We start from the raw sequence: 138451 nt of genomic DNA, 5'->3' as shown, positions 1-138451 counted from the left end.
ATTATTCTAAAGAATTAATATTAAGTTTCTTTTCTTTTTTCTTTTCTTGTTATAATAATCTTTACTTTCATGACAAAAAAGACGATACACTTAATGACCAGAATGTCTAACAATTTGTGCAACATATCTTAAAAGTCATGTATGAATTTATTGGGTAATATTTTATGTACAACTCTTATATAATTTTTGCACAACTCTGATTACTTTTTTTTTTTTTTTTTTGAGCAACCATTAAATTTGTTTTCCTATATGTGAGTCATAAATATTCAATGGTTAATCTTAAAAAAAGGTTGTTAGAGTTGTGTAAAAGTTGCAAATAAGTTTGAGCAATGTTTCTTGCACAACTCTTACACAACTTTTGCACAACTCTAACTTATTATTTTTTATAATCAATCATTGGATTTTTTTTTTTTCTATATGTATGCCCTAAATATTCAATGATTAATTTTAATAAAAAGTTGTTAGAGTTGTGTAAGAGCTGTACAAGAAACATTACTCATAAAAATACGCCATATCTAGCGTTAATAAAAATTGGAAAATGTTAAATTTACAACACCAACACAACAACCACACAACAATTTTTCACATGAAGGTGGCCCAACATACTGGGACCCACTCTCATATGAGAAGTTGTTGTGTAGTTGTTGTGATGATGTTGTGTACGAATCAAATCCCATAAAAATTCAAAGTACATTTACTTAAAAAAAAATAAAAATAAAAATTCAATCCAATACAGATCGCCTTCAATATCTAAGGTATTTAATTTGGATTGTTAATTTCAAATAAATAATTCAAATTGCAACAACATATAAAAGATAGAACAGATGAGTGCAAAAATCATGAATAATCGTTGGAGGTATCGAAATCCTAACGCCCCCCCCCCCCCCGCGGGGGGGCTCTTTATATACTCCAAAACTACACTCACAAGCAATGGTGGAGCCAAGATTTTGGTTCCGATTGGTCAATTTTTTTTAAAAAAATAATAATTAAAAATATATAACTAGTGAAATGAATAAACAATTCAACAAAATTATTTTTGCTCTCTATAATTTCAAGTAATTAACTACAATTAAATATTTCATACAATTATAACATGCAACAAAAACTATATATATTCATCAATTATTAATTTAAAAGATCAATCTAAATATAAAAGTTGAATTAGTGTAAAAGTTTGATTACATACCTCTTAGGCCGTAAAAAAGAAAAAGCTAACCAATTGATTTGAATTGTTGAAGGCTTGGATTAAGAATAAATACCTCAAAGAAATTCTACACTTCCTTTTTTTTTTTCTTTTTTTTTTCAAAAGTTGGTTCTCAGTAATGTGTCACATTATTTGAAAACCAATTTTTAGAGAAAAAAAAATTTGAAAAGTGTAGCATTTCTGATTTGACAAATCACAAATAACCAAATAGCACTCAGACGAAGGTTTTAAATATATACCTCATGAAATCAAGTCGGTGTTGTTGCTACTAGCAAAGTGAGTTAGAAAAAACAAAAGAAAAAGTGCACACTCTCGAGAACCAAAGATCTGCAAAGGATAAAAAGAAAGCAAACAAACGCCAAGCTCCAAACGTTGTCGATCGCGTGCGGTAAGTTTAAATGAAAATAAGGAAATAAGTTAAACGATGGGTTTCGCAACCTTAGTTAAACGTTAAAAGTAAATAAAAATAAAAAATAAAATATTTGTCATTTGATAAATATATAAGGGTGACCAAGTAGGACATCCGAAAGAATTATATAAAAGTGTAAGGATAATTTTCTGGAGGTGAGCGGGCATTTCACCCCTCTCAACCCCCTCTCTCCGCCCTTTCTTACAAGTTCAAAAAATAATACACTTATATTTTTTATATATTTATTAAATAAATACATATAATTAAATTTTAAATTTATCAATAAATTTGTGGCCCAATATAGGAAGCAATTCGTCCATTACTGAATAGTCTGAATTTATTGTACGTCACAATAAAAATGAACAATTAAATTTTATATATAAACACCGACAGTATACTCGAATGGGCTTTGAATATTTTTCCAACTAAGAAAATGCAGAGAAAAAGCTGGTAAACGTAGGAGAGAGTACGTAGAGTCTGCTTTGACCAGAGCAGTAATGGACGAATTGCGCCCTACATCCCATGTGGAGAGAGCTGACAAACGGCTCAGTATAATACAATATTCGTCTTCAGGGGGAGGACCAATGCATGCATGTGTCCCTAGAAATGTTTCGAATAAACTTTTTCTTTTTCTTTTTCTTTGTTAACGAGAAAAGCAAAATAGAAAATACAATCATGCATGTATGCATGCATGTCAGTCAGCATGTGCTCCCTTGCTCTTCCATTATTTTATACTTCCCAAATATGTTGCCGACAGTTGATGGAAGTAAAAAAAAAAATTGCAATGATCGATTGTAAATTTAAGTGGAGTAATAAATCGCTTGAGTTAAATCATATCATTACAAATACTGATTTCACCATAAATGGTGAATGTCAAAAATATATATCATGAAATCATGAATTTAGCCTACATTTTTTTTTTTTTAAAAAAAAAAAAAAAAAAATTGTAATTTCAAGCTTACCTTTTTCATGATCAATGTGCATGAGATTGTGACTTCAAATTCTAATTTCATATATCTAGCTTAATTTAATTGTTTTAGGATTAATGCCACCAAATTGTAAAGATAATTAAGTTTATGAAATATGATTTGTGTTTTTGCTAATTTCTTCTACCCAAATCACTATCAATTAGATGAAATTTAGACTTCAATCAACACTTTCATGAAATCACAACTTGATGAAAATCATGACTTACCTCGCTAATTAATATTGTACACTCGGTCTCTCATATATAATTATATGGTCGTTGTTCCTTACCCATCAACATGAAAATCATGTATTGACGTTATGATTTTGCTGAAGTGGCTTCACGATTTCATTATTCCTCAAATAGAAAATAACAAATATATATATATATATATAAACGACTAAAATCTTGGGGAACATCAGGGAAGCAATCGTATTCAAAGCATGTGGACCAAAGTTCCCTACAATTTGCGGAATTCAAGCCGATCATACTTCATTTGAAATGAACGGTGCAAATTGAGCCACATCATCATTTTAAGTAGATACAAAAATAATAATAATATTAAGTAAATGAGTGCAGCCACGAAACCACTCTCAGCACCTCCTAAGGGCTCAGAGGTGGTGATACTACATCCTTGGGTGGCAACCACCCTCAAAGGATGAGGAAGTGCTGCTTAGAGTACCATTCCAACTACACTCTGACCATTCCTTTAAGACATGCCATTAATTTTTATTTTTTTTAAAACGCAGCTCAATCCTTGTTGTATATTTTGAATAAACAGTTCACATTTTTAAAATTGCAAGGATTTGAAGTACGAAAGAATTGCAAGAAATCTTGATCCAAATCATATATATATATATATATATATATATATACATCAGTATCTTCGAGAGCCCTTCAAAATTGATCCACGGGACATTTCCATTTCCATAGCCATATGATCGATACCCTTATTAATGGGAGATATATATTGTCGCTAACTCACTGGTTCTTTCGTTATTGTTCACCCAACAACTTTACCTGTATCTCAATTAAAATGGCCCTTGCAAAATCCATAAAATCTATAAAAAGCCACTTTATTGGTGGGAAAGTAGAAAGCTTTTTCGATCCCCACCAGGCACCAGCTATGTTACCCACTTGCTGAAGCTTGAAGGTGTACTGGGACACAAACCATCTGACTTGTTCAAGTAAACTCCAAAAGACTTTAAAACAAAGGTGATGAAAATCAGTGGCACCTCCGTTGCCAAATGGGCAGGGTGCCCTATATGACCACATGGGGGTTGAGATTCAATGTAATATCTGTGTTGTATTGAATGCAATATTTCTTATTTGGGGATGGTTGATTTATCTTTGTGGTCACTAGAATAGTTTGGTCACCTTCAAAGCAGTTAAAAAAGTGGTCGACCACCCCAAATAAAAGTAGGGGTCTAGTAGTGAAGTCTAGGCCGTTTATTTAAAATGAACGGCTTGAATATATAAGAGATATCACACATGGTCTCACTCCAATTGCACAATACATAACACTTCGTAGGATCAGACATGAACCATGAACCTTGTGTTGCACAATACAAGTCAAGGTTGGGCGAACTTGCAGGATCCGCTTCTTTCTTTATTTTATAAAGAGAAGCTCTCCCCTAATCTCTAGAATTTTCTCCTCCTTATGAGGTTCTCAACCGCCTCCGGCAAGTGCTCTAGGGGAGGAGGAATGTATCATTTTCTCTCCCTCCTCCCTTCCCCAATAAGTTGCACTCAGGACACTTGAAGTGTACATCTTTGGTTTTTTTAAGCCAGATATGTCTTCCTCGATCCGTTAGTCCCCCCATCAACGTGCCATACCTCCGTCATCCCTAGTCTCGATCTCTGCTCCTCAACATTTCCCTCCATGCCTCTGCGTAACCCTCAAGCGTCGACGTGTGGATCTCACACTCTACCCCATTGCTGCTCACCTCTGCCAATGCTGCGGGTTTTTATTTTTATATTTTTTTTGGGGGGGGGTTATAACCTCCTTATATATATGTGGTTTAATCTTGTTGTTGAGATTTTCGCAGCTGTAGTTCGTTCCTCCTCCTCGACAGCTCCTGATCGGAAATCGACAGTGCTTTTCCTTAAATAGGCTTCCTTCATGTGGTTGTTGTAGATTTCAAGTGGGTCAACTTCTTGGCCTACTTTAGAAAACACATTATGTGGGTCATTTCTTCGACCAAGATACATAGAACTCTTGAATATTTTTTTGCTCATGATTTCCTAATTATTGTTTGAATTTTCTACTTGTATTTTTATTTGAATTTGTTGTTGGGGAGCTAACTCCTTAATTTTTTGTTTTCTTATAATCCTTTCTCCATTAAATTAAAAAAAAAAAAAATGAATTAAAAAAGTCCAGGTTAGGCATCAATTTAAAAGAAAACTATATCCTATAAACATAAATTAACAAGTGCCCCCATCAAACAAACCCCCATCAAGTAAAAGATAATCATTACATAAAAAATGTCACAAACCAATGAAACAAGTATACTTTATTGAGCCCCTCTCAAGGCTATTATTGACTTAACAATCAGAGCCTCCATGTCGACTTTCCCGGAGCCAACGTCACCTACGACGGTCATCTCTTATTTTGCAGGTACTTATCATCTAGCCCGCCAGTGCGAAAATCAAGCTATCTGAATCAGCAGCAGTAGACTAAATACGTAACTGATCATGATCACATCATTTCCCACGGCAATTTAATTTGTATATCATGATCACTCAAGGGAAGATGAAAGACAGCTTGCAGTGTGCATTCACTGAATATGTTTTAATTTGAACCCATCTGGTTGCCAGTTACTGCAAGAAGAATATTTTCTTTAAATATATAATAATAACCAATGTAAAACTAATATATGGTAGTTATTTAATAATGCAGTAATTTGGTTAGTTTGTGTATTAGGCAGGGGAGGGACAGGACAACCTCAATCAAATTTTTCTGAGCTGGTGGGAAACAGACACACAGATCCGTACGTTTAAGTAGGTGGTTCTTTATATATAGAAGCTATTTTCAGCCAATTTACTAGCAGCCAGCCAACTAATAGTGGAACAGGTAGATGCATATTTAACAATTTATTGTCTTGATTGGTAGGAATTTGAGCAGAAAATGCGAGACAGTTCTTATGAAATCTAGATGTTCGAGTTGAGATGGGTTATTTGAAATTTGCTACCTGCTCGTTCGAGTTGAGGCGGACTACTAGAAATCTGCTCTGACAAATAGACCCCATAAATATTGTCTTACATTTGCTAGGATCTCTATTCTTGAAAGGCATACAAGGATTATTTTCAATGGTGTCCAAATTTTTAGAGAATATATTATATTGATATTATACGTTATTTCTCTTTTATATGGTTGATTGTAATTAGGTTCGATGATAAACCATTCTTATCTCTCTCAATACTTCTATAACTATAAATAGGAGTATTATGTATTATAAAACGATCAAGGAAGAAAAACAAAATGTAACATTTTTTACTTTATCTTGTAGGCGTAGATCATATACCGAACCACCTTAATTTCTATGTTTAATTTGATTACCTTCAAACATACATAATTGTGATCAACCTTATAAAAGGAAAATAAGGTACATTATCAATATAATATATTTCCTTTTACTTTTAATATAGAAAGTATATTCTCTAACACTACTACAGTGAGGAAAATGTGAAAGATCAAAGACTTTTATGGGTGGGATGGGTTCTTGGAAACTAGCTGGTTTTGGACTGTTTATAGCTTGGTGTAATTTGATTTTATAAATTCAACTCTACCTGTGTACACATACTGCTGTTTGGCAACCCAGAAATTCATGGGCAAGAGCATTAATAGATGAATTTTTAGGGGTTCTGAAGATGATGTAGTGGCAACCAATGTCTTGCCATTTCATGACTGAAAGTTATCATGGTCAGGGATGGAATTAGGATGTTTATTTAGGAAGGTTTGATATAATTTTAAAATTAAATTTCTCATGGCCTTCCGTAAAATAGTTACATGTTTTTGATTACCCAAAAATTTAAAAATACATATTTTTAATTCTTTTTTCCTTGTGACAAAATAGGGAACTGGTAAAATTTTCGAATTGGTACGAAGCAATTTATGTCATGTTCATAACATATGAATTATTTTCTCTTTCATGTTCTAAAATAATTGTTTTTCTTTGCTACAAAATTTGTTTACACGTTTTTTTCTGACAGAATAAGAATATAAAAATTAGATTGAAGAGGTTCACATTACTTTTTCTTTCTTATTTTTTTCCTATATAAGTATGTGCACTTGGTCTAGAGAGCCAAGAGTATTATGAAGACCCTTTTATTTTTTTATTTTTTATTTTTATCCTCCAACAATAAATTAAGGAGAAAAAAAAATATTTTCGTGGAAAAACAATTTATATATAGAAGAGGTTTAAAGAGACCCACCCCCAGAAAAAAAAAAAAAAAAAAAAAAAAAAAAAAAAAAAAAAAAAAAAACCTTAAAAGATTACTGCTTTTTCATCCTGGCCCGTGTAGGTGTGTATGGGCTTGGGCCTCTACATTGACTACGACTCCTTTGATTGACCCACCTTCGGTTTGGTTCATTTGACTCTTGGCCAGCAAGGCAGCAACAGAAATAAAAGATAAGTTTAGGTCGAGGAGAGTAAATAATATTTTTATGTTGTGTGAGAAAATGTTCAATAAAAAATAAATTTTTGAATTTTGAGAAACAATTGGACTGGAAGAATTTTTTTTAATACAATTTATTCAATTGATATATATATATATATATATATATATATATATATATATATATATATATATATATATATATATATATATATATCCTTAGAGCTTGTAATTCTTTTATTTATTTTTAATAGAGTATGTGATTTTTTTAAAAAATAAAAAATATTAATGAAAATAATATTATAATATTTATAATTAATGAGGAAGCAGTTGATATTCTTCACTTGTTAAGAATAGTTATTTTCATGTATCTAATACTTATTCCAAAATACAATCAAAAGACTCTATTACACTATTGGTTCTTTTCTTTCTTTCTTTTTTAATTAAATATGGGAGAAGAATTTCGAGAGTGGATCTTTCCCACTTCTTATATATCTTAATGGAAGAGAAGATAGGAGATCTTATGGGAATGCTTCTAAAAACATGATTGGAAGTGGCCCATTTAGCTAAATAATGTATACGAAAGTTAGCAGCACTACGAGACAATTTTAAAACATTCTAGCTATAAAGTGAAAATAAAACTAAACTAATATTTGAAATACAATTAGCTAAAAACCAAGAAAATATGAGGATTGTTGATAGCAATAATAACAAGTAGAGCATCCCCCTCCAAAAATAAATTTTCACAATCAGAAGATGCAACCTACTGAGAAGTCAAAACAGCAGCCAAAGCTTTTCCAATAAGTGCATCAATAGAAATCAGCTTTTGAGTAACAGCTAGAATAATATTACTTTTTTCATCACTAATTATTGTACTACCGGTTCTATTATGCTATCAACATATCCTAAGTTGTATTATATATATATGGGAAAAAATCATATTTAATCCTTAAGTTTTTACCTTATTTGAATTTAGTCATTGAGTTTTCAATTTTAAGAATAAGGTTCTTAAGTTTTACTCAAGTTTTAAAATCCATTTTCAAAATCTTAAAAGGACGAATATTAGTCCCTTTATCACTTTACCGTCAAAGTTAATGATTTTTTATTTGTCACGTGTGCCTCATTTAACACGCCTAGGTCTATCTCAGCGTCAAAGTTAATGGATTTTCCTCAAACACTACAAATCTAGAAGATTAAAATAACAAAAAAGATGATTTTTGTTTTTGGAGTAAGGGTCTTTTGTTTTGTTTTTTATGGATGATTTGGCTCTTAATGATATGGCATTGATATTAGATGTTGATATGAACGCTAGTGTGTCAATTGAGACACACGTGACACATATGACAAACCATTCATTTTGATAGAAAAGTGATAGAGGAACCTATTTAAAATTTGAGCAAAACCTAAGGACCATATTCTTGAAATTAGAAATCTAAGGACTAAATTCAAATCATATAAAAATCTAGGCACTAAATATGATTTTTCCTATATATTTTAAGCAGCTCTCACATATAACTGGTAATTATTCCTTTTTTTTTTCTTTTTTTTTTGGATGGATGCAATTGATAAAAAAAAAATCAAAAGAAAAAAAAAATCAAAACTCTTACATATTTAGCATAGCTCATAGACCTCAAGACTTTTTTGTAACTTTCAATGGGGCAAATTTAAAGAAATAACTTCTTCTTCTTTTTTTTCAAAAAAAAAAAATGATAAAACAGCTAGAGAGTCAGATAAAGAAAGAATCGAAAGATAGAAAGAATATATATATATATATTCCTTTTTCAATGACATGTATCTTCCTTTTTCAAGATCTTAAACCAACTGAAAGTAGAAACTCAAAAACCAAGTGACTATTTACAATCATATATACGAAATAGATGTGGTATATTGTCACTATAAGATACAACTCTTAATTATTTTTGTTCACGTGGTAATTTTTATTTTGACTTTTTTCTAGAAAAAAAAAAAAAAAAAACCCTAAAGCAGGACCACTTTGTCATATAGATAAGATAGTTAAGAGTTGTATTTTGGAATGACAAAAGATCATATCTCTATATGAAATGAAGTGCATGTAATGATGGATATGTTGAATTTAATTGTAAAGGTTGAACTGATCATACGGAAGTTTATATGTGCGTGAATTTTGGTGAAACATATGAATACTAAATTTCAACGTTCAAACTAAACCAGATAATGTTGAAAAACAAATACTCCACAAATCACGCCTCTTATTATTTTCTATTTTATTTATTACTCTTTTTTTTTTTTTTTTTTTGTTGATAGCGTTATATTTTGGATTCTTTGGGTTGAAATTAGAGTACTAGTTGAGATCGGAATACATGTCATTTGTGTCTTGTTATAAGATACATGTCTCAATTTCAACAGATCTAATTTTAGTTTGAACGAAATTTGTTGAGATTAAGACCCGTGTTTAATTTCTTGTGTGGACTATTACGATCGATACATATGTCCCAATTTAAATAGGTTCAATTAATAAAACTGAAACAGAATCCAAACAAATCCTGATCGAAGTCAATTATGCACCATATATACTTGAGTTGTTATGTGGCCAATATATGTTAAAAATGTAGGTGAGAATTACATCTTTTAATAATACATGTCAATTTAATAATGGACAGGTAATTTTGTTTCAATTTAAATTAAATTGACATATATTTTCTTAGAGTATATAATTCTCACATAATATCTATATGTATGTGTGGGCGCACGTGCGCGAGTGTGTGTGAGAGAGAGAGTAATACATATAGTTGAGAATAATCCTACTCCAGTCGAATTGGGATAGTAGTCTCAATTTGGATTTAATAAAGACTCTTTGAAGAATCTGGTATACCGTCCAACTTCAAGTTGAATGAGAATAGGACTCCCAAACCAAATCAAATTCCAAGCACTCTTAGGTTATGCATGCGAGAATAGAAATCTAATTCACGTTAATTTGACTCCACATCTTTGCCTATAAATATGCATATACCCCACGTATTCTTGAAGAGCACGAAGAACGTGCAATTCACACGTATCGAAAACTGTACCAACACATTTATATTATAGATTTTTAATAGGGCATGTGATTCTTCATTCTCGTATGCCATTTAAAATATATGTGAGAATCACGTACTATATATAAAGACAGGTTTCAGTTTAGAGATATGATACATTGTCATCTCAAGACACAACTTCTGACCATTTTTATCCACGTGGCAATTTTTACTTTTATTTTTTATTTTTTTTCAGAAAAAAAAAATTATAAAGCTAATTAGAGGACCACCTTGCTACATGGGCAAAGTGGTCAAGAATTGTGTTTTGGAGTGACAAAAGATCATATCTCTTCAGTTTAATATTGATAGAAAATCAATTTGAAAAAAGAAAAGAAAAAAAAAAAAAGAAAATAACTGGTGGCCTAAAATAAGTAGATTTTTACATGTTATAAAACCACACGAAAGGGAATGCGTTTTAAAAAAAATGCACAATTTTAAGATTAAACTATAATTGTACAAACCGTTTAAATACACTTTTAAAAATTATAATTTAATTAGCTTCGTTTAGAAATCGTTTATTTTTCAAACCGCAAATTTTAAAACCGTAAAATCAAGTGAACACTAGGTTCATTAGTCCATATGCACGCTCTCGTTCAAGCCGACTAATTTGATGTGACAATTTCTTTCGCCTCACTGTCAGGTTATCTTTGTCTATCACTATTTGCAATTTTTTTTTTTTAAAACAAAAAAAAAAAAAGATGAAATAAAATTGGTGTCTAGCCAATTGTACTTGTCATAAATAATGCTCTTTTCATGGTTTCCTACATATTTTTTCTTTTAAATATTCCACACTATATTTTGTTGACAAACTCATTCCAATGGCAATGCTCGAGAGAGAGTTGAAGGATTCGTATTATTTCTTTTCTTTTTTGGTGAACACATACAATGATACAAGTACTATTCTATCGCCAGATCGATCGTTCTGTTCCATGGAAAAATGACCAATTTCCATGATCAGCTTCTTATTGCAGCATTATTATCAATACTATTACTCTCTTTGTTAGGGAAATATTTGTTCCCGCTTTGGAGTGGGCCAGGTTGGCCTACTTTATGGGATTTCAAACCCTGGAATAATTAGTCCCAAGAAATAGAACTTGAGGTCGCAGGAAGCCTTCAATGTTTATGAGGCCAGTCAAATCAAGTCAGAGAAGACATCAGACGTCTCCATTGGACCTTGTGCTTGACAAGGGCAAAATGGACATATAACATGTATGAGTATAAAAGGGAGTATCAGGTTCTGTTATTCTCCCCAGAGCCATTTTTTCTCTCTCTCTCTCTCTCCTTCTTACAAACACTGGACTGACTTGATCGTCGGAGGAGGCTCCGCCGGTCAACCCCCGACGGGTCTTTCCTATTTTACAGGCCAGCATAAAAAAAAAGGACGTCTCTGATCATGCCACGTAACCTGCCCAAAAATATCATCAACACTCTTCATGGAGAAACGTAATAGTATTGATAATAATGCTGTACTTATCATCTCTTATTTTGCAGGGACTTATCATCTAGCCCGCCAGTGCGAAAATCCAGCTATCTGAATCAGCAGCAGTAGACTAAATACGTAACTGATCATGATCACATCATTTCCCACGGCAATTTAATTTGTATATCATGATCACTCAAAGGGAAGATGAAAGAGACAGCTTGCAGTGTGCATTCACTGAATATGTTTTAATTTGAACCCATCTGGTTGCCAGTTAATTACCGCAAGAAGAATATTTTCTTTAAATATATAATAATAACCAATGTAAAACTAATATATGGTAGTTATTTAATAATGCAGTAATTTGGTTAGTTTGTGTATTAGGTAGGGGAGGGACAACCTCAATCAAATTTTTCTGAGCTGGGGGGGAACAGACACACAGATCCGTACGTTTAATTAAGTAGGTAGTTCTTTATATATAGAAGCTATTTTCAGCCAATTTACTAGCAGCCAGCCAACTAATAGTGGAACAGGTAGATGTATATTTAACAATTTATTGTCTTGATCGATAGGAATTCAAGCAAAAAATTCGAGACAATTCTAATGAAATCTACATGTTCGAGTTGAGATGGGTTACTTGAAATTTGCTACCTGCTTGCTTGAGCTGAGGTGGGCTTCTTGAAATTTGCTCAGACAAATAGACCCCATAAATATTACTGTCTTACATTTGCTGGGATTTCCATTCTTAAAAGGCATATAGAGACTATTGTCAATGGCATCCTACTTGTTAGAGAATATATTATATTGATATTGTGCGTTATTTCTCTTTTGTAAGATTGATTGTAATTGGTTTGATGATAAATCATTCTTATCTATCTCAATACTCCTATAACTATAAATATAAGTATTATGTATTGTAAAACGATAAAGGAATAAAAACAAAATGTAATCCTTTGAATTTTTTCTTGTGGACGTAGGTCAACCACCTTAATCTCTATATTTGATTTGATTACCAATCAATCTTATAAAAGGAAAATAAGGTACATTGTCAATGTCTTGCCAATTCTTGTGATCTTCCGTAAAATAGATACATGTTTTTGATTACCGAAAAATTTAAAAATACATGTTTTTAATTCTTTTTGCCTTGTGACAAAATGGGGAACTGGTAAAATTTTCAAATTGGTACGAAGCAAATTATGTCATGTTCATCCCATATGATTTATTTCTTTTTCATGTCTAAAATAATTGTTTTTCTTTATCTACAAAATTTGTTGACACGTTCTTTTATGAAAGAATAAGAATGAGTTAGATTGAAGAGGTTCAAATTACTTCTTCTTTTTTCCAATAAAAGTATATATGCACTCGGTCTAGAGAGCTGAGGGTATTATAAAGACTTTTTTTTTTTTCTTTTTTCTTTTTTTAATAATTTGATCCTCCAACAATAAATTAAGTAGAAAAAAAAATTATTTTCGTGGAAAAACAAATTATAGAAGAGGTTTACAGAAGAAGAAGAAGAAAAAAAGGCCCGTGTAGGTGTGTATGGGCTTGGGCCTCTACATTGACAACTACTCCTTTGATTGACCCACCTTCGGTTTGGTTCATTGGACTCTTGGCAAGCAACAGAAATAAAAGATAAGTTTAGGTCGAGGAGAGTAAATAATATTTCTGTTGTGAGAGAAAATGTTATATAAAAAAGAAATTTTTGAATTTTGAGAAAGGCAAAGTTTTCTTTTGAATTGGAGTGGAAGAATTTTTTCTAATCCAATTTATTCAATGGATATATATGTGTGTGTGTCTATATATTTATTCAATTGTAATTCTTTTATGTATTTTTAATAGAGTGTGATTTTTTTTTTTTTTTTTTTTGAAAAATGAAGAATATTAATGAAAATAGCATTATAATAGTTATAATTAATGAGGAAGCAGTTGATATTCTCCACTTGTTAAGAATAGTTATTTTCATGTATGTAATACTTACTTTCTAAAACACAATCAAAAGACTCTGATATACTAATTACTGCAGTTTTTTTTTTTTTAATTAAATATGGGGGAAGGATTATCAGGGTGGATTTTTCCAACTTTTTATCCTAATGGAAGAGAAGATAAGAGATCTTATGGTAATGCTTCAAAAAACATGATTGAAAGCGATCTATTTATCTGAACAAAGTGCACGAAAGTTGAAACTACGATATACTTTCAAAGCATTCCAGCTATGAAATGAAGATGAAACTAAACTAATATTTGAAATACAATTAGAAAAAGGCCAAGAAGAGATGAGGATTGTTGATAGCAAGAATAACAAGTAGAATATCCCCTCCAAAAATAAATTTCTACAACCAGAAGATGCAGTCAACTGAGAAGTTAAAAGAACAACAAAAACTTTTCTAAGAAGTGCATCAGTAGAAGTCAGATTTTGAGTAACATCTAGAATAATATTACATTTTTCATCACTAATTATTATACTAGTACTAGTTCTATTATCAGTTATCAGCTCTCACATATAACTGATAATTATTCCTTTTTCTTTTTGGTTGGATGGATGCAATTGATAAAAAAAATTAAAAACTCTTACATATTTAGCTAGATCATAGACCTCAAGACTTTTGTAACTTTCAATGGGGCAATTTAAAGAAATATATATATATATATATATATATATATATATATATATATATATATATATATTTAAAAAAAAAATAGAGAATCAGATAAAGAAAGAGAGAGAGAATATGGACATGCATCTTCCTTTTTCAAGATCTTAAACCAACTGAAAAGTAGAAACTCAAAAACCAAGTGACTATTTACAATCATATGAATTAAATGAAGTGCATATAATGATGGATATGTTGAATTTAATTGAAAAGGTTGAACTGATTCGGAAGTTTACATGTGTGAATTTTGGTGAAACATATATATATATGAATACTAAATTTTAACGTTCAAACTAAACCAGATAATGTTGAAAAACAAATACTCCGATCCGCAAATCACGTCTCTTTCATTTGTTACTCTTTTTTGTTGATAGGATGATATTTTGAATTCCGTTTGGGTTAAAATTAGACCCGTTGAGATTGGAATACTTGTCTTTTGTGTCTTGTTACGAGACACGTGTTTCAATTTCGACGAATCGATCGATCTAATTCTAGTTAGAACGTAACCTGTTGGGATTGGGACACGTGTTTCTTGTGTGGACTATTACGATACACATATTCCAATTTGAATATGTTCAATTAATATAACTGAAACTGAATCCAAACCAAATCCTAAGTCAATTATGCACCATATATACTTGAGTTGTTATGTGGCCAATACATTCATATTAATCGATCCCACTGGAACTTGGTTGCACAATCTCAAGTTTATGGCCAATACATGTTAAAAATGTAGGTGATAATTACATATTTTAAGAATATTTGTCAATTCAATAATGGACAGGTAATTTTGTTTTAATTATCCTTGAGGGTCGCAGACGTGCCAAACTGTCCCTTAATTATCGCAATGAGATGAAGATGCGTGATGGACTTTGTAAATTCAAGCTATATATTTCTAGTCAAAGAAAATATGTGACTATGAACTTTACACATCCGTGAAGACGAAGACCTTTCTTTGTGCATTGGACAAAAGAATTTTTTTTTTTTTAAAAAAAAAAAAATTAATTCGGTTTATTAAATTAAATTGATATATATATATATATATATATATATATATCTTTTCTTAGGGTACCTGATTCTCTCTCTCTCTCTCTCTATCTCTCTCTCACACACACACACATGTGTGTGTGTGAGAGAGAGAGATAGAAAAATACATATAGTTGAGAATAATCTTATTTCAAATCGAATTGGGATAGCAGTCCCAATCCGGGTCTAATGAGAACTCCTTAAAGAATCTGGTCAATCATCCAACTCTCAGTTGAATGAGGATAGGACTCCCAGACCAATCAAATTCTAAGCACTTCTAGATTATGCGTGTGGGAATAGAAATCTAATTTAGGTTGAGAAAAAACTCATGCACAACAGTTGTGCAACTGTTGTATAGGTTTGTAGACACATGGAGTGGGACCCATCACATGGGTCCCATCCCATGTGTCTACAAAAGTGCACAATTGTTGTGCACCAATCAGCCATCAATTCAAGTTAATTTGACTCTACGTCTTTATGTGGGACCCACCCTCATATGAGGGATTGTTGTACAGTTGTTGTATTGGTGTTGTAAAAGAATCAAATCCCGTCTATAAATAGACCTATACCCCAAGTATTTTTGGAGAACACGAAGAACATGCAGTTTACACGTACCAAATACTGTACCAACACATATATATTATAGATTTTGAATAGAGCATGTGATTCTTCATTCTCACATGTATTATATATGTGAGAATCACGTACTATATATATATATATACAGACAGATTTCAGTTTAATGTTAATAGATTTTTTTTCAACCTAGCTAATTTGGAGGGGAGAACTTAGTTATCCTTGTGCATTTGACTTTTACAAGAATATCTCCGTTAACGCTTCAATTCACGTGAAAGCTAATAAGTGATTTTAATATGTGACTATATATGGTAATAATTCTAGCAAAAAATTTACCGAAATACAATTTGTTGTTAATCTCCTAAATAGATTGACGAAAAAAGCATTCGACTCTTGTTACTAACAATGTGTTTGGCATGTTATTTTCACAAGTCAAAAGTATGTTTTTAAACAAAATTGCGAAAAGTGTCATATTTGAAAGTCCATTTGAAAAAAAAAGAAAAATAAATAAAAATTGGTGGCGTGAAAAAATTAGATTTTTCACATTATAAAACCGCACGCAAGGGAATACGTTTTAAAAAAATGCACAATTTTAAGGTAAAACTGTAATTTTACAAATTGCTTAAGTGCATTTTTAAAAATTACAATTTCATTAGCTTCATTTAAAAATCTTTCATTTTTCAAACCACAAATTTTAAAACCGCTAAATCAAATGGAGACTAGGTTCATTAGTCCATTTGCACGCTCTCGGTCAAGCTGACTAATTTGATGTCACAATTTCTTTCTTCTCACTGCCAAGTTATCTTCGTCAATCACTATTTACAATTACTTTTTTTTTTGGACACTCATTTTTTTCAAAAAAAAAAAAGAAATAAAAAGATGAAATAAAATTGGTGTCTAGCCAATTGTACTTGACATAAATCATGCTCTTTTCTTGGTTTCCTACATATTTTTTCTTTTAAATATTCCACACTATATTTTGTTGACAAACTCTGAAAATCAGAATTATTCCAATGGCAATGCTCGTGAGAGAGTTGAAGGATTCGTATTATTTCTTTTCTTTTTTGGTGAACACATACAATGATACAAGTACTATTCTATCGCCAGATCGATCGTTCTGTTCCATGGAAAAATGACCAATTTCCATGATCAGCTTCTTATTGCAGCATCATTATCAATACTATTACTCTCTTCATGGAGAAACGGCTTATAATTCTCTTCGTGGAGAATCAAACCCTGTAAATCACAACATAGAAAATAAATAAATAAATAAATCACACAAAATTATGGCCAACATAAACTAGCAGGAATTAATAGTACTGAAATTAAGGAACGTTAATATTCAAACAAAAATAAACAATAAATATGTGCTAGGCAGCTTACTGGTTGTATTCTATGTTGATTTTTCCAGCTGCAGGGTCAGCGATGGCGGAGAAGGCCTCTTGAGAGAGGTCAATGGTTGATTGGCATCCTGGGGATGGGCAACGATCTACGATCTTCACTGTTACTTCACCCCTGCAAGGCTGTGGTACTCCTTGGTTTGTAGGGCCTGTGCACCTAACCCTGTACATTCTGCCACACGCAGCCCCATTTTCATACAGGGCATCGCTAGCCGCCGCTATCATAACTCCTTGGTCTTGATACCCGTAGCATGCAGACGCTATATATATACCACATACAAACATTTACCGCGTTAATTAGCATTTTCTTATATAAACCTCATTTTTGCAGATTTGACAAAGATTTTTGACTTATCTAAAAGCAATGTTATTTTATAGATTGTTATATAACTGCCATATAATTGAGATCACGTGTTAGTAAAAATCAACCTTTAAATTAATTAACAAAAGCTTGTCTTGTCATTTTATTTATGTTGTATGACGATTGTATAACAATATAATAAATAGCATTTTTCTAATCACGCCAATATACATCCTAATCTATCAATCTAGCCATACTTCCCTACTTTAAGAGAATGATCGAAGAAAAGGAGAGCTAGGGTGTTGTATAGATACTCACGAACATATACAGTATAGTAAGTGGCAGTTCCTGAAATGGCAGAAGCCATAGACATAAAGCTTAAGACAAGGCCCAAGCAAAGCAAAGCATGGATTTTGATTGCCATCTTTTTTTCTTTGTAGAATAACGAAGAAAGTTGCTTTCTAGAATTCTAGTACTTCTGCACCCAAGGATAATGTGCTTGCATGAGACAGATGATAATTGCACACTTTTTATAGGAGAAGCTTAGGAATTAATTCCAAGCTTTTTCCATCCACAACCAGTCTTCTCACGACTCCTCGGTTCAAGAGAATAACTATTATTAGTCTATTATCTAGAAGCTGCTTAGCATTCGGTAAGTTGTTACTGGTCTTTTTCTGACCTTTCTTTCTTTCTTTTTTTTCCTAGCTATTGCTCAATTTTCTAAATCTTGCATCGACTTCCATCCGTTGAAAAAATGCCATTCACATGCATGAACAAGCCAAATGAAGAGAATGACTAATCGATCATTTCATTATCTTAATTTTATCCTTTTTTGATTTGGGCCGTAAGGAAGATATAGGTGACTGAGTTTGCACGCAATAAGATTCTTTCTCTCTCTCTCTCTCTCTCTCCTGTCGTTCTTAGCCTTCTCAACTCCTCCAGAAGCCGGCAAGAAACCAAGACTAAAACTAGTGCCTTCAGCTGCACTCACAACTACACCCATAGAGCTGCTACAACTAGTTTCACTCACCGGCCTTCTCCGAGGCGAGGATCCCTCTGGCCCCTGGGCTGCACGTGGATAAGACCTATTATGCAAAGTTGCTACTTGCTAAGGAGTACTGTACTCTTTTGTTTGGTCTGATTCAGTTTTCTTTTGTTTCTTTCTTGTATTTCTTCTGTTCTGGTTTATCTGTAATATTTCCAGCTAGTTAATTTGTACGCATGTTGTGATCATCTCCTATTTTCATCTCATCTATTGAAAAAAAAAAAAAAAAAAATTCTATATCAAGATATATATGTTGGACATATTTATTCTTAAAGTATTAATTAAATAATTAAATTTAATATATTTTTCTATCAACTTAAACTTTTGAAATAAGTACTAATAATCTGACATGATATCAAAGTAAAAGTCTTGAGTTAAATTAAAAAGAAAAAAGTAAAGGGTCAGCTTGAGTTCAATCTTTGTTTAAATTGTTCAATACTTTATATATATTTTAATTAAATATTTAACATATTAGAATTCACACATAAAAAAATATTAAAATATTAATTAAATAATTAAATTCACAATTTCTTATTACTGACTTTTCTCAACTTTTCCTTTTATCTCGTATGACCAAACTTCGCCCGAGGAATTTTGGTATGTTTTTATCAAAAGATCGGTATTTCTCGGTCGCATGATCAATCAATCTAAACGTGCCACATGCACAAAATGACAAAACGTTCCGCAAAGAAAACGACCTCTTAATTATCACAATGAAACGAAGATGCGTGGTCGAGTAATTTGGACATTATTCAAGCTATAAATTTCCAGTCCAGCAAATTATGTGTCCATAAACTTCATAGGAATCCGTGAGGACTTTTATTTGTGCATATGACGGGTATATATAGTTGTTTAGCTATAGGTATATATGTATATATAGTTTTATCTTAGAAATATTTTTTATGGAAGGCATTAATAAATATTTAAAAAAGAAAGTCTCATTCATAATTATTTTTTTTTAAAAAAAAGTTTCACAGAGAAGATAAACGTGAAAAGAAAATGAAGGAATTTATTAACACCAATTCACATCAAACTATTTAGTAATTTGCATGTACCTGCGTGTGTGGCTGTGGGCGCTATGAATATTGACTTTAAAAAAATTAAATTTTTTTCAGTTAATTAACTACCAAAAGAAAACTAATTAGGTGAACTGCCCTTAGTTTTTTTTTTTTTTTTTTTTTCCTAAACCAATGGAAAAAGGGTTAGAGAGGAGGGTCATTTCCATGTTTAATTCGAATGGAAGAGAAAATGAGAGATTAATTGTAATGCTTCTAAACACGAGGTTGAAAGTGACGAATCTAACTAAAAAATGTGCACGATCGATAAGCACTCTAAACACTTTACAAGCTTGCCTTCTAGCCAGCTATATAAGAAAAGAGGACAATTGCAATTTTTCTTCCATCTCTCTCAAAAGCCTTTCGTTTTACACAGATTTCGTGTCAATTAGGTTCTGTTTTTGTACAGAAACGAAATTTTAAAATTTTTTCAGAATAAAAAAAAATTAAAGGTATTTTGGTTTGATTTCGTTTTGATTTTGGTTTATATAAAAAGCAGTCAATATTTTCTGAAATCCATTATATCTTGGTGGCGGATTTGCAATAACCTGGTCCACACGAATTGGATACAATTGATGGGGGGCTAATAACGCCTTTAGAACTTTTCAAAAAAAAAAAATAACGTCTTTAATTAGACATGTGACATAATAGCGTGCCTTAAAAGGATTTTAGTGTCATTTCGAAGTTTGAAGATTTTGCTCCAAAATTTTTCCACCAAAATACAATATGCTTATCATTGTTAATCTCCTAAATAAATTGACAAAAAATGTCTTAAGCACTAATTAATCGATCAGTTAGTTGGCGCTTAATTTGTATATAGTATTCTATTCTTGTTACTAACTTACTACGGCTTGTTGGTTCTTGAGTACCTTTGTGTCCGGATTTGTGTTGGTATCTTTTTATTGTCTAGTCCATGTTTTGAACTATGACATTGCATCTTCGACTTCAGCTTCCTTTTGGTTGTTCCTATTTTCAAGTGGGATTTCAGGTAAGTTCGTTCTAATATGTACTCATTTTGCTTCTGTAACTGTCTTCTGTGGCCTCTTGAGAGGTTCGAGTTATTTATTTGACCAATTTCCTAATTACTTTTGTTATATTTCTGCACTGTTGTATTTATTTATGAGATTATTGTTGGGAAGCCTATCTATTTTTCAGCTTTAGGATCGCTCATTCTCTCATGCATCTTTCAGATAAAGAGTGAGAGGATCTTCCCTTGTAACCATTCCCTTAATTAATTAATTTTTTTCTTTTTAAAAAAAAAACAACAACAACAACAACGACCACCTTACTACGGCTTGTTAGTCCATTTACCGGTCAAGTTGACAAATTGATTTCACAATTTCTTTCTTCCCCATTCCCAAGTTACCTTCACCACTATTTACAACTGCATCTTTTCTTTGAAGATCCATATTTTTTTTAAAAAAAAAAAATTAAATTAAATATCGGTGTCTAGCTAGCTAATTGTCCTTGACATAAATCATGCTCTCTTCATGGTTTTCTACTCTCTTTTTTCTTAAGATATTCCAATCAACATTTTGTTGACAAACTCCAAAAATTAGAAGTATTCCAAAGATCTAGAGAGAGAGAGAGAGAGAGTTGTAGGGTTTGTATTGTTATTATTATTTTTTGTGAACACGTACATACAAGTATTATATATATTGCCAGATCATTCTGATCCATGGAAACATGTCCAATTTCCATGATCAGCTTCTTATTGCAGCTAGCACAATTGTAATTAAATACTATTATATTTTCCCTTCATGGAGATCGAAACAGCTTATTCTCTTCATGGAGAGACCTGTAAATCACAACAGAGAAAACGAAAATCACACAAAAGAAGTTGTCGGCATAATATAAAGCCAACATCCACTAGCAGGTATGTTATTCAAACCGATCATCAAGAAGAAAGAAGAAAAAAAAAAACCTCAATAAATATGTGCTAGCTAGGCTAAATTAAGGTGTAGTCGATGTTGATTTTTCCGGCAGCAGGGTCAGCGATGACAGAAAAAGCCTCTTGAGAGAGGTCAAGGGTTGCTTGGCATCCGGGAGATGGGCAATAATCAACAATCTTTACCGTGACTCCACCCGGCTTGCAAGGCTGTGATACTCCTTGGTTTGTAGCGCCTGTGCACGTAACCGTGTACATTCTGCCGCATGCAGCCCCATTTTCCCACAGGGCATCGCTAGCCGCCGCTATCATAACGCCTTCGTCTTGATACCCGTAGCATGCAGACGCTATATATATATATACACCACATAGAAAAACTTAACGTTAGCTTGAAATCAAAATCCAACGCATATTATATAAACCTCATTAATTTTCAGATTTGAAAAAGGTTGTCCACTTCTTTGTTTACGACAATATATATATATCCTAACGTATCAATCTAGCCAAAACCTCACTACTTCAAGAGAATGAAGAAAAGGAGATCGAGTTAGGGCGCTATATATATATATACTCACGAACATAAACAGTATAGTAAGTGGCAGTTCCTGGAATGGCAGAAGCCACAGACATAAAGCTTAAGACAAGGCCCAAGCAAAGGAAAGCATGGATTTTGATTGCCATCTCGTTTTGTTTGTAGAATAGTGAAGAAAGGTTTACTTCTGCACTCAGCCACTCAGGGATAATGTGCTTGCATGAAATATGATAATTTGCTCCCTTTTTATAGGAGAAGCTTAGGAATTAACTCCGAACTTTTTTCAACCACAATCACTTTCTTACAATTCCTCGGTTAAAGAGAATGACATAAATACTCACCATAAAAATAATTGGAAAAAATAAAAAATAAAAAAGGTAAAAGAAATTTAGAAAGAAAAAAAAAACAAATTAGAAAACAAAAAAAAGTTCGTGTTTTTTTTTAAAAAAAATTATGAATGATATTTTTATAATTTTTTGTATAGAATGGGCACATTGCAACTCAACGATAATTTGAGAAAAAACATTGCAACAATTAAAAGTTCGGTAGAGATGTTAGGTATATATACTTTCTCCTAATTATTATCATCCATAAAGAATTGCAAATAACTAATTAAATGCATATATAGTAGTAAACTAAATGAATAACTTTTGTTTTTTTAATGTAAATTACTAAATCAATAACTTTTTTTTTTAATTAACTAAATATAAAAAAAGGGTTACTAGGTTAGAACTTTTCCTCTTCTTATCCTAAATGAGTAACTTGATGACAAAGTAATTAATCTGACTTTTCTTGTACAGGTTCCCCTATAGCTGCACGTACGTGGGGACTACCCAATATCTTAATGTCTTCCATAATAAATGCAAGACACATATATGCTAGTGTACCAAGTTTTCAATAAGGAGTTTATAATTGAGCTCTAAGATTAATGACGTGAATTAGCCGACTGCCCGGCCAGATTATTATACGAAACATGACACAAAAGGCAGGTTAGAATCTTTTATAATTATTTGTTCGAATTGGAAAAAATCCGAACAGATGATTATGATAGATCACTGATGGAACTCATCTGATTTTTTAGTCAAATGAATCCTATAAGTAGTCTATCATATTAATCACCCTGCTCGAGTTCTTTCAAATTCGAGCAAATAATTATAGAATATCCTAATCCCAGAAGATAACTATCTTGCAAAGCCATCCCAATTGTTCCGTTATTTTTGGAAAGGAAATCGAGCAATGTCTTTAACATGCCAATGGACACATGACACTATAAAACACTAGTAAATGGTTGTAACTAGGAGGCAAAGAATTTGGCACCATACTCAACCTAGATCATACCTTGCTAACAAGTGAAACCTGGCTATCAAAGGACGACATTGTTGTGTAAGGGAAAACACACTTCGCTTAAGAAAATGAAAATTACCAGTACTCTAGGTATACACATCGAATACCCTAATGCTCGGGTAGTTTCCCTTTCTTCTTACCAAGCTTTCTTTTCACAAAAACTCTGACTAACTTAAACATAAGAAGTATCTCTACCTACATATTTGAAAAGTCTGGGCTCAGTACTCTTCACTCCTTTTACAGGCATTTGTGGCCTAAAATAATTAATTGTGCGATCAACTGCATCAATATCGACCACTTGATACCCTTGTGAAATATTGGACATGGGATGGTTTTGGCACGTACGTACTGTAAGGGTGTCATGTCTTAAAATCTGAACATTATTAAATAATTTAATTTCTACACATCTTCATCACCATTATTTGTGCTAATGAATTGTCTTAGAAATCTATATATGACCCAAATAATAATTAAAGCATTATTTGGTTGAATTCAGGCGCGCACGCGCGTCAAGCAATATATATATGGATCTGGCTTACCAGCCTGAACCTTAATTATTATCATTTATCATAAGTAGAATATTGTGCTTTTGAATCAACACCTTATTAATTATCTGGCTTAACCTAACCCGATTGGTTAGTTCATTAAGCCATTAATTATGAGTTTTTTTTTTTTTCATTGAAGAAGTTATAAACTACAGGCCAATTGCATGAGTTAGACTTTAGGTTACTTAAGAAGGCTTTAATTAGCAATTAAGTTGCATAGGGCCAGTTTGAAAGAATATGTATAGTGTACGTTTTAAAGTTTAGTTATAATTGTTAAATCGTTACTTATTTTAAAAGGTTAAGCTAAATAGAAAGGAATAGATTTAATTTTTTAATCTATATTCATTATAACAGTACTTTCCCTCACAAGTGTGCTCAAACTTTGGTCCCTTTAATCGGTGATGTTCAACACATAAAATATTTATTAAAATGGGAGGTGAATGACGGATATAAGGTTTGAACTCAGGAAACCTTTACTCTAATACCAATTGTTAGGAAGAGAAAACATAGGGAGTTAACCAAGAGTATATAACTACTCTTTTTCTTTATATTTTCTCAATGTGGAATACAACATTCAAAAGTACACTTACAACAAATGTTCTCCTCGCTTGTGAGTCTCTTCCACATTGATCCAACTCCTCCTTGTGTGTGTGAGTCCTTTATAAATCTAAAAGTGTCACGCATATATACAAGAGTTACCCCAATTGTGGCAGGCCAAGACACTCGTATCAGCATAAGTTAACCATAGCTTTAATACTATGTTAAATCACAATTCATTTCATAATTCATCCCAAAAGTTTAAGCTGATATAAATGAATAAATTTAATCATTTAATTATATTCTAACAATAATATGAGATCTTATGGGTAGGTTGCTGACTGATTTTAACCACAGAGCGAGGGTGAGAAGTAAAATCTCAACATGACATTATCATTATCCCAAAACTAAAATGAATAGAAATGACATTAAGCTGATGGAAATGAATAAATTTAATCATTTAATTTATATTTTAACAATATTAATATGAAATCTTATGAGTGGGTTGCTAACCTAATTTTAATCGTAGAGCGAGGGTGAGCAGTATAATCTCAATATGACATTATCATCATCTCAAAAATTAAAAAAAAATATGTTTGAACTTTGGATAGCATGCTTTCTTACTTCACCAAAAGAAAAATAAAAAAATTATATTGTCCTATTAAATGACTATTTATCTCAAAAACTTAAGTTTATGAAAAATTGTGTATTTTATAAAAAAAAATTGGGGGCTACTATCCTCGATCCAAAGCCTATGTGACTATATGCATGTGGTAGTGTGGTACTGCCCCTACAAATGAGGATAGACTATCTTGGCATAGGCTAATTGAGAGAGGTAAAGGGCGGGAGGGAACCTAATGTAATGCCTTAGGGGCTATGACCCCTAAAAAAATAATTAAAACTTCTATATTTCTAGCCCCCAAAAATAATTTCTTATGAATTGTGCCTTCGTGTTATCTTTGTTATTAATTTTAGGGGGTAGTCAACATTTTTAATATTATACATGGTAGTCAACATTTGTTTTTTGTTTTTTTGTTTTTATTATTATTTTTCCTTTTAGGAGTATAATTGTATCTTCATGTTATATTTGTTATTAAAAAATAAAATTGAAGTCTTAAAAGTCAAATTGAAACAAAACACAAAAAGAGTTTTATATAATTTTCCAAAAAGATAAAAACCAAGGATACATATAAACAGGGACAGAGCCAGAGCTAGATATTTTAATGGGAGGGGGCTGGGCCAAATAAATTTTTTTCTTAAGTAGGGGTTAAAGTATATATATAAAGGCAAATTTTAAGTAAATTAACCCAGTTTTGATATCTTTATTATTCCCTTCAAATTAAAAATTAGTAAGCAAAAGTGAAAAGAGTTTTTGGGAAAAAAAAAAAAAAAGTAAAGAAAATCGTTGTCCAAAGATTTAGAAAAAATAAATAAATAAATAAAAAAGGTCTCAGTTTCTGTATTGAAATTGAAAATTTTCAATTGATTAAATTGTGTGCTTCTCGGCCTTCTCTCAAGACTTTACTTGAATGATATGACTCTTGAAGCTAATATTCTCTTGCTCCTTTTATTAGAATAACACACTCTAACTAACACAATAGCCCACTAATTATTATACAAAATACACTATATTCTACACAAAATACATTCTGCTAAACGCAACTCAAAACAAATGAAACGCATATCTTTTAGACTTTTCTAATGCCATATTGCTGTTTTTGCCCATTTTATGTTATTTTTACCACACATCCTTAAGAAATCGAACTTTGTCAGGCGTGTGACTCCTCAAATCCACATCTGTCTTTTTCCAATGCACTGCCTTACTAAACCCTTTTCATTTATTTTGAACAAAACCTTTACAACTTTGTAAAGCTTATTCTATTGTTACCTTATCAGATATGTCTGTTGCTACCGTGAAATATTTAAGGAAAAAGTTTTGACAATAAAGCTATCGTTCTAAATGAGATGAAACCAGTTAAAGAGATGATAAAAAGAAAGGGGGTAAGGGACCAAAAAAATTTCTTGTTAGGGGCCAATAGGCTAAAAAAAACCTTAACTAATTTTTTTTTCTTGAGAGTTGAAGGGGGGCCATGGCCCCCACCGGCCCCCCTTCTCTCCGTCATTGCATATAAAAAAGCCCCATCAACTACCATCCATTTTCAATAAAGCCCCACGAAATGACATGCTTGACAGTTTGATACATGAAACTACTATTTTATATAAATAATATATAAAAAAAAAAAAATAAAAAAAAAAACATCACTTTTCTATCATTTTTTCTAAAATATCCGTATTTTCTTAAAAAATAAATTAAAAAAACTAAAATAAAAAAGGAAACATTTTCAATTTCGTTTGTTTAGTTTTTTATTTATTTTGATTTTAGATTTTTTAAATTAATTTTTTATTTTAGCTTTTAAAATCCGATTCCCCATGTGGTCCAAACTGACCTGGCTCGATAGAAAACAATCAACAAGCCCAAGCTATAGCCTAGCTTGGAGTAATGGACTGCCAAGCAGTTGGGCTCGTTGTCCAAACTTGGCCCACAGGTCATGCATTTGATTTTGGCAGCATTAGCTTCAGCAATATGGGCTAAGAGAGCCTAAGAGGCATTCGGCCAGCTCATATATTAGCGGGCTTCAAGTTCTACATGCACTCGGCAGCTGCACCTCCGTTTCATAATTCGTTTTAAGTAAAATAGATAATTTATTTTATGCTTCATATTATATTTTACATATTTAATAATGTATATATTGCTAAACGGTGAATATGTTGTTGCCATTTAAAACTTTTAAATGATGAGACACCATTTAGATCAATGATTGTAACAAAACAAAATCTGGATCGTGATCTTATGGATTACAGTTTAGTCCCAACATATTTTTGAAGGAAATATTATTAGCATTAGAATGTGAAGCATAAATATAATAGTATTAGGAAAAATATTAATATTCCAAGGTAAAATGAAAAATATTTTGACATCAAATATTCTTGATCTTATGGATTCAAGCCCTTGATACAATATTGTATTATTGTAGACTCTTAATATAAAGAAACAATTAATGAACAAATTCCGTCCTATACCAATCTTCTATGCACTATAATTAAGTATTGGGATTTATGGAGTATTAATTAGGGGTTTCTAGTTGGGGTGGCAAATCATGTTCGCATGTCGGATTATATATGTCAACTCTAATCCGACCAATTTAATTAAATGGGCAAGACCTCTTATTTTTACTTCACTAATTTCATGTCGGATTCGTGAGGCATATAAAAATTAATTGTCGGCCTTAATTTCCAGTGGTCTAAGTCCTTGCGGTCATCTGTCCTACGAACCTACTCATTTGTGTTTGAGTTCATTCCAAGGGCTCTTGGCTAGAAACTGTTGTAGCTTGTAAGGCTACCCAGATAAGTAGAAAATCCACGATAATGAGGTACAAGAACTAAGACATATAAGGGTTATACATTACAAACATGTACAACAAAAGTATGTTTCATTTGATCGAACAGCAAAAGCAGAAGATTTTTCTCAGTAGATATCGAAGAGGCTAGGCTAGCAGTCTCTACCAGCTGGTATATATATATATATATATATGAGAATGTGAAAAACATTTGATTTTTATCACCGGCCAAAGGGGGCTAAAAGACAGAGATCACGTGTTTGAATCAAACAAATAAAGTGATAATTTTGAGCAACGAAGTGGCTTCTTTGTAGCTTCTTTGCTTGGAAAGCTGACCTTCATAACTGGATTTATGAAGCAATTAAACACATCAGCCATTTTTAGATCGAGTTGGATATCACTGTCTCCGTGATCGTGCCATGCAAGTTGAGAGGAAACATCAAAGAAACTTCAAAACCTTGTACTTTCTGCCTTCAGAAGCTTCCGATCGAGGGCTAAAGGCATACTCAAGGTGAAACGTGGTTGAGTCACCTTTAGGATCACCACTTGCGGGAGCAATGCAAATAAGCTACATAATTACGTACTAATTGAAAAAATAGCCGTTTATCTTGCTCAGCTCACTTATCCGGAATAAGCCGAATACCAAGCTAATTAGGGATATCGATCATGCTTAATGGCTATAAACCAATACGTACCACCGAGGTCGTTTGGGGCTTAAGCAAGCCAAAGCTCAAAGCATGAATACACTTGTGAAACCTCATAAAGTAATTAGTTAGATGGATTTTCCCGGAGTGCTAAAAGTCTGTTTGACTTTGCCATATCGCAAGTTAAAAGTGTGATTTTATTTAAAATCACAAAACTGTATCATTTAAGAGTACATATTTTATTTTATTTTTTTAAAAAAAAATTCAATTTGAAAACGTAAACAAATCTGCATTTGCAAATCCCAACAAGCGAGTGCATTTTTACAAACGCATAATTTTAAAAGCTAAAATGCGATTTTAAATACCAAATCATAAGTTTACCAGATGCTTAATGACGTTTTTAAAAATTGTTATTTTTACAATTGAACGTTTTAAAATCGTAAATTCAAACGGATCCTAAGTCTTACATTAGTTCCTTACTAAATAAGACTAAGCTTTATAATTTAATTAGTTCTTTTGAAATAATTGTACAAATGTGGCTACATTTTCCCGGATCGTCGCAATAAAAATCCTAAATTAGGCAGGTCTTGTATATATACAAAGGTTTTCCATATATTTTTATCCATAGATTTGGGGGGAGGAAAAACAAAGCCATTGTCATTTAGGGAAGTGGATGTATATGCTGTTGTTCTTGTTCAGCACAAAATGGAACCCACAGCATGGAGGGGTCAATCTCAGTTCTGCTTCTCGGAAGCCATTGGAGATATTCTGTGATCTAAAACAAAATGAAAAGTGTATGAGGACTCTCGTGTTTGCTTTAGGCTAGTAATTACAGCTCTCTGGCCTAGTTATTGGCATGATCCTACGTTCATAGCAAACTCAGCCTAGCTTTATCGAGAAAAAAGATGACAACTAGGTAATACTTATCACAAAACAGAAAATAAAGATACATTTTATGTTAAACAGATTAGTCTCATTGTTCAACAATGGTGTTTGGCAGAATCTCACCATTAAAAGAAAAATGAGTCGCACCTTAAAAATAGAAGTGTTATCTCTAACAAGAGTAGCTCACTCAGAAAAATATAATTTGATCTTTCATTTATTTCTAAATTGTTACACAAGAACACTTAAATAGACTGTCAAAAATCATAACCCTAACTTCGATTAACTTTGGGTTAAGCTCATTATTGAATTACAAAATGACTTAAAATATAAAATTAAATACTAATAACCTAAAAAAAACTAAAAGACCCTATTATTTATTTTTCTTTCCATCAGTGCCTTTGTAATTCATCAACTCTACGTAGGTTATTCATCTTCTCAATGTAAATGCAGTGCTCCAGTACCACATTGTTAGCCCAAACAAAGAGCTAGTCATGTCTGCGTTTTCATTCCAAAATGCTAGTCAAATAATTAGAACTCCTTAAAATCACTTATAAAGCACAATTTCACCTAGTAAATTAATAACCAATGTGACTAAGCACTCATGAGTGCCTTTATAATCAATCCACTCACTCTATGTGGGTTATTGATAGATGTGTCAATTTGTGTTAGCCTGTCGGGTTCAAGTTGTGTTGAGGCGTGGATATAAGACTATATAGGTCAACTCTAACTCAATTTCATTTAATTTCCTAACATGTTAATTTCGTGTTGGATTCATAGGTTGTCAAAAATTGTCAGTCTTTATGTCTTGTGTCAGGTTCGGGTCATATTGAGATATAAGTATAAGACTATATAATTCAACCCTAACCCAACTCATTTAATTCATCGTAAGACGCTAATTATTTATCTTCTCAATGCAAGACCCGGGTGTTGCACATTGTTATTCCCAAAAGAGAATATGGGTATTCTGTTGGGCCCCGGGTGAGAGTAAGTTGAGTCTTAGCTGATTGCTTGGCAGGCTAGCTGCAAGCTGCCAAGCCTATCAGAAACGGACACTTCTATACCAGGAGTACAAGGAGCATTTCTTGTTAAATTAACTATCTTACTGTGTTCATATTGGATATTAACTGCCGATTATAAGGAAATAAAATTGGTGGACAAAAACTAAATTATAATGGCAACAGTCAATTTGTCTGATTTGATATGAGAGAATCTGCCAGGAAAGTTCCTCAGTGGAATAGTTAGCATAGTTTGAATTGAAGGAGGGAGATATTTACAAGAGCTCTCTTTATAAAAGGAGCATCCCAGTAATGTGGTTCATGCATTCAAGAAAGTAAAGAAAAGGCAAGGTGAGTGCAAGTGAGAGCCAAAAAACAAAAACAGAATGAAAATGGAGATAGAGGAAGTAAGCAGCTACGAGGCTCTGCCTCTGCTCTCATTGAACCATGTGTCTTTGTTGTGTAGATCAGTGTGGGATTCAGTGCGTTTCTATGAAGACGTCTTGGGCTTTGTTCTCATCAAACGCCCCTCTTCTTTCAATTTCAATGGAGCTTGGTTAGCTTTCCAATCCCTCTCTATCCCAGCTTTTGTGTTCATCTTTTGGGAAAACATGCTTTAAAACCCATTAAACTTTATAGTTATTACAAAGAGAATTTTTGCAAGAAAGATCTGTTTTCTGGAAATATGAAACCTTTTTGCATTTTCACTGACAGTGTATTAATCACATTTGTCTGATTTTATGCAGGTTGTACAATTACGGCATTGGGATACACTTAATTGAGAACCCATCAATCGATGAGTATGACACCATCAATGAATTGCGACCAATTAATCCCAAGGACAACCACATCTCCTTCCAGGTAAAATTTGAAAAAGAAAAGTGGGTTCCCTAGCCTCCTTTTTAGGGACTATTTACCCCAATTGCACTGTCGAATTCTATATGTTTATAACGAAAAGCATTTGTTTTGAACAGTGTACGGATGTTGGACTTGTTATGAAGAGGCTGCAAGATATGGGGATGAGGTATGTCACAGCTGTTGTAGAGGAAGAAGGGGCCAAGGTGGAGCAGGTGTTCTTCCATGATCCAGATGGGTACATGATCGAGCTCTGCAACTGCGAGAACATTCCTGTAATTCCTATCTCCTCCTGTGCATTCAAGCCCAGAGGGCAAAGCTTCAAGAAGGCACCAACCAGCTGTGGATTCATGGAGAATGTGATGATGGAGAGCTTGAGCATGGACATGATGAACTTTTCATTCTAAAAGTTCCAAAAAAGAGTGAAAAACAATTTCACCTTCTTTTGTTTGTTTAAACAAAGTTGTCATGCTGCAAATGTATAACAGGGTTTTATTATGGTCATGTGTCTTGCTTTGAAAAGGGTTTTTATATTTGTTTATCTGGTTTTTGGAATAAAGATTGTAAGATTGTAAGATTGAAAATAATAGTACTATTTTGTAATATATAGTTCGAAGCCAATATGTGGCTTTGGATTGTGTCAATATTTCCTTTAAGGAAGCTTCCCATTGATGGAAGCTGCCTACATGCAAGAAATTATTTATCATGGTAGGGATATTGTCCCCCAATGTTGTGCCAGCCATCGCTGTTTTAGAGGATTGTGGTTTTTTTTTTTTTTTGGATTGTGTCAAGATTTCATTAATTAAAGAAAAGAGCACAAAAAAGAGGGAGTAGGGCACCAGGCAAGGAATCTAGCACAAACCTCGCAAGATAAAATCTAATAACTTCAAAAAAATTGGCCAAATAAATGGCTCGGTCCAATAATTTTATGACACGATCATTGTTGGTGTTAACGTTTTAATTGTTGCTACTATATATTTTCGCCGTTATCATTCCAAGCCAAGTTACTATAGGTGATGCTAGAGGGAATGTTGTTCATTTATAGTCCGAAAACTATTATACGGTATTTGTCTATGTTAATCACAGACTATCAGATGTTAATTTAATAGATTAGATTAGAAAAATTTCCTCCAACCCTATTTAGAAGAAACGTTGTCCAAATATAACATAAATACCATGTACCATTGAAGTATTGTAGGTCTGATAATCGATGGCTCGTGTATAGCACAAAAAAGAATTATAGTTCAATATCTCGAGTACTGTTAATATGTTAGGTTTAGCCTTTCATTTATTCTTTGTCCCTAACAAGAAAAGGATGTGTTACAAAAATACTCAAATTTACACACTTTTTACACACCCCCCTTACGAGAAATTCTAATTTCGTTCAGGAATATTTATAGTATAAAGAAAATTATTGTCTCATAATCATGAACAGCCACTACATTAAGCTTTGTAGGCGGTTGCCCATTTCTCTAAGCTATCACATGCGCTACTTTAACTAGGATATAGAGCCGCAATTTCTTAACTTTGAGGGTGTGGCTTGATTAGCCTTTGGGATATGATTTGAATAGGGTTGCACAACCACCCTCATCCATTTCCAAAAAAGGGGCCGACTACCTCAAAAATATAAATTAAGAATGGTTGAAACACCTCCTCAAAAGAGGCTATGGTGGTTAACCACCCTACCTTCGTCGAAGGGAAAAACAATTAACTAGCCGGGAGTAAACCGACCCCACCACACCTAAGGGCATATCTACTACCCTTTATTTCGGATGCTTATATGAATAGATCCACATCTGTAATTGCAATAAGATAAATATTTCACCTTTATCTCCAATCATTGAGAGATAATTTGTGCTTGTTCATGATAATCATACAAATTTTAAATTTGAGTAATGTTATATGTAAGAGATTTATTCTCAAAGAGTGATGTAATTTTTAAAATTATTATCATAAAAAAAAAATTATAATTATAATTCATCACAAATTCAATGATAATTTTAAAAGTCACGTCATATTTTAAAAATAAAAGAGAATAGAAGTCTTGCATATAACGTTACTTTTTAAACACAAATTGACGTAACATGAAATCAATTAGTCCAAGACATGGAGAGTAATAAAAGTCCACAGACCGCCTAATTGACACCAACGAGTAAAATCTCCTTGTACTTCTGGACCCCATAGTAACAACAAAGAGCTACTTGACTCGATACCTTGTCTCGATTAGTCTGTTCCGCGCTCAAACCAGATAAGGCACTGAAGAGAGCCAGTAACGGCACTGGGGCAAGAAGGAGAGCATTAAATTCCTCCACCCAGCATGGGACAAGGCTTGATGATATGAATAGGAACAAAGGACAGGTAGTTAGTTCGCTCACTATAAATTGTTTCACTTCGCTTACTCCCTCATTACTCTACTCGATCGGAGAGTCGACAAAAAATTTCATAAATAATTGGTCGTTTTGATCCGACGGTACAACTCGATGAATTTAGTAGATCCTTTTAGGAGACTCCTTTATTAGTAAGCTTAGATCAAACAAAGTCACATTATATTTAAGAATGAAAGGGAATATGAGTCGGGAATATAAGTCCTGCATATGACATTGCTCTTTAAACGTACGTAAGTTAGGAATTTGGATTTCAAGCAATTTGTTATTGAAATTGCTAAGTGTGAGAGAATATTTATGAAATTTACGTGTCAGAAGAAGGAGAGGGATTGTCCGTGACAAACTTGAATAGGTAACTAGACCGTATAAAAACTCTACCATACCATATGGCAACTTGGCTTGGAATTGTAGCTTTACGGTCGGTCTGAATTGTAGCACCAGCAGAAAATATCTATCCGTGAGTTGTGAATTGAAATAAGTTTGGACCAAAAGTTTGTACGTGCCAATTACGGTGATTGAGGGGGATTTTTTTTTCTCTTTCTTGGGTAAGTGAGATTTGTTTCTTTACGCCACAACTGTAGAGACTTCCATTTGGTTCGGATTGAAATCAAGCACCAGGAAGATGCCTAGCGTGCGGCTGCGCTTCAACGAGTGGCAGAGATGGCCCAAGAAGCAAGCGTTGCTTCACATAACTGAGTGAAATGGGCCCCAGCCAGATATCTAAACCGGTGGGCGACAATAAACGAACGGTCGCTGTCAGCAACACACTGCTTTTGAAGCATGTGGCCACGGAGAGAACTCGTGGGAACAAAGTTGACAAATCCCATGAATTATTTCCTTGTTAAATTCACACACAAACACAAACACGGCATTCTCGAATCTCCCCAGGTCCCCAACCCTCAAAAAAATCGTTGTCTTCCCTCATCATTGCAGACATCTAGATTTTGTGGTGGGATTGTGGATTTGTGTCTTATTCTGGGTGCGTTTTGTTTATGAGGCTTTAGTTGGGTTTGGTTTGGTTTGGGTGTCGCTTGCTAATTCGGAAGTTCATGGAATTGTTGTTATTATATATTGGTTGGTGCAAGAGAGATGAGAGCGGAAGGAATTAAGGATGCGAACAATTTGTGACGCTTGCGAGAGCGCGGCCGCTATCGTGTTTTGTGCTGCCGACGAGGCCACTCTTTGCCGTTCCTGCGACGAAAAGGTCTTGTTTTTTCGTGGTTCTAGTTCTTCTAATTACTCGTTCTTAGTTCTTGTTAATTTATTGGGTTTAGTATTTGTGATTCTTCCTTTAATTCTTGTTGGGTTTCTTTTGCGATTACTTGTTTAGCCAATTATTAGTTACTTTTGGATGTTACCCATATAATCTCTACTTTCTGGTCTAGTCTCTTGTGCATAAGCGATAGTGTTAGCTGAAAGGGTTTATGTTGTTAGGGCGCAATATTCTTGCATGATTTCTCTCTTAAAGTTGTGAAATTTATGCATGGAATGACATTTTGAGTTGTGAGCATGCCTTCGTGGATCACGGTTATCCTATAAATTGAAGAAGTTGGATACAAGTTTGCACTTTGGTATGGTTGTATGGTGTATGACATTAGTCACCTTGGACTAAATTGTGTAGAACGTGTAATTTCCTTTGTCATTAGTTCTTATTGTCAACACATTATGGCATATCTTTGAGAAGAACGGAGTGGGGATTGAAATGGGTTATTTTTCTATATTCTTCTTTACATATTCTCATAGAAAAAATTTTGTTCAAGCTTATTGAAAATTTGGAATCAAAATGTTCTGTGTTATTCTTGACTGCCCTGGTCAACATCTTACGGCAATGGTTTAGCTGTTAATGGGAGTGGCAGGTTCACATGTGCAATAAGCTTGCTAGCCGGCATGTACGGGTTGGTCTTGCGAGTCCCAGTGATGTTCCCCGCTGTGACATATGTGAAAATGCACCTGGTATGCATGTCTCTTTTTACTTTTTGACTCTTCCATTTGATTTTCAGAAATATGCCTCTTGTGTTTGGTAGAAGGATTTCAAGCTTACGTTTCTTCTGTTGGAAACCTGTTTGTAGCTTTCTTTTACTGTGAGGTAGACGGGAGTTCCCTGTGTTTGCAATGTGACATGATTGTTCACGTTGGAGGTAAAAGAACGCATGGAAGATATCTTCTATTGAGGCAGAGAGTTGAGGTTTGTCACTGCAGAGAAAATGGAGTCATGCTCTTCTGTTTTGTGAAATTCCCCACAGAACTTACATTCTTTAATTCTTCTATAGTTTCCAGGGGATAAACCTGGTCATCTTGAGGAGCCAGTTCCACTACCTGTGGATCCAGGTGAGACCAGAAGAGGACAAACTATGCCACCTAAGCTGACAATGGGAGAGAACCAGCAAAATCACAGGGCCTCTCCTGTTCCAATTTCAGATGCTGATGCTGATCGGCATTCCAAGATGGATAAAATGATTGATTTGAATATGAAGCCTCACCGGATGCACGAACAAGCATCAAACAATCAGGTGAGACTAATTATATTTTCTGCAACTTATCTTTTTATCTACTTATTTTAACATGGATCTTGATTTATTAAAAGCATATTTTCACCTCCCAAAGTAATGGAATGGGTGATCCATATCACTTAGTGAACAAATTTACCCCTCAAATGGATTTAGTTGGCAAGATTTAGCCAGTCAATATATGCTGAAAGATTAAACTCAGTATTCTAAATTGGTCATATATGTTCAATTGGACTAACTAGCTGTGTGCATTTATATAGTGCCTGGCCATGGCTGTTGGATAGGGATTTTGGATAGGTAGGCTTCAATGTAGTAATGTAAGTTTTCCACGTAATGGAGAAAAATCTAATGGATAAAGTCCATTTCAATAATTTTGTCTAGACAGAGAGTAAACAGAGAAATTGACAATTTTCCCAGTTCATGTAGTTGAAGTTGGGAATGTAGATCGAAGGTTAACAGTCTTCTAAGATTCATAAGTTCAGTATGATCATTGTTGTGGTAGAGGAAGAATAGGGTTAAAATTCCTTAATAAATATCCTTTGCTTGCATTTCATCATTATTATTGTTCATGATATGAGATTAGTAGATTTGACAAAATAAAAAGGAGATATGATATCTACTGCTGACTCAGACCAAGGTATATATTACACATTTATTATCCGCGGTCAGGGCCAGAACCAGAAATTAAGGTGTGGGGGACTAAAAAACCACTTTCTAGGGGGGTAAAAAATTAATTTTAAAGAGTTTGTCATAAAAAGTATAAAATTTAGTGGCAAATTTAAATACTTGGGGGGATAATGACCCGGTTCCCCAAGGGCGTAAGTAGTTCCGTCCCTATCCACAGTATACATGAAAAGTATTCATGTTGCCAGAAACTGTAGAATTTGAGACAAATTACAGTTTGGTTCTTGATAGGTCACTCTACATTCTGATAATTCTAACTGGCTCTTTTGGCTTTTAGGAGAAAGATGAGTCCTAAAATCGGAAGATCCTAAGAAATCAGATTGCAACTCTAAAAACAATGTTTATATTCATGAACAGAACCATTCTATTTTGTTGGGACATCCAAGCCCATCTTTCCTTGATACGTATAGAATCTCTGGGGGCATTTTCTTTGTTTAAGCATGTAAAACTGATTTGTGATCAGAATTTTTAAGAAATAGGAACTCGTTTTTCTTAGGATCAATGATTAAAAAAAGAAACCTGGAGGCCGGGATCTTGCACCATCTCTTTCATTCATGCCAGCAGAGGAGTTAGCTGACTTTCAACCATACTTCCATTAGCTGCAAGTTTTGTGTGGCGGAACTTCTCCTCATGTTTACCTTTTCGCCAAGGCATGGGGATATGCGTGCCACCAAGTGTTGCTTAGTTGTTCTGAATGGCGGTTCGACAGCATTCATATATCTTACATTGTAATGCAAAAAGATTATAGTTCACTCCAATGAAGACATGGATATCTTTGCAACTGTTGAGAGTTTTATGAGCACTCATTTCTGCAGAACCTAGTGCTCTTACCACTCTTGTTGAAAGTGATATCTCGTACAATTTGCATAATGGGATTTCTTGATATGCTTAGGACATCATGAGGAAGCTTGAGAATAATGCCAGAAAGTCACCTTAATTTCTAGCTGTTCTTCATTTACTCCTTCAAAGTGTACTTCCAAAGGTCTGGAACTAATCGTACCCACTCTAGCTGAAGCTGTGTGACTGAGGATACAACCGTACAAACAGGAAGGTGACCTTGTCCTCGCCCCACAAGTGAGGAGGGGTGTTCTCCCTGATGGGTGGCGCTATCATATTTTTGTAATGTAAAACATCTGCTACTTTTTCTGTATAATTAAAAAATAAAAAGCACGGCTAAATATATTTTTACCCCTCTAAATGGAAAAAGTAAATAAAAGATAAGCAAACAAACAAAAATAAGATAGAGAAAAATTGCCCCACGTTGTGACCCTACCTAGTAGGCCTGTACGGATGGCGTCGTTATAACTGTCCCATAACCGTTAATCGCCTACCATTATATATTATATTATATATTCACACACATGACTAACAAGCCTAGTAGCATATCGTCGTTTTGGTATTTTTAATACTAAAATGACGCCATTTCATTACACATTATACATAAAATTTAAAAAACCTAATTTGATCTCTCACCTCCTCTCAAAATTACTCTCGTCTCCTCTGTGCCATAACTCACTTCTCACAAAGTCTCATAATCTGTCAATTTGTTCAATGCTCGTGTCTCTCTCTTCTCTGCTCAGTGTAGCCATGGCCCTATTGGCACGTGTAGTTGTATATCTTGTCTCTAGTTAGTGCATCAGTCTCTCGTCTCTCTCTCTCTCTCTCATCTCAGCTTCAGCGAATCAGTAGTCAATAGGCACGGAGTCTATGGACCCATCTGGGGTTTCTCACTCTCTCTTTGAAATTTTGAAGTTTCACTTTATCCCTGTTTATTTTTGTTTTTTGTTTCGCAAATAGCTTTAAGGTGTGTGCGATTTTTTGTTCATGTGATTTTGATTTTTGAATTGTTTGTTTTAGGTTTTTCGTTTTCTCTAATCTCTAACCAAATGGGAGTTTGAGAATTTTCCAGGGGCAATCTTCTTTTAAAGGTTGACTGCCTACAGCTCTACCCTTGAAATGTTGGTGTTTATTTGGATTTGGCTTCATGCAAGTTGGATTTGTCATTTGAAATGTTGGTGTTTTTGGCTTTTGGTTTGATTTTAGAGTTGTAATGAACTAATGATTGGATTTGTATTTGGATTGATTTTAGAGTTTTAATGTACTAATGTTTGGATTTGTATTTGAATTTGTATTTAGATTTGGTAATTTTGTAATTTTTGTACTAATGTTATGGATTTGTATATGAAAAAACTGGCTCAAATCCGACTCAAACCGGAACCAAAATCGGCTCATAGCCCACGTTAAAAAACGTTTTTTAAACCACTGGTTATAAACATAATAACCACTAATTGTCTAGGCGGAGGCGGTTATAGTTGTTAAAATTTAATAATCGCCTTAGGCGATTGCGGTTAGCGGTTTTAACTAATAACCACTAACCGTAATCACTTGTACAGCCCTTCTACCTAGTCACAATAGGGTTTGGTTAGGTTGGGTGGTCGGTTAGACACAACCCCAACCAACCACGATAGGGTCCTATATTAAAATCTTCTGAAATTCTTAGAAATTATAAGGGCTTGTAATTTGCTCAATCTTGGTCATTCGTTCATAATGTGCGTCTAGGGACAAGCCACAACAGAAATCCAACAAGGTAGCTAGATCGCCCCAAAATGTTTTGGAGTGGTCCCGGCCGCCCCAACTTATTTTGGGGTGGTTAACTACCTCTAATGTGCCGGAGGTTGCTAATAACCCCTTCAAGATAAGGGGATGGTTGGACTACTCTCAAAACATAGTTTTGGGGGCGGTCAGGCATTTTCAACTTGATTTTTAAGGTGGTGGACTACTCCCTCTAGGTGAGGGGTGGGCCAAACCCCTCCCCTCTCCTTAAAAAAGAATTGCATTATGGGTGCTTCAACCACGCATCCTATTTTGAGGGTGTCCAATCATTCCAAAATATGTTGGGGTGACTAAATCACTTCTTTGAAAGTTGTCTAGCCACCCCATTGGGGCAAAGCTTTGTTTTCTCGAGTCTCATTATGACATGGCTTATTCTAAACCATTTATTACAAATTGCAAGCCTACAATTCCTAAAAATTGCAAGGGATCTCAATCCCGAAGCGTGGCTACTTGGTCTCGAGCATATTCAACCACATAGATGCAGTTGTGTAGGGTCGTTGGGCTAAGTAGGGTGGCAATGCTCCTACCTAGTCACATCATAGGCCTTTTTTTCATCTATTTATTTTCATCTCGCCAACCTACCCAACCTTGATACTATTGTGGACAAGGAACATCTACATTCCAATAGAAAATGTGATGAGTCTTTTTATGATTATGATTTTATTTTGTTTTATCTCACTGTTTATACAATGTCACACCATTTTTTTAAAAAAAATTAAATGATATGACAAGACATTTACTGCGTAATATCATGTTTATAGTTCTCGTGTCGGGCTGTAGGCAATCTTAGAAAAGAAAAGAAAAATTAAAAAAATAAAATAAAATCGAATGCCCATTATTTCTTGTTTCAAATTCAATCGGTTAAAAAATAAATAATAACGGTGGAAAGAAAACGATGAGAAACTTCTTCTTTTGTTCTTTTGGGTTGGGGCCATGGGGAAACTTCCCTTTTCAACAAAGCGAAGCATCTGGAATCCTTGTTTGCACAATACGCCCCAATTGTTCTCCGCATCGATCAAAATCTAGTGGCCCACAATTCCTCTGAAAAAAGGGCCCCACGATCACGGGTTTTATAACTGGAGCACCAATTGTCTGCATTTGGACTTCGGACCATTCACAACAGACTGGAATTTTCCAGGTTCTGGGACTTGGGCTTGAACGCTGACGTGGCAGATCCAGGATCTCCATGTCTGACCCACTTACCAACAAAAAGGAAATAATATAGCAAGCTGTAATTTAATTCAGTTTTATCGACCCACAAAACTTCATATTCTAACGGAAATTATGTTTAATCATTTTTGTACATTAAATAAAGTGGCTGCTGGGCTGGGCTGGGCTGGGTTGGTCCACCACCCCGTTTATCTCTCTTGGATTGAAATTCTTCTTAATTAAGGTGTTTGAATTAGGGTGTAAACGTCGATGCGAACGTGGTTATTTGTAATATTCGTATGCGCATTTATAAAATGTGATGATGTCACTTTTAGATATTCGCTTCATATTTTTACTAACTGCACTCGCACGATTATCGTGATTATTATCCATTATCTGCATATTATTTGAGCATTAATTATGGCTTATTTTGAACGATTTTAAAAATAAACCAAATGTTACACGAGAAAGTAACACAACAAAACAAACAAAACTAATGTAAACATAACATATAATTAATCCAAAACGACATCGTTTTTGTGAATTTATTAAATATTATGTGTATATAAAAATATACAAAATATATATTATATGTAAAATGTATGCGGATACGATTATTGTATCTGTATATTCTAAAACCATTCTCCGCATATGTGGATATTGGATATGAACAGTTAATATCCACACGCATATATACTCCTAGTTTGAATTATAGAAAAGTGTGGTATATGATTCACTTACTTCAACTATTTAGGCCTCGGACCTTAAGCTACTCGAAAATAAATTAGTCCAATGTAATTCAATTTCATCTTCTTAGTGATCAACCACGTACAATTAAGGATAGAGCAAAAACTCTTATGGAAAAGAGTTAGGGGCTAAAAAAATTTATTGGTAAGGGCTAATAAACTCTTTCTTTCTTTTTTTCTTTTTTTTAACCTTATATATATTACCTAAAAAATCATTTGTTTTCAGGAATTGATGGGGCCATCGCCTATATCCCCAATAAATCTGTCCCTACATAAAACGATGGTCGATCAATCTTCAAGTGGAGATGAATGGTTTTAGGACAAAAATTTCCTACAAATCAATTTGTAGAAAATTTTATACAAATCATATCTAAGATTGACATATGTCCCTTGGTATGTGAGAAGCTTTTTTAATAGCATTAATAAAAAAAACGTATGCTTCTCACATTCTTAAATAATGCATATCACTTTTATATGTGGATTGTATAAAATATCCTATAAATTGATTTGTAAGAAATTTTTGTCTATAATTTTATGGTTATGATTTAATGTTATTGCATTTAACAAGATAATGATGTCAATTTATTTAATTTTTTTAATAGTGTGCCAACATATTTATCACATAATATCATTTACATTGTTAATATTAAATTCTGACCATAAAATAACTCATTTCAATTTTATGTAAAATGGAGATAATACTATTCCTCTTAATCTACTCCAAGAAATAGAAATTAGTTACAAACTGAGTTGTAGTTACTTTCTACAAACAAGTCTAATAAATAGACATATATCTTTAAAGCATGTAATTCTCACGTGCTTTTTTCTTAATGCTATTAAAAAAAAACATGTGAAAAGTATGTGTTAAGGGACACATGTTGGTTTGTAAGTACTTTTTGTCTTTTTTTTTTTTTTTATCTTTTTTGGTTGGACTTATTTTTGTCCCTCTTTTAATTGTATTTTTGTGAGGTCTAATTATTTACTAAAAAAACCTTTAACTGAAAATACATAGAAATGTTTGATTTAGAAGTATATCATAAGACATAAGGTAGAGGACTAGAACAATCAATAACCCACCGAAGTTCGAACTACACGGTCAGCGTTTGTTATTTTCCGTTGAAAGAAGAGAAGAGAAGAGAAGGGGCACTGAGAACGACGATGAGGCTGACGTCGTCGACGGTGGCGTGGGTCGTGTTGTTGACGATATTATCGACCTTCGCTCATCAGCACAATGGCTTCGTCCCGTCTCGGACTTCGCTCGACCGCTTGTCCGGAAGCGCCAATTACTTGACCAAGGAGGAGCTCTGGTTCCAACAGACTCTCGATCACTTCTCTCCCTACGTACCTCTCTCTGGACTATTCGCTTTGAATTGCGTGAATCTATGTCACAATTTGTGTATAAAAATTTGATAAGAAGTCTGGATTTGCAGGATCATCGCCGATTTCAGCAGCGATACTACGAATTCTTTGACTACTTTCGGGTTCCAGATGGACCGATTTTTCTGAAAATTTGTGGTGAATCTTCGTGCAATGGGATAGCCAATGACTATATTAGCGTAAGTTTGTGGTTTTTAGCCAAAAAGTGTGGTTGTGGCCCCAAATAGGCTTTTAATTTGTCAGAAGGAGATTTACTTTATTGTGAAGTTGAATTTTGTGGCTCTTGGTATTTAGAATCAAGAGAGACTTAGATTATTGTAAAATTGAATTTGATGGTTTAGGGTTTAGGTGTGTATGCTAATTAGGACAAACAGTTTGAACCTTGTGATATCTTTTATAGGTATTAGCAAAGAAGTTTGGAGCAGCTGTGGTTTCTCTTGAGCATCGTTACTATGGGAAAAGTTCACCCTTCAATTCGCTGAAGACGGAAAATTTGAGATATCTGTCATCTAAGCAGGCGCTCTATGATTTGGCTGTTTTTCGTCAGTATTATCAGGCAAGTTATCTTCCTATTTATTAAGTGTTTTAGTCGTGCGAATGTTAAGTCTCACATTGAATGGATAATAGAAGTGGTTGATATCACATAATCGGGTTCAAAACCCATAGATTTAAGCCTGTATTAAGTGGTGTTCCAACATATTATATCAAAATCTTGCTTGGAGACTCTCCAGTGTTTATGTCCCCAATGGTAAGTCATGTACTTCACGTTCTAGAGTTGGAAAAGTGGAGAATTAATAGAATGCAATCTCTTCTTAACATTGCTTTGAAGGAGAGTTAAATTCTTGGCTTGAACCTGTAAAATCTTTTTTCTATTGAACCTTGAAAGTTTAATCTCATTGGGTGTTGCCAAGTTTCTAGTGTATCCACTGGTCATCTATATTCTCTAACTCAGATTTCCCTGGCCTTATTGCTATCCACTTTTCTTGCAGAAATCTTTGGATTTAAAGCTCAATAGATCAAAAGTTGAAAATCCATGGTTCGTTTTCGGTATCTCATACCCTGGAGCTCTTAGTGCATGGTTCCGTCTTAAGTTCCCTCATTTAACATGTGGAAGCCTTGCAAGTTCTGCAGTTGTTCATGCGGTTTATAACTTCACTGAATTTGACCAGCAGGTAAAGACAATATTGGCTCCTTTTTTTTTTCTTTTTTTTTTAAAGCTATGTTCTTTCTAGAGCCAACCAACCCCCCCAATGAAAAAAGAAAAAGAAAAAAGGAAGAGCTAAAGCTTTTGTTTAAGAATGCTGTTTGTCTTGCAAATTCTCTCCTATTTGCTGTCAGGTAAAAAATTTCAGTATTTTCTAAGTGCAGATTGGTGAGTCAGCTGGTCCGGAATGTAAAGCTGCATTACAAGAAACTAATCAACTTGTTGAACAAAGACTTGCAACAGATGGGAAAGCAGTGAAGGCATTGTTTGGTGCTGCTGAGGTTTGACTCTTTTCCTTTAATATTTGACCATGATGTACCTCGAAGCATTATTTAAATTTCAGAATGCAGATTGATAAGCATTGTTTTCTATATTCTTCATCTCATGTTGACCTTTAGTCTGTGTCCGCAGCTTGAGATTGATGGCGATTTCCTCTATTTTGTGGCAGATGCTGCTGTTATAGCGGTAGGTGTGGTTTCTTTCCTAGTTCTGTTGCTAATTTCAATTTTCACAAATTTGTGATCTTTATATATTTTAAATTTCACAGTTTCAATATGGAAATCCAGATAAACTATGCTCCCCTCTTGTTCAAGCAAAGAAGGCTGGAGACGATTTAGTGGTATGCTCATTTTTCTTGCCATCAACCTGGTTCTTTCATTTGGGCCATTTTTTAAAAACATCAATGGTGGCCTTGTTTCTAACTGCCTTTGCTGGTTATAAGTTGTTACTGTTAGCTAATTAATAGATGAGCAATCTATTGTTTTCCTTGTCACATGTTGCATTGGATAATTGTTATTCTTTTGGTTATTTTTTATTTTGTTCATTTTTCTCTGTTCAACCTGTTAGCACTGCTGATGTTACAGTTTCTTGGGTTTGTGTTTCATCCATATGGCTATATCCTTTTTTACTTATTTTCTAATGCTTCTAATCGGCAAATATACATTATTTCATGCAGGAAGCATATGCCAAATATGTGAAAGATTATTATCTTGGAAGTTTTGGTGTTAAAGTTCAAACATATGATCAGAAACACTTGAAAAACACTGTTATTACTGAAGACAGCGCTGACCGATTGTGGTGGTTCCAAGTTTGTACTGAAGTTGCATATTTTCAGGTGGCGCCATTAAATGATAGCATTCGCTCCAGCAAGGTTGACACAAGGCATGTTTCTAATCACCGTGTTTTCTTTAATGTGCCCTTTTTATTTTATTCGTTTTTACTTACATATCATTAAAATTTTAAAACTTGTGGTTGGTTTTGTGTTTTCTATAATGCACATCTGGGTATTTTTCCAAATTGGTTGCTCATATGTGGCAGATACCATCTGGACCTTTGCAAAAATGTCTTTGGAGAGGGCATCTATCCTGATGTTGCTGCGACAAATATTTACTATGGAGGCACAAAAATCGCTGGTATGAACATTGGCCTTTCTCTGCTTTCTATATTTTTCTTTCGCAGTTTAACTATATGCACGTGTAGCAGGCCATATTTATCCATTTAGTTGCTGAGAACTTCTCCATTAGTCTCCCTTTTATAGTTTAGCGAACTACTTATTTTTCTATGGGTATTTCTAGTAATATATACAAAATTTAAAATCAAACTCCCCTCCATCCCTCCCTCCCTCCCTCCGTCCCTCCCCCCCTCCCTCTCGCTCTCTCTCATACCATCATACCCACTTGTGTTTGTTCTCAGAAATATCTGAAGCATTATATGATATTCTAAGCTTCACCTTCTAGCAACAAAGTGCTGCTTTAAGTTGGTTTTACATTAATCATTTCATGGGATAGGGGAAATTATCTTTCTGCATGTAATTCTTAGAAGCTTGCATTGCAGGAAACTTGAGGGCTGTATGTGCTAAGTGATAAATTTAAGTAAAATGAAAAAATGGGGGATTTATTATTTAAATGAATACTTATTTTAGAGAAATTAGTTTGGTTCATAGGAGAAAATTGATTTTTTTTTTTTTTTTGGAGAAAATTGATTTTTGTGCATTTAATGGCTGAAAGTACGTGTTTTACTCAATGTTATTTTATGTGTATAGTTGCTGACTTACTGTAATGAAATTACTTTCAATGTATTCGGCAATAGTTAATGTGTTCTCATGGAAATTTAAAATGCAGGTTCAAAGATCGTTTTTACAAATGGCTCACAGGATCCCTGGCGTCATGCATCTAAACAGATTTCATCAACTGATAGTGAGTTTCTAATTATTTGATCTGAAATTACATAATTCCTATTATAATAGTTGAATTAAGGTGGGGTAGAGTCGTTCTATGTCTAAATTGGGCCAATTCTTGCTAAAACACAGGTTTAAAAGACATAAATGGTAATTGATCTATTCTTGTGCCGAAGACATTTCTATAGATACATTTTTCGTCTTCTGATTAATCTTGCAGTCAAAGTTATTTTACATAGGCATTCCTGACATGTCATTTTGAACCACGTGTACGGTTCTATAAAGTTCATGTTCGTGTGGTTTCCACTTGTATTTCATATGATGATTACTCTCATTTGGGTATAATCATTAGGCTGATACGTGAAATATTTGATGAAATTGCTACATGCAACAATTATTCAAAGTCATTTTAGATCATGTTTTACTCTTTTTACTAAAATCTGTCTGTTGAACTTTCTAGTGCCTTCCTACGTCATTTCTTGTCACAACTGTGGCCATGGAACTGACCTGCGAGGATGTCCTCAAGCTCCATTAAGCATTGAAGGTATGCATAGCTTGTATCAGCTGACATGTTCTCAGTACTCATTAGAGTTTCTGATTCAATTCATCTTGGCCAATTCATGGGTTTCCAAATGGGTTGATAATTTGCATGTTCAATTTGTAATATGTGATATATTCAGAATCACCTTTGGGAATATCTTCCATTTGCTTCCAGAATGAGTTCCAATGGCTTATTTGAGCACTTGCACTCAATATTTTACATTTGTTTGTTCATTTATTTTCTTTCTTTCTTTTTATCTTTTTTTTGGAGGAGAAGGGGTTTTTTTGGGGAGGGGGGGACTGGGGAGGATGGTTTCACTAACATACAGCTGCGTGCTACATTACTAGCTATACCACTCTTATTTTACTGCATTGAGTACAAAGCGCATTTACAACCTTGCTCTGTGAGATTGCTCTCTTATTTCAGAATAATGTTTATGGGGCGTTCATCCCTTGTGTGTAGTATTTTCATGGATGAATTCCCTATGTGGTGGAATTTTATTCCAGAAAAGGAAAGCAATAAATGTCAAAAGATAGCTTAAGTTGCAGGAAACACTTTTTAGCCTGCCGAAAAAGCACATGGCGCCATCTTTTCCCAACTATTAGATTACCATTGATGAATGAAAAATTTGTGTGATAACTTTCATTCTTGATCAAGCTAACACATCACGTAGTTAATTCTGGGGGCTATTGGTAGCCTTCATATTTCAGAGGGGCTCACATAATTGAGACCAAAATTTTAACCATTAACGGTACCCAAAATGTTCTCACTTCGCAGACATTCTGATTTTGTATGCATAGGCAGCCATTCTCGTGTCTACATTTCCTGTGAATAGTCGATGTCATATCTTCTGAAACCGTGATTTTTCTTCTCAGGCAATGCCGAGAACTGCAGCTCTCCTGATGCGGTTCACAAAGTAAGGCAACAGATGGTAGAGCAAATAGACTTGTGGCTGTCGCAGTGCCAAGCCTCAGCTAGAAGTTCCATGTGATAGATGTATAACATGATTGTTTAACTGGCCTTGATCCTAGTATTACCAGCTGAACAGATGATTATACGCAAATCTGTCGCCGATATTACTGTCTGAAGAGATGTTTGTATGTATCTGTTGCAGGTATTGCCAAGTTAGCCACTTATGTATATCAAACCCTGTATATTAGGCATTCTTGGACTCATGAACTTCTGTGAATTTGTTGTATGCTAGATAAAAGTAATTACCAGGTGGATATCGATGTGTCTATGATCAGATAGATGGGTGCAGTTGGATTGCTCTCTTAATTTTTTACTTTTCTCTTAATTTATTTATTTATTATTATTATTTGTCCTATTCGAATAAGGAAATGAATGTATGAAGCTCATGAGTCCAAGCTTGCTCCAAAAGGACTCTAGAAATTCTTCATGATTAGGCATTCCTGCACTCTCACAGGCAGAAACTTTATTACATTACTAGAAGTACAATTTATGAACAAAATTAGTCTCACAGACAATCACCTGTCTTTTTCTTCTACACATTTGATTGAACACTCTAATGGACGTAGCCCTTAACAAACATTCCTTTCTTGGCCTCGTCGGATTCACCCTCGCCTGTGTTTTTCCCAAGCTGAGCAAGAGAGTTGGCCTTTGCCCGTACAAGCAGAGATTCTTGAGCCTCCTTAACATTCTACGGTCTGCCTCCCCGCTTCTTGAGGCAAGTGTTCTGAAGGGCTCTGGCATAGGACAATGACACATGCCATGGATTGGGCGCTTGGTTCATTGCATTCAAGGTCAGTGTAGCCGCAACTTCAGATTGCCCACCAGATAGGAACTGCTCAACAGAATTTGATTCATCAATTTACAAGTTGATTTATTGTACGAGGTCTGCAAAAGCATAACAATTACAGGTTACTTGCCATGATTCCAGGAGCGAACATGCTGGGCTTGAGGAGGATGCCTTCAAACATGACATTGTTCTCAGCAAGGTAGAAGAAAACCTCAACCCTTACTTTCTTGGCCACTTCAAAGGTCCTGTCCTATCAATCCCATGCTCACCATCAAGCAAGATCTCAGGGTCAAGAATAGGGTACCAATCCATTGTCCTGCAAGACCACGATGCAAACTTTTTCAACATGATGCATAATGGGGATAATAATAATACTACAAACTAGTTGGGAATCCCAATTATTAAGCTGCTTGAATTTCACATAAATTCGAATAGTCATTTGTTTTGAGCAGATGGATCTTGCATCTTAGGCTGTCTAAAATAGTTAGGCCTTACAACTTTCGGATCCAGATCTTCAGCAATTTGTTGTCCAAACAGAAAATGCGACAAAACTCTTATAGGACTCATCTGTCAAAACAAGTGGACAAGCTGCCCAAGACTTGCTTGGACAATTGGGTCCCATGAGATAATTTTTACATTTGCTGTCCAAATTGCTGTACCTCTCTATCCACAACTTCCCTCTCTTAAACTACTTGAATTTATATAAAATTCGAATAGCCTAATAACAAGGACGAGCCTCATCCCCTACAAATGCTATAAAAGCTTTTTGTTTTAGTTACCATGGTACCAGAGAGAGATGGCAGCATAGTGAGCTAGGCCACAGGCTGCCTCCTTCACAGCCAATGCAGATGGGACATTGGGGATGCTAATGAGTAATGACAGTGCGCCAATATGTCCACAACACAAAGACATGCTTTTACCATACAGATGAAACCAAAAGCAGAAAAGTGCTTACAAGGAAATAGGCCATTTGTAACTCTCAACAGGGTAAATTTCAGTTTAGACATCAAGCAAAAAAGCAAAGTGTGGTTTCTAACTTTCTACCATTTTGCGAGACGAGCTCCCTGTCGGTAATAAGCAGCTGAGCGAGAGGCAAGGCCGTCAAGACCTTGGCACAATGACTCGTTATTTGAACCAAACCCTGTAGTAATCACTAGTCATCATCCAACTCTTCATTATGCGATGGAAAAAAAAAAAAAAAAATTAGTGATTTCAAACTGTAATTAATAAAAATGCAATTAAGAGTAATCATTATCTAAGGCAGTTAAATATTTAAAATTGTGTGTTTTTAAAAACACAACCCTTGCCTGAAAAAAAAAAAAAAAAAGAAACAAAAAAAAGAAGCTTTTTTCGCCTGCACAACCAAACAGACTCATCTCATCACCAAACCAAATATCTTGCTCACCTTGTCGACTTTAATACCAAGGATGATGTTTTGCTCAACAAGCACGTCAACAATCTTCCTGCCATCAGTGATGGATTGGCAGAGTGTTTCCTCAAAGAAGATGGCGCCTGAGATGTAAGCTAGGAGCAGTGATAAGTAGTGTCTTTTATGCCCGCCAGTTAGCCTCTGTGTTCTCTAACCCAATTGAGGCCAGACGGCCATGGCCAAGATGCAACACTTTTCTACACCTCATACCATAAAATATATAAAAAAATAATAATAATAATTAATCAATATCAGAAACATGCCCAAAAATGTTTTTTATTCTCTTATGCATTTCTAAAACTTGTATTTTCAACGACTTCATTTCCTTGTCAAAACATTAATAAAAAAACAACCTAAAACACAAAGAGAACTGTCATATTCTATTGTAATATCAAAGAGCTTTTGGCCTTTTTTGTGTAATCTACTAGATAAAACAGCCATTGATCACATGTTTAATGAGGAAAAAAAAATGTTATTCATCATGTTTTATTAGCTTAAATAATTAATGAACTAAGAAAATTCAAGCAAAATTGCAGATGTAAAGCTTTTTGTTACACATATCTTTTGATGTAGTAACACATACCGCAGTCTTGACAAGCTCGTGGCATATGAGCCGGCTCGCATGGTAAGTGCAGAGTGTGCAACAAGGTGGCACCGGACCACGACGATCGGAGGTTGCCAAAGAGTCTGACCCTTCACCCACTTGGACTTGTCTACAATTGGTACTGTCTTGAAGAGAGAAGCAATGCCATTGTCTCTTAAAAGTGGTTAATATCAACACTTTGAAGTCTAGTGGAAATTAATAGTTGGGTTTTTTCAAGATTGTATGACAAGAAACATTGGTGTTTACTAATAAATCGAAGAGAAAAAATAATAATAATAATAAGTTTGATATCTTCATGTGGCGGCAGAGTTTTCCTTCGAATTGAGTTGAAAAAATTTATTTATTAAATTGATGTCTTTAGAGAACGTGATTCTCACGTATATTTACATTTTTAATGCTTTGTTAATTTTATATATATATATATATATATATATATATATATATGAGAATTATATATTTTAAAGACTAATAAATTGGAAAAAATCCAAAACAAAAACTGCCAGCGCGCTAAACTCGTTCTATTTCATCAACTCTTTTGATAAATACGTCACTTCTGCCCTGTGACATAACGTCTATTAGCTTCCCTCAAGCATAAGATTTTATTTGAACCTTGGATTTCTCATTAACAAACGTGGCACATATCTGTGCACAAATAAGAGGAAACGGGAGGCTCCCAGGTGGAGGGGATCCTAGGCAAATAAAGTTAAAAAAAAAAAAAAAAAAAAAAAAAAAAAAAAAAAGTCTTGATAGTTAGACTATCTAAATTCAACTATAATTTAATGCGCGAATTTTGAGACAAATAAAGTTGAAAAAAATGTTGGAATAGCTTAACTTTCAAAAATAAAATTTTTTTTAAAAAAAAATGCGAGATAAAATCTTATTTGTTTTTAAAAAAACTCGAACACTGTAGCAAATAAAATCAAGATTGTTCTTGTTCCCAAACATTCCCTAGCGATTCTAATGCCTGTTTATATCATTCGAGAATGAGGGAGCCATGAAGAGCAAAGCACACGGCAAAAGGACAAGGCTGGGAGCTTTTGTGGACAGGGTACGTTATAGGTCTCTAACATCCTCAGGCGGAGTTCCATGTCTAGAGAAAACTAAAATCAGAATATCTTCAACCACTAAATTGTTGGGACACAGCACAAGCTCAAACAAATTAGGCAACATACAAAAGATCTAGCTTGTATGTGTAATCAAATCTACCCCAACATGAATTCACACACACGATTCTTAGGTTTTATTAGTGGATTCCATAAGAGGTTAGGAATTCGCTAAACACCCCCAAAATGTAATCAAGCAAGACTTGACTGCAAGAAAGATACCCAATTGAAAAAAGAATGTAAGGAACCATGAAATGCAAAAGCTGATCTGAATCTTTATCTAGTTTACATCCTTTCTCCAAACAACAAAACACTCACTGCCAGAAACCTTTTCTTCTTAAACTGCAAGGATCATTTCACAAAATATTGACACTTGATAGCCAGAAGTATCGATGCCGTAATTAGAGATATGAACGTTTTATGAAGCAAAATCAGAAAACGAATGAACCAGCAACCAAGAAAACCTGGTGATCTCCACTCCAAAAAGAATTGGGGCCTTGTGATAAGATATAATTTGATCTACTTTAGATAAGTGGAAGAAATCCACAGAATCACATAACTTAACAATGAACTCATCACTTCAAAAGTCCTCGGTCCTTTAAGTACAGGTACAGGTGGAATCACAGCAACCATCAAGAAAGTTCCCAGCAGCCATGAGATAGCAAAAGCTCCAGCCCTGCACCATAGCAACAAATTTTATGACTTGGACCTATTTAGAGTTTGGCACTTAAGTAGCAGGTAGTTTCCAGAATGCATTGAAAATCGGAAGGGGCAAGAGTATAAGCTGGCACTCTGGAACTGTTTCAACAATTTGGGAAAAGGTCATGACATTAGAGATAATCATGAATAACATTAGCTCATTATAAAAAGGTACAAGATGACACTGGGTCCAGCGCCAAGAGCAATGTTAGGTACGAGAAAAAATTTCGATGTATGTAACAATGACCTAAACGATAAACAGCAGGAACATGCCATAATTAATCAAATAGATACTGTCACACATACCCATAAAGCAAAGCCCGGGTTTTGCTCTTTAGTCGATCATTTATAAAATATATGGTAGCTATCAGTGAGATTGCCACCTGAAGGGTTGGGCCTTCTTCAGTTGGAAAGAGAACAGTGAGAGCTCCAAGCACTAGGAATGCAATAGATGTTTTTATAATGAACTTTGTTGAAGGAGTTCGGAACCTATCTGTAAGAATCTGAACAACACGGGACTGCTTGAATTGTCGGACTTTTTTCTTGACGTCAATTTTGGGATTCTTCCTATCATAGAACTTCTGCATAATTATTTTGTCATGGGCTGATTCAATAGCATCCACACTTGGTTTGTGCCCCGTGTATTGGCGAACAAGAAAGTTCCTTGCACCTTGAATTTCATCTTCAGAAGCCTCCCTGCTTATTCCAAGTCGTTTGTATGGGTCCCTCACATTAATTCTAGGAAAGACAGCTGAATTTGCAGATAAGGAGAGAGTTTTTAGTCAATGATGCTAATTTGTAACAAAATTTAGTGAACCACATGAATAGAATAGAGTAGAAAAAAAGGGTCAGCAGTAATAAATCAGACAAGAGCTATAACATTACAGCAAGCTGATACATAAATTGTCACGAGCAAATGATAACTCATGATATTAGCTTTCTGGAAAAGCAACTACCAAGTATAAACAAGGATGCTTACAATGTAAAGGTTCTCATCAACCTGATGCTTGAGGAACTGAGGGCAAGGCCCTAGCTGTTTTGCATACATTTCAGCACAAGAGAGAGAGAGAGAGAGAGAGAGAGAGAGAGAGAGAGAGAGAGAGAGTCATTCATGTCTTCATTATTTTTTTTTATTGGTAAGATTTTAACCTAAACCAACTCCACACCACTCTAAACACCTGAGCTAAGGCCCAGAGCGTCATTCATGTTGTCCAATAAATTCCATGCAGTATGGTTCAAGAACAGATGGTAATCTGAAAGAAAGTTACCCAGATGAGCCATCCGTGGCACAAATAAGTCCAACAATGGAAATAGCTCCACAAAACCAAATTCCTCGTCACAGGTGGAGCCCCTAATTTCTCCTAAAAGGACATGCAAAAACAGTCTATGCATGAGGTCTCCAAGCCACTCAGTAACAGGGACATTTACAGTCTGTATGTTACGAGGGAAAGGAGGAGGGGATGGAGAGGGGTAGAAGTGTAGAAGTGAAAAGGGGAGGAGAGACAAAATCCCCTGTTCAAGAGGAGGGAAAAATGTAAGGACAGGGAGAGCAAAAATCCATCTGAGCCCACCAAAACCAATCCAACCAAAGCAGGCAGATTGGAGGGGGCAAGAGGGCCTCTTATGAAAAAATGACTTGTCAATTTTATGATCATAATTTGAACCATTTTAAATCAGGGAATAATGGTAAGATAATAGTTCTATCCTCCCCTCCCTTTCTCTTTTCCCTCTTTCCAACCAAACAAGACGAGAGACTGTATTCTTTAGCTGAGCATTTTGTACACATCCGGTATATTTAAGTTCTCTCCTTTGTTCTAATAAAATTTCATTATTACTTATCAAAAAACAATATCAGGGACACATTAATTCCACTCACTTCCCCATCCTTCCCATTCTTCCCATTCTTCCCTCACCTATCCATCACTCCTACTTCCCCATTCTCTCCTACCAAACATGGTGTTAGATTTACAACTGGTCAGTTGCCCAATAACTCCAGCCATCCCTAATGTGTTATAAAAATCATTATTTTGGAAAGTGAACAGTTGCTTTATTCATCTCAACCAACATACTTATGAGCCTCAACACACTAACGCTCCCAGCCTTAAAAGCAAAGAAAGGGCTTAACATCCATGTTTCACAATGATCATTTGTTTCCCAATTAACATGCATATTTGTTTAGGTTTGCAAAAACATGCCTTGCAATAAAATTTTCTCCACAAAGTACAAATACCCGTGGACAAAGAGTAAGCAATCATCAACTAGTCAAGAAAGTAAAAGATTACCAGGGGGTTCATTTGACATATCACCATAAGAAGCATCCATCGCACACTTGATCAAGTGAGATTTCCGCGTACCACATCTTCGTATAGAACCAGTCCAGTAAGTCCTGTATGATCACAACATGTCAAACGCATGGCAGTGTTATAATAATGCACACAGGCCTCACTAAGGGTTTAAACAGTTGACCAAAACAATTAAGCAGTACCTCTCTACTGGGAGAAACCCAATCTGTTCTTTAGGTTTCCTAGCACTAGGAAATGCCGAAGCTCGCCTATTCAGCGACCCCGGGCCAGGTACTCGGAGACATCTCGAGGAACTAGCGGTCAATCCAAATGCAGCCATCTTTTTCACTGAAGTTATGCTATTGCCAAGCTTCTTACTCTAAAACTTTGTTATAAAATCCCACGAACCCAATGGCTGCAACAAATAAACAAACTCACCTATATCAATTTTTCTCCCATTTATTAGTAAATTATGAATATCAAGTGGTGAACTAAGCACAGTTCTCCAAATAATTAAAGCCCCGAACGAGTAAACATAATTTGATGACAAACCAGCAACTTGGATTGGAAAGCATGGTCATGGTAAAAATCAAAACTTTGAGGTTCTAAAGCAATAAATCCGAGACCAAACGGAGTGTTTAGAACGACCCAGTTTAACAATTCCAAGATTATCTTTATCTTTCTGCAGTGCGAGAAACTGAAATCTGTGGAAATCCAAAAACGAAATGCGGAGAATTGAAGTTTGGAACAGAAGGGAACAAGGAGATGGAAAAAGATAACATACCTGACGTGCTTGACAAAAGTCCTGTTATAGATGAATGAAAGGGTGAAATGTTTCTCAGGGTTGTTTAGAGAGTGTGAAGGAACGGATAGGAGAACCGAGAACTCAACGATGCCCCAGCGGCAGCGAGGGCTTAGAGCGACACTAAACCCCGCCTGTAGTGAGGGAATTAAATTAATTTTACCCAAATGGAAAAGCGGTTTTTAATTTACGTAGGCAGACCATTAAACAAATCCGTTGTAGTCTAGTTGGTTAGGATACTCGGCTCTCACCCGAGAGACCCGGGTTCAAGTCCCGGCAACGGAAATTTTAATTTTTTGATTTTCTCCACTTCTGAATGCCACGTTGTTCCTCGTGCCCCTTCAATCTTCATGTTCAGATTTTGGATCAATCCTGGTTTAAAAAAAATTGTTTGAATAACATTTTAATTAAAGCCACAAACAGATTTAAGTAAAACTTTCCCTCTCTTTCTCTTTGCTCCTAATTTTCTTTTTACTTTTTTCTTTTCACTGATTTTTAAAGAAAACTCTTGACACCCACCATTCACTGTCAGCAGAACAATAATGTTTGAAACTAATTAATAGCAAACATGTCTAAGTAACATTTAAGTAAGATTTTTAAAGAAGGATCATGTGCCCTTAAATTTAACTAATTAAAGAAGGGTCACAAGTCAAAACCAATTCATAGTATTATTAAAAAAAAATTAAAATTAAAATGTCCGTTGATAAAAAGAAGGATCATTGTCCATGGAAACTAATACCCCTATTGCTCATATATACACAACCAAGGAAGATTTTATTTTAGAATTATATCCTGCCCCCTTAAAAAAGTTTTGTGTTCCGTCTCTGTTTAGTATGATTTAAAAATCTTAACTTTGCATTCAGTTGTTTATTTAAAATATATGTTTTTTGTAAATTATTTGACTTAAAAGAATGGAATAATAATGTTATTCTTAACACTTATTTTTCATACTCGTTAAAGTACTTAACATATTTTAATTTTTAATTTTTTTAAATAATTAACGTTGGAAATTACTTACAATACTCTACAGAAGCCAATGTGAAAAGAGTGTGTCTATCGCCTTTTTTTAAAAAAAAAAAAAAAAAAAAAAAAAAAAAAAAAAAAAAAATTAACGTTACTCTTGAAAAATCATCACTTTTATGTTCCGTTGTTCAAAGTTGTTTTGCCTTATATGTCTACCACGAGGACAACCAATTACTTAGCCAAGCAAACCTCCCACGCAAAGGAAGTTATCATGGCGCTATCAAAACAACTATGCTTATGTAGCATCTGCGATTCTCCATCATGACCACCTCCTGTCATCTTCTACCACGCCGCTACCCAAAACAAACCTCTTCCTTTCTTCTTTCTCTAGTTACCACATTAGCAACCTACTTCACACTGCAAATAGAAGAGAAGCATGAAAAGGTTCACGCCATTATATTATGCCTGACAAATCCATTACGTATGGCATGATCAGAGCCTCATATTACGATCAAGTCGTTTTTCACTTCTTGAAGGCAAGAACAGACAAGAAGAGGCACCACTTGTATGCATTGAAAGTCTCTGTTGCTAGATTCCCTACACCTTCCCTCCCTACTCTTTGTTTTTAAACCTTCCGTTTCGGGCTTTCAGCTACGTACAGTCATTCAACGCGATGGTAGCAAAGCTGCTCTTGTTAATTTTACTGCTGGAGAGCACAGGTTGCTCTTTGTCGCGTCCAACTGGGGTGGTGGAGAGCGAAAAGGCGTACCTTAATTGGGTAAAGCAAATGGGTTCCTTCAAGCAGTACTCTCTCTTCCAGAAAGCAACCAATATGTTCGCGCCTTGCAAAACCATTAAAGTAGACACAAAATCGAGGTTTGGTGATTTTGTTACTTTGCAGAAAGCTATCGATTCACTGCCAGTCGTAAATCACTGTCGGGTCGTTATCTCCATCAGTGCAGGAATTTACAGGTAAAAATGAAGTTGTCCTCTACTTCGTTACTGACGGATATATCTTAGTTTTATTTGGTTTGGTTTGTGTTTATACAGTAACTTATTAACACAAACTATTGAAACTAACAAACGGGGGTGTGTGCAATGATATGCAATGGGCAGCCTAATGTGAGACTGTCTAACCCACGCCTGCTCGGGTTAACTATTCGGGTAGTTCGAGCAAGTGAGATTCAAACAGTCTTATTGCACTGAATCTTGGCCCCATACTAACATACTATATTTTTGCCGATGGTTGAAAAAGATAATATCAACGTTAATTTGAGAATCTACAATTTAAAAAAAATTGTAGGGGATCCCGATCCAAAAATATGAACCTTTTTTTCACACAAAAACATTTTGTCTCCCCCGTAACATCTTATTGTTCATTCCTTTAGTAGACTTTAGCAGAAAAGTATAACGCAGACTTGTGGTTTTGGGGGTGGGGGGTGTCTTCTGAGGCTTATATTTTGATTTAAATTGGATGGAAAAATGTAGGGAGAAGGTTGAAATTCCTGCAACTATGGCATACATTACCCTGGAAGGTGCTGATGCAGACGACACCATTATTGAGTGGGACGACACAGCGGACAGAAAGGGACAAAGTGGGCATCCATTGGGTACCTTTGCTTCTGCTACATTTGCAGTCGATGCCCCTTACTTCATTGCAAAGAACATCACCTTCAAGGTGAGCCAATTTCGTGATTTGGGCTTCATTATTTACTATTAGTGTACAGTAGAGAGATGAGGCTTATGGCTAAGGTAAAGTGTTAGTTTTTTGTATGATGTTCTATAACAGAATAAGGCACCATTGCCACCATCGGGAGCTCTAGGAAAGCAAGCAGTGGCATTACGGGTTTCAGCTGACACCGCGGCCTTCTTCGGCTGCAAATTTGTTGGAGCACAGGACACTCTCTATGATCACATAGGCAGGCACTACTTCAAGGACTGCTTAATTGAAGGCTCCGTCGACTTCATATTTGGAAACGGTCTCTCCCTCTATGAGAACTGCCATTTGAATGCCATCACCAATAGCTATGGAGCCTTGACTGCCCAGAAGAGAGAAAGCTTGCTTGAGGAAACTGGCTTCTCCTTCGTCAATTGCAAGGTCACTGGCTCAGGCGCCCTCTACTTGGGCAGGGCATGGGGCAGTTTTTCTAGGGTGATCTTTGCGTACACTTACATGGACAAGATCATCACTTCTCCGGGATGGAACAATTGGGGGCATAAAAATAGGGAAATGTATGTTTGTTCTCTCCTCCTCTTTACAACATGCCTTGATAATGTGCCAGGATGGTCTTTTAAGTTTAACCATTTGTAACAACATTAACATGTACTTTGCAGGACTGTGTTCTATGGACAATACAAGTGTTGGGGACCAGGGGCTGCTTTCGGAGGGCGAGTTTCATGGTCTAGGGAGCTCACTGACGACGAGGTTGAACCATTTATTTCACTTAGTTTCATTGACGGCCATGAATGGCTCCCAAACCTGTGAATCATCCCCTCTCTAACAGCATATTCAAATGAAAAGCACATCAGCAAAACGGGCAACTACAAGATTCTTATTATCTTTAACATCTGAGAAACCTCTTTCTCATCTTTCCTCAGATCATCCAACAAGTGTAGACCTTAATGGTTTCGAAGTTCAATAAAGAAAAATTATGCTATTTCCAAAAACTTACAGTCCTTTCTTTTTAACAAGCAAAATGTTTACCTATAATTAGTTGAACCCGAATCTCCTCCTTAAAAGTACCTTTAGGCTGTACGGCTATTCATATTAATTGAATGATCGGAACAATAAAAGAAGAAAGAGTTCAGAAAATTGAGACATTTACCAACCAACTATTCTCAAAAATAAAAGGTAAAACGAAAGCTAGCAATTTGAATAACATAAATACTTTGCATTAAATATTTGTTCTTTTTGAAAATTACAAAGACACATAAACATTATCACTGTACAAACGTTTCTGTTATCTGTACATAGTTATAGATAACTTTACAATTATCATTGCACCGCACCACGGTGGTGTTTACAAAGAGTATTTACTGCTTTAGCACAAATTTACTGTTGATATCCCACCTACTGCTTGTGACACACCAGCATCGAACTCGGGTAACTTAAAAATCAAAACAGCATAACAGGAATCAGAATTGCAATAACCGACAACCGTTTTGCAAGGCTTCAGTTGAACTAAGATAAACGTCACAATGCGGCAGTATCTACTCAACATGATAAATGTGGAACATGTCAAGACAATGGTTCTCTAAAAAGGTTGCAACAGACAAAGATTCTGATGTTTACCTTATCAATGATAATACCAATAAGTACATAAAAATTTTAAAAAAATAAAATAAAAAAATAAAAAATGTAGAAACTGTGTATGTAAAAACAAATAACATTGCTGAGAAAGAGCAGGAAGGAGCAACCTACCGGACATTATAATCATGACTGGAAAAGAGTTACAGTAGCAATATAACCGTTCTTCATCACCTGCTGATATTGATGACAGACTCATTAGCAGTCCCTTTTACTACCATACAATAAGCTATAGTTGCGTAATATAATTGTCAGATTCAACAGAAGTCAAATTTAAATTATCTTCTTCCTTTCTTTCTTTTTTTCTTTTGACACCAGAGAGGGTGTTTTTAAAAATTGGAAGCAAGAAAAATGGATAAATAATTGTTAACTCACCTCAAAGGCAACATTTTGATAACCATAAACATATGTAGATCCGAAAGGATTGCTTGTAGAACCTTGTGTTTGGATGGCAGCGCGGCCACAGTCACCAAGAATTTCCTAGAAATGTGAATCTTTTGTTAATACCTTAACACCAACTATAAAGGAGACAGACATTAAAGGTTAAGCCAACAATAACAAGGATACGAGAGGAGGGAGGGAGGGGGGGGGGGGGGGGGGGGGGGGGGGGGGAGTACGGTAGTGTATATTTGAGCTAGACAGGGAACATTTTTGTTTTCCATGACAAACTTATAATCTAGAAAAGAAAAGAAAATGAATTTCTTTGAATGAATTATTCCAATAATAAAGCAGGCTCAAACAAGGAATGAGCCCCCCCACCACCAAAAAACAAATTGTTTTGGCGGGGGGGAGCTGTAGTGAAATACATATCTCTGCTACCTAGACACATCCAATTAAATTTTCCATTCTTTTTTTATAAGTAACATCCAATTAAATATTATTCAAGTACCTAGTATCTATAATTGAAACTTTGCATCATTAACTATGAAAAAGGTCACAAATGGAAAATAATGGAAAAAGAACTAGAAAATAAAAGATAAATGCTAAAAACACTCCAGATTTAATCCTCTATTCGCTCTAAAGAAAAACAAAAATCAGTGGTAATGAAATTGTTAATCAAGGTGATAGGAAAATATGATACCAAATGCACTTCCATTACATTGTATTTGGACCAACATTATGCCAGTTCTTTAAATTTTGAAAGATAAAACTATTCCAGATGATATATTAAACAATTGGGTAAAAACAAATTTACCTTCACTTGCTCCCATTTGGTGCTTGGTGTAATCCTGTGTACCCTGCTATTCACTTCCTCAAAAGACCCCTCAACTGCAGGAACAAAATGAAAACGGCTTATCAGTTTCTGGATTAAAGATCCATTTGGAAATTTCTGAAACAGAACAGAACTTACAGTGTGAACTAAAGATAATAAAATTGCACTTTATGTATGAATTGAAATCTGCATGACCAGGATAGTTCGTATGCAAAACAAACTTCTTGATTTTATGAGTCTGCAAATACAACACAGTTATAATAGAACTTCTGAGTGCACAGGTTATCATGCATAGAATCATGACGATATGTATATTACTAGAACCAGAAAAAATGAATACCTGCCCATCAAATAAGATGTCCAAACCACGGGTAAAATAATTATAGAAATAATCACCACAAAGTGTCGTCCGTGGACGAGGATCCGATGCAGAGTGAATAACCATTTGGTCTACCTGTACAACTAACAGAATCAATATTCACTAATAATGACAAACACATTGAAATCACTAACAACTATAATGCTTGGACACCATATCACCCATCAAAGAAAAAATGGCTCACACCCCACCTAGGCAGATACAGATACTGCAACATTATTCTCGTGCTCATCCAATGAGGGAATTAGTTCTTAACAAAAAATATTGAAATTCTGCTTGCAATGCCTGAGTTAGGATAAGGCTTTGTTGAGTCGAGTTGAAATTGAGTAAGATACTTGGTAATAAGCTCACGACACAAATCCTCGTTTAATTATATGAATCCCCATCCTCCCATCAGCATAAATATAGCAAATTTATACACATCCTCTGAAGGAAAAATATGCCTTCAAACGTTTTAAGAGACTATGCAAGTCTATATCAGCAGCTCTCTAAAAGAATAACATTCTAAATTAAAGACTGGCTAACTCAAAAATACCTGCTTTTGATGAATTCCACAAGGACGGCCCAATTCAGTCCAGACATCCTGCGGAAAAGAGGAGACTATGAAATTAGGAATCACAATATCGCATTAATGTATCCCCTTATAAGAACTCAAACTAACTAGAAAAAAAATAAATAAATAAAAATAAAATAAAATTGATAAGAAAATAGATAACTAGAAAATGAATAAGAAGTAAATGGTACGATTAGAAAATTATAGAACACTAGAAAACTTCCTATAACAATAAGGTCATTAATGGAACCAATAAAAGATAAGAGATTAAAAAACTGCAGCAACAAAACTATTTTATAGAATTCGCAAAACCTAGTGACAAAATTATTATATTAGCATTAAGAAATAAGAAATTATGCCCAAATAGAACTCATTCATCAAATGAATAATGTCCTAGTTTCGAGTCAAGTTGACAGCAATTTATTTGTTCTCAGCAGAAATAATATGTAGATTAGTATCTTTGTGCGTATATATGTATTTGCGCGTCAAAGAGTAATTATGTTGCACCTCCATAAAGAACCATCTCATCTAAAGATTCCACGGAACATTGTACAATGTGAAAAGAAAACAAAAGCATGATTTCAACAAATTTTAAGAGTAAGATAAGAGCAAGAAAGTGTTTACCGGCAAAATCAGGAAAAGAAACAACAAAAAAGATACTGAAGCTTAACTCCATGAGACCTAAAACTTGCCTGCGGAGACGCACCAAAAGGAATATGTTGGCCTCCAACTGTGAAGTATAATTCTTCTCCAAGCTGGACAAAACAGACACTAAAATAACTTAGATCCAAGAATCACACTCATGCGTCAAAATTACAGTTCAGAATCTAAAAAAGAGAAGTAATGTAATGGGCCAGTACTAGAACACTCAGCAAGCAAACATCAGCAAATCAAAGTTTTATTTCATGGTTGTAGCTCTCCCCACTATTTCCATGCTTATGCTACACAGTTGATACTAAGAAAAACCATGCAGCCGTCCATAAGATGACCCGCCAGATTCCTCAGCAATTCAATGACATCACGCAAGACTCAAGGATGATGGCATTTCAATCAACATAAATGCATGAGGATGAAGGAATCAAACCTTAACATGCACCTCTTCCATGTAAAGGCTGCCAACAGGTAATGGAGGAGCAGTAGCCTTGTCCATTAAGGATCCTACACCAACTTTCTTGTCGGTAGAACTATCATATATGGAGACACGACACGTAACTGGTGTGGTGCCATCTGGAAACTCTAATGGCAATGCCGCTTTCATATCAGAAAGGATTAAAATTAAGTAATCAGAATATAAAAATTTTATTAAAAAAGAAAAAAAAAAAAAAAAAAAAAAAAAAAGAAGTAAAAGTAAAAGTAAAAGTGAGTTAGAAAATACTGAAACAATACCTTCCCCATCATGGCAGCAATCTGTATACTGACTAGGAATTGGAAAAGCAAAGGATAGCCCCTGCAAAATATACATGTAAGACAGAGCCTAGCATGTAAGAAAGATATAGCAAAAATGATAAAATTTATGATACAATTAGGTCTTCCATATACATACTGGGTAAAATAGAGTGTAAACACCTCTGTCTTTGTCATAAATCCCAGGAAAGGTTGGCCCAAAAAGTGCATATACAGCTACAAAAGTAGCTAGAGTGGATGGTCCCCTAAAAGAAGAAACCAGGATCAGTAATAGATTTACTAACATATAAATCATAAAACTAAATTTTAGAAACCCACCCTATCAGAGAAGTTGCATAGCGCATTTGGAGCCGTTTTACATCAAAAATTTCAATAAGGCGTAGCCTCTGACACCAAATTTAAAGTTACATTAGTCAAAATGTATCACGATAGTCATATATATTATATTATGGATATAAAATCAACTTATAACAGCAAGGCATGTGAGTATACAATACAACTACTAGATTACATTAGATGTACGATATACAGCACTAAAATTAATACAGTATCCCACCCTGAAAAAAGAAAATGGATGGGCCCCAATAAATTTTGGAGAACAGAGTACCATCAAAACTCAAATGTGAATGGGCCTCATAGAACAAAATAACTCCACTAGCAGATCCAATAAGGTGGAAACAAAATAAAATTTATAGTCCCACACAATAAACAAAAATACATAATTACTTTATTCCAATAATTGTTCTATCCATTCTGTGAATTGGAGAACCTGTGCTAAAGGATATAGTTGGTTTATTCAACGGTTACTAGACCAAACCAAAAGATGCTTTCCCGAGACCTTAATTTTAGTAACTCATGCCAATAAAGTAGAACAATAGAAAAGGGAAATCTCCATTAAGCTTGCAAGTTGACAATCTAACAGACTGAAGCGATTTTGTAAATTCTGTCATGTTTCTAATTTCTTCGCTGGTTGCAAGAAACATTCATATCATGTCCATATTCAGACTCTAGATTTTACCAATTTCTATATCCCACATTGTTCTTCACATGAGATTCTTATGCGGTTTTTAACCTGATGTGCAAGATAAATGGTAAAATACCAGCTATAATATACCCAATAAAAAAAAAAAAAAAAAAAAAAAAAAAAAAAAAAACACAACAAAAAAATCAGAATACAAGGATTAGCTCCTAGAGAATGCCATTTAGAGCACCCTATTGTCACTGCCGCATCAAATCCTTAGTTAAAAAGCACAAGATAACTAGAGGAGTAGAAAGAGGAAGTTAGTTCGCCCAATAAGTCAAAAGGCAAAGATTTATGCATAAAATTCAAGCCTCGCACTGTACAAGTGTTTGTTATATTTATACCAAGAATTACTCACTAAATTACTAAAATAATCACATAATTAGGTACAAAAATTATTCTTCAATAGCTTCATCATTCCACTTATCATTTGCAAGAAAAGAATCCTCTTGATCACATCCTCACAATGAAGCACAAGCAGGAAACCTAACAAAAAACCAAAAATATTCAAAAGTAATACCTGTGACCAAGGATCAAAGCGAATATGAAAACCATGATCTGGAAAGCTAATAACAATGTCCAGTTTCAGTGGCTCCTGCATGAAACAAGCGCAGTAAGAGGTGGCAAATTAATGTTGTAAAATCACCAAAATATATGAGTTGTGAATTTCATATTCAGCAAATCCCAGCACAAATCCAACACAGCATCAATTAAATTAACAAGAAATTTTCAGAGTAGTCCATATGTGTTTGTACGTGTAGATGCACGAATGATATGAATCTCCTACAATCCAAACCTCATCGAAGTACTTCACGTGGACAACATCGTAAATGTTAGGCTGCTGCTCTATCTGAGCAAACGCTTCGCATATCGGCATCCCTGCAAAAAACACAGGAAATCTTCAGCGCTGAACATAAGCACTTGTTAACTACTAAAACGCCTAAACTCTTCACATGACCCAAGCTTTTGACACCCAAAAACCAATCCAACACAAACACCCCACAAAAAACGCATGAATGCTGAGCTCATAAAACCAATAACTACTCGCCCCTGCAACCAATAACTAAGCGTAGTCAAGGAAAGCTTAAAAACCAAGAAAGCATCGTTATCATAACCTAACCCCCAGTTTAGTAGGTGAGAAAACTGCCAAAATTAAGAACGAAAAAAAATAAAATATGGATAATGAATTGTACATCCTCTGTTTTAAGCTCCAATAAAAATGGCACCGAAATGAAAACTTAACCAGGCCTTTTCTCGCGAACCAAACAGGTGAATAATTCAAAAATCAAACTAATTACGATGAAATCCATTCCAAATTTCCAAAACAAAATCTTCAATTAATTCAATCATATAAAAGGAAAACTCAGACACCGATCGAGAATTACCGAGAGTGAAGGGTCCGACACCGAGACCGGGTCGGAGATCGAGAACGATAGCACCCATAGCCGTGCCCTCGCACCGTCGTCTGGGTCTCTGCGACATAATAACCCTTTGGTTTTTCTCTCTGTTTTTGGGGGAAAATCTCCGTTACTTTCGTGAAAGGAACTCTCAGGTGTTGATTGTGTTAAATACAAAGCTGTGTTTCATACGGTTCGCTTAGATTGTCTACCAGTGCACGATAATGTCCCCATTTTTGAGATCCGGGTCGGTGGGACCCGCCATATGAGTCCCCCGTCCCAGTGAAAAAACCCGGGTCGGTGGGACCCGCCATATGAGTCCCCCGTCCCAGTGAAATTTTGGATAGATTTCGGATTTCCGGTTTTAGTGATTCCCGATAACACAGTTTAGTGAGTTCTTAAACTTTACATCACTTGAAAGGCTTCTTTTTAAAAAAAATTGGTTCACTTTTTTTTTTTTTTTTTAAAACGAAATATATAAGTATTTCATTGATCAAATATCACGGACATAAAGCTCTTAATTCACAAAGCATAAAAGCTTTGCAAAATCATAGCAAGATACTATGAGATTACAAAGTCGTAGATACAAACAAAATTATTACAATAAAATGTTATCTATGACTTTCATCTTCCGCTAACCCATTTACCAAAATAATTAAAGAGTAATTTTGTTTCGAACATGCCAGATCTAAGACAATAGTAATCAAATATCCTATAAAATTTTATTTAAAACGGCAGTGAGAGATAACCCTCACGCTGAACTATTCCGACCGTGAGGGATAACCCACACCGAACTATCCAAGCCGTATGGATAATCCCTCACACCTGACTAACCTACATCCCATATATGGTTCATGAGGTCATATCGTTCATGAGATCAGATCTATGGAGAAAAAAACTCTTATTCAAAGTAAAAACACAATTAACAAACAACGGCAGTGGTCATGGAGGAAGAACGGCACAACACGGAGGTAGATGGACAGATGCATAGCAGAGAGACCAAAGTTGCTGATCTGGTCGAATAACACCTGCAAACAAAATAAAAAATCATAATGAGATAGGAGGTAGGAGTGGGGAGTAGAAAGGAAAATGGAGAAGAGGAGGGAGCAGGAGCAGATCTACTCCCTCCTCTTCTCATATATGTTTTCTAAAAGTTTTTTTCTCTGGAGCCAGCTTTGAACTTTTATTGGTTCACTTGAAAACTTTGATTATAATGAGTAACGATATTCTTCCAACTTATCTATTAGACTTATTTCATATTGACTAGAGCAACATTTTAACAATCTTTTTTTTTTTTTTTTTTTTTTTTTTTTTTTTTCTTGAATGACTGAAATAAAAAAGTCACTTAAAATACATTACATTACCCGATATGGTATAAATGTGATAAATAGATGCGAAGAATATCATTACTAATTAATAAATGTCTTAAATGTATAAAAATGGTCATTTACGACTCACGAGTGTGTAACAATTTTTTTTTATTATTTTTTATAGTCGTAACGTAAAACATTTTAACTTAAACCAATAGTTTGTCGAAGTTCTCATTATCCACCCATTTTTATAATTGTTCTTAACTTAAACAAAGCTTTAATTGAAACTATAATTATATTTATTCACATATTTCGTATAACTATGTTCCATATATATACAACATATTATTATATTTGCATCATTCAAACTTCCTATATAACAAAATAGGGATAATTGCACAATTAGTTTATGGGGCTGACCCAAATTACAAATCACTCCCTATAATACAAAAAGTTCATGAATGTTTATATGGTAAACTATAATTACGAATCACTCCATAAACCCGTTTTTGTTCACCAACTTAATAAATTTCGTTAGTTTGGCATGTCATACCCAATAAGAAATCGACACGTATCAATTACAATAAAAAAATATAAATAAATAAAACTTAAAAAAATATTTATTTATTTATTTTTAAATAGAAAATAGCAAATGAGTGGTTGTCGATGGTGGCCCGGCCACGTCTGGGTGGTGACGCACGGCCTCCCTTAGGTCTGGGGTGGCCACGTGTCAATGTCCTATTAGGTATGACGTGACAAATTAACGGAATCTGTTAACTTTGTTGCCGGAAAAATGGGTTGAATGAGTGATTCGTAATTATAGTTTACCACGGGGACCCTCCATAAACTTTTTGTACCGCAGGGGTGATTTATAATTTAGGTCAACCCAAAGATCAGTAATGCAATTATCCCTAAAAAATATATCATCGCTGGCTAAAACCAAAACTTGACCAGTCTTCGGTCAAAGCTTTGTTTGGGTGTATTGTTTTTCAAAAAAAATTATATTGGTATTTGTAATTTTTCAAAAATAAACATATTTTTCAACCTTATTTTGTCTCGAAATTTGCATAATAAATTATAGTTGAATTTAAATTTAAAAAAATCGAACATCCAAATGTGCTATAATCTTTCTCAACTTTAGGGTACAAATCCAAGCAGTTGTCAAGCACTATGGAGCCTCTCTCTTTATGGTTGTAAAATTTGACATTTTGCATGTGGAACTGTAAGTCCGCCGTTAATAATGCTCCGTTTGTTTCGGCGTAAAATGATTTCTGAAAAATGATTTCGATATTTTCCGGTGTTTGGTAGGGGCGAAAATAATGGTCAACAGAAAAATAACCTCCGTTTGACAAAAAATGCTTAATAAATTTTTGAAAATGATTTACGCTTTTTAAAAGCGTAAATCATTTTCTGTATATGGTAGACGTAGTCGACTCTCTTTTAAACAGCGCAATCGACCTTTACGTTCAAGCAGTCCGCTATTGCCGGATTTCGACAAGCCATATTTTGATACTGGTCGGTGCCGAAATCAAACAAATTATGCCGGAATCCGGCGACGTCTGGCAACCGTCGCCGGATTCCAGCAGTATAGTGCCAAATTCTGGCCAGGCTGGTTGGATCCAGCCGTTTTGGCCGAAACTCCGACCAGTTCGGCCGGATCTCCAGCCATCTGGGCAGATACAGGCCGGATCCCCGGCCATCTGGCTGGGATCCTGGACGGATCTGGCTGTTCTGGCCGAATCTCCGGCCGAGATCCTCCTAGAACAGCAAGATCCCGGCCAGTTGGTCAAAATCTGGCTAGGACGGCCGGCTTCGGTCAACTAGCCAATCCGGACGTTTTGGCAAAGATCGCCAGAATCCGGCACAAATGGCCTGATTCTGGCCACGTTTGCCGGAATTTGTATGAAAATATTTTTATATTAATATTTTTTATTTCGTGAATAAAATTTAATTTTTTTTTAAATTAATATGATTAAATTAAAATATAAAAAATATTTCAAAAAATGATTTCGACGAAAAAATATTTTTCTGAAAAATGACTTCTCTAAAAATATTTTAAGACGGAAATTATTTTATACCGAAACAAACGGAGCATAAGTCAAATGTGTTGTGTGTACTTTAGCCCCTTTAAAATAATAATAAAAATAAAATCCTCTTTTGTTATTGTAAAATCCTTTTTCTCTTGGAAATAAAAATAAATAAAATAATAATAAGAGAGGCTTTTATATTTTTCAAAACTTCCCAATAAATGTACATAATTATTAGTTATGTAGGACATCAATATTCCATATTTTATGTCATTACGTACAAATGTATATTTTCATTTAGCTTGTTATTTGTATATTTTCATTTAGCTTATTATATGTATTTCAATCATTATAATCATATTTGTTTTTTGAACAAGGGAAATCTTCTCATTAAATAAAAAAGACCATTACAGTCTAGAGACCTTTTGGTCTCTAAAAGAAACTGATGAGATAAACAAAGGCATATCCTCAACCCATACATTCGAAAAACACCTTGAAGAAGCCCTTCTAGCAAGAAGATGAGCCACTTCATTTGCCTCCCTAAAGCAATGACTCCACTTGCAGACTAAGAAGGTAGCTGCCTTTTGTTTGATGACATCCAGAAAATGGCTGATTCTGTCCAAAGAATGATCCGTTGAAGAAACTCCTTTAATGATTTGCAGTGAATCTCTGTCACATTCAATGCTACAAACGCCCAATTCACTACAGAAATCCAAAGCAACCAAGGCAGCCATAGCTTCAGCACACACTGGATCCACCACTACCTTACAAACATAGCATTTAGCAGCAATAGCAAAGCCCTCCTCATTTCTAAGCACACAACCAAAACCAACCAATTCAGAATTAATATTCAAAGAAGCATCCCAATTGACTTTAAAAGAACCAGCAGTTGGAGGTTTCCAAAGCTTACAATAATTAGACCCAACCGAACTGGAAGCCAGCACCAAAGGCTCCCTCAAATTATGCCTTTTGAAATCATTAAAGAGGCTGGAGGCATCAGAGAACACCTTCAAAGGAGGAGAGAATTGCCCTTAAAAAATTAGCCTGTTTCTCCGCAACCATATTCTATGGAAAATAAGCACAAAGAGGCTCATCAAATCAGCATTCGACTTAGACAATAAATAGGAAATAAGCTCTGCAAAGTCCGAGAAAAAAGAGGGGCATTTTTTAAAGAGGGCAGGCCCACAACCCCACACATCTTGAGCACCCGGACAACACCATAACACATGAATCACAGACTCCACTTCTAACATACAACAAGGGCATAAATCATCATTACCCACTCCCTTTCTTAACAAATTCTGTTTGGTGGGTAAAATATTCTGACAAGCTCTCCACAGAAAGATTTTTGAAGCATTAGGAACATTTATGGTCCAAATTTTCTTCCAAAAAACATGACTGCCAGAAAAAGAAGGACACTCCCCAGACTTTTGTCTCAACAACTCAGAGGCCAAATGGTAAGCACTTTTAACCGAAAATGATCCGGTTGAGGTGCCATTCCAAATAATCTTATCCGGGGGTAACAGGGGACATAAAGGAGTGTTTTTAATAGCATTAGCAATAAAAGCAGGAAAACAGTCATCAATTAAAACAGAATTCCAACCCTTAATAGAGACATATATGAGATCGGACACTTTAGCATCCTTAGACAAGCTCAGACCGGGCTGGAATTTCAAAGGACCGACACTGGGCAACCAGTTATCACCCCAAATATTGATAGACTTCCCATCACCCACTCTCCATAAAATACCATTAGAAAGAAGGTCCTTAGCTGCCAAAAAACTACGCCACATGAAAGAAGGTCTTTTCCCCATCTCAGCTTCTAGAAAAGAGGATTTAGGGAAGTATTTAGCCTTGAGAATCCGGAAACTCAAGGAATTAGGGAACTGAATCAGCCTCCAACATTGTTTCGCCAAAAGAGCTTTATTATAATGATTAATCATTATAATCATATTAATATAATGGTTATGTTTGTTATTGTGTTTTGGGAAGTGTATTTTTATTTTTTATTTTTTATTTAAAAGTAGTTTGATGATGTGGCATAAAAGTTAAAATTGTTTTTGTATGTTAAGAAGTATTTTGTGTTTGAGTTGTTTGTTATTTTTTATTTTTTTAAAAAGAAGATAAAACATTAGACAAAAAATAAAAAAATTTAATAAACAAATTAATATTATTATCGTCATGGAATCTCTTATGGAGAACTTCACTTATAATTCATAATATTTCATCATTTTTAAAAAAAAGGTACCTAAACTTTTAAAAGTGTCAATTTATGGTATCAATCTTTCATTTTTTTTTTTCTTCTAATTTCAACCCTCTGTTATAATTTTCCGTTAAACCATGTTAAAATTTCCAAAATACCCCTCATTTTTTAATAAAAAAAATAGAAAGAAATTGTTAAGATTTAGGTATTCGTCAAAATTTAACGAAATTTGCAAAAATATTCATGCCTTAATCTTTTAAATTTGTTATATATTTTTATAAAATAATAATAAACACATGAGTATTTTGATAATTTTAATAGGATTTAACAAAAAATGTATATCCTAAATTAACACTTTAAAAAATTTTGGTACATTTTTTCAAAAATAATGAAAGATCATGGGTTATAAGTAAAATTATCCCAATTTCTTATAATAATGTTGTGTTATTTGTCATTCCTTCACCCATTATGCTATGTGGTAGTATCAAATTTTCTTACCACGTAAGATATTTTTAAATTAAAATAAAATAAAAATGAAATGTGCAGTCACCTCAATCTAGTTGGATGGAAATATGACAAATAGAATTTCTCCTTATAATATTAGGAGAAATCCTAAAAATCACATCTTCGTTTTATCGGGCTGATGTGGTAGTGCTCATCAACCTTTGGACCAATCATTAAAAAAAAAAATGGACAACTTCACAAAAATGTATCGAATTATATATTGTTCTGAGATAAGGGTATTGAATTAGCAAACGTCTCAAACTCGGATATCAAAGTTTCCAAACTTTTCACTTAAGGGTATTCCGTTATGATTTGCTAAATACTCATTTCTTTCTCTTTTTTTTTGGGAAAAAAAATATGTTAGGATTTAACTGGTAGTCATAATTTAAAGGAATTTGCAAAAATACCCATACTTGAAATCTTTGAAAAATTTTATAATTTTTTTTTTTTAAAAAAATGGTATTTTATAAATTTTAACAGCATTTAACAGCAAATCTTAATAGAGTATCCTTAAGTGAGATGTTTAAAAACGTGAATATCATAATTTAAGGAGATAACTTCACAAAAGGGTATCGAACTATACCGCGTTTTGACAGAAGGGTACTAAATTATCATTCCTCTCGAACCCGGGGTTTTAACTATCAAAATGAGTCTCAGAAAGGCATTTCATTTGTTATTGGCGTTAAAACGTGACAGAAGTCGATTCATGTGACTTCCACATGACTTCCACGTAACTTTTTTAATGCCATTTGTCTGTTTTGCCCTTCAACTCTCTAAAAAAAAAACTAAAAACATAAACCATAAACCATAAACCATGTCACCTTCCACCTCCATGTCGACATTGTTGAATCTCCACCATCCGTCTCATCCAAATCCACGTTATCCACAGTATTTGCCAAACTAGACCCACCCAGAGGACACCCACGTCCACATCGTCTGTAACGACCAAGGAAGTTGAAGGAACAATGAGAAAAACACAGTGATGATGATCATCAAAGAAGGAAATGAAAAGGAGAGAGAGAGAGAGAGAGAGAGAGAGAGAGAGAGAGAGAGAGAGAGAGAGATTTGCAGAGCAGGATTGGAAGAAAAACGCACTCTCCCCAATAGCAGCTCTCGTCCTCCCCACTGCGTAACGCAAAAGCGCGAACCCCTATAAATACTGAGCTAGCTTCACATATTCTCTATGTAACTACGTTCAAACACATTTGAAGCCTAGAGTTCTCGGCCTTTGATCACCACTATGACTCTTGTGGTCTCGAAAATTGCCATAATCGAGGTTGGTGTTAGCGGCTTAGCAGCCGCTAAACAAATAGCCCACCACAATCCAGAATTGATCATACATATCCAATAATTCAATGGCTTTTCACAGCTCACGAATACCACCACACTCGCCTGAACTGAAATATGTAATCATATGGATGATTATGGTTGGTGGAAGAGTTGAACATAACCCACTCTCTTACACTCTGTTTTATGAAGCTAAAACAGAGGCAGCTGAAAATTACAGTCAGATTTTTACATGCATGAAAATCCATGCACAGTGGAAGGCACCACGTTCGTGAGCGAGAATGGCGACAATGTAGCATTCGTGAGAGAACTTGCGGGCGATGGAGCGGCCTAGTGTAACAGAACCAATGTTTTGTTATGAATTTAGGAAAGAAAATAGAAAGAAGAAGAAAGATTGAGAAGGAAAAAATGGATTTTATTGAAAGATTGGGTTGTTCGAGAAGGCTATTCTCCTACCTTGGCATTCGAGTCAAACTAACACATATGAAGGAGCCCATGTGATATGAAGGAGCCACGTAGCCACCGAACACACAGGAATCCTGCACGTGAACTTGAGTCAAATTTGCACATACCCGAATCTTCTAGGTTCTCTTGATGCAGTTTCTTGGCTCTTCACTCCAAAAACTTGCTTACAGCTTGTGACATCTCCACCCAATTTAGTCTGGAATGCTTCGGCCCCATTTCTTCTTTCTTCTTCTCATAGTACTCGATCGTTCTCCTCCGGCCTGGATAAAAAACCTAGCAGCCGCAACCAAGTAAGAAGACAACAACAGATACACACAGAGATTCTGCACCATCCTCTGCAGTTGGATGAAACGATCTCCTATACCTTTAAGGAATTGCTACGTATACTACTCACACAATAGCTCCTTACACTACCTCCCTCGTTAAGACACCTTGCCCTTAAGGTGTGCAAGTGAAAGACAGATGCCCAATATTAGACTATGGAGAAACAAATGCAGCCCAAAGCCCAAATGTTACCCAAAGGTTGAACTGGTATCAATAATTTGTGAGCTGAACTCGTGCTGCAAAAGTCAGCCAAGTCTAACCTTATGTAACGCACGCTAAGATATTTTATAGATTATGAGCTGCTTAACAAATGCGCACCACGTGGATGGAAAAAATAGCAATTCTGCCACTTGCCCCTTTTTTTTTTTTCCAAAGCCACCAACGCAATTGATACCACCCCACTTCGATCCCACGCCGACAATGGCGGCTATGCCTCGGGCGGAGGTTGAACTCGTCATGTTGCGCATCTTGTTTAACTAGCTTAGTGAATAAAGATGAGAGAGAGAGAGGAAAAACTCGTGTGTGTGTATATATATATATATCGCAGTTGTTGGCTTCTCACCGGGTTGAGGATGACGACTACAATCTGCATGTGTGAGTGGAGAGTGGGTCCAGCTTGAGGAGTTGTGTTTACATACATGACAGTGAGGGGTAAAATGGACAAATGGCATTAAAAAAGTTACGTGGAAGTCACGTGAATCGACTCCCGTCACGTTTTAATGCCGAGAACAGACGGAATGCCTTTCTGAGACTTATTTTAATAGTTAAAACCCTGGGTTCAAGATGAATGATAATTCAGTACCCTTCTGTCAAAACACGGTATAGTTTGATACCCTTTTGTGAAGTTATCCCTAATTTAAAACATAACTATTAACGCCGCTTACATGCATGCCATGTATATACAAATCAGGGAAATTAGTGAAATCACACCCAAACTCATCACATCATTACTGGCTTCGATGTTTCATAATACTATTAATCCATTCTCATTACGGTGATTTTGTTTTTTAAACCATTATATTTTTTACTTTTTTGTTCCTGTTTTAAAAATAAAAACATTATTAAAAAATTTTAAATATAAAATACTCACAAAGCACTCAAAAATATTTCCACTTATATGCCACATCATGATACATCTTCAGACAAAAGACAACAAGTACCTCCAAAAAGCAATAATAGACGTAACCAATTTTAAATGTTATAATATATAAAAAATAAAGTATATTTTGTGTATATTCCATATGTGGTTTATATTGAAATATTATTTATTTATGGGTTAATTGTTGTCAAACTTGTATTTATTCTAAACCTTATAAATAGAGACATTTGTATTGTAGACAAATAAGTTAATGAGACACAATGTAATCCTATAAGCTATTTAGAATAGTGAACATAAGTGCCTGACAGCAAATTACCAGTAATTTATTGTGTTTGTTTATCTCTCTTGCTTTCACCTTTATTATTGTATTTTAGATTTCTTCACAAACCTCAACATTAAAAAATATAATTCTGAATTTTCCATAACTATTTTGACGTTACGGTTCAAAACATAAAAAAAAGAAAAGAAAATAAGAAGCATGATGGTAGTTTCAATAAGGAAAATGTTGATAAATATTACATATTTTTCTACACTTTTTACAAATCGATGCGGTAGTCCAATCATAATCAATTTTCTTTGTCTAGTATTTGGCATGATAATCTATTTATGAACTTACAAAATTGATGTAATAGTCAACATGACATTGCCACAATCAAACTTTATTTTTTTATTTATTTTTTATTTATTTTTTTGATATGTCTACACAAGATGGGGAGGGAAGATTCAAACTAGTGATCTCCGCTTCATGAGGCGTGATCTCCAACCGATTGAACTACTCTTTAAAGACTCATTCAAACTTTATTATTTTGTGAATAACGTTGGCAAATACCACATAAGTCGTCGCATCTTTTTATAAAAGGCTTTGTAATATTCGTAGCATTATCTTTAAAGAAACATGGCCAATCATTGTAGTTACCCAGAGGCTCACGACTTCCAAAACATTTACATATAAGTTAACATTTGAAACCAACGTGTTGCCTATTGCCTAAGTTTACCCCTAGAGTAGAGCTTGTAACTTCAAAGCAATCATGCCAAAACGCCTACCTTTCGTAATCATCCATCTGGCAGACAGTCTCTTAAGTCTTAATTCTTAGTCCACCTTGTGCGGCCAAACCCCCACATGTTGAAGATCCAACCAAATTCTGACGCGCGCTAATCTATCGAAAGTCTTAATTCTTAGTCCAATTCAATGTTACTTCTTTCTTCAAGCCACGGGATTTTTTTTAATCCCGTCTTTTTCCCGGTTGCGTTCTGGGGTAAAATATTAATATAAAAATTAAAACGCACGTAGCACGCCACTCCTCCTCCTCCGTTATTTATTTATTTTAATAAGGACAATGTCAACTCGGTCTTTTTCCCTCCCTAAATAGAGAGAGCTGCTGCAAGCAAGCCTGCATCACAGGTTCGCACACAATTGAAACACTTAAATCCATATTATAAGAAATATAAAGAGTAACTGCGTGAGCGTGACCACTCTTTGTTGTGCGAGCAGTCTCTCTAGTGATAAGAATTTAAAGTTTCGTTTGTTTGGACGTTGAATATTTTAGGTATAACTGAAAATTATGGTAAATATGAATTATTTTTAATTTGACCGTAATAATTTATTTAATTTTTTAAAAAATGATTTAGGGTTTTAAAAACTATAAATCATTTGTTGAATTTAAACTTATAATTTTTGCACACACGTTTATGAAAATTTGCCACCCCCGATCATTGAAGTTTGTTAGTAGCTCGAATATGCAACTAAAAGTCCCCGAATTTTGAGATTTGATCGGCTGAATTTGGACACCATCGTCAGAATCTAGCACAATATCTAGATTCTGACAACTGTGTCATATTTTGGCGATACTGACCGGAATTATACTAGTATTGCCAGAATCTTGCCAGTGTTGTTGAATTTCGACCACCATCATCAAGAGTAATGCTACATATCATCCCCTTGTCCTCTATTTGTCCTCCCAAAATTGATGTGGCTCTTAAAATCACCATTGAATTTTTGATATATCACTTTTGGATTTTGATCCAATGGTGATTTTAAGAGCCACATCAATTTTGAGAGGACAAAAAAAGGACAAGGGAATGATGTGTAGTATTACTCTTAATGAAAAGTTTTTTACATCGAAACGAGGAGCATTGATTAAAGAATTTTTTTTTTAATCTTTTTGAAAGAAAGTAGTCGGTAATAGTTTTTGATCATGTTTTCAGCGTTGAGTCATGAGTGTGGTCCCCAGGTAGAGGAGCGCCTTTTATCGGTACCCACTAACCACGTGGTGCTCGAGATTGGGGAAATTAGCGGACTCACAAGAGCCGCGTTTGAGGCCTCTCAGAGGAAAAAGGTAAGAAAGAAGAAAGCAAAGAACCCGCCCCAAAACCCCTTTCAGCCAATCCCAAGCGACCGTCTTTCAGTATCTTCCTTCTCTCTCACCTCCTCAAACCCCATTTTCTCCATTTAATAATCAAAATACAATGTCCTCCTGTCACATCCTTGCCCAGTCAATTTCCATGTGCCCACTACCCAAACCACCACGCCTGAACCGCTCCAAAACCTAGGGTTTTCCTAGGCCACCTCGATTTCCGCCTTGACCGAGTTTGATACCCTCCAATTCGGCATGGACCAGCAGGGTTCGGGCCACTACAGGCCTTGTCTTCAAGACGGAGAGTCGTCGCAGCAAGGCGTGGACCTCTTCGGCGTCGATCAATGCGACGCGATTAAGGAAATGGACGATTCGCTGCTCGTCGGAGCTCCGGAGGCTGGCGTGGTGGCGACAGAGGAAGGACGTGTCGCGGACATGGAGTCGAAGACGGTGGTGCAGACAACGGTGGAAAAGAGGAAGCGCGGTCGGCCGCCCAAGGGTCAGCCGAAGGCGGCCAAAACGACGCCGCTGCCGAGGAAGAAGAAGGACGAGGAAGACGTGTGCTTCATATGCTTCGATGGTGGGAGCCTCGTGCTCTGTGATCGCCGGTGAGTGCGAGGATTTCGTTTTTTCTTCTTTTTTCTGTTTTGTTCCGTTTGGTTGCTTAGAAAGCTTGGGGCCTGAGAAAAGTACAACAGTAATCAAGTTTGGAAGAGACGATTAGGGTTTAAGTACTGGTTTAGGTTGCTTAGATGTGTTGGTTGTATACGTAATTTAGTTGATTCTCCTTTTCCATTACCCAAAGTTCGTAACTTTATTTACTTTTTGTTGTTTTATTACTTGTTAGGGGCTGCCCTAAAGCATATCATCCCTCCTGCATTAAGCGAGACGAGTCGTTCTTTAAATCAAGGGCTAAGTGGAATTGCGGTATGTCCTATAGCGTATAAACCTCTTCTATATCTCTCTGTATACAAATGCAGTTGCTGTGTTCTCCTGTAGGCATATAGAAAACATATGATGGAATAATATTATCTTATTCTCTTGTATAATAATTTCGTGGCAGTGGTGTTAGTAGAATTAACAAACAAAACGTCTTCGTTACTATTATTATGGATAAGTATCTTCATGGATATATTGTATGTATTTCAACTAATGTCCTGCATTCTATTAGTTTCTTTTTTGGATGATGCAGTGTTTGTTGATACTCTGGATCAAGTTATCATTTTTTTTAAAAAAAAAATATAAATTGAGTTCTGAGCTTTACATTGTATGATTTACTTGCTCTTTTTTGTATTCATGCATTTCAGGTTGGCATATTTGCAGCAGTTGCGAGAAGGCTGCACATTATATGTGCTATACTTGTACGTATTCTTTGTGCAAGGGCTGTATTAAGGATGCTGATTATCTTGGTGTAAGAGGAAACAATGGATTATGTGGGACGTGCATGAGAACTGTGATGCTGATTGAGCGTTTGCAAGGAGATAAGGAAGCGGTATGCTATTTAAATCATTGTTGATTGCCCCCCTCCCCACAACAAGGAAAAAAGAAAAAGAAAAAAGGAATTGGTATGCTAAATTACATCTCCTAAACTGGCTCTCTCTCTCGCCCTCTTCTATTGGTCACTTTTATTCTGTGAGTTAAGCTCTCTCAGCTTGGCTGAACTTGGATAGGGAGGCATGAAAATTCAAGAGCGGTGAGCTCTTCTATGTCTTGCATTGCACATCTCCATCTCTCTCTATTTTCGTTTCTTGTTCCCCCATTAGTGCAAGATTTACTTTCCTTCTTTTCCGTTAAAGCTTAAGTTTTCATGTTATGAGACTTGTGGAGTATGAAGTGGTTTTCAGGTACAATGATTGAGTGTTCAGGAGACATGTTTATGTTGTTTAGTTAGTAGTTTGTTTGCTGTTCAATGTTGTCATTTATACGGAGTAATTTTATTATGTTTTGCAGGCTCAAGTGGATTTTGATGACAAAAGCAGCTGGGAGTATCTCTTTAAGATGTATTGGGTATTTCTGAAGAGGAAATTATCTCTAACTTCAGATGAGTTAACGCGAGCTAAAAATCCATGGAAAGGAGTTGATACTATAGCTTGTAAGGGGGAATCTTCAGCTGAACATTATGATGGTAATGATCATAAAGGTTATAGTTTGGACAATTCTTGTGCAGGCCTGGAAACAAATAATTCCAAAAGAAGGAAGACTAATAAGCAGCCTGCTCTTCATAATCAGGACTCTATAACTATGGAGAGATCAGGTAGTGACAACAGTCCATATCCACTTGAAAGTACAAAATGGGCATCAAAGGAACTCTTGGAGTTTGTTGCTCATATGAAAGATGGCAATACATCCATGCTATCTCAGTTTGATGTCGAGGCTCTTTTGCTTGAGTATATAAAGAAAAATAATCTCCGTGATCCGCGCCAGAAATGCCAAATTGTTTGTGATTCGAGGCTTATAAATCTATTTGGGAAAGTGTGTGTTGGTCACTTTGAAATGCTAAAGCTTCTTGAATCTCATTTTCTTGTAAAAGAAAGTTCCTCAGCAGATGATACTTTTAGGGTGGGAGTTGTCAATGTTGTTGCTAGCAAGGTGGAGGCCGACGGGAACTATGATAACCAACTTCTGCTGGGTAGTGATAAGAGGCGTAAAACACGCAAAAAAGCTGATGAGAGGGGATCACAGACTAATTTAGATGCATTTGCAGCGATTGATGTTCACAACACTAACTTAATATACTTACGGCGTAATTTAATGGAGAGTCTTATGGCTGATGCTGACAAATTTCACGACAAAGTTGTTGGCTCAATTGTTCGGATAAGAATTCCCAATAAGGATCAAAAGCAAGAAATGTACAGGCTTGTGCAAGTTGTAGGTACTGATTTCTATAATACCGATCCTCCAAGTGATATGTTAAATGTACACAGTAAGAAACACATTATGCAAAATTGTTAAATTGTTCACGATCTTGTGTATAGGTACAAGCAAGGTGGCTGAGCCATATAAAATTGGAGAAAGAACTACTGATGTGATGCTTGAAATCTTAAATTTGGACAAGAAAGACGTCATATCAATTGACGAGATTTCAAATCAGGAGTTCTCTGAGGTGATTAAACATACTGCCCTATGTACCCATCTTTCGTTCGGGGTTTCTGTTCTCTCTCTCTTTTCTTTTTCTCAACTCCTAGAGTTTGTAGAAAATAAATTATAACAGGACTAATTCCATCACTTGCAACTATGACGATTGTTTTCTCATTTGTTTGTTAATTACTCAGATATAAGTAGCTGTTAGTGCATGCTGTAGTTGTTGTGGTCTATGTGAACATTCTATTTTAACTAAAAGCAAGAATTTTGTCCACTATTATAACAATGTCCTCCCATTCTGTGCACATTCTTTCAAAGTGCTTTTGTACTCTTGATTAATGTCTTTGTTATATTGAGATTAAATGCATTGCTGTTCACATGAGTCAGTATACATATATACGTACATGTATCATTGCATGTATGCATCTGTACATAGACAGACACACAATTGACATCTCAGTTGCCTGAATTCATACAAAACCACCTTGTATTATTAAGTCTTGGGACTGAACCCTAACCGCAGAGACCTATAGTCGATGTCAGGCATTTGATCACATACTCACACGTGATTGGGTTGCATACATACAACATATCCTAGTTGATATCCAAATTGTTTAAACAGAACTTTACTTTTTCCATGAACGACTGGCCTGAAAATTGCATGTGCATTGTTTGTGCTGTTTGTGTTTGATGGGAATTATGGATGGATGAAACATGCACAACTTAAACAAGCTAGAATTGTTATCTGTAATTTATTAGGTGAGCAAGAGACTATCTGGTGTGGTTAGTACTTTGTTGCCTCCTAAATGAAATTTACTGTGTTGCTTCTGGTTGTGACGTTTAAATTATGTTTTCAGGATGAATGCACACGTTTACGCCTGAATATAAAACATGGGCTCATCAAACGGTTCACTGTGGTAGGTCTTAGTGTTATGTTCCTTTCTATGTTTCACCCTAGGAATTTGTGTGCCTTTTGTAAAGGAAATTTGTGCTTTGTTGTAGGGTGAGATTCGGGAAAAAGCAATGACACTTCAAGCAGCGAGAGTAAATAATGTAAGTTCCTTTCCTTTTGATCCTTGGGAAATGAGCCAGTATTCAAGCATTTTTTTTTTTTGGGAGACTAGATATTTAATATGCTTTTAGTCTGTTACAATGTTCTCTGTTAAGCAATGTTGTGGCTTATAACTGTCTTTAACTTATCAAAAAAAAAATAACTGTCTTTAACTTAAAATCTTGTTACTGAACTTCTGTTATGCATGCTCTCATTTTATAATCCAGGAGCTGGAAGCAGAGATTTTGCGACATAATCATCTACGTGATCGAGCTAGTGAAAAGGGACATAAGAAAGAATATCCTTTGTTGTTTCAGATTGTTCCATTCTGTCTGATATTTGTGTTTTCTCTCTATGCAAATTTAAGTCTTTGTACTGGGGTTAAATGCTTTTCTTGGTTTTTTCTTGACAATAGTTAGGCCAAATATCTATACATGCAAATTTACTCGAGGTAAAAGACTCCCGTACATGTTTCCTCCGTCCTATAGATTAAGTGTAGATGGTGTGACTGTGTGAGGATGTTTTAGATGGCTTGCTGGCTACATTATTGAGAATTCAAAAGAAGCATATGTTGGCAAGATTGATGAATGACCATATTTTCAATATTTTAGAGGGCTCATTGTTTTATTTTCGTGACTCATCCTTCTCTACATCCTCATGTTGGTAATACATGTTTTAAATCATTGTTGTTTATTGATTGCCCCATACGATGTAGAAAATAGAGCATAGCTGCCTTGTAGTCATCTCTTGACATTTCATATTGGCATTGAATAGATCGCATGTCTTTTTTTTTTTCTTTTTTTTTTTTTTTTTTATATATATATATTTTATATTTATTTATTTATTTTTATCGCACAGCAATAAAATTAGCTTGTAACCTTTGATTGCTAGCATTCTCTATACCTGATAATTGTCATGTTGCTAAGAAAATTGAAACAAATTTTTAAGTATTCCTTTACCTTGTTGCACGTTAAGAGAATTTGTGGAGAAGTTACAGCTGTTGAACTCACCCGATGAACATCAGCGCAGACTGTACATTCCTGAAGTGCACACTGATCCTAAAATGGATCCAAGTTATGAGTCTGGGGGCAATGCAGGAGAATTAGATGGGAAGAAACAAGGTCCCTACTTTTGATTTATGGACATGAAACATGTTGTCATTACTTTTTATCTTGAAGTTTTAATTTGTAATGTTTATTTGGTGGTGATGGTGTTGGTGTGCATGCAGATGATAATGTGAGATCAAAACTTTCTGGCCATGGTAGAAAGGGGAGGAAGCCTATCTCTGCACGAAAAGGAGGCAATGTCTTGGATGATATTGGAAAAAAGATACTGAAAAAAATAGTGCCATCTTGTGAGCAAAGTAGAAAAGTTGGTATGACATCCTCTTGGAATCAAGAAAGAGAAGCATCTGGTGTAAATAGTTGGAATACACCAGCAAACCCGGTCACTACTTCTGAGTCATTGGCCATTAGTTGGAATGGTCAAGCAGTGGTGCGATCTGAACTGTTTTCCGGGGTTGCATCAGAAATTTCGCAACCAGTTGTTTCTACAGGGGCAGACCAACCTGCTAATGATTTTGAGGCCGAAAAAATGTGGCACTATCTGGACCCAACTGGAAGAATTCAAGGACCATTTTCTATGTCGCAGCTGCGTAAATGGAGTACAAGCGGGCACTTCCCTCACAATCTGAGAGTATGGAGCATAAATGAAAAGCAAGATGATTCTGTACTTTTGACTGATGCATTAAGTGGTCGTTATCATGAAGCTCCACCTTTACCGGATAGCAATAAGTTACTGTCTCAGGGAGTTGGAGTTGCCTCAGATAGAGATAATAACCACGATGGTGGCTGGAGTGATAGTATGGGTGGCACTTGGATAGACAATAAAGAAGTTGAGGAGAGCTCGAAGCTGAAGCATGGCTCTAGTGTCCATGGTAATGGTAATGGTAATGATGAACTTTTGAAGAGCAATGGATGTGGCCCTCATTCTTCTACTGGGACTAAACCTGCTGATGCTGCCAATTCCAATGAGACAATGAACGGCGTTTTTCAACCAGGCTGGGACTCATCAGAGGGTAATAGTTTACTTGACCAGCCCCAGGTGTGCAGCAGTTCACCAACCCCACCTGCAATTTCTGAGAAGTCCTTTGGAACTCTGTCACATCAAGTGAGGGAAGGTCATGGGGGTGAAAGTAACTCTGGTCAGGAGAATGGTAAATGCAATTCAAACAGCCCTGCTGATGTTCAAACCAAAAATGAACGGGGTTATGAGAACCAATCTGACAGTGAGGGCCATTCAGGCCAATCTTCTGGACAGAGCTCGAGACCTCCACCCGTAACGTCGAATGGCTGGGCTTCCAATTCTGGTTTTATTCCTACAGTTAAGTCACTTGAAACAACAGAGCAAAATCAGGAAATTGATTTTCCAGATCTTCCCAGTTCCACCACTCCAGAGCAAAGCAATGAAGATTCAAAAGTTCAGGCTGATGAAAACAATAAAGCTGCTTCTTCAAGTGTTCTTGTTCAGGATGCAGGCCCTAGCTGGAGCACTGCTTCTAGTTTAGTGCGTGGTGGGGCACAAATTCCTGAAGTGGCTGGCGAATGGGGTAGGTACTCCCCTACTCCAGCAAAACATTCTGTTGAGGAATGGGACTCCAGTCTTGTCTCTGCACCTTCCATGAAACCAGCTGAAATGGGGAGTGATCATGCTGCTACCCCAACTTCAATAAGTGAACAACTGACGCATTCTTCACCACTGGAACCTGCATCTAATGCATCTAGCTGGCCGGAAATTGGTACTGAACCCACTGAGTTCTGCTCTTTAGTTGATGAATCGGTTTCAGATCTGTTGGCCGAAGTTGAAGCAATGGAGTCTCTTAATGGCTTGCCTTCCCCTACTTCAATTATGAACTGTGGAGACACATTGACAGAGGATTCTAAAAATGATTGTATCAGTCCTCTAGATGGGTTTAGCCCAGTATTTGATCCTGGAAAAGGTGATGCTTTAAGCTCCACTGGTGATTTACAAGTACACTCACAATCCACAGTGACTGAGGAACCACATGGTGTATGTCAGGCTGATGTTCTTGGTCCTCAAAAGAGGTCCACTGGGCATTCTCCCATAAGTATGGAAGTGGAGGGAGATGCAAGGGCCAGTGATATTTCAGTTAACCAATGGGAAGGCGGTTCTGGTTCTGACATCCAGCCTACACGGCTATCTACAGCAAGTTGGGACATTGCTGCTCCAGATACTACTTGGAGAGTGGGATCAGAAAGTACAGCCACCAGTTGGGAAGCAGCGCAGGGAAGTGCAAACTTCAGTTGGGGAGGATTAGATCAAAGAAGTATAAATATTGGCTGCGGAACTGGTCAACTGGCAACACAGGACAGAATAAGCATGAACGTAGGCGCATCTGCAGGGAATCCTGGCGTTTGGGGAACCCATTCGAGATACGGCGGCGACCGATCTTCTAGCCCTAGAGATAGGGGTTTTCAGGGCAGGGATTGGGGTAGGGGTATGTGGAACAGGCAGTCCTATGTCGGTGGAAATGGAGGAGGTTCTTTCAGGCCTCCTCCCAAAGGGCAGCGAGTTTGTAAATTTTATGAAAGCGGCTATTGCAGGAAGGGGTCGTCGTGTGGTTATTTGCACCCATAATTCTGGGGTTTTGCAATTAGGGACATTTAATTCTGTAATCACTATTCTTATAAGGAAGCCTGTTCCTTACCGATATTGTAATTTAACCTGTAAAAGTATTAGTCAAGGGGCATAAACATTTATTTTTTGAATATCTGTCAGGTCCATAGTTGCAAGTCATGGTAGACGTTACCTCATCCTCTCCTTCCTGTGTACAAACAATATGGCGAGGCTGAACTCATTTGCCTGCCACGTTGCTTTCCTGATACAAAGCTCTTTTGATACATAAGCAATTCAATCATCTTTAGTCTATCTGAACTTGATTATAGTCAGCAGATGGATAGAGATTAATAGACATCTGTGTTTTTATTTTTTATTTTTGTTATTGTTATTATTTTTTATTTTAGCAGACTCTAATTTATGTATTTCCTTCACCAATCCCTATGGAATAAGCCTCTTATAACCAAGTCAATTGTTAACGGTGATAGGGTACAATTTGGAGAGGAACTATTCTTATTTTTCATTAATTAACACCTCAATTGCTTTGTTTTTTCTAAACTAAAAAAGGTTGCAATTTGTTCTCTAAATTATTTGTCCCTGTCACTTAACTCAAACCATTAAACTATTTTGTTAACTTGAATGCAAATGCGTGAAATGCCCATTATATTTCCCGGTAGGATGGAGTAAGACTAGTAAAAAAGCCAAAATGTTCTTAAATTATTATTATTATTATTTTTAAAAAATCTATTAGTCTCCTCTGGCCGTGGGTCTCCTGGCGACATTTTTTTTCTTTCTTTCTTTCTGAAAATATAAAGCAAAGATATAATCGTTATTTTGCCCATTTTTTATTGAATTTAACGAAAAATCTAACAGTGAGATTAATTAAAAGGGAAAAATAATTTAAGAATCATTTGCCACTTTTTTAGGCCAAACATTGCAATTGAAACGATCTTTAAAAATATTTGTTTTCTCTTTTCAAATAAAAAATATTAAAAAAAAAAAAAAAAAAAAACTCTTGCAAAACACATTTAAAATGCAGATGCAATTATCTTTAAGAAGAAGAAGAAGAAGAAGAAGATGCTATGTTTTTATTTTTTTAAAAAGCGGTCTTTAGAAAAACTCTTTTCGAAGCTTTTTGTTTTGCTTTTATTTGGTTATAAATTTATAGTTATTAGTTAGTGGGAAGGACCGTTTCCTTTCCGGGCCCACAATAACCTTTCCTCCCATTTCCCAAGGGCCAAGGTTGGGGGGCGGGGGGATCCGCAAGTAGACAGACCGCAGTAGAAAGACAAATTCCTTTCCATTCCACGTAGATTCTATTACTGAGACAAGGAATTCCTTGTCTTATTATTATTATTATTTTTTATTTCTTAATGAGAGTACGTGTCATTTCAAGATTTTGCCATGCCAAAACGGCGTCGTTCAGGGTAGTGAGGGCACCACTGTCCACCTGGCGCCAGAGCTTCCAAGCAAAGAATGTTTCAAACGGATTTCGTTTGCAGCTTTGGTACGAAATCAAAACCTTTACCACTCTCTTTGCAATTAATCGAATTTCTAATCTCCGAAGCAACAAATTTCACTGACCGAATAACCGCAATTCTTCACCATCGGTGAATTCACGCAAATGCTCAACATCGTCGTCTTCGAATTCTGAGCCATGGCCGCGACGTCGTATCTGACGCCGACGCAGAGCTACGCAGCGGGAGCTTTGTTCGGGCTCGCTCTTAACCAGGCCCAGATCCACCGGACTCATCCGCTGGGCCTGTACACGGCCGAAGAGCCGGCCGACGAGCGAACCAGCAGTGGCAGCAGTAGCGACTCGGTCTCCGAGGACCCCGAGCTTTGGGTCCACCAGAAATCGGGCCTGCTCCGACCCGTATTCGAGTAAATTGCAAAGGATTTTTATTTCGTCTTAAATTTCGTTTACGTTTCGGCGTTTCGCTTTGATCCTGTTCATGCTTTACGGTTCATTTTGTCTAATTATGATGAGAATTGGAAGTGGAACTTGCTTTATTTTTTTTTTTCTCCCTTTCTAGTATCAGTTGATTCAGTTGGCGAGAAAAAGGATTTAATGAAGTCAAATTTGGAATACAATTTAATGGTTGTGTTAAATCTCTTGCTTTTATGGAAAATCTACATAGAATCAGATCCTCTAGAATTAGAATTCTGCGGAAATATCCTAAGAATTCTAATTCTAGAGGAATCTGATTCTATGATATTGTGTACTTATATTAAAAAAAGAAAGAAAGAAAAGAATTCTTAGGATATTTTACCAAGTAGATTTTCTCATGTCTTAAACACTGTTTTCTAGTTGAACATATTAGCATTACCCCTTGATTTTTCATATAATTAATTCTGATATGAAAAAAAATCTAAACCATTTAATTTGAAAACGATGGTTGAGATTCGAGGAAATTTACTTGGTAGAATACTTAAGGATTTTAGAAGATCTTAATCCACAGACAACAATGGCACTTGGAGGACACGTAAATGATCGTATATTTTTAGAAAATAGCTTGAACTTTATGCTTTTAATTTCTATTTTTAAAGTCAGTGAGCTCTAGCGCAGATCACATATTTCCTTGTTGTAAAAACATGGTGGAAGGTGATATCGTGTTCAGGAATCGAAACGCATTGGTTGCACGTGTATCTTATCGACCAAAAAAGTAATAGAAAAAATGATTTTTAAATTGTATGGTAAAGAGAACAGAATGGACTAACCAGCGTCACATGTTGTCAAGTAAAATTCTTCATAAAATAAGTTTTGTAATGTAACAATCTCAATGATTGGTGTTGTACTGTAGTCACAGCTGTCAGCTTCAGTTATTTTTCATCTGCTAAATGAACGGTGAGTGTAGCTGAGATGGGTCATTTTGGAACTTGACGATTTAATTTTGTTTTCTGTACTCATATGCTGATTTATAGAGTTTTATTGTTTCGTTTTGCTCTGTTTGGTAGTTGAGAAAGCTAAACAAAGTCATGTATAAGGTGCTGAGTCCTGGAATTTTCATTATTAATGACCCATAAAGTAAAGAATAATTCTGCTCACCTAAGCCTAATACCACTGTTGGTAACTTTATAATAACTAAGGCTCTGTAAAACAAAATTTTGGCATGCCTATTGGGTCGGGACTCGGGATCCTACTGCTGATAGAAAGAGAAGTTTAACCTTAACTTTTTATTCAGCAAGTAAATCAATGATTATGGTAGTATGTTTACTGGGGTTTTCTCTTAGTGTGATCATTGAATTCTGGTTGTTGAACTTGTTATGAACAGATTTTTAGAGATTGACTCTAGCGCATGGTCTGGACTTGAGGAAACCACCGGTTATTCTCCAGCTAAGCATCATGTTGGAGCGGTATGTTGTTTGATTTCTCGCATCTCCTTTCCCTCTCACAGGCATTAAGGCAAGAATGTGCAAAACTTGTTTGAGGATTGGCTGCATGACATTTGTTGTTTAACAAGTGGATTTTAGAAAAATCAAAATCGGGGGCCTGGAATATATCATATCAATGCTCCCTACCAATCAAAAGTTCTATCTCAGATAAAAAGTCTTAGAGTATTTTATATTGTCACTTTCTGCCTTTGTCACTCAGATATTTCTTTTCCTGGTAAAGCTATTTGTAGTATTTGATTTAGATTCATACTTAAGATATTTGATTTGTAATCTCTGTATTGTTATGCTTAAGCTTTCATCTTGTCACAGTTCTTGAGGTTACTCTCAGAAGAAAGTGGGGATAATTCTTCTCAAAGGGCAGATCTGGAACTTGCTTTGTCAAAAGCTATTGATGTTACTGCACTTAGCATGGAAAAAGATTCTGAATCTTCGAAGTCAAAGAGGGAAAAGCATCTTGAATACGAACATGAATGTCGTGAGAAATTGTCCAATGCTGAAGTACAATCAAGCTCTGAAGCTGCAGACGTACACTTGGTCCCAGAGACAGATAGTAACATGTCTGATGACAAAGATGCACATCTTGGATCAATGACTAAAATGGATGAGAAACCAATTGAAGAGGTAACAATGCTCAGTTATCGGAGGAAAGTGACAGTTCTTTATCTGCTTCTTTCAGCTTGTCTGGCAGATACACGCGATGACAACAAAAAATGTAGCCGGCGGAGAAAGGGCTACGATGCTCGACATCGTGTGGCTCTGCGGTTGCTGGCAACTTGGCTTGATATCAAGTGGGCAAAAATGGTTTGTAACACAACCTCTTGGTACTCTATTCGTCATTGTAAATGTGGATAATGGACAATTCTGATTATGTTAGGTTCTATGATGTGTAAAAAAGATTTCTTAGCTCCTGATAATGTGTTGTCTTACGTTCGGTGCATGTCAAGATTGAGCTCAAATTCTTTTTCCTCATTTATTTAATTACTTCTAATTGTACTTGTATCTGTGCACTTTCATAATACTAAATTGTAATTTTTCTTCTTCATGTTAATTAAAGACCGTGTTTTTATTTTTTCACCTTGTTAAGTGAAACTTTTGTCTTGCAGGAAGCAATAGAGGTCATGGTTGCTTGCTCTGCAATGGCTTTAGCAAAAGAGAAGGAATCAAAAGGAGGAGAAGGAAAACAATCTTCAGAAAGAAAATGGGCTAAATGGAAGCGTGGCGGTATCATTGGTGCTGCAGCAATAACTGGAGGAGCCTTGATGGCAGTTACTGGTGGTATGGAGCCCTCAAATTTCTTTCTTCTCAGAAAGTCCCACTTGAAACACTTTTCTTATAATTTTAGTGGTTGACTTTTCAGTTCCATTTTCAATATTCAACAGGATTAGCTGCCCCAGCAATTGCTGCGGGACTTAGTGCCCTAGCTCCAACATTAGGGACTCTCATCCCTGTGATTGGAGCTAGTGGGTTTGCTGCAGCTGCAAGTGCTGCCGGAACTGTTGCTGGTTCAGTTGCTGTTGCTGCATCCTTTGGAGGTGACTACTCGATTGCATTTATTAGTTTAACAATCTTCTCAAACTGTAGCATTATTCTTTTTTCCCTTTACAAGGACAAAACGTACGTCTTTGGTTTGTCCACTGTGTTTGATGAAGCAGTATATAATCTGGTCATTTTTGACATGTCTTTAGATGTCCTATAAGGGTGTTTTTTTTAACTGTGATATGGCTCTTTTTCAGAAATGTCCTTACTGCTTAAGTGACTAACATTTTTAAAGGAGGAATAATACATATTGACTGAGTTCTTGGGGTAATCCTATTAAGCTTTTCTTGTTGCATGATAAAAAAAATTTCATTGCACTGAATGGTCAAATAGAATGGTTTCAAATGCAGATTTCATGGATAAATGCACAGTTATACTGGCATTTAGGATGTTATAGCATGTCATTATGTGAGCCTTTAGTTGTTTAAAGGGATTTTAATGGAAAATGTATAAGTTTTTCTTGTTATCTCTATAGTTAGCTGTTATCAACTTAAAAAGAGTCATCTATACCCATTAACAGCCACTATCCTCAAAGATCAGTAAAGCTTTTAGCAGTTTATGTTCCAATTTATGTAGAAGTCCTTTACGCACTATCATGATATTTTTAGTCTATAATTCTACTAGTATATTTTTAGTCTATAATTCTACTAGTAAAGCAGTTATGGGCTTGTTTAATAAACCTCTCATTTCTCCTTTCTCCTTTCTATTCAAGAAAGTCAAAACATTAACAAACAACTTTCCTCACTTTCCGCTTACAAAAAACCCTGAACTCCTTTTACCTTTATGTCACATCAACACATTTTTTCAACCGAAACACAAAAACCCCTCTTTAAAAGGTTTATCAAACACCACCTATGTGTTTGTCCAGAAATTATGTATACGTAAGTGATAATTTGCTTATTTGATGGAGAACTTTTTATGTCTCTTCAACCCAGCGGCTGGAGCTGGACTTACGGGGAGCAAAATGGCTAGAAGAGTTGGAGGTGTTGATGAATTTGAATTCAAAGCTATTGGGGAAAACCATAATCAAGGGGTGAGTTTTTGTAGCTTCCATTGTCTATTTTATGGTAACATGTCATTGTTCCATGAGGAATACTTTTCAATCTGTTTCAATGCGAAGACTATCTTTATGTTTCTTTCAGTATTTTATGGTCTTTCTCTGTTTCTTGTCCCCCTCTTCTCTTTCTTGTCAAACATCACTCTTATAAAATTTCTGGATTTAGAACTTCAACTCTGATTAAAATTTTCTAGCAGAGGCTTGCAGTTGAGATCTTGGTCTCAGGATTGGTGTTTGATGAGGAAGATTTTTTAAGGCCTTGGGAAGGACAAATTGATAACTTGGAAAGGTACATATATCTTTACCATCTTCGAATTCCTGACAAAACATTGTGTTTGGTTTATCACTGAAAAGGTTTAAAGTAAAATTATGAAGTCTCTTCGTTTCTGCCATTGGTTCTTTGTAAGGAGAAAAGAAAGGAAAGTGATGAGAAATATTTTGAATTTCCCGTCTGGGCTCACCTGAATTTCATTCCCAAATAGGTGGGGTTTGAAGAGATGGGCACCAAAGCAACAAATGATTTTCCTTTGTTTATTCTCTCTCCTCCCCCCCCTCCCGCCCCTTTTTTGGCATAATGAAACAAAGGAAAATAATCTAACTTCCTCCTCTCCTTTCTTTTGTCTTCTGAGAAAAGGACCAAAGATAAATGCTTATTTTCATCTCAATTTTACCATATATAAGGTGATTCTGTTGCATGTGAAGTACTTGATGCATCTTGTTGATTGTCAGTTTCTTCTCTAGTTTATTTGGAGGTTTTTCATTAATAGTGGATTGGGTAAACTAGATAGACATTTCATTGTTGAAAAGTAGAACTTCAGTTCATGCCCACTGGTCTAAAAGAGATTTATTTATTTTTTTTCATTTTCTTTCTCCTATCTCTACGCCTGTTGCCTTTAGTTGCTTCAGTTGTTATGAACTATGCTAGTATCATTTACGAGCTAATTATTGCTCATGGTGTGATAAAAAGTCTTTTAACTTTTTTTTGGAAGATATGATGTCAATGAAACAACTATCTAATGAAACTGCTATACCACCTTGTACTTTCGTTCTGTTTGCTTTGCTTCTTATGTTGATAGGTTTTTCATTTAAAGATGGCAACTTAGATGCTCAAGGTTTGTGGAGGCCAGAACAGAATTTACAAATTTGATATGTCTCATGACCTTAACAAATTTTTTAGGTATGTGGTGCAGTGGGAGTCTAAGAATCTAATTGCTGTGAGCACTGCAATTCAGGATTGGCTAACTTCAAGTAATTGATTTTGAACTTTTGGCTGCTCTTGTGATTAAGTAATTAGTAAAATAATAAGAATCATGTGTGGTGTTGACATTCCTGCTACTTGCTGTAGGTCTTGCCTTGCAGTTGATGAAGCAAGGTGCAATGATGACTGTATTAAGCACACTTTTAACAGCATTGGCTTGGCCGGCAGTGTTACTTGCAGCTACTGACTTTATAGATAGCAAATGGACAATTGCTGTAGACAGGTACTTTTTCGCTCTTAACTATAAGCGGAATGGAGCTCTTAGATGGGAAGAGAGAAAAAAACTATCAAACAGTTCCATTTTCATGTGAATTGCATGCGTGCAGAGTTGGGGGGGGGGGGGGGGGGGGGAGGGGGGTGTGCTCTATCTTTCTGCGTCTTAAATAAGAGGCACCATACTACCATAGGTTAAAGTTTGTAATGTTTACAGCTGCAATGATAAATATGGTTTTTGACTTATTGGTCTAGGAATATGTCGTGGATGAGGAGCTAGTGAGAAGACTGTAGGAATAATGTGGGTGAAACCTTGTCGAGGATTTAGAGCATACAAAGCAATGCATCTTAAGGGCAAAGGATCAAACAATGTTTTTCAGTGTTGTTTTGGACACTAGTAGAGTTTGCCGAATGGTTCAAGTATTAATCCTTTTATATCCTTATATTTTGTCATTGTCTAGATCAGACAAAGCAGGGAAGCTGCTTGCTGAAGTATTATTAAATGGATTGCAAGGCAACAGGTACTCTTCAAAACTATTGTTAATCCAATTCCTTCAATTTTTTTTTTTTTTGGAGAAACCAGTCATTTTAATTTTCTATGAATGTTTCAGGCCGGTGACACTTGTTGGTTACTCACTTGGAGCACGAGTGATTTTCAAGTGTCTTCAGTTTTTGGCTGAGACCGAACACGATGGTAACTAGTGCATTTACTCTTCATGACTGTCTTGGGTTTGCTAGAGTGATCTTAATGCTCCTCTTCTGAATACTGGCAGCTGAACTTATAGAAAGAGTTGTTCTTCTCGGAGCACCCATCTCAATCAAAGATGAGAACTGGGAAGCTGCTAGAAAGGTGATTGGATTTATTTTCCTCTCCTCATAGCACCCCCTAACAGTTTTTCCTGTTTGAGCTGTCTTTACCACATACTCTCATTGGAGGAAGTCCTCTGTCACCTCACACTGTTTTGCAGATGGTGGCTGGAAGATTTGTGAATGCGTACTCCAAAAATGATTGGACGCTTGGAGTTGCTTTCCGTGCCAGGTAAGCGTCATGGACAATGCATATCTGGTCTGCAAATTGCAGGAATTTGCAATTGATGTACTGTGGACTACTGATTAGACTATGGTCCCTATATCTCTATGTTTGGTGATCCTATCTGTCAAGTTAGTGAAGTTGGCCCAACATTATCTTGTGCACCAGTGGCTTTGGGGTAATGAACCCAATTGTTTTGTGTACATTTTTGAAGTTATACATGCATGCTAAGATGCCTTACCCTCAAAATGTTTTATATCCCCAATCTGACCAACCCATGTTAACCGACCTTAACCAAAACCTGAGTGAGTTCCTCATACTGATGCTCAAGTAGGTTCAGCCTCCACCTGAACTTCAACTTTCTTGAGATGCAGTCGCACATTTTGGCTGCTTAACCACTATTAGGATTATGGTCCTAAGAGGATGTTGGTTTGGTCTATGGTTTTGCCTGTTTACCTTTGTTGGATATCATTATCAGGAGATGAATGATCCGTTGGACATTTTAGATAACTGCCTCATTACACAAACAAAGCATGTGGAAAGCTGTGAACATTGATTAAAATCCCTGAAATATTTTGAGTGCCAGATTGTGGCGCTCCATATTTTAGTCTAAACTATAAGGGCTTGTTTGATATGCTGAATGACTTTCCATTAGGTAAATGAATAGCTATTACTTGAACTTAAAGATGGTAGAATGGAATAACTATTCCAATTTCGTAGTTTGGTGACAACGCATATGCTTTTATTGGAATTGTATCAAAATTACTAAAATACCCAAAATATATATTAAAAATAATAATAAGTGTTTTTTTTTTTTTTAAACAAAACTGGGATAAAATTCGTTGGTGGCCGACCACCATAAGCAGAACAACAGGGTGGTCCTACCACCCCAAAGCCTCCGGTGGTGGAGGTGATGGGGAAGATCGTGGCCCCCAAGAAGACTAGTAAGATCATTTGTTTAAAAATGATTTCTTGGTTTTCTTAAATGGGTCTCAACTTTTTCGTTGTTGATTGTTCTAAAGGTTTGTGGTGCTTCATCCGCGCTTTCAGTTCTTGGTCTGAATAAAACCTTTATTGCATTTTGTGATTTCACTCAGATTATCAAGATTGTGGGTCTAATTTGATCCTGAGTATTTGTTCTTTTAACAAATCATGTAGGGATTTTGTTTGCTGTTCAAGATTTGATAGGGATTTGTTCTAAAGTTTGTTTAATTTTTAGAATACATGACTTCGGTCAGGTTGTGCCAGGGTTGCCGGCCACCCGTAGAATGTTTTATGATTTTCAAGGTTTTTTTTTAAAAAAAACTTTATTTTAAATTTAGGTTTGCAGCAAAAAAAAAAAAAAAAAAAAAAAAAAAAAAAAAAAAAAAAAAAAAAAAAAAAAACTATGGTGGGTGTTTTTGGAAAACTCATTCCATTCTTTATGAAATAGCTATCCCTCTCATTGAATAGGTATTCATCTCCGTAGGGAAATTCCTAGGAATGATGTGTAACCAAACAAAAAAATGACTATTTCATAGAACTAACCATTCCATTCTAGGAGTTTATTCCACATACCAAATGAGCCCTAAAACTTTTATATTTGTCTAGTTAGTAGCCATATGGAATTTCCAGGTTAGCTCCAAAAATAGTTGTTAGGAAACCCTCGATTTTAATTTCCTCAATAAGCTGTATCAGCATATTTTGATTCTAATAAGCTATTCCCTAGTGAGCTAAAGTATAAATTTTTTTACCTCAATAAGTCCTGCTTTATTTCTATAAATTCAGTGTAGATGCCATATAGCAATTGAGTGAAGAAGAAACATAATTTTGCTTAAAGCAATTGGAGGTTGATCCCCTCGAAGAAATCGATTGGAGGTTTGATCCCCTCGAAGCAATCAATTTATCCATTTTTCTATCAATAGATCTGTTGTTAGCTACAGACTGCAGATCGATTTTGTGAAGAAGTTACTGTTGAGATCTCCCTTCCATATAAACTAACAATTATTTTTGTAACAGTTTACTTACTCAAGGATTAGCTGGAATTCAACCCATCAATATTCCTGGGATTGAGAATGTAAGGTTTTCCTTTTCTTATTTATTTGGCCATCACACTTGTGGATTACCATTACTCATTCACAATGCTCTTCTTTGCGCCCCCACCTTCCCCCCCCCCCCCCCCCCCCCCCAAATAAAATTGGTATTCTTTGGCTTTGCAGGTTGACGTAACAGATCTCATCGAAGGTCACTCTTCCTATTTATGGGCTACACAGGAAATATTGGACCAGCTTGAACTCGATACATATTATCCTGTTTTCAGGAGCACTCTTTGCAAACAATGAGGGTTTTAATTTCCAGTTCAGATTCTACTTTTGGGATTCGGCTCGGGTCCAGTTCCAGTTAGAACTGGACCTCTTGGAATTGAGACACGTGTCTTGTGTGTCTGGTTATGAGACATGTTTCAATCCCAACAGATCCAATTGGGTATTGGGATTACTCCATTTTTATTATTGCTGAAGGAATTGTAGTGTTTGTACCGAGTACCGTAGCCGGACCAAGCATGTTGGTGCAAGTCACTCTCAGCTTGGAGGTTCTCGGTTCTTTGCTATTTCATCCTCTTTTCCTTCGTTTGTGTATCCACCGAAACTACAAAAGTGTAATGTTTTAACAAACAATTGAACAAGACAAGGAATAGTGGTTCATATTTATAATACCAGCTGGGACAATAAAAATATAGTCAGTACCAAACTCCCTCTTCCAATTAATTAAATGATCGGGGAAAAAAAATTATTTTGCTTTTTTCATATATCAAACGAATTGACGTTGCCAACCCCCTCCCCTCATATTGGGGGTAGGGGTAGTACAAAAATATCACTTACATATTCTATACACACCCACCTTCTCATATAGGGTGGGATTCACATGTGATGGTCCCACTCCATGTGAGAGGGAGGTGGGTTTGTACAGAGTGTAAATTGTGTTTTTTTAGCTTTTCTCTGTTGGGGGAGAAATTTTTTTTTTTTTTTTGAGTGATAGTAAAATGTGATTGATATGATATAAAGTTAAAAAAATTTATATGGAAAAGTAAAAAAAAATTGTATTGTAGTGAGTATTTTTATTTAAATAGTAATAAAAAAATGTTGATATGATATAAAAAGTTAAAAATGTTGATATGTTTATGTTTTTTTAAAAATTTGAAAATAAGAAAAATGAAGAGGGGAGGGAATCGAGAAATTTATTTCCATCCAGTTTGGAAGAAATTTAGTGAGGAAACTTTTGAGTTTTAGGCCGGTATCAAACCCCCCGTGTGTCGGGTTTGGTTTCCTCGTTAGTCAAATCTGTATTCTTCTTCTGTTTAATACAAGCCAGCTTCAAAAAAAATAAAAAAAAAAAACATATATTTTTTATTCTTAAATGCATTTTTTAAAATGGATGCGAGCTAGTTTAAAAGACTAGTTTGTAATTGGTTTTATGATTTTAGCTATTTCTTGTTTATGTGGTAAGGTGGTCCCTCAACTTAATTTATTTTTAAAAAATAAAAAAACTTAAAAAGTAGTAGATAACTATCTTGTTACATAAACAAAATGGTAAAAAATTGTATATTTAAATGATAGTTAATCATTAATCTTCTAAAATAGATTCTTTCCACTATCTTCCAAAAGAATCTATAGCAATTAGCAAGAAAACAAAAAACTTTGTTTAAAAAATGGGGGTGAAAAGACAAATGGGGCTCTGCAGAAGCCACGTCGTTTCCAACTTTCGATTCTGCTGTGAGAGAGAGAGAGAGAGAGAGTTTTTTTTGATGAATACTGCTGAGGGAGTGAGAGAAGCATGGATGGGAGTGAAAAAGAGGGAGGAGATGAACCCCAAAGCCAAAGCGAAGTGATAGGCTCAAATCCAAAGGGAAAGTCATGCAAGGGATATCTGTACTACCACTCCGCTCTCAAATCCAAAGCTCGCAACCCTCGCTGCATCGGCATCTCTCGCACCCTCCAACAAGGTCACCGTTTTCCTATCTTAGCTTTTCTTTTCCTTTGTTCCAATCTGAATCTAATTTCTCTATGGAATTGGCTCCGATTTCACAATTATAGCTCAATTGTGTTTTTTTATTATACTCTCTATTTGAATTGCTACAATCAATCAAATAAAGCGCATTTTCACAATTTAATTATTGGCTCACAATAATAGCACTATAACATTCGGCTAATTCTATGGTCATGTTCACGAAGAATATGTGATGATCATCTATTATATGACTGATTTGTAGTTTGGAGTTTTGTTTGCTGGAAAATATTCGTCTTCTTTGAGCTAATCTTGCTTATTCGCTGCTAATCAAGTGCAAGGGAAGTTGCCGCTTTCAGTGCCGTGCAGTAACGATATTATCCTTGTATTAATGATCCCCTGTGATTTCGTAGACAAAAATGGGTTTTTAAACAAAACCGTGAAGTGTTCAAATCGCAGGCAAGGGGTGTGTTTTAAAAAATGCATGATTTAAAATGTCGAACTGCAGTTTTACCAAATCCTTAACAGCATTTTTTTAAATCGCATTTTTGTCAATTACATTTTGAAATCACTATTTTTTCTAACCGCACATTTTGAAACCACTATACCAAACAGGCACCAAGTATGACTTTTAGGGCAGAAAATTATCGATCTTGATCAGATTTGTATTTTCAAAAATCACATCGTTTTCTTGTTAATTTGAACTTGTACCATGAAATAAATTTGATGTTACCTAACATTCTGTTTAATGACCAGTACCTGGCTACATTGTTTCACAAACGGAGATTGAAGCTTCTAAAGAAGGCAGAGGTCTTACTGATTTCAATTATGCTTGTGTTGGTTACTCTGTCTACTTGGATAGAGCTGGAAATGACCCTGGGGTTGATAAGCAAGCGGAAAAAGCTGAACTGCCGGTCTGTGTTGGCCTTGAGGTTGTACTCTCTCTGTGTGTGTGTTTGTTTGTATGTGCATGTGCATTTCGGTTTGTGAATGTTGAAAGGTTAGGAGTTTAATGCAATTGATTGTTGACTTGGCCTCGTTCATTGCTATGATTAGTGGATCTGGTTACCTTTAATCTAGAATCTAGAATTTAACTCTTACAGATATGAGTTACTGCAGATTTTAGTGGACAGAAGCGTTTCTGCAGATGGACCTGCTTCTACTCCTGCTCATATTCATAATAGAGAAGGTAAGGAAAAAAATTTGGGTTTATGCTTTTTTTTATTTGGTCTTGATGAAGATCTTGGTAATATTTTGGCTACAGTTTGGCCAAGGTCTTCAAGCAATTCCTAGGTGGTTGTAATGCTGGGAATTTTTTTTTTGAAAAGAAAACACCATGCAATCATGAATGATAACAACACCAAGATCAAAACTCACCACTCAAATACAAAATTAACATATTCACAACTCAAGGAAAATCAGCATGTGATACTAAGCAAGCCCTAAGCTCATCACTCAGGGTGTGTTTGGAATAACGATTTTGTAGACAATAAATGCGATTTTAAACCAAATCGCAGAACATAAATTGTTTGGGAACTGCGTTTTTAAAAATTGCAATTTGAAAACCCAGAAAATCTGTTTTTTTCAAATTGCAGGTAAGATGATGCTTTCCTGAAAACGCAGAATTTTAAAGGCTAATTTGCGATTTTAAAGATTAAACTGCGATTTAAAAATCACTTTTTTCAAATTGCACATTTTAAAATCGTTATTTTAAATCGCACTTTTTGAAATCGCAAACTCAAACGGACCCTCAAATGGAAAATTACCTAAGAGATGCATAACGAATATGAACAAAATTCTCTTCTTGAAAGCCAAAGTTAAAATTCAAGCAAACTTAATTCTCAAATTCTCTAAAGAAAGCCCAAAACATGCCTTTTATAGGCTACAACATGAAACATTATTCTAATAACATGATATGGCAATAATAATCTTAATAACTATCTCAGACTGAACCTTCAACCAATGCATTCTGTCTGAATTCATGGATCACATGGATTTCTACAGACCCCATTCGAACGGGCATTGGGTCCGTTCGAACAAACTCTCAAAGCTTGACTTTGACAACCCATTTTGACCCTTGAAACTTTCGTGTTAGGTTGGGTGCAGTTGACCCATGGTCTAGATGGTGCTCGTGTTAAAGAAATAAATTTTATTTCGCTTATTTGCTCATACTGGTTGAGTGGTTAAATTCAAATAATGTGAGTTTTAATTAATTTTTAAATGTGGGCACTCCAAGGTTTCATATTCTCATTGTTTCAATCTCATTTTGTGTACCAATTTCTTTGAAATTGGTGGTGGAGAAGGATTGGCTTACAATCAAATCTCACCAATCAAATAAAATAAACATAATCCACTCACTTGTACAATCTACTTTAGTTTGTACAACTTCGGTAGCATCACCAGCCCGATCATAGTGCGATGAAATTGTGGAACAAACGAAGCTAGGCATTTGAGTGGCCATTTGTGTGTGGCTTTGTTACCCACGCAACCGACAGAAGTAACTCTTTTATTATTGTTATTATTATTACTACAAGGAATCCCTTCAAGGCATGGGCACTTCATGTACCCACCTCTATCAATAAACCTCAGACCCGTGTAAAACGCCCCCTCCACATGATCGGATAATACTTTAGCTTCGCCGGCGGATTGACCTTAAGGAATTGTTTACATTCAAGGGGATTCGAATTTAGACCTCATGGGATTACTATAATAGTAATACTATTACTATTACTACGAGGAACCCCTCCAAGGCAGAGGCACTTCATGTACCCACCTCTGTTAGTAAACCTTAAACCTGTGTAAAGCGCCCCCTCCACACGATCTGGTAATACTTTAGTTTTGTCGGTGGACTGATCCTAAGGAATTGTTTGCACTGAAGAGGATTTGAATCTTAGACCTCATGGGATTACCATAAAGACCAAGACCCTTACCACTTGAGCCAATCCCTTGGGGTTAATTACTTTTTCTTTTATTTGTATACTTCTTTCAGGTTAAGGTAGTCACCTTTGCAATGGTAGGCAATGGCAGTCAATATCTGGCCACCATTGCCTGCCAAGGTCAACATTGTTTGCCTTTTTCAGATTAGTTAATCTAAAATCTGCATTTTTAACCGTACTTTTTTAAGACTAAAAATGGAGGTAAAATATAATATGTGATATTTACTCAAACAGTGGCATGTTAGTCAAAAGTATTGACATAGTTCTTATTTTTAGGCTTGATCTCTTTGTTTCCGTAGTGATTCATAAGTTAACTAGCAGGAAGCATGGTTCATAATGAGTTTCTATGCTTACTAGCTATATGGAGGATAAATAATGCCATTCAGGACAGTGACGAAGCAGGGCAGTCTCTTGTTAAGGCATAATAGATAAACAATTCTTATTTTACTAGTTTCTTTACTCTTTGTAATATTTTCTCTGGTATTTTCTGGATATTATAAATGATTCTAAGATGAGAAATGTTATTTCATATTCTGTGGTACATCTCCCATCCATCTCAATTCATCTTGAAAAAAATATGGATGGGAGATGTACCACAGAATGTGAAACATAATTTCTCTGCTAATATTGCTGCAGAATGTATACGAAGTAGTGACTTACATCCTCTTTCTTGATTTGGATTTATTTTCTGTATAGACATCTGTGTCATTTTGAGAAATTCTTCAGTGATATAAGATGTCATTTTGTCACTTATTATCATCTTTTGGATCTTGGGATTTGTTTTCTAGAAGAAGTTCGTGAGTTACCTCAGCCTCGAAGACACTATCCAGCTCATTCTGTGGCGGATGATTTTCTTAGCAGGCATGCATATAATCTGATTTAATTTCAGTGTTCAATATGAACTGGGACTCATTAATTTTCTGAAAGCTGTATAGATGGGTTAACGAATTCAGCTTATCTGGTTTTTATGCAAAAGTGCAGGTTTACGAGGAATGCAAATCTGATTGCATCAGGGGTGGCCAGGAACATGCGTAAAGTGGGGAACTCCATAAAGGAGAGACTTGATGATATTCTGTACCCCTACGGAAAGCGACCAAAGTAAGATGGTCATTGAAAAAAGGAATAGAGTTCGAAAAATATCAAACCGGCAGGAATTAGCTTTATCCCAGACTTGTGCCATTCACTTTCCAGTCCTGGATTGTTTTCCTTTAGACACCCCTCCATCCCCTTTTCACAACACAAAGTTTGAGAGCTAGAAAAGGGGTTTCATTACTGGTGAAGCACAAGAGCCTCATATTTATGGATATGATTGTCTCTTTGTATCAATATTGTTGTGCCCGGGTGGGGAGTAGGGGTGTCAATGTTCTCCTGTATGATACAATAAGCTAGTCATGCTAACCAAATTGGGCCATATTGATAATGTTACAGTTCCCTGAAATGCTCTCGCTTTACAATAGAAAAGCATTAATGTCATTGTTCATTGTCTGATAATCACACCACCTATGCAGAAGGTGATCCATTTGTCTCTTGGTGCAAATTTTCTGACAGGATAGAGATAAGCTAATGTTTCTCTCCAGCAGATTGGCGAACGGATGAGGCCTTGGCCTGTTCTCTGTAGCACCAGAAGCAAAGCGTCAGTTATTCCAGGTTTTTATCTACTAGCTACAAACTTGTCTTCTTGCATGGTAACTGAACCTCGGGACACATTGTTGCAAGAGTAATGCTACTCATCATACGCCCTTCACATCGGATTATATATTGTGTTTTAAGTAGCTTTCTTTATGTTTTTGTTTGTTTGTTTGTTTGTTTTTTTTTTTTGTTTCAAAGTGATTGGTATAAGAAGCTATTTAAAACATGTTACATTGGCATGTATGAAATGAGTGTGATAAATGGCGTGAAAAGTAGCATTACTCTTGTTGCAAAGGCCAAAAGATTAGCACTGGTCGGTGGGGATGCTCGGGTGGATCTTAATCTCAGTCTTCCATGAGTTTCGAGGGTACCGGTCACTTGGATGGTGGTAGTCATCCAATTTGGAAAATCATTGTAAGGGTATTTTGAAGGCAATGTTCTTTGAGACATAGCTTTGTTAGGTCATTGTTGCGATTTCAGGTTAATCTGAAGCAGAGATATTTATCAGAATGAAAATAACACGGCACTAAGCTAGATTTCGGTTGGCGATCACCTATGCCCATGGGAAAAGGATCCTCTCTATTTCATTAAATGAAATTGATACTATCTATTTTAAATGAAATGTCAAGATTTGAAGTTGGTGCATCTAACGGTGTATATGAAGTTGATATTGACACGTTTTTTAAAATTTTAAATAATGTGAAATTATGTAAATCATTAGATGTATTAATTTTAAATCTTTACCATAAAATGGATAGCATCCATTTAATTTGAAATGGAGAGGATCTTATTCCATGTCCATGTCTAAATAATGGTGGCCCATAGCAAGGGTTGTCGACCAGCTTGGTTGTTATGGCTTAATTTTTTTAATTTAAGGTGTATAAATGTCTTTTTTCACATATCTAATAGAGGGCATAATTGACAATTTTAATCATGCATGGATCACTTGACACATTTTGTGTCCAAATTAACAGAAAATGTTAATAGTGAGAACAAACTGAAAATATTGGATAGTTTGAAGATTTTAAGGTGCATAATTGTATTTTTGCATATTTAATAGATGATTTAAAGTTGGTGGATACATAAAATCAATATTGGCACTCTTTTTTTAAAAAAATTTAAATAATATGACATAATGTATATCGTTAAATACATTAAATTAAAATTATGACTAAATAATATCCATTTCAAATATCCTTGCCAAGTTCAAAGGTTTGATTTACCTTGAGCTAAAACAACCCATTGCCATCAAATTATGATGTGACATGCAGCAAATGCTCGATAATTAATGTATGGGAATATGTTATTTTCACATTGTTTTAGTTATCAAATCTATACTAAAATACATTGGAGGTAAGTTTCATGAATGCGAGATCCACGTATGCCGTCTCATGAGTTCCACATCTTATCTTATATGTCTTGATGTACAGAATACTGTAATGTATTAGTTAGCCTCCATTACTCTAATGTATAACCTAGCTAGCCTCCAAAACATGTTTGATTGGGGTCGTGGGACACGTGAATGGAAACTTGCTAGCCTCCAAAACGTGTTTGATTGGGATCGTGGGACACGTGAATGGAAACTTGGGCCTACGCTTGAGATTCTCTTACAAATGACAGTACATTTTAGTTGTTCTCTATTTGCTTATAATTAAGCAATAACAATGCTTATAACAAATAGGGAAAATTATAGTTTAGCTTTTTAAATTATCAAATGTTCTACGTTTAGTCTCACAAACTGTCAATACTCTGATTTCGACCCTCAAAACTACTAAAATCTTTGAAAAATATCATATTTGGCGAAATATTCCTATATTACCCATGTTACGTGTCATTTGTCAATTAATTAATTTTTTTTTTTTTTAAAAAAAAGTAAAAACTAAAAAAAAAAAGTAAACTAAAAAAACTTAATTTTTTTTTTTCCAAAAAAAAAAGGAAAATGGGGTGGGCTTGCGAGCCACCCCTAGGGCTCGGGGGGTGGCACGTGGCCACCCTTGGGGCCGGGGGTGGCTTTCGGGCCACCCCAAGTGGATTTTGGGGTGGCCCGAAATCCACACCTAGGGGGTCGGTGGGTGGTGCACAGCCATCCCCCTCCCCAAGCGGCAATCACCCCAAAACACCATATTTTTTATATATTTTTTCTTAAATAAAAATAAAAATAAAATTTTAGTTTTTAATTTTTTTTTTATTACTTTTATTGAAAAATAACACGTCGCAGAGGTAATATGTAGATATTTTGTAAAATGAGACATTTTTTAAAGGTTTTGGCAGTTTAGGGGGCCGGAGTTAAGAGTGTTGGCAGTTTGTGGGACTAGATGCAAAACATATGGTAATTTGAAGGGTTAAAATGATATTTTCCCCGACAAATATTTGCCTACCAAAGTTTTTATACCTGAAAAATGCACAAAATCTCTGTTATTAGTTTTTTTTTTCTTCACAATTATTGTTAGTTTTTTCATTGACAAGAATGGATTTCCTAAAATATTAATTAATAGTATCTTTTTAACTGCAGCCTTAACAACAAAATTTCCCTCCAAATTTTCTGCTTCGAATAAGGTTAATTTCGAGGATAAATGAACTGAGGTCAGGAAACCTAAGAAAGGTAAAGAGATCGTGTCAATCCTTGTGGCTCTAGGAACAAAGGGTTCATCTCAGCTTTTGGAATGAGCTAATTATGATCTCCCAGGTCTTGGTCGAGCCTTTTCCTCCTCCTTCATCATGGGTGAAGTTTCGGTTGGGTTGGATCGAAAAAAAAAATTGAATTAGGTTGAAATAAGTTTTATGAATCGAGTGAAAATGAAAAGGTAAAATTATAAATAAAAATGGGCAAGTGTTATTGCTTATTTTTATTATATTAGAATTAAAAAAAATATATCAAAAATATGAAGAAGATCTAAGGCACTTGCTTCGGTTTTTGGAGATATGGACGGTACAAAGGGTCTTTCTTAAGAAATTCTTAAACCGCAGGCCCCATTTCCATAAGTTCTTGCCAAATGGGGGAGGCGACGTGAAGGACAAAGTCGGACAAATTTTTTTTACAAATCAGTTTGTAAGAAATTTTATATAAATTATATTTAATGGCAGAGCCAAGCCCTAAGATTTTTTTAAAATAAAAATAATAATAATAATAATAAAATTTATTCATAATTTTTATTTTTTTTAGTTTTGCCTCCCAATTTTTTATTTATTCATTTATCATTAAATTAACATGTGTTAAAAAAAATATTTTTATATTTTATATTATGTATATATTATATCTTAAATACATTTTAATTTTATAGATTGAATTAAGAAAAAAGTAATGATTATCACAATTTTTACACAATTTTAACTTCTTCTTTTTTATAATTAATTATTAGATTTGTTTTTTTTTTATGTAAGTCATAAATATTCGATGCTCGATATTTTTAAAAAGAAATTGTTAAAATTTTTATAAAAGTTGTGAAAAAAAATACTTAAAAAGAAAAAGAAAAAGAAAACAACAACATTTCGGTTGAGTTAACTGCTGGATCCACGCTGCAGCTGCTTTATACTCATTCTGAAGCAAGCCTTTCTTTCTCTTCTTCTGTTGGGCGCAAAACATTGAGCGTCAACCATTTCGTTCGAAAAAGAAATTCCTTGGAAAGAAGCGACGACGCGAAATCGTTTCGCCAACTTCTCTGATCTCGAGAAAGATGAGCAATGCCCTTTAACTGTTACGAGGATAAGATCGTCAACGTCCAAAACGAGGACAAGCCTATTCCTGTTTTGTCTCGTCCTGAAAATCTCTCTGTAGCAGTCTTCCTCGATCGTCAATAGGAGTAGAGGTACGTAGTAGTGCCTTTCAAATTAAATGTTCCTTGGATAGCCCTAATTTTTTTTTCTCCGATTTTCATCCTTATTCTCCGTTTGGTTTTCGAGAAAATTTGGTTAGAAAATAATGGAATAGTGTCGTACGCGTCTGGTTCATTGTTTTACTTGTACTTTTTTCGACGAATCTCTTTAATTGTAGCGTGTCGTTTTTTGGGGAGAAGATTTGATTTCTGTGGCGGAATTGGTGGATTTTTTAGGGCTTGGATTGTTTTCGAGCAATTTGGGGATTTTGTTTGCGGAATCGAATGGCCGCTGCTGCGGCTTGTAGGCGGTGGGGACAATTGGAAACCAAGCTGGGGATAACCGGATTTAGAGGGTTTGCTTCAACTTCAATATGCGATCCGTTATCGGCTTCTTTGGCTTCGGTTTTTCCATATAGGCATCTGCATTGTAGGCAAATTTCTCAGCTTGTGCAATCGAATGGAAAGCGGTTGTTTCTCGTTGACACATTAGCCCTAGTAATTTCTTTGCTCTTTCTTAACCTTTTTTTTTTCTTTTTTTTTTTTTAATATTGGGTGCTATTAATCTTTGTTTGCTTGCCGAGAAAATGCATTGGGGTGTGAATGGAAATGATATAAAGTTGTATGGTTTTTGTTGCTTTGCATTTTGGGAATATGAAAAAGAGCATAGGTGACTGCTTTCTCTGTTGCATTTACTTAGTATTGCAAAAGAATAATGCATGAAACTATACTTTATCCCACTATTATGCCACTATGCTGATGTGGCATTGCCAATCAGTCATTGTTAAAAAAAAATCCCAATGGTTGATTCACATTGCAACATAGTAGGATAAAAGTGTGGTGTATAGCATTACTCTACCAATAGAGTTACAATTTTGAAAATAATGGAAATGGGAATTGGATGGCAGCTTAATTTATTTCTTGCCCTATTGTTTAAGAGTTAGAAAATGACAGTGCTGCATACTTTCTAGGTTAGGAAATTAGAGGGACAAGGCGTGCCATCAAACCAAGCCGAGGCTATAACAGCTGCCATAACCGAGGTTTTGAATGACAGCTTGGAAAATGTGTCTCATTCATTTGTTTCAAAGGGAGAGATGCAGAAGGTATTTTTTTCTCCATGGTAGTTAACTCCTACGTGTGTTTTTGCATTCGTCAATTAATTAATGTAAGATGGTTTCTAAATGAAGTATTTAAGTCTATGCGGTCACAATTGCCGTCTCTTTTTTTTTTTTTGTTTCCTCTTTAATTCTAACTTCCTACTTGGTGTCTGTTTATGTCTGTAGATTGAAATGATTCAAGATTCCAATCTGTCCAAATTCCAATCCGAAGTCCAAAGCTCACAGGTATCGACTAGTTTTAAGACTTTACATTTTGGGCTTCAATAGAATAGTTTGACCATTTCTTTTCCCCCTCTTGTCTGAAAAAAAAAAAAACTAATGTTCATTTAGTGAGGTTCAACGAAATACTTCTGAGATGAATATGGAATGTCTTGATCATGGGCAGCTGGAGATTTTGGATGTTGCTTGTAGATCCTAAACAATGTTTATGATGGCCATAAACACTAATTTCTGGACACATCAAACAACCTTTATAGTAGTCATGATTTTATTCTTGAGATTTGTGTGGTTCGTATGTATGCGTGTCCGTAGAAGTCAATCCACATAGCATCTGTTCTGTGTCTTGGCTTCTGTGAAGAATTGAACATCATGAATCTTGAGGTTCTTTGTCTGATTTTGGGATCACAATCCAGGAGTAGGTCAAACAAAGAGGATTTCCTATATATTGCTGGTTCAAGCGACATTTTAATTGCTTAAAACGGGGAATTTAGGTTGAGTGAACTCCACTCCTTTTCTGGGTGAGGTTGGAGATTAAATCAACACCGAGGATCACAATTAGGCTGTAGATACGGTTGAATTCACTGTCCTTGAAACTGACGTGGCATTTAGAAAGCCTGTACTTTTTTTATTTCCTTTCTACATATATCTATAAATCAATGGTGATTCACTTCCTCTCATTGGCTTCAGCATCTAAGAATTTCTCCAGTTTTGTGATTTTAGATGAACATGGTATTAGTCTGAAGAATGTTGAAAGATAATATATAATGTTTCCTTGTTACCCCTCTAAACAGTTCTTGAGAACACAGTTTAAAAATTTGGAAATTCAGTTCCTTTTGCTTGATTTTGTTGATAAATTATCTTATTGAAATCCTAATTATGAGAAAGATGTACTCTTATTGAAGTTTTCCCTGAATGATTCTGTTGATAATTTCTCTGAACAACGTATAATGCAGGGACACCATTTTTCTTTGTTGCAACATGAGACCGAAAAGCTTCGGAATGATATAGAAAAGATGCGAAGTGAATTGAGGTCTGATTTATATAGTTACTGTGCAATTGATTTCTGTCTGCCACCATGTGAATATTTTGTTTGTTCTTTCTTTATCTTCATTGAGCAAATATGACACAGGTATGAAATCGACAAAGTCACTGCTGGGCAGCGGTTGGATTTGAATCTTGAAAGGGGGTAAGGAAAATGACATACCTAAATTTCTTATGTTCTGAGCATTAAGAACCTCTAAGTTAGTTTAATTTTTGTTGCTTTCAGTGTTATATTCTTTGTCAATACTAGTGCAGGAGGATACGTGATGAGCTAGCAAATCAGAATGCTGAAACTAATAACCTCACAAATAAACTTGATCGGGTAAGTGATGCAAGTTAAATTGAGAAATGTGTTATGAATTCCACATTGTCAAGGTATACTTGGGTTGTAGGCTTTATAAGTCTTGAGCAAATCTTTTCCTTTAAGGTGCCTTTTGTGAAAGAGTAAGGCTCAATGAACTTTATTATGGTATCAGAGCTTCAGGGCCTTGGACAATATTGGGCATTCCCTTCCGTTGTACACGTGTTTGGACAATAGTGTCACACGTGAGGGGGAGTGTTAAGAGTCTCACATTGCCAAGGTATACTTGGGTTGTGAACTTTATAAGCCTTGAGCAAACTTCTTCTCTTAAGGTGTCTTTTGTAGAAGAGTAAGATTCAATGAACTTTATTAAAATGATTTGAGCTTGGTTGATTAACATTTTGGTAATTGTTTCTGATTTTATATTTATTGTATAATATCAGGAAATCCACGCTTTAAGGGCCCAATTGGAAGCAGCAAAATATGACGTGATAAAATACTGCATAGGTACTCTTGTTTCCATCTCTGCTGTTGGCCTTGCTGTACTCCGCATCTTGATGTAAACGTGTTGTATTGTTTTGGAAATTAATGGGGACAACTCAAAAACGAGAAAAGAATAGTCCATTCTTTTGAAGATGTTATTTGTTTGAAAAGAAGGAATAGAACTAGAGAAGCAAGAAAAAATTGGACAAGTGTTAGTGGGGCTCAAGAAAGCATTTCCCATATAGCTGTACTGACTTCTTTTCTTGGCCAATTCTTTTGGTGTTCTTCCATGAAATTATTTGCTTAACTTGTTTGTGCCAGAAGCAATAACTTGATGGAAAATTTTGATTTGTGGAATTATTTGCATATTCAAGAAAAAACCACCAGGTCTAATAGGCTTGGTGATTGTTAGCTTAGCACAACATGATTTAGGCTACTAAGATTGAGATGAGAGTTGCAGAGAATCCTTAGTCGGTTAAGGTCCAGCTATTTGTTTCATGTAATATAGTGCATGTAGTTTGAAATAATTGAAACAGCTAATATAACAAGGGGAAGTGCTTGTTTTTGAATTTGCATGTTTATTTGCTGCTGATCATTAGTGGCATTCGATGGCAGAGTTTTTAACCATAACCTCATCTTTATAGAGTTGTTATAGCTTCTAGTCAATATCATGTACATATATTCTCCTCCTCTTCTTCTTTTTCCTTTTTAGCTTGGCGTGTATGTCACTGGTTTAGTGATTAGAAAATCGTGTATGTGTATTTATACTTTACGAGTGTATCATCCCAAATTAATTTTCTATGGGGTTAATCGAAATGGGCAGTTTAGGGACAGGACAGCCCTTCTAAAACCTTGAATAGGAAGGAACCTTTCTATTTCACTTGAAAGGTTCATCTCCATTTCATAGTTAAGATTTTATTTTATCATGTATATAAGGCTATTTATTTATTTATTTTTATTTTGTTTTTATGAATAACTATTCGGTAAATATCTTGTCGTTCTATTTAAAAATTTTAAATGATACAATATCGTATACACCGTTAAATGAAACAAAATAAAATCAAAAACATGAAATAACTCATTTCTATTGTAAGTGAAATGGAGAAAATCTTTGTCCCTCAAACCTGTGCTTATGCATGTTGTGCAAGTTATGACTTCTTTGTAGGAATGGCCCTGATGTAGTGATATGCCCAAGTTATAGTTTTGGGTTAGCAATATTTGGTGAAAAAGAAATGTTATATATCACATTTTATCTCACCATTTTGATGTGGTAGTCTCTCTCTCTCTCTATATATATATATATTGATCGAGGGGTTATTACACCATGTCACATCAGCACAATAGATAAAAATAAGATAAATGTATGGACTTAAGGCCGTAATCAAGTTGAGCCGAGTATTAAATATTAAAGAATCTAATATCAAGTTTATATGTTTATCTTATGGTGTATATATATATATATATATACACTGCACACCACACATACACATCTATATGAAGCAATGGCGAACCTATATGGGGCCCAGGGGGTCCCCCCAACCCCCAAAATTTTTCTAAAAAAAAAAATAAAAAAAAATAATAATAATAAAATTTTGCCTTTTGTTTTGTTTATTTTTTTTTAGTTTTGCCCCTCAAATTTTATTTCTTTCAATTTGGCCCTCCCATATTTGGGAGGCTGGGTCCGCCACTGATATGAAACTCGTAGGTACAATAATTCATACTATATTTATACATTACAAAGAGAAATCATTTATGTTTTTAAATACTTAATATGTTCTCATTACAAAATTAAAAAAAATATTATAAAAAAAAATAGATAAATAAAATTATACGAGTCGGATTGGGTTTATACGAGTTCGGTTCGTTTAATAAATGAACCCAAATTTTTGTTCAAGCTGTGTTCATTTAATAAATGAACTAATCTTAAGCCGAGCTTGAGCCTGAGCCTAAGCCTATTCGAACGTTGCTGTAGTACCTAAGGTGTTGTACTTGTGTAATACCTATAATCTGGAATGTTCCTTTAAATGAATAGTCTAGATTTTGTAACGTTTGTCCTTCATTTATACAAAATAGAGCGAATTCGGCTATCCATCATTTGTAGAAATGGTTTGTTTGGATTTGCGATTTTCAAAAGTGTGATTTAAAAATAGAGATTTTAAAGCAAGATTTTTAAAAATGCAATTAAGCGTTTGACAAAATCGCAATTTGATCTTTAAATCACATTTTAGCCTTTAAAAAAAAAAAAGCACACCCTTACCTACAGTTTGGAAACGCAAATTTTTTACGTTTTCAAATCCCAATTTTTTTTTTAAAAAAACGCAAATGCAAATGATCTATTTATTGAGATTCGGTTTAAAATTACACTTTTTGTCTACGCAGCCAAACACACTTAAAATCTAACCAAAAAGAAAATTGATTTGAATATTGAGACCAAAAGTAAACTGAATTGAATTAGGCTACGAAAGAATCAAGCCGTGAATGGCTAATTTCGCAATTCTTCGCAGGGTTCAAGAGGCTGGAAAAGCGTGGAGTTGTTTTACAGGCATGGTCTATGAAAATCTGGCTAAAACAATCGAAAGACGACAAAGACAAGACCAATTCTAGCAAACAGCGAAGTGTCGGTTCCACATATACATATGTTTCCAATTGAATTTGGCAGATCTTTGGACCCATGGCACCATGGTTGTTCAACTCTTCTAGAAGACAAATGATATTTGCACAGATTTTTTTATACATATTATGTACATCCACACTTATATTTGGTGGGAGACTTATGTATGTGAAACCCATCTCATATATATATATATGGGGCTAACAACTAGTGTTTAATCCTGATCCATAACTGCGCACAATAATATTGACTATTGTGCGCAGTTATGGATCTGGATTTCAAGTCCGGTGTAAAAGCATGGTTAAAAGGTCAAGCCCATTTTTGATAGACAATGACTAATCTTTAGTGTGTGTGTATATATATATATATATATATATATATATATATGTTTTAAGAAAAAAATTATAAAAGAGGGAGACCATGCCCTCGGACTCCTGATTTTGAGATATTTTGTTGTTTGGATTACTAACCATTCGAATAGTAAATGTAAAAGAGTTTTTATGTAATTTCATCTGTCCGAATAGGTTTTAAGCCACTTTTTAAACAAATAAATTTCATAAATGCTTTCTCCCATTTATTGTTAGTTGAGATCTCAATCACCAATTCCATTGATGATTGTGGGTATCTTAATTTTGTATATTTCAATCTTCTGCGGGACGCCATGTTAGGCATATCTTCGTTGTGCTTAACATACAAAACACACAATTAGTAGAGCTTTCCTTGTGAGTAATAATTTAAAAATAAAAAAATTAAAAATTAAAAAAATTAAAAAAAAAAAAAAAAGAAGAAGAAAAAAAAAAAAAAAAAAAAAAAAAAAAAAAAAGAAAGAAAGAAAGAAAGAAAAGAAGCACTGGTTGAATAACCAGGTTTTGAATTTAGCAATGAAAGACAACGTCCTTTCAGCAGCCAATCTGGACTCTAGCCCAATCCCATCATCCCCAAACTTGCTTTTATGCTTAATAATATGTATATAATATTTTCCTTGTATTGCTTGGGCCGCGGTGGCGAAATAATAATTCTCGTTTTTATCATGTGCGAGCACTCGAGAAGTCAAACGAATCCAAGGTTCTTGAAAGGATTCATTGCGGCTTCACCACTTTACATGCCCCTTTCCCACTCAATCTCAAAGAGGTGGTCACCCCCTCGGCAGTGGCGGACCCAGCCTTGCAAATATGAGAGGGTCAAATTGAAAGAAAAAAAAATTGGAGGGGCAAACCTAAAAAAGTAAACAAAATTAAGGACAAAATTTTATTTATTTTAGAATTTTTTTATTTTTTTGAGAAAAATTCTGGGGGTTGGGGGGGGGCCAAGCCCCCCTAGCCCCCATGTAGGTCTGCCATTGCCCTCCGGGCACACACCATCTCAAACGGCTCATAGCTACTTTCGAAGGTTCGGGAGTGACAATCTGCCTTGAGAATTTGAGGGTCGGTGTGATCAATCTCGAGGATTTAAGGGTTGGTGTGATCAATCTCGAAGGTTTGAAAATAGCCAGCCGGTTTCGATGGTTCAAGAGGTGATGCGACCACTTCCGATGATTTGCGACCGATCATCTCTTTATACCCTTCTTAAAAGTGGTCAAACCATTCCAATTAACTATACTCACGTGGTGGCCAACCACTCCAATCATCTCTTTGAAGCGGTCGAACACCCTTTCAAAGGATGAAATAGTTGTAAATCATCCATTTACTTTATTTTTTATTCTTTGTTTTCTTAGTCTACGGAAAAAAGGTGAAACCTTGCATCTCATGTGATTAGCATAACTCCAGCAGGAAATTCTACAATATTTGAGTTTGGATAAATGGATGCCAAAAATCTAACTTGATGTTCAAAAGGGTGGGTCCTATTCAAGGCAAAGCATCGACACTAGAACATCATAATCAAACATGGGAGTGGGACATCGGCTCTACCTCAAGCTGATGTTATTCATACATCAAGTTGTCGAAATATGAAGATAAAAATAAATAAAAAAATAAAATCCTCTGCCAGACATACATATCACAAATCAATGATATCATATCCAACTGCCTTCCTTTTTATCCTCATCACTAAATTGAAAGAAAACTATCAAAAGGCCGCACGTCCCCTTCACACGTACCATATCTTTCTCATCCCCCACCTAAACTTAACTTTAAGCTTCCATCCATATCTCTAGCTCCCTCAACCCCCCCAACGTTTCATTGGAGGAACCAAATGTGAATGAAGAGACAAATCTATTTCTAATAAGGTCAAACCTCATTTTTAAACTTAAAAGATACATATATTTATTTAACTTAATAGAATTTTTTTTAAAGAAAAAAATTGAGAGTCAAGGGAGGCCATGGCCCACCAAGGCCTTTCCATCACTTTCTTTTTCTCTCCAATGTTAAGTTTGCCCAACACCGCGTACTCGAGGTCAGGTGAGCTCAACACTAGGACTATGTAGAATAGGTGGGCATGATAATTTATTGTTAGAGAATATATTTTTCATATAATTGTGATTGGATATGGTTGGAAAATATATGAGATTATATAATTGATCGATTGTAATCAAATCATAATGGAATACATTTAACTCTAATTTGATTTAATCTTCTTTTATACTTTTTTTTTTTTTTGTATTTTCTTTGATAAATAAGGATCATTTGTATTGTAAATTTATCAAGAGAAATAAGAGTATAATATAATTTTTTGAACTTTATCGTATAGATGTAAATTATAGACCGAACCGCATAAATTTTTTTTATCTTTTATTTATTTTTATTTCGTTTTATCTTTATTTTTTTTATTTGATTATCTATTCTTATTTCTTATATAAGCTGTTAAAAGTCGACTGGCCTAATTGTAGTGTACGTGGATTCTCGTACGCCAAACATTGAGTTGGTCGGTGCCGTGGCTGATCCTTAGCTAATGGGTTGTCCTGTCTTATTCACTGCTGATCATTTGCTATGTCCAACCCTTGAAAGCAAAAAAAGTTGAATAAATAAAGTGAAAGTAATATTGTACACGCCATTGAGGGATGAGCTAACATAGTCCAAAAGAGCTGGTTTAGAAAATAGTGCATGGTGCCCGATGGTGGCCTCAAATCTTTGCAATATTTTCAGAGCTATCGAAGAAAATGGCTAATGATATTTACAATTGTATAGACGTTCACATTAGCTGTGGGATTTATGTATTGTCTTATATATATGCATAAATTTCACGTCCAATGTGTATGTAGTATAAATAACACTTGTTGAAGAAAATAAGGATAATTGTTTGTGTAAATTTTCAGAAGCTAACGAGAGTAGAGAGTGCTGCCGAAGCTCAATTTGATTTTTTTCTTTTTAAATGAGTTAGTGTTGGGATTGTTTGCGTGCCTATTATAGATTCCTACGACGTACATGTCCCATAAAACAAAAACACCATATGCTATCACCATCCCTCGCATGTAAGAATTACTTTTTTATGTTTTGAGTTATTTCTTAATTAATATATATATTTGTTTGAAAAAGAAAAAAGAAAAAAGAAAAAAACAGATAAGAAAGACTCATACAAACATAGCAAATTTAAGTATTAAAAAAGAGGAAGATCGAAGATCGAAAAAGAAATCACAAAAGCTATATCATTAAATATAAGCTTTTGTTTTGATTATTCGAAATAAGAATTCCTTTTGATTAATGGAATAAAAGAGGGTGCTATACACAAGAGTAGAAGAGATCTCAAATCCTCTCAATTTGGTTTCTTCACAGTTATTTTCGTCGGTTCTTCGTAAATACAGTAAAATTCCAAAAGAGAAAAGGAGGGGCGGCCATGCAAATTCGCCTTTAGTTTTCTTTCGTTGCTCTATACAATTCATTATGCAAATCTCCCAAAGCACACAAAAGCACACCAACCCACTAACTCATCTTCTTAGACGAGTGGACAGACAACGCGCTTACTTGGCACCGCAACGAGCCGAGTCGCCCTCGGCGCGGTGAGTCCGAACACATCGTTCATGTCCAGCTCACTGGGCTTCATGCCGTCCGGTAACTCCCATGTGAAACAGTGGAGCAGGTGAGCCACGGCCTGGTCCAACGCGTACAGCCCGAGTTGCATGCCAGGGCAGGACCTCCGACCCGACCCGAATGGTATGAACTCGAAATTGCTACCTTTGAAGTCAGGCACGTTCTCCCTGAGAAACCTCGAGGGCTTGAAAGTGTCTGGATCATCCCACGAGTTGGCGTCCCGGCCAATGGCCCACGCGTTGATCATCACGCGCGACTTCGCCGGAATTCGGTAGCCAGCGACCTCCGCGTCCTCGGCGGTCTCGTGGAGGAGCAGAGGGATCGGTGGGTGGAGGCGTAGAGTCTCCTTCAGTGCGCATTTCAAGTAGGTTAGCTTCTCAAAGTCGCTCTCTTCCACGCGCCGGTCGAGACCCACCACTTCGGCGAGCTCTTGTTGCACCCTCTTCAGCTCCTCTGGGGTTCTCATCATCTCCGCCATGACCCATTCTATCGCTGACGCCACCGTCTCCGTCCCCCCAAACATCACGTCCTGCAATGCAACAATACTGCACGTTATATATAAATTAATTTTAGTCGGTGAAACTACTATCCATTATTTTTTATGATTCCGACAAAAATATGTAAATGTTTTTAATGTTGTTCTATTGATTTGGAGAAGATTAAGACATCATCTATATATACAATAAAAAAATTGGTAAAAGAAGTGAAAACATCATTCATATATATATATATATACAAAACACAAACTATTCAGTATACTTTTAATTTAACGGCATGTTTGAGTAATACACTTTTTTATTATATTTTATTAATTTTAAAAAATATATTTGAATTATTTTGTTAAATTTAAATTTTACTCAAATTTTATTTAATTATTTTTAATTTTATCTCAAATTTTTTAAACTATTCAAACAAAAATTATTCAGTATTCGTAATTTTAATCGCACACCCAAACTGCCTTAATTTTCAAAATTGAATTCATTTTTCCCGAATTTGTTTTGTACTAATCATAATTAATCTTATCGTTTTATGTCAAGGTATGACCCATTATTACTTTATTGACCATTAGCTGTTTTCGCGGCTGAGTTGATAAGATGACAAAAGTTACTCAGTAATGTACTTTGTTTGTTTGGCCTTTCGAAGATTAAAAAATAATTATTTTTAAATAAAATTGCAAAAGTCTGTTGATTCAATTTTGAAGAGTGCTATCAGTCTTTCCACCATGTGAGTTTTATATACAATTTTGATAGAATTAAAAGACTGTGATTTAAAAATATGTGAAAGAATAGTGTACGATAAGGACATTCAAAATTTTTAAATTGACTTGCATGTTTAAAAGTATGTACTTTTACTATGTATTTTTAATAGAAAAATGATTTCTTTCTTCTCTGATTTTTATCTTATTATTTACTTTTTCAAAATTATTGTTAGATATATGTGAAAGTTCACTTGTATCCCACATAAAACCTTACAAATTCAATGATGATTTTAAAAAATAAAAGAGTGTGAGAAGAATTATGAAAGAATAAAAATGACTCTTGCACAACAGTTGTGTATGGTCTTAAAGATATTGGGTGGGTTCCATATGGTAGGTTCTACCACATGGGTCCCACGTAGGACCCATCTCATGTCTCCAAAGTAATGCACAACTGTTGTTTACAAATCACTCATCTGAAAGAATATACAGCATTAAAAGACTGATTTAAAAGTATATGTGAGATTTATGTATGGTAAAAGAGAAATGATTAGTTTCATCAATCTCTTAGTCCTCCTCACATTTTTCTACTTTTCAAAATTATCATTACATATGTGAGGTCTAATCGTGAAGCACACATGGACCCTACTTTTTTAAAAGAGAAAAAAAAAAAAAAAAATGGAGAAATGATCCCTACACTCATTTCTCACAACAGTCCCACAACAAGCTGACGTGGCTGGTAATATTTTATTATTTTTTTTGTTTTCTTTTCTTTTCTTTTTGTAAAAAAATAATAGAATATTACCAGCCACATCAGCTTGTTGTGGGGCTGTTGTGAGAAATGAGTGTATGAATCATTTCTAAAAAAATGAAATGGTTTGTTTGGTAAAAGTTGTTGAGTTGAATTTCTTTTTAGCGGTAATGATTGATGTGATATAAAGTGAAAATAATTTATATGAAAATGTAAAAAAGTTTTGTATTGTAGTGAATTTTGTTATTTGAATAATAAAAAAAAATTATTAATGTAATATAAAAAATAAAAATAAAATTAGAATCTTTCCAAGTTAATTATTTTTTTTTAAGAAAAGTAAAAATAAATGAAGGGAATAGTATGTACGTTACCGAACACCCCCTTTATCCTTAAGAATCGTATCGGATCAGATATCAACAGGACTAAATAAGGTTAGATTTTGGAGTTACTATAGTTTGTTGTTTGTTGTGTTCTTATCTATTAAGAAATATTTGTCATTTTTAGAGGCTGATTTTGTGAAAAAATTATGTCTTTCTCCGAAACGGATGTGCACGTGTAACCAAAGAGAGGAAAAGTGCGATCCTGTGAATTTTCTTACCATGATAATGGCTTTGATGTTATCTCTGGTGAGTCTGATGGAGTCATCGGAGTCGCCGACTTTTGCTTCATCGCTGTAAAAAGCTAACAAGTCATCCACCATATCAGTCTCACCTTCAATAACGGAGCCATGATTTTTCTGCCTCTTCGCCATGTGATCGTCGATGATCGTGTCGATGAACCCGTCCAGTGACTGGCGAGCCTTGGGGAGCCTCGTGTAGAGCCCCTGTGGGTCAACCCAGCTGAGCCAAGGAATGAAATCCGCGATATTGAAAGCGCCAAAAAGCTTTGAGAATTCCTGTAGTATCCCAATAAACTCGTCCTGGCCATCATGAGAGGACGTCCCAAAAGCGGCCCTGTAGATTATGTTCTTCGTCAGCGAAAACACCAGCTCGCCGATGTTCACCGGCTTCCCGATGTTGGCGGCTACCTCTCGAACAATCAAGTCGACCTCGTCTCGCACCGACTCCCACGACTCGGCTCGTTTGCGGCTGAACAGCTTCATGACGCAGAGCTTGCGCATCTGGCGCCAGAAGGGACCGTAGTGAGCGAAGGCCATGTCAGCACGGTCGTAGGTGAGGTAGCTGATGGCTATGGTGGCCGGACGGTTGGAGAAGATGTTGTCTTGGACCTGAAGGACCTGGCGCGCCACGTCAGGGCTTGATACGGCCACCATGTGTAAGTAACCTATGCGGAGGTGAAGGATCCCGCCGTACTGTTTAGCCAGCTTGGCTAGCCCACGGTGGGTTAACTGGTCCATCATCCCCATGTTTCCGATGATTGGTAACCCTCGAGGCCCTGGTGGATATGGCAGCCTTTGGCGAATACGAAAAGCTATGCCCAACAAGAACAGTAAGGGGATGATAAAGAAGGCCGCCATGTGCAAAGGTTGCAAGGCTTGTAGGAGAGAATCCATGGCTCTCGTGTGTTGTTGAGAAATGCAACTCTAAATGTTGCTGGGTTGGGTAAGATATTATGGGGCCTTATATACTAGTTGTTGTACCTCCTTGGGGGCAAGCTGCTCTCGTTATAATAGAAATAGTAGTGTTATTTTGGTCACTCTAATAATAATTTTTTTAAAAAAAAAAAAAAACCAAATTGGTGCTAATTAATAATATTTTTATTTGTCAATTATGTACTATGTAGTAGGGCTACCCAATTAGTCCTTGAACAATGACTTATTTTCTTCATTTCACACACCAGTGACTCAGGTTGGAGATTGGGCGCTTTATATTGTTTGTCTTCTAATTCTTGTTGATAGGATGAAAAGTATATATACAAGCATGCTTATACGTACACGCGTACATACGAAACTCCCATACTCGTATATTATACAATTCCCATTTATACAAAGAAGTTAGTTGGTGATGTAATCCGATATTTTTTATTCAATTTTAAGATCCAATCGATTTGTATATCTCGGGGTTCGGGCGAGAGTCTCTAGGGTAATGGCCGAGGAGTAAACTTTGGTTGCAGCCCCGTCAAACGAGTTGTTACCAAGACACATTTTAGTGAATTTAAACGTATAATGAAAGAATTTTAAGATAGAATCATGATCCTAGCTTTGACCGATTGTCATCCAATTAATTTGGATGACAAAATCTATTTTAAGATTTTGCGGTTTGTTTGAATTTTTCATCTTAATATTTTGTAATATTTCCTTCTTAGTTTCCATATTTATGTGCTCTAGACCGTTGCTATAAAAGACCAATAAATGTATTGAGAAAATGTCTTTGGATAAAGAAATATTGAAATCAAAGAAATTACGACCTAGCTAGCTGCTTATTTTCTTTCTATCTTTCGCTTCCGCTACATCATAATTAAGAAAATGAAGAAAACTAGTTCTAGCGGCTTAGAAAAATTGTTTGAATTGAATTTTTTACTTCAACTAAATATGAAATGGTTAATTTGCTAGTTAATGAAGCTGCGACCCAGATCGTGCTTATTTTCTTGAATCTCTTCTCTTATGGCAGGCAGCTCATACGTACGTACTTGATAAAAACCCACAGATTTGGTAGATTCGGACATGACATGTTGTTATCATGAAAAAGGGCAATGAATATGGGAAACAAAGGCATGATATATATATATATATATATATATATATATATATATATATATATGATTTACAGTTTTGGGGAGACATGTGAATATATGATCACGACCATTATCCCCACTAATTCCATACATGCCCATTCGCTATCATTGAGCTTTTTAGCTAATGCTTTTAAATTTATTTTTTTTTTTTATAAAAAAAAAAAAAAAAAATTGTTGTGATATAAGATAAATATAATTGTAGTTTTAAGGATTTTGTATTTTGAATTGTTTGTTAATTTTTTTATTTTGTATTTTTTTTTTAAAAAAAAAAAAACAAAGAAACACGAAAGAACGTTAACAAAGAAAATTTATTTGTTTAAAAATAGGACGTGAACAAATGACTTTCATACATCCCCTAAATTGTACCTAGCTAAACTAGACCCCAATAACATAAACAATATCATACAATTAGACTTGGTTTCGATTTTATCATTAATTTGGTAGATAGGAACCTTCAATTAGAAAAAGAAGAAGAAGAAAAAAAGAAGGGAGGGATATATTTTGATTCCATTGAATTGGACTAGCGTCTTGTCCCTTTGTTATAGCTTGTTTTGTTTGGTTTGGTTCGAAACTTTTTCAATATTCTAATTGGGTTTTATTCAAAAACTTGAAAACCTACGCCTAAACCGAATAAAATCCGGATTTAAATATTCAAATGTCATAATTATTTCAATCATTATTAACATTAATTTTTATAACACCAATCATTATACACAACTTTTCATACAATCCAATCATTTCATACCATTAAAAAACATTTTTTTCCAATTTAAAAAATTCAACACACAAACACAAATTTAAAAAGAATCTAAATTTTATTCAACATTTAAACACATTTTCATTGCCTCGAAATCTGCAAACAGATTAAGGGTACGTTTGAGATTGCGATTTTGTAGACAATAAGTACGATTTTAAACCAAATCGCATAACATAAATCGTTTGGGAACTGGGTTTTTAAAAATTGCGATTTGAAAACGCAGAAAATCTGTTTTTTCAAATCGCAGATAAGATGGTGCTTTTTTGAAAACGCAGAATTTTAAAGGCTAATTTGCGATTTTAAATGCTAAACTGCGATTTTGTCAAACGCTTAACTGAGTTTTTAAAAATCACTTTTTTCAAATCGCACATTTTAAAAAACGGATTTTTAAAATGTGCGATTTTAAAAATCGCATAACATAAATCGTTTGGGAACTGGGTTTTTAAAAATTGCGATTTGAAAACGCAGAAAATCTGTTTTTTCAAATCGCAGATAAGATGGTGCTTTTTTGAAAACGCAGAATTTTAAAGGCTAATTTGCGATTTTAAATGCTAAACTGCGATTTTGTCAAACGCTTAACTGAGTTTTTAAAAATCACTTTTTTCAAATCGCACATTTTAAAAATCTGTTTTTTAAAATGTGCGATTTGAAAAAAGTAATTTTAAATTGCACTTTTTGAAATCTCAAACCCAAACGAACCCTAAGAATATTATTCTTATTCAAAAAAATCAACACCCAAATAAATTCACTTGTTGTGAAACTCAAAAAACCTCTTTCATGAGATTATGTACCTAACAGAGTAGTGAGTTGTTAATTTTAAAAATAATAAAAAGTAATGATGTGATATAAAGTAAAAAGAATTTATATAGAAAAGTGAAAAAAATTTGAATGTTTTGATATTAATTGTTATTGAAAAAATGTGAAAAAAGTGAGAAAAATAATGGGAATAGTGCATAGCACTATCGTGTTCTGTTCTGGCCATTGCCAAACAAGGCATTTGTTTGGCAAATACTTGTACATAATAGAGTGATGAGTTGTTAATTTTAGAATTAGTAAAAAGTGATGATGTGATATAAAGTAAATTTTTTTATTTGAATAATAATAAAAAATTATTGATCTAATATAAAAAATGAAAAAAGTAAGAATGTTTTGATGTTGATTGTTATTGAAAAATATGAAAAAGTAAAATAAAAAAGTACATAAATAATACTTAAACACTACTTTGTCCATGGCATGCATTTGCCAAACAAGGTCATTGTAATATTGTATTGATATTGGGCTTGTTTGGCAAGAGAATTAAAATTCTCTCTCCCCCTCTTCACTAATTTAAAAAATAAACAATTTCAAAACATTCTAATTTTATATCACATCAATAATTTTTTTTTTATTATTTAAATAAATAAATTCACCACAATACAAATTTCTTTTATTTTTTTATATAATTTTTTTTTAACTTCATATCACATTTATCACTCTAACTCCCACCGCTACTGATTCACTTTCCCTTACCATCAAGGCCATCAATATTGGATATCGATTTAGATTTCGTTTTGCCACGTGAACAAGCAAGTTTCAATCCCATGTGACATCTGCCAGGGCCCAGGAATTCAGACCCAATTGCCCTAGAAGATGGTACTAGTTTTTTTTTTTTTTTTTTTTTTTTATGTAGATATATGGTACTAGTTTTCAATAGAAACAGTTTTGTCATTGTCCTTTGAACAGGTCGGCAGCTGCTACCTACTTCTTTTTCATTGTCATCAATGTATAGTCAGGAATGTGAACGATTTGGTGCCTGACCTTAATACTTTTTCCGATCCAGTCTCTGTTGTGGTTAGACACTAGAACCGCTGATGGCTTCATCTCACCTTCTTTTTTTTTTTTTTTTTTTTTTTTCCTATTTCCTATTATTATTATTTTGTCCTATATACTTTCAGCATAAAATAATACTTAATCTCCAAGATAAGACCTAGATTGCGTGTTTTAGCATCACTATAACGTCATAGTAACATCCTCAGCTCTTGTCTCAACTGATGAGTGATAGATATTTCCGCACTTATTTTTCCTTATTCCATTGAGAGTGATTGCAACGTTTAATAGATTAAATGTAATTAGCAAAATTCAAAGCCCGAGGGTAATTGCAGCATTTAATATATTAAATTGCTTTCGGTACCTGCTTGAATAGGAAAACAATTGAGATCTAATGGACCGCCTGATGACCATGGAACATCCCAGGGAGTTGTCATGTCCTGTCAGCATTATTAAGTACGTGGAACCTCTGATTACAGAGCTAGCCCGCTGGTTCACAAAATATATGATTAATTAAGAGAACAAAAACTCAATCGTAGCCGTCTATATCTCCAGCTAAAATTTTGATACAAACTATTGGCTGAATTTATTCTTCAAACTCCCGTTACAAGGGAAGTGTATTCTTTGGTTAGGATTGCGCTGAAGGAGACATTTAGGATCGTAATATACTATTATATTTTGTAGTTGATGTTCACTTAATCTACTCGATCTGTTGATACTGACCCAATAGGTCAACAATGGTGGGTATTTCTATTTTTGGTTGCTTCACTCATTTATTAGGTATTCAATGACGTTACGTTAACGTATTCTGTTAACTGACCCGGTAAGCAATAGTAGGTATTTTTCTTTGGAATATAAATTTTCTACAAATCTGTTTGTAAGAAATTTTTTACAACTCACATATAAGGTTGACATGTGTCTCTTGGCATGTAAAAATCACATGTTATTTAAATAGTATGTGCTTCTTGCATGCTTTTTTAATAGTATTAATAAATTAAAAAAAAAAAAAACATGTAATTCTCACATTTTTAAAGGACACGTGTCCTTTTATATGTGGGTTATATGAAATTTCTGTCATTTTCTTTGGACATATATTTCCTACAAACTGGTAGGAAATTTCATACAACCCACGTATAAAAGTGTCATGTATCATTTAAACGTGTTTTTTTTTAATTAATTCTATTAAAAAAAGCATGTGAAAAGCACATACTATTAAACCAACATGTGTTTCTCACATGCCAATGGACACATGTCAATATTATATGTAGCTTGTGTGAAATTTCTTACAAACCGATTTGTAAGAAATTTCTGTCATCTTTTTTTTTTTTTTTGTGACTTCACTCATTTGTTAGGTATTCAATGACTTAACGTTTTATTCATACATAGTACGTATCAAGAGATTTTAATCCATCTTATAAGTCACCCCTTCTATTACTTGATTACAAAGTTATAACACATTCGATCATATACTCGATGTGAACCTGTCTTTATACTAAATGATACAAACTTCACGTAAAACTCACAATTAAAAATCGGCTTAATTGCAAAAGAAATGGGTGTCCAAAAACTTACATATACATGCATGATTGAAATTGAACCAGAGCCATATAAACACTTAATTAATTAGGATCATAACAAATTAACAATATGCGGTTACTGCATGCGTTGTTCATGCGTCAATTGTAGGAACATGGCTGATGGCCCACAAATAAAATTCCATTGGTGTCTTATCACACCCACAAAATTCGGCAACATCTCATGCTGACTTCCATAGTTGCGTTTTCATACCGCTGCTGCCACTATCTATCTTTCTTTCTTTTTTTTTATTTATATATATATATATATATATATATATATATATATATATATATATATATATATATATATATATATATATATATTTTAAGTTACACCATAAAAGTTTAGTATTTTCCACCAAGAAATCATTTACCAATCTATAAAAGATTTATCATGTTTTATGTTATTTTCCAGTGTAGACCCTTTATTATCTTTATTCCAATATTATATTCAAACCATCACTTAGATTATATAGTGAAATTCCATCTCTAATCTCATTTCATATTTTATAATTAATTCCATTTATCCTTTTATGATACTTTTATTTGTCTTAGTGTTTCACTGAGGAAAAAAAAAAATGCTAATGGGAGGAAAGAGACCAGCCTTTTCATTGTAGTCCGATCACTCGATTAAAACAGAACGACCATCAGGTCTCATTCTATGGCTAATCTGGTTTGTCTTAGTGTTTCACTGAGGAAAAAAAAAAATGCTAATGGGAGGAAAGAGACCAGCCTTTTCATTGTAGTCCGATCACTCGATTAAAACAGAACGACCATCAGGTCTCATTCTATGGCTAATCTGGTGTTCATAAGATTGCCAATCTTAATACGAGTCGCGAATTAATAAATATTAGAGTTCACAGCACGTGCGCAATAAAAATATTAATTAAAAAAAGAATAAGAAGTAAAAATTAATTTCACGTGGTTTGGTACGTAAAACTGCCTACACCTAGAAGCAGCAATAATGATGGTAATTTTTCACTAGAATAAAAAAAGAAGATACAATGAACCTATCCCTTGTATCTCTTTACCTTAAATTCTTCTGGGACACGCACGTGGATGTACTATTGAGATGAGCTTTAGACTCATAATTCTTGAAGGATATACAATTCCTACAAAATCTATTTAATATTTCTAACCCTAAAATTATTAGGTCCATGTTTTATGTTTATTAATAAAGTTTTTGTTTTTTGTTTTCAAAATAAATAAATTAACAAGTGTCCTCAAGAGGTAGCTCAATCGATTCGAATCCCTCTTCCTCTCTCTTGTGTCGACATGTCCAAAAAAAAAAAAAAATAAGTAACTTAAAATACAAAACACTTATCAAAATACAAAATGCTTTTTATAAATCTATGTTCTTTCCTTGTTATAGAATTATTTTGACAAAATAAATGCTTAATTTTGAAAATTATTATTAAAAAAGAAAAATAGAGGGGTGACCGCATAGATTGGGTGGCCACGTGGACCCGACCATTTTTTTTTTTTTTTCTCTTCTTAATTTTGTACTTTTTACATAAAAAATTATTTTGTGTGGAAAAAAAAATTACTTTTCTATCGCATCTACCACATTTTCAAACTAAAAATACAAAATAGATTAACAAAGATTTTGACCAGCGTAGGTAGGAAAATCTGAGACTAAGACCACAAGCATCGGAGACCATTTCTAGTTTATTTAATCAGTGGTTTGGTTTCCTTTGTACATAGAGAGCAAGTTATTCCTAAACCTTAATTTGGGGGTTAATGTCTCCTTTACCTAAAGGATATGAAGTGGGTTTCATGTGAGATTCATGTGATGTGACCTATTTATGTAAGAGATTTTTATACAACAATTACACAATTATTACGCACGAATCATGTCTCTAATTTAAGTTAGGTGTAACTATTATGCATAAATCATATTTCTAATTTGGGTCAGTTTTTTTTCGAGAAGATGGTATCCAGATTTGGTAAGGTCAAAAAAAATAAAATAAAAAAATAATATCAGTGGTTGTGGTTTCTTACAATTGATGGTTTGGTTTGGTACTGTTGACAGGTACCTTCTTTCTGGCTATATATATATATATATATATATATATAGCTTATCAAGTTATCAACAACGGGCCCCCAAAGAAAGCGAACAAATAAATATGGCCATAACTTCTCGTGGAAACATCTATCAGGTTCCGGGCTATGCTATAGCTCCTCTAAAATTGAAATGGTCAAAGACTCGAAGCTGCAGCCGGTGGACGAGAGGGCTTTTTCGGTGGGATTAAAAATCTGTTTGTTAATATTTCTTTTCTTTTATTTATTTAAAATAAACATTAGTAAATAATTCAAAATATAAAATACTTAAAACTATTTTTACATTTGTGACACATTAGAATAATTTTTCAAACATAAACCAACTTCTAAAATACATTAGCAAACGGATTGTTTGTTTTATTTGACATATTTCAGGTCAGGCTTGTTAACGTTTTTATTTTCTGCTCAAAACATGTAGTTAACAAGTTTCGTTAGAATCTGGCAGGCTGAATTCCGGCGCAATTACCCAAATTTGGCACTTCGGTCAATTACACCGAAATCTAGCACAACTGCCTAATTCTGACAACATTTGCTAGATTACAGCTATCAACTAACCAAAATCTAGCACAATGATCGGCATCTGGCTAGTGTTGCCAAATTTGGCGATGATAGACGGAATCTACCACGGTGACTGGATCTCAAAATCTAGGGACCTCTAATAACAAATTTGGACTATCAACAAACTCCAATGGCCGATGATGACGGATTCCACAAACGTACGTACAAAAATGAGAAGTTTCAATTCAAAATATGGTTTTTAAAACCGTAATCATTTAAAAAAAAAATAAAAAGATTTTTTTCAATCAAACTGAAAATGATTAATTTTCATTGACTATTATTTTGGATTATACCAAATACCAAAAAATAATATATATATATATATATATATATATATATATATATATATATATATATATATATATATCTTACACTCAAACAAACACACCATAAGAAAATTAAAACCCCAAAATGAGGGTAGTTAATGTGAAAGCTGGCCGCAAAATTTGACAATTGAAATAATAGACATATTGGAAAGTCAAAAGTTAATTTAGGAAATGTATATATATATATATATATATATATTCAGTTCATTAAGCAGCTATTGACATTTCCTGAATTAACTTTTGACTTTCCAATAAGAATTCTTATTCTTATTCTCTCTTCCTTAAAATAAAAGAAAAATACAAAATCAGTACTTATGATTTTACTAAAAACTCTCTAAAAAAAAAAAAAAAAAAAAAAAAAAAAAAACATAAATAGATCTCTGAATGCGTTTTTTTTGTTAGCAAATTAGATGGAATTTGTTGATGTCATATCACTACTAATAAATTTTGCAACACATATTCTTTAGAATATATTTAAATAAATATAAAAATAAAAACAAATGACAAAAAATAGAAAAACAAAGAAGAAAAAATAAAATTTGGTTCGACCACTCTTCTAACAAAATGAAGGCCGCCAAACCACCCAAAGCTTTGGCCTTTGGCTAAAGTTAGCAAATCTCATTCCCACTTTAATGCTGCTGACTTTGGGACTGTGTCATTCTAATGTTGTGAATCGTGATAACATGCATGGACCACCCATGTGCACTTTTCTTAGCCATGGACCACCCATGCATGTGCAATAAATGTACATTCCTATTTAAAATTCCATCTAATTTATTAACAGAAAACACGCGTTAAAATATTTATTTGCATTTTTTGTTTAACTCCACAAGTTTTTAATCGCTTTTTAAATTTTATTGAGCTATTTGCAACTCAATGAAATCTTATGAATTGATTATACAATTTTTTTTTTTTCTTAATTTTTAGGTTGAAAGATGCGAGATGAAGATCCTTTCCATTTTTCAAGTGAAATGAAGATGAATTATTTTATGGTATAATTTTTTTTTTTTTTAATTATTTTATGGTTTAAAGTAGTTTCACATATTTAACATTGTAGATGGTAAAATTCAAAATTTTTGTAGTCATCGTTTAATAAAATGGGTTGATTCCTTTAGGATTCGAATAAGACTTTCCTGTGATAATTTTTGTTAGAATATATCTAAAATATACTTTATTTTTGTATTTTTTTTTTCATTATTTATGTATTACTTATTAAAAACAAAAAAGTCAACGCGAACTAGGCATTTGGGTTTTGGACAATAAATGTGTAGAGCCATAAATCATGACACAGGCGGAATAAGATCCGATCAAGGATCCTGTTTCGACACGTACAGGCATAACGTTAGTGCTTACCGAAGCTTAAATCCTATGAAATCTCAGGTGTGACTTCTACGACGAGAATTACGTTATATTGTCGTGTTTGAAACACGTGTCCGAGAGAGTTTCATCTTCATAAATGTACAGAACAAAAATGAAGTTGGACAAATGCAATTTTTTCTTACTTTTTCATGTGGGATAGGTTTTTATACAGAAATTGTTAAAGGCCAATGAGCCTAACTCACCCCTTCCAAAGACTTTTTGTTAAAGACTAATAAGCTTAATTCACCCTCAAAGGACGCATTAAGATATGAGGGATACTTATGGGCCATGGTTTATAAAGCTCACAAGACAAGAATCTTTTGACAATGTGAAACTCTTTAACATATATACCCCTTCACGTATGGCATTATGGCTAAACAGGGATGGAGGGAGAGGAGCTGGCAAGGCCATGCCCCCCACCCCCCCCGCCCCCTCAATTTCCTAAATATATATATATATATATATATATATATATATATATAAAAGGTGGAAAAGAAAATTTCTAAAAATAAAAAATAAAAATAAAAGGTAAAAAATAAAAATTTAGTTTACTTGGCCCCTACCAATTTTTTTTTTTTGGGGCCATTGGCCTCTACCCATAAGAACTTCTGGCTCCGTCCCTGTGGCCAAACACGTGGACCAATAGGGGGAGTTGCCCAATAACCCAATGAACCCGGCGCTCTGATACCATGTTAAAGACCAATGAACCTAACTCACTCTCAAAAGACGTCTTGAGAGAGGAATAATCGATGTACATGGTTTATAAAGTCTACAAGACAAAGATCTTTTGGCAATGTGAGACTCTTCGACAAAAATATTATATAACACATTTTTATCGTATAATTATTTACAATGTTGATGTGACAGTTTCAACTAACTGTTGGATAAATATATTGACTCTTTGAAAATTTACATTTTTTTTTCTTCATATAGAACTTCAAATTCTTGTTCTTCAAGAAATTTGAACATTTTCTTCCCACCATTTCCTTTTGCTAGGGCATTGAGAAGCTAGCATAATAATGCCCTTGTTCATTACAAATATGAAATATCACTAATAGGTTTTTCTCTTAGTTGTGTAATCCTCATTCATTCTTTCTTTGTTCTAAAATACTGTTCCAAGAGGCTTACATATTGTTTGCCATTGCTTGAAAAGTATCACCATTATTGAAAGGAAAGTACAAAAGAATAATGTCGGTTAAGCCGTTGTAGCAAGTTGCTGGCCTTGCAATTTAAATCGCAATCTTGGACCTTGACATGCAAATTAACTATTAAGTTACTTAGAATTAAGAGGATACTTATTTGCAGCTTTATCTCCATATTCATTCCTGAAAACTATAACCCAATGACTCCAGCTTGGTCCAGAAAACATCAATTCTTCTTGCGTGAGAGGATGGTAAGGATGTGGATTCTCAAACCTCCTTAATTTAACACGTTGAAACTGGGAATTAATACAAAAGAAGAAAAAAAACAAAAAACAAAAAGAGAAAGGTGGCTGGCCAATTATGCGACATGGCACGTACAGGATGTATTAAAAAAAGTTCTGTCGCATTAATTAATTGGTCTGATGTAATATATCCCTAATTAATTAGATAATACGTGGATGGAGTGGCTTATTTGAAACTAAATTAAGGATAACTTAAGAACTTAATTGTGAAAATTAAAAACCCAAAAATCAAATAAAAATAAGAAATTATCTTTCTAATATATATATATTTTTAAAATCAATCAATAAATCTTTAGGATAAGACATACATGTGAGTCTTACATATTAAATAATTAATTTTTTTAAAAAAATATGTACACAAAATGTAAAAAATAAAAAAATTACGTGTATAATGTCTCAATAAAAATGATCCCATGAAAAACTGAGTAATTAAATTAAATGATTTTTTATTTTTTTTCCAAAAAAGAACGAAGGCTAGGGGTGAAATCATTTAATTTTGTCGGCCGGTGGTTGCTCGATCGAGTACCATTAATCCAATGCTTTGTAAGATGGGAACCTAATTTAATCCCCATGTGGGGCTTACTTATATATATATATATATATATATATATATATATTGCCGATAAGATAAGAAGCTAGTGGTCGCCATGAGATCTTCGGCACAATTTTTAAATATTTATTAAGTTATCCTTCGTGTTTGTGGGAATTATTAATGTAAATGAGACAAAATATAGAAAACACCCACGGTGGAGTAGTATTTGGAGATTGAGAGAGAGCGTCAACTTGCCACTAATACTATAGTATATATAACGGCTTACGTGTGACGGTTTAAAATTTACGTTGCAACTTGTGTAACCTTTTTGTAGTTTGTACTTGTAGGTGGATTAGGTAAACGAGTGAGTAATCTGGCGCAGCATTAGGTCATGATCAAAATCTGCTAGTAATTAAGCCATAATTTGTCACCACACCCGACTAGAGCTGTAATTTGGTGTCACCACACCCGACTAGATAGAGCTGTAATTTGGTGTCAGGATTGGTCAAGGTTGTACCCCGGCCCATTAGCGGACGACAAATAGCGAAGATCGTACCCTGTCATTGGATACTCCACATAATTGAGGAACATACATTCGACCATTTCAGGTATAATCACGTATAATTCTCTTTGCCAATTTAAACATCAAAGATATTTTTCACCGGCACTTTTGGCAAGTGTTCGAGTGTACGTATTTACTCGTTGCAAACGTCCGTTGGCCGCCTAGTCTCACCGTGCGATCAACATCATCATCAGCATATATATATCACGGTTTCGATCTCCTTGATTTGTTTCAGCTTAATGACTCAAATGTCAAGGACGTGTTTGGATCTGTCCTCTAGTTGTTTCTTCTTAATTAGAATTAGATTGACACTCCAAAAAAAATGAAAGAGTGTGATGGACTTAATTAACCTTGAAGAAACTAACTTATCTCATTATTTTTTAAAAGATAAATTGATGTTGATCAGGTTTATCGTCATGGATAAGAAGCAAAAAAGTACGTACAAAACCAAAAAAGACAACAATCAAGTATATATACCAGCTGCTGATATAGCTAGCTAGGTCAAAGTTTGAGACTAGAAACCAAACTTTAATTTTTACCTCAGCATACGATGTAAAGTAAGACAATGCATGCATGGGTCAATAATCTTTGGTCGGTTCAGTCTAACATAGTTGTTGTAAAATTAGGCCAGCGAGGGGAGATGTCATTGTTGGATCAGGTGGTAAGGCTATTTTGAGCTCTGTTTGATAATGGGAAGATTCAATGGCCTTTCCCATTATTATAAAATGTCTTTGGCCCCCTGCCTAGTCTCTTAATACATTTAACAAAGTAGACGGTCGGCATGCACGTTTATAATTAATTTTATGTTGACGAAAAGAAGCCTCGTCAAACCTGGTAGATTCGTACACCAAATTAAATCTGTCTCTGTGGGCCGGGTACAAGAACAACCTTATTTATTTTAAAAAAAAAAAGAAAGGTCAGAGCACGAGTTCTAACTGCTGACAAAAAGAATGATTTTTTATTCTTCCTCCAGATCGAGGAAGAATGTGTCTATAGACAATGCCTTTTAATTTGGAATTCGCATCTTAATTAATTACCTGGAATCATGCATGTGCATCTTGTGTATATATATATAACACGCTTAATGATTAACAAAGGTTGTTGATCGATCAATAAATTAAGTTGCCTAGCATATTTGTTCGACAGGATCGAAGCTAATTAACTTATTATGGCCAGGTACTATTTGTTGGCACCGACATCTAATTAAGGGCCGCTGTAACTAGTTTTGTTGGCAGTTTTTCCAATGGCTTTAATTTCTTCACTAACGAAGATCTCATCGGGGTTGAGATTGGACTGCTATCAAGATTGAAGTTTCTTTTTTAGTCTTTTTATATTTGGATTATGTAATTTCTTGTGTTTCGTACGTTTATGTTATTTTTGTTGTATTTCTAGCTACTCATTTGTTATTATTATTATTTTTATTTTTTTAAAAAAAAAACATCATGAGTACTAGCTTGATCATCCAGAGAACATGTCTGATCGATCTAGTGATGGCGAGGTCTTACTGAATATACGGCCGGAAAAGAGCCAAACATAAGTGGATGAGTATTATTAGCTCGATCTCTTCGTTCCCACTATCAATATTTGGTGAACATATATGATATATACAACATCGATCGACAGGATATATATATATATATATATATATATACACCCGTACAACCGAGTGCTGCTAGAGTGATGTGAACCCACTAGCTAGTAACAAGAAACAAAGAAGGATAAATCGAGATTGGTTGTAGAAGAAAATCTAAACCTTTAGGTTTGTAAAGGAAACATAGACCTTTGAGTTTATAGAGGAAAGTTAGACCTTTTGATAAGGTTTAAAGATAATAATCAATTATTCTTTAGAGTAATGCATAATTCACTACCACCTAAATATACAACTTTTCACTATCTTGTCTATGTGGAAAGGTGGTCCCTCACCTTAATTTATTTTTAAAAAATAAAAAAATTCAAAAAGTAGTGGGGGGACCACCTTGCCACATAGGCATGTGGCAAGGTGGTAAAAGGTTGTATATTTAGGTGGCATTGAATCATTATTCTATTCTTTATTATTAATAGTTTCATCTTTAAATGGAAGAACAGTAGGCTACTGATCACATGAGAGACCATTTAGGTCATGACTTTTAGAACTAAGACTGTGACTTTGGCAAGGAAAGAATCTGAATTAGAGAGTTATTCGTTGTTGAACTAGAAAATCTATGGAGATATTATAAGACACCAAATAATTATGATTATATCATAGAGGTATTACAAATTTTATTATAAGTACTTAAAAATTGAAATGGCAATTTATGTAACACTTTCCATGTCGACCCCTAAATAACTACTAGAAATACTACAAATTTCACTACAATTCTTCAACAAACTAAAGTGGCATCTTACATGGCAATTGCGCGCTACATCAGCAACTTAAAAATTTAACTTGTTAAGTTGTTGACATGCTAAAAACCATATGCACAACGTTCATATGTAAAGAGTTTGTTGTAAAATTTTTAGTGTCATAAGCAATGTTCCAACCACTAAAATGTGGACTATTCGAACACGTGGCAGTACGTGTTAAAAAAAAACAGAGAGAGATGTGGGTACTACTGAATTAACGAAAGTAAAAAATAAAAATTGTATGGAAATGACCAAATTCTTAAACAGTAAGGGGAATATGAATCTATTTCTTAGACTAATATTACCTCACACTTATATACTAAGTTTTGCAATAATTCTGTCAGAATATAATGTGCAAATTGCAAATTTTGAACACTGTTCTAAACAAGAAATTCTGTATAAGTATAAAAGAAGAAGTGAAGAAAAAGTATTTATCAAATTTACTGAAAGTTTTATGTTATAGAATTGCAGAAGCAGTTTACTACTGTTGAAATGACAGTTTCTAAATTCTGACCGTTAAATGAAAATATTCGAATGAAAAATATGTCTGTTAAAATAGCAGTTGTACACAAAAAATAAAATAAAATGCGCAAGTAAATAATAAGCTCGTGGCTCGTGCGAGTATGCCATGATGTGTAAGTGTTAAGTGCATCTAGAGTGATTACGCAACTTGCGTGCGATTTGCCCAGTCAAATACAACTAGCATGTGTGGACCCAAAATTTATTCTAGAATAAAAGTTAAATAAACTCTTATAAAGCATACATAAATCTCACAGCTTTTCAATGTAGGAAAAGAGTAACATAAAAAATAGAAAGAACTGAAATTTTGAAATTGGAGGAAACTTTAATTTTCATGAAATAACCGTATTACAGATTGACATGACATTTTACGTAGCATTAATTATCAAGATAAAGTGTTGAATGATACATCATACTTATTTTCATAAAATGTGGACGGCCATGTGGCAACAATTACCAACATATACCTCACGCAAAATGTGGCATCCGTTTCGCACCTAAACATTATTTAATTGGAAAAAAGAAAGAAAGAAAGAAGAAATTAAAGTGAACCTAAACACACTTGGAATAGATTAGAGAGCAAGTTAAGTGTATTAGGCCTATTCATGATTTTGCTTTCAGACAATAAAGAAAGTAGAAACCTTTCAAAATGTATCCCAAAGTCTTGGTTTTCAAGTTCATAGCTAATCCAGTTTCTTTCCCTAATGAAATAGGCCTTAATTTCATCCCTCTTTGTGGTTAAGCATGCATGCCAATGAGCACAGCTTTCGTGCGTGAGGCATCATCATTCATCAAGCAGCTCCCTCTCCCATCTCCAGGGATCGACAATTGGAGGAAATATATATATAATCTCAAATTGCTTGATGCTATGGAAGTTTTTATATGCAAATTAAAAGGAAAGAAAGATTGGTAAGCCATTTACATCATGTACGTGTCATCATCTGTGTATGAGACAGCAACGCTTGTACTTATCTTTTTGGAATCTAATGATAAGGACACCCGTTCAATTATATATTGAAAAAATAGTCATAAATAGAGATGAATCTTTACTTGTGGCATAGCGCATAGCGAGCCAAAGCCGCCTCTTACTTCACGTATGGTCACTCTGACCTCACCAAGAACATGTTGGCATTCATCGATGGCATGCAGCCATTTGCTTATTCTGTAGTGCCTCCTCAATGCTTTCATCATCATGATTGGAGCAGCCTACATATGCTTGTGTTGGTTCTATTTGCTTTGCCTTTTCAATCGTGTGGCCGCGCGGAGGTGTTGAATGGTGGGAATTAAGAACATGCATGTCACACTTCAGATAAACTTCTTTTTGTTTTTTCGGAATTCATTTTCTGATTGGAAACTGATCCCCATCTTTGGCTGGAGCTCACTATGATCATCAGGAGGAATTTAAATTCATTTCTTTACGAATTAAATTTATTAGGAGAAAAAAGGATTCTTATTTAATCTATGATAATTTTAAAAGGTGAAAAAAAATAATAAAATTAATGTATGCAACTGAAATTTTAAAGCATTAATCTATAAAAATAATAATAATAATTCAAGCATTGATAATGTTGTAAAATATTGGTTCACAATTAAATTTCCGCTTTTCCAGTGATCATAACACATCCCATCTACTCTGTCATTGGCGTTGAAGCAAGTCAATGAGTCTCCATTTTCACTAGCATACATAACCAACCCCTCCGTGTCTCATTATTCAACGAATTACTCAAAAGACCTAACTATTAACTACTTTGTGTATAGGACGAGGTGGTCCTTATCTAACTTTAAAATTTTTTATCTTAGAAAAAAAAAAAAAAAATACAAAACAAAACAAAACAAAGGTAAAAGTAAAAGTTGTTGCGTGAACAAATTAAGATAGTTAGGAGTTAACTTAAAGTAACAATGTATCATATTTTTTTTTATTTAGGGGAATTTTTTTTAATTTTTTGCATTCTTGCAACATTTATTTGTTGTCTTTTCCACTTCACTCCTTTAGTCTAAAGCTGATTAGGTGGCATTAAACCACATAAATTGATAAAAATTAGTTACAAATCAATCTAATAAAATGATATGTATTCTTAAAATATGTGAAAAACGGACAGAAATTAACTACAAACTGATTTGTAACAATTATATACAAATCAGTTTAATAAAATAATATGCGTCGTCTCTTAGCATATCAAAAACGCATCATCTTTTAATTAGTAATAAGTGCTTCTGCATGATCACATGTATATTTTTAATAGTATTAATGAAAAAGCATGTGTATGGCTCTTACTGATTCTAAAGTGATCCATTTATTTTTGTTGTGAAGGATCTTGTCACAAGGCCACCTACCACATATTTAGGACTTGAAGTGGGTGGGTAGGAAGATCTGGTCTATTATTGCCCAACGCCCACTTTGTCTGTACATTTACAAAGAGGGTAGAACAGGGGTTTACGATAGCGGGCTATCTTCCTCCTAAGGCTCTGTGACTAGTGGGTCAGTTTATTTTGCTCTTTTTGAGCCATACGGCCCAAGCCTGCTACCCAATCCTGTCACAATTATACGGAATTCCATGAAATCTCCCATGTAGTATCTTTGTGGTTAAGCCCGGAGGTTTCAATGAGGTTTATTTGTTCGAACAGTTTTTGAACTACCTAAGTATCTGCTTGAAAAGGTGGGCTCTATTGGTGGCCTGAAAGTTATCATATTTGAGTACGTTTCTTTGTTCCCCTCCCTTGCTCAAGAGCAAGGCTAGAAATTTTTCTTGTGTCTCTCCAATAATAATGTGGTTTTTAAAATTACGATTAATAGGTTTGTGATTGATCACGTACTATTGAATTTTGATCAAATGATGATTTTAAAATCCACTTCATTTTTTAAGAGACATAAGAGTAACTTCTAGAATTACTTCAAACTCAAGACTGACCCGTTATTTATTATTATTATTCTTTGTGTTAATCAACATGAAAATGAATTAGTTGCCAATGATTCGTTTGTATCCACGAGAGAGTGAAGAGTAAATTAATAGGCCTAAATCATATGGAAGAATTCTTTAATCTAGGCCTCTCAATTTGAGCCCTTTAGAGTTTTACGGTAACTTCCCTCGTCGGAGCCATAAAATTTCTAGAATAGGATTATCTCCATTTCATTAAATTTATTATCAGTCAAGATTTTGTCTTGTTGAATTTAACAGCATTCATGATGTCACGAAATTTAAAATTTAGAATAACATAACATATATTTCATTATATCTGTAAAATATTATCTGAATCACGAGGATCCAAAATCTCAAACCTAATAGCTAGAGATGGCTTAGTTGATAAAAAAAAAAAAATTTAAGTGGAAAGTTTGTGTGCATGTGTAAGAGAGATCTGAAGAGCCCAAAAAAAAAAAAAAAAAAAAAAAAAGAGCAAGAGGTAGCTTGTAGATCAAATGAGGATTTCCTCACATGTACGTAGAAATGATGACATGAACGGGCAGCTAGCCGTTGTGATCAAGAACCTTATCTGGATTGCACTATAAGCAAGTTAGAAACCCACAACAATAGCAGCAGCTTCTCCACCACTATCTTCTCAACTCAATTGAAAATTGTCTCTTAGCTTCCATGTTCTTGATCACATGGCCAGCACTTGCCTCCTTCGTCCATTCTCATTCGTCAAGCAAAAGGAATCTCCCCACCACATCATGTCGTAGTATGATATATTTAGGCTGCCCCATAGCTAGGTAGGTAGCCATAGTAAGCTTTGAAGAGACTACTAGTTTGCTTTTTGATCAGCAGACAAAGGATAAGCAACTTGATCGATAATGGTATAAAATTAACAAAACTATATATGAGCTGATTTAATTAGGTTGGAATAGAGATATCGGGTGTCACACCCTAGAAAGTTAGTCTCATATGAGGAGTTGTTGAACTATAAAGATGTCAAATCTCACATTGGTTCCTTGTAAATTCGAATTCCCAGTAATTTTCTATTAAGATTGCTAACAATTTGAGCAGCAAATGTGATAGAGTTTTTACAGGGACTACCTGCTAGAGCAAGGGGCGTGTTGTCCGATACCTGCTCGAGCAGGTGGACCGCATAGAAGCTCTTTTACATTTGCTATCTAAATTGCTGATAATCCGAACATCAAAATTGTTGGAAATCTTTATTCGGTTCTTACTATGTGACATTGAACTTTATAAGTGATTCTAAAAAGCTCGTAAGAGCACATATATGACTAGTGATTTCTTTAGGCTTTTAAAGTGTGCCACCTTAAGAAAATGGACGAGACAAGCGAAATGTTGCACACATTTTTAATTGCACATTTTTTATATGATGAATGAGAAAATTAATATTGAATTTTGGATAAATTATGGTTGAATTTTAAGTCCAATTGT

General features: G+C 34.9%; 13 protein-coding genes, 1 long non-coding RNA gene and 1 other non-coding gene across 28 annotated transcripts; 9 read left to right on the top strand and 6 right to left on the bottom strand.

Moving 5' to 3' along the window:
* Nucleotides 1–16954: 16954 nt before the first annotated feature.
* Nucleotides 16955–18136, bottom strand: LOC133852245 (EG45-like domain containing protein). The gene is made up of 3 exons (XM_062288958.1): nucleotides 17943–18136; nucleotides 17307–17583; nucleotides 16955–17159 (listed from the first exon to the last, which is right to left on the bottom strand). The coding sequence occupies exons 1-3, from the start codon at nucleotides 18046–18048 to the stop codon at nucleotides 17153–17155; spliced, it is 390 nt and encodes a 129-aa protein (XP_062144942.1). The 5' UTR covers nucleotides 18049–18136; the 3' UTR covers nucleotides 16955–17152.
* Nucleotides 18137–21320: 3184 nt separating this feature from the next.
* Nucleotides 21321–22356, bottom strand: LOC133852302 (EG45-like domain containing protein). The gene is made up of 3 exons (XM_062289034.1): nucleotides 22188–22356; nucleotides 21649–21959; nucleotides 21321–21522 (listed from the first exon to the last, which is right to left on the bottom strand). The coding sequence occupies exons 1-2, from the start codon at nucleotides 22291–22293 to the stop codon at nucleotides 21673–21675; spliced, it is 393 nt and encodes a 130-aa protein (XP_062145018.1). The 5' UTR covers nucleotides 22294–22356; the 3' UTR covers nucleotides 21321–21522; nucleotides 21649–21672.
* Nucleotides 22357–30811: 8455 nt separating this feature from the next.
* LOC133852041 (glyoxylase I 4-like) lies at nucleotides 30812–32085 on the top strand. Its single transcript, XM_062288710.1, has 3 exons — nucleotides 30812–31048; nucleotides 31239–31353; nucleotides 31467–32085. Exons 1-3 carry the CDS (start codon nucleotides 30879–30881, stop codon nucleotides 31752–31754), a joined length of 573 nt encoding a protein of 190 aa, XP_062144694.1. The 5' UTR covers nucleotides 30812–30878; the 3' UTR covers nucleotides 31755–32085.
* A 2305-nt stretch (nucleotides 32086–34390) lies between these two features.
* LOC133851562 (B-box zinc finger protein 18-like) lies at nucleotides 34391–39037 on the top strand. Of its 3 annotated transcripts, none has more exons than XM_062288019.1 (5): nucleotides 34391–34935; nucleotides 35588–35684; nucleotides 35801–35916; nucleotides 36002–36241; nucleotides 38780–39037. In XM_062288019.1, the coding sequence occupies exons 1-5, from the start codon at nucleotides 34843–34845 to the stop codon at nucleotides 38795–38797; spliced, it is 564 nt and encodes a 187-aa protein (XP_062144003.1). In that variant the 5' UTR covers nucleotides 34391–34842; the 3' UTR covers nucleotides 38798–39037. The 3 variants fall into 3 exon arrangements, with proteins under 3 accessions (XP_062144003.1, XP_062144002.1, XP_062144004.1); XM_062288018.1 differs by having other exon boundaries at nucleotides 34394–34935; nucleotides 38832–39037; XM_062288020.1 differs by lacking the exon at nucleotides 38780–39037 and adding an exon at nucleotides 37419–37865 and having other exon boundaries at nucleotides 34415–34935.
* Nucleotides 39038–42484: 3447 nt separating this feature from the next.
* LOC133851837 (probable serine protease EDA2) lies at nucleotides 42485–48013 on the top strand. The gene is made up of 12 exons (XM_062288432.1): nucleotides 42485–42771; nucleotides 42861–42986; nucleotides 43208–43363; nucleotides 43797–43979; nucleotides 44176–44292; nucleotides 44423–44476; nucleotides 44559–44630; nucleotides 44967–45172; nucleotides 45329–45423; nucleotides 46132–46206; nucleotides 46648–46731; nucleotides 47604–48013. The coding sequence occupies exons 1-12, from the start codon at nucleotides 42589–42591 to the stop codon at nucleotides 47717–47719; spliced, it is 1467 nt and encodes a 488-aa protein (XP_062144416.1). The 5' UTR covers nucleotides 42485–42588; the 3' UTR covers nucleotides 47720–48013.
* A 610-nt stretch (nucleotides 48014–48623) lies between these two features.
* LOC133851838 (uncharacterized) lies at nucleotides 48624–50078 on the bottom strand. Its single transcript, XR_009895845.1, has 3 exons — nucleotides 49893–50078; nucleotides 49525–49657; nucleotides 48624–48803 (listed from the first exon to the last, which is right to left on the bottom strand). It is a non-coding gene; the product is annotated as an uncharacterized LOC133851838 (long non-coding RNA).
* A 1655-nt stretch (nucleotides 50079–51733) lies between these two features.
* Nucleotides 51734–55547, bottom strand: LOC133851790 (protein CHAPERONE-LIKE PROTEIN OF POR1, chloroplastic). Its single transcript, XM_062288366.1, has 5 exons — nucleotides 55389–55547; nucleotides 54808–55019; nucleotides 54605–54708; nucleotides 52629–53073; nucleotides 51734–52299 (listed from the first exon to the last, which is right to left on the bottom strand). The coding sequence occupies exons 2-5, from the start codon at nucleotides 54942–54944 to the stop codon at nucleotides 52143–52145; spliced, it is 843 nt and encodes a 280-aa protein (XP_062144350.1). The 5' UTR covers nucleotides 54945–55019; nucleotides 55389–55547; the 3' UTR covers nucleotides 51734–52142.
* Nucleotides 55548–55618: 71 nt separating this feature from the next.
* On the top strand, nucleotides 55619–55691 carry TRNAE-CUC (transfer RNA glutamic acid (anticodon CUC)). The gene has a single exon. It is a non-coding gene; the product is annotated as a tRNA-Glu (tRNA).
* Nucleotides 55692–57042: 1351 nt separating this feature from the next.
* LOC133883050 (probable pectinesterase 53) lies at nucleotides 57043–58712 on the top strand. Its single transcript, XM_062322235.1, has 3 exons — nucleotides 57043–57341; nucleotides 57858–58047; nucleotides 58159–58712. The coding sequence occupies exons 1-3, from the start codon at nucleotides 57043–57045 to the stop codon at nucleotides 58678–58680; spliced, it is 1011 nt and encodes a 336-aa protein (XP_062178219.1). The 3' UTR covers nucleotides 58681–58712.
* A 527-nt stretch (nucleotides 58713–59239) lies between these two features.
* On the bottom strand, nucleotides 59240–65846 carry LOC133852225 (PHAF1 protein At3g51130). Of its 6 annotated transcripts, none has more exons than XM_062288931.1 (15): nucleotides 65632–65846; nucleotides 65043–65125; nucleotides 64767–64841; nucleotides 63544–63611; nucleotides 63365–63470; nucleotides 63208–63268; nucleotides 62906–63057; nucleotides 62514–62576; nucleotides 61804–61851; nucleotides 61230–61343; nucleotides 61028–61127; nucleotides 60872–60945; nucleotides 60052–60156; nucleotides 59791–59853; nucleotides 59240–59476 (listed from the first exon to the last, which is right to left on the bottom strand). In XM_062288931.1, exons 1-14 carry the CDS (start codon nucleotides 65726–65728, stop codon nucleotides 59803–59805), a joined length of 1197 nt encoding a protein of 398 aa, XP_062144915.1. In that variant the 5' UTR covers nucleotides 65729–65846; the 3' UTR covers nucleotides 59240–59476; nucleotides 59791–59802. The 6 variants fall into 6 exon arrangements, with proteins under 6 accessions (XP_062144915.1, XP_062144916.1, XP_062144912.1 ...); XM_062288932.1 differs by having other exon boundaries at nucleotides 62906–63048; XM_062288928.1 differs by having other exon boundaries at nucleotides 59240–59579; nucleotides 62906–63072; nucleotides 65632–65845.
* An 11335-nt stretch (nucleotides 65847–77181) lies between these two features.
* Nucleotides 77182–85341, top strand: LOC133852093 (zinc finger CCCH domain-containing protein 44). The gene is made up of 10 exons (XM_062288766.1): nucleotides 77182–77824; nucleotides 78064–78143; nucleotides 78524–78708; nucleotides 79167–80088; nucleotides 80192–80319; nucleotides 81155–81214; nucleotides 81300–81350; nucleotides 81576–81646; nucleotides 82318–82469; nucleotides 82577–85341. Exons 1-10 carry the CDS (start codon nucleotides 77472–77474, stop codon nucleotides 85003–85005), a joined length of 4431 nt encoding a protein of 1476 aa, XP_062144750.1. The 5' UTR covers nucleotides 77182–77471; the 3' UTR covers nucleotides 85006–85341.
* A 1078-nt stretch (nucleotides 85342–86419) lies between these two features.
* On the top strand, nucleotides 86420–96201 carry LOC133851549 (uncharacterized). Of its 3 annotated transcripts, XM_062287991.1 has the most exons (15): nucleotides 86423–86868; nucleotides 88260–88341; nucleotides 88690–89181; nucleotides 89484–89655; nucleotides 89760–89912; nucleotides 90852–90949; nucleotides 91171–91262; nucleotides 92151–92221; nucleotides 92319–92454; nucleotides 92906–92965; nucleotides 93056–93138; nucleotides 93218–93294; nucleotides 93413–93483; nucleotides 95473–95530; nucleotides 95673–96201. In XM_062287991.1, exons 1-15 carry the CDS (start codon nucleotides 86642–86644, stop codon nucleotides 95793–95795), a joined length of 1995 nt encoding a protein of 664 aa, XP_062143975.1. In that variant the 5' UTR covers nucleotides 86423–86641; the 3' UTR covers nucleotides 95796–96201. The 3 variants fall into 3 exon arrangements, 2 of the variants coding, with proteins under 2 accessions (XP_062143976.1, XP_062143975.1); XR_009895812.1 differs by lacking the exons at nucleotides 93413–93483; nucleotides 95473–95530; nucleotides 95673–96201 and having other exon boundaries at nucleotides 86420–86868; nucleotides 92911–92965; nucleotides 93218–93273; XM_062287992.1 differs by lacking the exons at nucleotides 92906–92965; nucleotides 93056–93138; nucleotides 93218–93294; ... (1 more) ...; nucleotides 95473–95530; nucleotides 95673–96201 and adding an exon at nucleotides 92700–92859 and having other exon boundaries at nucleotides 86420–86868.
* A 978-nt stretch (nucleotides 96202–97179) lies between these two features.
* LOC133851768 (uncharacterized) lies at nucleotides 97180–102578 on the top strand. 4 transcript variants are annotated; one of them, XM_062288340.1, is made up of 6 exons: nucleotides 97180–97453; nucleotides 98212–98387; nucleotides 98575–98644; nucleotides 101186–101252; nucleotides 101373–101489; nucleotides 101940–102578. In XM_062288340.1, exons 1-6 carry the CDS (start codon nucleotides 97285–97287, stop codon nucleotides 101953–101955), a joined length of 615 nt encoding a protein of 204 aa, XP_062144324.1. In that variant the 5' UTR covers nucleotides 97180–97284; the 3' UTR covers nucleotides 101956–102578. The 4 variants fall into 4 exon arrangements, with proteins under 4 accessions (XP_062144324.1, XP_062144323.1, XP_062144322.1 ...); XM_062288339.1 differs by having other exon boundaries at nucleotides 101183–101252; XM_062288338.1 differs by having other exon boundaries at nucleotides 97181–97453; nucleotides 101180–101252.
* A 2963-nt stretch (nucleotides 102579–105541) lies between these two features.
* LOC133852776 (protein FMP32, mitochondrial) lies at nucleotides 105542–109603 on the top strand. 2 transcript variants are annotated; one of them, XM_062289527.1, is made up of 8 exons: nucleotides 105542–105826; nucleotides 106012–106330; nucleotides 106804–106935; nucleotides 107116–107175; nucleotides 108123–108199; nucleotides 108299–108355; nucleotides 108466–108532; nucleotides 108955–109603. In XM_062289527.1, the coding sequence occupies exons 2-8, from the start codon at nucleotides 106118–106120 to the stop codon at nucleotides 109072–109074; spliced, it is 726 nt and encodes a 241-aa protein (XP_062145511.1). In that variant the 5' UTR covers nucleotides 105542–105826; nucleotides 106012–106117; the 3' UTR covers nucleotides 109075–109603. The 2 variants fall into 2 exon arrangements, with proteins under 2 accessions (XP_062145511.1, XP_062145510.1); XM_062289526.1 differs by having other exon boundaries at nucleotides 105543–105826; nucleotides 106070–106330.
* Nucleotides 109604–115161: 5558 nt separating this feature from the next.
* On the bottom strand, nucleotides 115162–119081 carry LOC133851422 (cytochrome P450 84A1). Its single transcript, XM_062287847.1, has 2 exons — nucleotides 118112–119081; nucleotides 115162–116096 (listed from the first exon to the last, which is right to left on the bottom strand). The coding sequence occupies exons 1-2, from the start codon at nucleotides 119024–119026 to the stop codon at nucleotides 115473–115475; spliced, it is 1539 nt and encodes a 512-aa protein (XP_062143831.1). The 5' UTR covers nucleotides 119027–119081; the 3' UTR covers nucleotides 115162–115472.
* Nucleotides 119082–138451: the final 19370 nt, after the last annotated feature.

This window comes from Alnus glutinosa, chromosome 12, assembly GCF_958979055.1.
Source record: "Alnus glutinosa chromosome 12, dhAlnGlut1.1, whole genome shotgun sequence".
Classification (NCBI taxonomy): domain Eukaryota; kingdom Viridiplantae; phylum Streptophyta; class Magnoliopsida; order Fagales; family Betulaceae; genus Alnus; species Alnus glutinosa.
This window is presented reverse-complemented; position numbering and strand designations above follow the sequence as displayed.

Coding starts and splice junctions, on each gene's coding strand:
- LOC133852302 (XM_062289034.1), bottom strand. CDS start 22,293: ATGGCAATCAAAATCCATGCTTTCCTTTGCTTGGGCCTTGTCTTAAGC. Junction 21,960..22,187: donor TTACTATACTGTTTATGTTC/GTGAGTATATAT, acceptor ATATATATATAG/CGTCTGCATGCTACGGGTAT.
- LOC133851422 (XM_062287847.1), bottom strand. CDS start 119,026: ATGGATTCTCTCCTACAAGCCTTGCAACCTTTGCACATGGCGGCCTTC. Junction 116,097..118,111: donor ACATCAAAGCCATTATCATG/GTAAGAAAATTC, acceptor GTTGCATTGCAG/GACGTGATGTTTGGGGGGAC.
- LOC133851768 (XM_062288338.1), top strand. CDS start 97,285: ATGGATGGGAGTGAAAAAGAGGGAGGAGATGAACCCCAAAGCCAAAGC. Junction 97,454..98,211: donor CTCTCGCACCCTCCAACAAG/GTCACCGTTTTC, acceptor TTTAATGACCAG/TACCTGGCTACATTGTTTCA. Junction 101,253..101,372: donor GCGGATGATTTTCTTAGCAG/GCATGCATATAA, acceptor GCAAAAGTGCAG/GTTTACGAGGAATGCAAATC.
- LOC133852041 (XM_062288710.1), top strand. CDS start 30,879: ATGAAAATGGAGATAGAGGAAGTAAGCAGCTACGAGGCTCTGCCTCTG. Junction 31,049..31,238: donor TTCAATTTCAATGGAGCTTG/GTTAGCTTTCCA, acceptor GATTTTATGCAG/GTTGTACAATTACGGCATTG. Junction 31,354..31,466: donor ACAACCACATCTCCTTCCAG/GTAAAATTTGAA, acceptor TGTTTTGAACAG/TGTACGGATGTTGGACTTGT.
- LOC133852245 (XM_062288958.1), bottom strand. CDS start 18,048: ATGGCAATCAAAATCCATGCTTTGCTTTGCTTGGGCCTTGTCTTAAGC. Junction 17,584..17,942: donor TTACTATACTGTATATGTTC/GTGAGTATCTAT, acceptor GTATATATATAG/CGTCTGCATGCTACGGGTAT.
- LOC133851790 (XM_062288366.1), bottom strand. CDS start 54,944: ATGGCTGCATTTGGATTGACCGCTAGTTCCTCGAGATGTCTCCGAGTA. Junction 54,709..54,807: donor GGGTTTCTCCCAGTAGAGAG/GTACTGCTTAAT, acceptor GTGATCATACAG/GACTTACTGGACTGGTTCTA. Junction 53,074..54,604: donor TATGTCAAATGAACCCCCTG/GTAATCTTTTAC, acceptor CTGCAAATTCAG/CTGTCTTTCCTAGAATTAAT.
- LOC133851562 (XM_062288018.1), top strand. CDS start 34,843: ATGCGAACAATTTGTGACGCTTGCGAGAGCGCGGCCGCTATCGTGTTT. Junction 35,685..35,800: donor CATATGTGAAAATGCACCTG/GTATGCATGTCT, acceptor ACCTGTTTGTAG/CTTTCTTTTACTGTGAGGTA. Junction 36,242..38,831: donor AACAAGCATCAAACAATCAG/GTGAGACTAATT, acceptor AGAATTTTCCAG/GGGCAATCTTCTTTTAAAGG.
- LOC133852225 (XM_062288928.1), bottom strand. CDS start 65,728: ATGTCGCAGAGACCCAGACGACGGTGCGAGGGCACGGCTATGGGTGCT. Junction 64,842..65,042: donor ACGTGAAGTACTTCGATGAG/GTTTGGATTGTA, acceptor TGTTTCATGCAG/GAGCCACTGAAACTGGACAT. Junction 59,854..60,051: donor ATCAAAATGTTGCCTTTGAG/GTGAGTTAACAA, acceptor CATCAATATCAG/CAGGTGATGAAGAACGGTTA.
- LOC133851549 (XM_062287991.1), top strand. CDS start 86,642: ATGGCCGCGACGTCGTATCTGACGCCGACGCAGAGCTACGCAGCGGGA. Junction 93,139..93,217: donor GGCTGAGACCGAACACGATG/GTAACTAGTGCA, acceptor GAATACTGGCAG/CTGAACTTATAGAAAGAGTT. Junction 93,484..95,472: donor GGAGTTGCTTTCCGTGCCAG/GTAAGCGTCATG, acceptor TTTTTGTAACAG/TTTACTTACTCAAGGATTAG.
- LOC133883050 (XM_062322235.1), top strand. CDS start 57,043: ATGGTAGCAAAGCTGCTCTTGTTAATTTTACTGCTGGAGAGCACAGGT. Junction 57,342..57,857: donor ATCAGTGCAGGAATTTACAG/GTAAAAATGAAG, acceptor GGAAAAATGTAG/GGAGAAGGTTGAAATTCCTG. Junction 58,048..58,158: donor CAAAGAACATCACCTTCAAG/GTGAGCCAATTT, acceptor GTTCTATAACAG/AATAAGGCACCATTGCCACC.
- LOC133851837 (XM_062288432.1), top strand. CDS start 42,589: ATGAGGCTGACGTCGTCGACGGTGGCGTGGGTCGTGTTGTTGACGATA. Junction 42,772..42,860: donor TCGATCACTTCTCTCCCTAC/GTACCTCTCTCT, acceptor CTGGATTTGCAG/GATCATCGCCGATTTCAGCA. Junction 43,364..43,796: donor TTTTTCGTCAGTATTATCAG/GCAAGTTATCTT, acceptor CTTTTCTTGCAG/AAATCTTTGGATTTAAAGCT.
- LOC133852093 (XM_062288766.1), top strand. CDS start 77,472: ATGGACCAGCAGGGTTCGGGCCACTACAGGCCTTGTCTTCAAGACGGA. Junction 78,709..79,166: donor TGCAAGGAGATAAGGAAGCG/GTATGCTATTTA, acceptor TATGTTTTGCAG/GCTCAAGTGGATTTTGATGA. Junction 81,351..81,575: donor AAGCAGCGAGAGTAAATAAT/GTAAGTTCCTTT, acceptor TTTATAATCCAG/GAGCTGGAAGCAGAGATTTT.
- LOC133852776 (XM_062289527.1), top strand. CDS start 106,118: ATGGCCGCTGCTGCGGCTTGTAGGCGGTGGGGACAATTGGAAACCAAG. Junction 106,331..106,803: donor TCGTTGACACATTAGCCCTA/GTAATTTCTTTG, acceptor CATACTTTCTAG/GTTAGGAAATTAGAGGGACA. Junction 108,356..108,465: donor GATTTGAATCTTGAAAGGGG/GTAAGGAAAATG, acceptor ATACTAGTGCAG/GAGGATACGTGATGAGCTAG.